Source organism: Chlorocebus sabaeus, chromosome 23, assembly GCF_047675955.1.
Source record: "Chlorocebus sabaeus isolate Y175 chromosome 23, mChlSab1.0.hap1, whole genome shotgun sequence".
NCBI classification, from domain to species: Eukaryota; Metazoa; Chordata; class Mammalia; order Primates; family Cercopithecidae; genus Chlorocebus; species Chlorocebus sabaeus.
The window spans coordinates 10,939,974-11,082,000 of record NC_132926.1 but is presented as its reverse complement, the minus strand read 5'-3'; the positions used below and the strand labels follow the sequence as shown (position 1 = coordinate 11,082,000).

The 142,027-nt window shown below is 48.6% G+C and overlaps 2 protein-coding genes and 1 non-coding gene across 7 annotated transcripts; all 3 read left to right on the top strand.

Moving 5' to 3' along the window:
* Nucleotides 1-208: 208 nt before the first annotated feature.
* On the top strand, nucleotides 209-343 carry LOC119618328 (small nucleolar RNA SNORA70). Its single transcript, XR_005234654.2, has one exon. It is a non-coding gene; the product is annotated as a small nucleolar RNA SNORA70 (small nucleolar RNA).
* Nucleotides 344-21,133: 20,790 nt separating this feature from the next.
* NPM1 (nucleophosmin 1) lies at nucleotides 21,134-42,059 on the top strand. 5 transcript variants are annotated; one of them, XM_008015287.3, is made up of 11 exons: nucleotides 21,134-21,426; nucleotides 23,477-23,556; nucleotides 24,746-24,865; nucleotides 25,145-25,238; nucleotides 26,151-26,257; nucleotides 26,355-26,419; nucleotides 33,691-33,748; nucleotides 34,402-34,488; nucleotides 36,354-36,455; nucleotides 38,768-38,842; nucleotides 41,687-42,059. In XM_008015287.3, the coding sequence occupies exons 1-11, from the start codon at nucleotides 21,369-21,371 to the stop codon at nucleotides 41,723-41,725; spliced, it is 885 nt and encodes a 294-aa protein (XP_008013478.1). In that variant the 5' UTR covers nucleotides 21,134-21,368; the 3' UTR covers nucleotides 41,726-42,059. The 5 variants fall into 5 exon arrangements, 4 of the variants coding, with proteins under 4 accessions (XP_008013478.1, XP_072866626.1, XP_008013479.1 ...); XR_012090784.1 differs by lacking the exon at nucleotides 34,402-34,488 and having other exon boundaries at nucleotides 21,265-21,426; nucleotides 37,440-38,842; XM_073010525.1 differs by lacking the exon at nucleotides 34,402-34,488 and having other exon boundaries at nucleotides 21,265-21,426.
* Nucleotides 42,060-50,323: 8,264 nt separating this feature from the next.
* FGF18 (fibroblast growth factor 18) lies at nucleotides 50,324-88,130 on the top strand. The gene is made up of 5 exons (XM_008015289.3): nucleotides 50,324-50,907; nucleotides 51,083-51,119; nucleotides 66,662-66,842; nucleotides 79,475-79,581; nucleotides 87,052-88,130. The coding sequence occupies exons 1-5, from the start codon at nucleotides 50,876-50,878 to the stop codon at nucleotides 87,316-87,318; spliced, it is 624 nt and encodes a 207-aa protein (XP_008013480.1). The 5' UTR covers nucleotides 50,324-50,875; the 3' UTR covers nucleotides 87,319-88,130.
* The last annotated feature ends 53,897 nt before the right edge of the window (nucleotides 88,131-142,027 follow it).

The following is a 142,027-nucleotide window of genomic DNA, read 5'->3' as shown; positions in this document are numbered from 1 at the left end:
CTGAGGCAGGAGAGTCACTTGAACCTAGGAGGTGGAGGTTGCAGTGAGCCAAGACTGCGCCATTGCACTCCAGCCTGGGCAATAAGAGCGAAACGCTGTCTCGAAAAAAAAAAAAAAAGGAAAAGTGACGGCATTTACATCCTAAATCTGAAGAATCTAATTCTGTTGGCAGCTTGTACCATTGTTGCCATTGAAAACCCTTCTGATTCTGCAGCCAATTAAGCTGACTGAGTTCCTTTCCTCATGGGGGCCCAGTGTGCAGTTGCTGCAAACAGCAGCTTCCTTGGTAGCGTATGCAGCCTGTTTATTGTATGGGTTGCTCTAAGGGACCTTGGAGACAGGTGATGGATGTTCAAGTTTCTGACTTTGCACTACCCCAGTGTAGGCTCCGAACAGGAATGCGAGGTGCCTTTAGAAAGTCCCAGGGCACCGTGGCCAGGGTTCGCATTGGCCAAGTTATCGTGTCCATCTGCACCAAGCTGCAAAACAAGGAGCATGCGATTGAGGCCCTGCGCAGGGCCAAGTTCAAGTTTCCTGGCCACCAGAAGATCCACATCTCAAAGAAGTAGGGCTTCATCAAGTTCAATGCCGATGCATTTGAAGACATGGTGGCTGAGAAGCAGCTCATCCCAGATGGCTGTGGGGTCAAGTACTCTGGACAAGTGGCGGGCCCTGCACTCATGAAGGCTTCCACTGTGCTGCCCCCTCTTAATATTCACCAATACGTTCTACTTCCTGTCCAAAAAAAATTAAAACCTTTCTGGTGTCAGTTTCATATCCTCCTGGAATCCTGGTCAGCCGGCTGAGCTAAGCTTTGCTGCTGCCACAGGAGCCACTCCTATTGCTGGCCACTTCACTCCTGGAACCTTCACTAACCAGGTCCAGGCAGCCTTCTGGGAACTGCGTCTGTTGGTAGATACTGATGATCCCGGGGTAGCCACTGGCCTCTCATGGAGGCATCTCATGATAACCTACCTACCATACCTCTGAGGAACACAGGTTCTCTTCGGCACTGTGTGGATAGTTCCATCCCATGCAACAAGGGAGCTCGCTCAGGGGGTCTGATGTGGGGAATGCTGGCTAAGGGAGTTCTGCACATGCCTGGCACTGTCTCCTGTGAACACCCACAAGAGGTCATGCCTGATCTCTGCTTCTACAGAGACCCTGAAGAGATTGAAAAGCTCACACATGGAATCCCAGCACTTTGGGAGGCCAAGGCAAGTGGATCATGAGGTCAGTAGATCGAGACCATCCTGGCTAACACAATGAAACCCCGTCTCTACTAACAATACAAAAAACTAGCCAGGCGTGGTGGCACATGCCTGTAGTCCCAGCTACTGGGGAGGCTGAGACAGGAGAATCACTTGAACCCAGGAGGTGGAGGTTGCAGTGAGCCCAGATCGTGCCACTGCACTCCACACTCCAGGCTGGGTGACAGAACGAGACTGCGTCTCAAAAACAAAAACAAAAAATGACAGTCTTAAACTAATGTGTTTGACTAAGATGGATAACAGGGATTGGATTTACACTTCCACTTTAAACAACTAAAAACTTGACAAAATATATGAAATAGGTGTTTTCAGACGTCACATAGTCAGCACAGGGCAATCACGCTTGAGAGAGGAAACAGATGATTGCCCGGCTGAGTTCTAGGAGCGTTTCCAGGCCACAGCAAAGGGAGGGGGGATGTGTGGAGCCTGCTTTCTCCCTGAGTTGAGGTAGTGTTGGGAGTTTGGGGAGGCCCAGGTGGCTAGCGTTTGCAGGGCAGAGTACCGGGGAGGACAGAGTTACACACAGAGAGACCCAGACAGCTGCAGAAGGCTCCCTTCAAGTCTTCAACTGAAGACGAATCAGCAAAGGCATGTATAGAAACTGTCAGGCCACTGAGCCCAAACTAAGCCATCATTATCCCCTGTGACCTGCATGTGCACATCCAGATGGCCTGAAGCAACTGAAGATCCACAAAAGAAGTGAAAATAGCCAGGTTCTGCCTTAACTGATAACAGTCCACCATTGTGATTTGTTCCTGCCCCACCCTAACTGGTCAATTGACCTTATGACAATATACCCTCCCCGCCCTTGCAGTAATGTACTTTGTGATATTCCCCCGCCCTTAAGAAGGTACTTTGTAATATTCTCCCACCCTTGAGAATGTACTTTGTAAGATCCACCCCCTGCCCCCCAAAAAATTGCTCCTAACTCCACTGCCTATCCCAAACCTGTAAGAACTAATGATAATCCCACCACCCTTTGCTGACTCTCTTTTTGGACTCAGCCCACCTGCACCCAGGTGATTAAAAAACTTTATTGTGGCCGGGCGCGGTGGCTCAAGCCTGTAATCCCAGCACTTTGGGAGGCCGAGACGGGCGGATCACGAGGTCAGGAGATCGAGACCATCCTGGCTAACACAGTGAAACCCTGTCTCTACTAAAAAAAAAAAAAACACAAAAAACTAGCCGGGCAAGGTGGCGGGCGCCTGTAGTCCCAGCTACTCCGGAGGCTGAGGCAGAAAGATGGCGTAAACCCGGGAGGCGGAGCTTGCAGTGAGCTGAGATCCGGCCACTGCACTCCAGCCTGGGCGACAGAGCGAGACTACGTCTCAAAAAAAAAAAAAAAAAGCTTTATTGCTCACACAAAGCCTGTTTGGTGGTCTCTTCACATGGAGGCGTGTGACAGAAACCACTTGAGGCTGGGCGTGGTGGCTCATACCTGTAATCCCAGCACTTTGGGAGGCTGAGATAGGTGTATTACCTGAGGTCAGGAGTTCGAGACCAGCCTGACCAACATGGTAAAACCCTGTCTCTACTAAAAATACAAAAAAAGTTAGCCACGGGTGGTGGCGGGCACCTGTAATCTCAGCTGTTTGGGACGCTGAGGCAGGAGAATTGCTTGAACCCGGGAGGCGGAGGTTGTGAAGAGTCGAGATTCCAGCCTGGGCAACAAGAGTAAAAACTCCGTCTCAAAAGAAAAGAAAAGAAAAGAAAAGTAACCACTTGAAGCTGGAGAAAGAATCCCCTCAAAAGAATCATCCCTAGAGCTCACACAGGGCTGGGGATCGTTCACATTCCCACCAGGCAGAGCGGGAGCACCTCATCCTGTCCAGGGCATCCAGTAGAGTACTCAAGAGTTTTCGCCTCAGAAATGGTGAGAAAACTGGCTCTAGATAATAGGCTGCTTTAATTCCACCTAATGAAACTGAAAAGCAAGATTCACAATGAATCAAACTCATTCTGAGAATCTTAACTGTGTGACAAAACAAATCTCAACAGTATTTTTTTTTTTTTTTTTTTTTGGAGATGGAGTCTTGCTCTGTCACCCAGGCTGGAGTGCAGTGGCACGATCTCAGTTCACTGCAACCTCTGCCTCCTGGGTTCAAGCCATTCTCCTGGCTCAGCCACCCCAGTAGCTGGGATTACAGGTGTGCGCCATCACGCTTGGTTAAGTTTTGCATTTTTCAGTAGAGACGGGATTTCACCATGTTGGTCAGGCTGGTCTCAAACTCCTGACCTCAGGTGATCCACCTGCCCTGGCCTCCCAAAGTGCTGGGATTACAGGCGTGAGCCACTGTACCTGGCCAACTCGATAGTATTTTTAATTTAATTTTTAAAGACAAAGTCTCGCTCTATCACCCAGGCTGGAGTGCAGTGGCTTGATCTCGGCTCACTGGAGCCTTGACCTCCTGGACTCAAGAGATCCTCCTCAGCCTCCAAGTAGCTGGGTAGCTAGAACTACAGGTGCATGCCACCCCACCTGGCTAATTTTTTTTTTTTAAATTTTAGTAGAGACAGGGTCTCACTATATTGCCCAGGCTGGTCTTGAACTTCTGGGCTCAAGCTATCCCCTGCCTTGGCCTCCCAAAGTGCTGAGATTACAAGAGTGAACCAGCATGCTGGGCAGTATTTTTTTTAAATACAAGAATATTCAGCACTCGGCCAGGCATGGTGGCTCACGTCTATAATCCCAGCACTTTGGGAGGCCAAGGTGGGCTGATTACTTGAGGTCAGGAGTTCGAGACCAGCCTGGTCAACAGGGAGACACCCCGTCTCTACTAAAAATACAAAAATTAGCCAGGTGTGGTGGCACATGCCTGCAATCCATACTACTTCGGAGGCTGAGGCAGGAGAATCACTTGAACCTGGGAGGCAGAGGTTGCAGTGAGCCGAGGCTGTGCCACTGTACTCCAGCCTGGGCAATAGAGGGAGACACTGTCTCCAAAACAAACAAACAAACAAACAAATATTCAACACTCATCAAGGTAAAACTCACAATACCTGGCACCCTGGCATCTGATCAAAACTTACCTGATTGCACCAGGCGCAGTGGCTCACACCTATAATCCCAGCACCTGGGGAGGCTGAGGCAGGTGGATCACGAGGTCAGGAGATCGAGACCATCCTGGCTAACACGGTGAAACCCCGTCTCTACTAAAATACAAAAAATTAGCCGGGCGTGCTGGTGGGTGCCTGTAATCCCAGCACTCTGGGAGGCCGAGACAGGCAGATCACGAAGTCAGGAGATTGAGACTATCCTGGCTAACATGGTGAAATCCCACCTACATATTCAAAAAATTAGCCGAGTGTGGTGGCGGGCGCCTGTAGTCCCAGCTACTTGGGAGGCTGAGGCAGGAGAACTGCTTGAACCCAGGAGGTGGAGGTTGCAGTGAGCTGAGATCGCACCACTGCACTCCGGCCTGGACAACAGAGCAAGACTCTGTCTCAACAAAAGAAAGGAAAAAAAGAAAGATGTAAACAAACAAACAAACAAAAACCAAAAAAACCCCAAAACTCTTAGGAGTATAGCCTGGCGTGGGTGGCGCATGCCTGTAGTCCCAGCTACTTGGGAGGCTGAGGTGGGAGAATCACTTGAACCCAGGAGGTGGAGGTTACAATGAGCCAAGATTGTGCCACTGCACTCCAGCCTGGGCAACAGAGTGAGACTCTGTCTCAAAAAAAAGAACTTTCAGAGATAAAAATATGTGTAAGATAATGAGAGGCCAGGCACAGTGGCTCACGCCTGTAATCCCAGCACTTTCGAAGGCCGAGGTGGGCGGATCACGAGGTCAGGAGATCAAGACCATCCTGGTTCACATGGTGAAACCCCATCTCTACTAAAAATACAAAAAATTAGCTGGGCGTGGTGGCGGGCTCCTGTAGTCCCAGCTACTTGGGAGGCTGAGGTAGAAGAATGGCGTGAACCCAGGAGGTGGAGCTTGCAGTGAGCCAAGATCACACCACTGCACTCCAGCCTGGGCGATGAAGCGAGACTCCATCTCCAAAAAAAAAAAAAAAAAAAAAAAAGAGAAATACACTGAATGGGATTAACAGCAAATTACATAATAAAAGAAGATTCCTGAAACATAGGGATATAGTAAAATAGAAGTTATCAAAAATGAGCCAGGCGCGGTGGCTCAAGCCTGTAATCTCAGCACTTTGGGAGGCTGAGGCGGGCAGATCACGAGGTCAGGAGATCGAGACCATCCTAGCTAACACGGTGAAACCCCATCTCTACTAAAAATACAAAAAATTAGCTGGGCGTGGTGGCAGGCGCCTGTAGTCCCAGCTACTCGGGAGACTGAGGCAAGAGAATGGCGTGAACCCGGGAGGCGGAGCTTGCAGTGAGCCGAGATCTCGCCACTGCACTCCAGCCTGAGCAACAGAGTGAGACTCTGTCTCAAAAAAAAAAAAAAAAGAAGTTATCAGAAATGAAACATTGAGAAAAAAAAAAGACTGAAGAAAATAGAGTATCAGTGAGCTATAGGACAAATCAAATATCCCAATGTATGTGGAGCTGGAATCTCTTAGGAGAGGGGGTAAAAGAGGGAAAAGGAAATATTTTAGTATTTTAAATAATAATGGCTTCAAATGTTCTATATTTAATGGAAACTATATGTCCACACATCCAAGAAAATCAAAGGACCCCAGACAAAAGAAACATGAAACTATACTATATTTTACTGTATAATATATATACTATGTACTATAATCAGATTGCTTAAAATCAGCAATAAAGAGAAAATCTTAAAAGTAATCAGAGAAATAAGACATTGCATAGAGAGGAAAAAATATTAAAATGACAGCTGACTTCTTGTTAGAAGAAAAAAATAAAGCAAGCCAGAAGACATTGGGGCAACACCTTTAAACTACTAAAATAAAAAAGCTTCTGCCAGGCGCGGTGGCTCACTCCTGTAATCCCAGCACTTTGGGAGGCCGAGGAGGCGGATCACCTGAGGTCGTGAATTCAAGACCAGCTGACAAACATGGAGAAACCCCATCTCTACTAAAAATACAAAATTAGCCTGGTGTGGTGGTGCATGCCTGTAATCCCAGCTACTTGGGACGTTGAGGCAGGCGAATCACTTAAACCTGGGAGGTGGAGGTTGCAGGGAGCCAAGATGGCACCACTGCACTCCAGTCTGGGCAACAAGAGCGAAACTCCGTCTCAAAAAGAAAAGAAAAAAAGGAAAAGAAGAACAAAGAAAGAAGAAAGAAAGAAAGAGGAAGAAAGAAAGAAAGAAGAAAGAAAGAAAGAAAGAAAGAAAAAGAAAGAAAGAAAGAAAAGAAAGAAAGAAAGAAAGAAAGAAAGAAAGAAAGAAAGAAAGAAAGAAAGAAAGAAAGAAAGAAAGAGAGAGAGAAAGACTTCTAAAAAAAACACACACAAAAAACGAGAGACTAGGTGTGGTGGCTCACGCCTGTAATCCCAGCACTTTGGGAATCCAAGGCAGGAAGACTGCTTGAGCCCAGGAGTTTGAGACCAGTCTGGACAACATGGAGAAACAATATCTCAATAACACATACAAAAATTAGCCAGGTGTGGTCCAGCGCACACCCGTAGTCCTAGCTACTGGGGATGCTGAGACGGGATGATCGCTTGAGCCCAGGAGGTTGAGGCTGCAGTGAGCTGTGATGACTTGTGAGACCCTGTCTCAAAACAAGCAAACAAAAAAACAGAGGATATTTTGATATTTTTTGTCCTTTGGTTAGGGAAAGATATTTTAAGATATTTTAGACACTACATCAAAAGCATGATCCATATGAGAAAGAGCCTGATAAATGAGATTTCATAAAAATTAAAATCTTCTACTCTTCAAAAGACACTGTTAAGGAAATGAAAAGACAATTCACAGGCTGGGAGAAAATATTTGCAAATCACCTAGAAGATAAAGAACTTGTATTCGGAATATATAGACCTCCCAAAACTCAATAATGAGAAACCAATAACCCAACTTTAAAAAATGGGCATAAAAACCTGGTGAGATGGTTCAAGCCTCTAATCCCAGCTACTAAGGAGGCTGAGATGAGAGGATTACTCCAGGCCAGGAGTTCCAGACCAACCAGGGCAACCTGGGGACATAGTGAGACCTTGTCTCTTAAAAAAAAAAATGGTGTGGGGGGAATGGAGGGCCGGGCGTGGTGGCTCACACCTGTAATCCCAGCACTTTAGGAGGTCTAGGAAGGCAGATCACAGTAGGTCAGGAGTTAAAGACCAGCCTGGCCAACAGGGTGAAACCCCGTCTCTACTAAAAATACAAAAATTAGCCAGATGTGGCAGTGGGCACCTGTAACCCCAGCTACTCAAGAGATTGAGCCAAGGGCATTGTTCACCTAAGGTCAGGAGTTCGAGACCAGCCTGACCAACATGGTGAGACTCCACCTCTACTAAAAATAGAAAAAAATACAAAAATTAGACGGGCATGGTGGCACATGCCTGTAATCTCAGCTATTCGGGAGACTGAGGCAGGAGAATCGCTTGAACTCGGGAGGCAGAGGTTGCAGTGAGCTGAGATCGCGCCACTGCACTCCAGCCTGGGTGACAAAGCAAGACTCCATCTCAAAAAAAAAAAAAAAAAAAAAAAAAGAAGAAGAAGAAGGCAAAAGATTTAACAAAAGGAGGCAAAAGATTTAAACAGACATTTCACCAAAGATGTTATGTGAATAGCAAATAAGCACATGAAAACACGTTGACTATCATTAGTCGTTAGGGAAATGCAAATTAAAACCACAATAAGATGCCTCTGCACACATAATAGATCGTCTGAAATGAAAGTGTGTTAGTGAGGATAAGGATGTATAGGAACTAAAACAATCACACATGGCAATTTACTGTAAAATGGTACTACAACTTCAATAACTTTGGAAAACAGTTTGGCCATTTCTTTACTTTTTCTTCTTCTTCTTTTTTTTTTTCTTTGCGACAGTCTCACTCTGTTGTCCAGGCTGGAGTGCACTGGTGTGATCTCAACTCACTGCAGCCTCGACTTCCCAGGCTCATTCAAGAGCTCAGACAATCCTCTTGCCTCAACCTCCTGAGTAGCTGGGACCACAGGCATGTGCCACCACACCTAGCTAATTTTTTGTATTTTTAGTAAAGACCGGGATTGGCTATGATGCCTCTCAGGTTGAAGCAATTCTTGAGCCTCAGCCTCCCAAGTAGCTGCATTTACAGGTGTGCACCACCAGGCCTGGATAATTTTTGAATTTTTAGTAGAGACAGGGTTTCACCATGTTGGCCAGGCTGCTTTCAAACTCCTGACCTCAAGCGATCCACCCGCCTTGGCCTCCCAAAGTGCTGGGATTGGGATTACAGGGATGAGCCACCACGCCTGGCCCCTGCTCTGCAATTTCTTAAAGAGTTTAATATGGGCAGGCGCGGTAGCTCACACCTGTAATCCCAGCACTTTGGGAGGCCAAGGTGGTAGGATTGCTTCAGCCCAGGAGTTGGAGACCAGCCTGGGCAACATAGTGAAACTCTGTCTCTACTAAAAATACAAAAAATCAGCAGCATGCAGTGGCAAGTGCCTGTAGTCCTGGCTACTCAGGAGACTGAGGTGGGAGGATGTGCTTAAACCCGGGAAGTCAAGGCTGCAGTGAGCAGAGATTGCACCGTAGCACTCCAGCCTGGGCAACAGAGGGAGACCTTGTCTTAAAAAAAAAAAGAAGAAATGATTTTAACATAGATGTCCCAGATGAACCACTTTTTCACCACTACATGTTTATGCAAGAAAAATCAAAGCAGATGCTTGCATATAAACATTGTCCACAAATATATATAGAAGCTTTTTAGGGGAAAAATATTTATTTTTCCTATTTATTTTTAAATTGACAAATTAATGTGTGTGTATATATATATTTACATTGTACAACAGGATGTTTTAAAATATGCATACATTGTGGAATGGTTATTAACCATTAACAAATTCAATACTTAACATACTTATTATTTATTTGTGGTGATATGGTGTAATATGAAATATATTTGGTCTTTGTGCCAGTTCCTGTCACCCTGTCACAGAGAAATTCCTAAAACCCTTGGAATTTTCTGAGTGATAGGAGTGCATTTTGAAATTCACAATGAGCATTTTTTGTGGATTTTTTTTATTTTAAATTTTTATTTCAATAGGTTTTTGGGAAACAAGTGGTGTTAGCAATCTTTTTTTATTTTTATTATACTCTAAGTTCTGGGATACACGTGCAGAATGTGCAGGTTTGTTACATAGGTATACAGGTGCCATGGTGGTTTGCTGCACCCATCAACCCATCATCTACATTAGGTATTTCTCCTAATGCTATCCCTCCCCTACTCCCCACCCCCCGACAAACCCCAGTGTGTGATGTTTCCCTCCCTGTGTCCATGTGTTCTCACTGTTCTACTCCCACTTAGGAGAACATACGGTGTTTGGTTTTCTACTCCTGTGTTAATTGGCTGAGAATGATGGTTTCCAGCTTCATCCATATCCCTGCAAAGGACATGAACTCATCCTTTTTTATGGCTACACAGTATTCCATGGTATATATGCGCTACATTTTCTTTATCCAGTCTATCATTTATGGGCATTTGGTTTTTTGTTTTGTTTTGTTTTATTTGTTTGTTTGTTTTGAGATGGAGTCTTGCTCTGTTGCCCAGGCTGGAGTGCAGTGGCATGATCTCAGCTCACTGCAACCTTTGCCTCCTGGGTTCAAGTGATTCTCCTGCCTCAGCCTCCTGAGTAGCTGAGATTACAGGGGCATGCCACTACACATGGCTAAGTTTTTGTATTTTTAGTAGAGACGGGGTTTCACCATGTTGGCCAGGCTGATCTCGAACTCCTGACCTCAGATGATCCACTCACCTCAGTCTCCCAAAGTGCTGGGATTACAGGTGTGAGCCACTGTGCTCCGTCTCTTTTTTTTTTCTTTTGAGACAGAGTCTAGCTCTGTTACCCAGGCTGGAGTGCAATGGTGCCATCTCAGCTTACTGCAACCTCCACCTCCTGGGTTCAAGCGATTCTCCCACCTCAGCCTTAGGCTGGCCTCTAACTCCTGAGCTCAAAGTGCAGGGACTACAGGTGTGAGTCACCTTGCCGGCCAAGGCCCTTTTGATCACACTTGAGTTTATAATAATGAGGTGGGTGAGGATGGGGCCCCTACATAGCCTCAGGATAGGGCTGGCCACCAGAAAGACAAAGGGATTAGAGGATTGGAACTTTCAGCTCCACTGACTGACCTCTGGGAAGAGGTGGGTGGAGTTGGAGACTAGGCCTTATAAAAACTCTTATTTTTTGTTGTCGTTTTTTTGAGACTGAGCTTTGCTCTGTTCCCCAGGTTGTAGTGCAATAGTGTGATCTCGGCTCACTGCAACCTCTGCTTCCTGGGTTCAAGTGATTCTCCTGCTTCAGCCTTCTGAGTAGCTGGGATTACAGGCATCCGCCATCATGCCCAGCTAATTTTTGTGTTTTTGTAGAGATGGGGTTTCACCATGTTTTCTAGTCTGGTCTTGAATTCCTGAACTCAGGTGATTCACCCGCCTCGGTCTCCCAAAGTGCTGGGATTACAGGCATGAGCCACCATGCCCGGCCATGTTTTTAAATTAATAAAAATTTTAGGGACCCAGTGCAGTGACTCATACCTGTAATCCCAGCAAGTTGGGAGGCCGAGGTGGGTGGATCACTTGAGGTCAGGAGTTCGAGACCAGCCTAGCCAACATGGTGAAACTCTGTCTCTATTAAAAATACAAAAATTACCCATGCATAGTGGTGCCTGCCTGTCATCCCAGTTACTAAGGAGGCTGAGGAAGAATTGCTTGAACCCGGGAGACGGAAGTTGCAGTGAGCTGAGATCACACCACTGCATTCCAGTTTGAGCAACAGAGCAAGACTCCATCTCAAAAAAAAAAAAAAAAATTAATTAAAATAAAGTGTTTTTTTTTTTTGTAGAGACGGGGGTCTCAGTAGTTGCCCAGGCTGGTCTTGAACTCCTGGGCTCAAGTGATCCTCCCACATCAGCCTCTCAAAGTGTTGGGGTTACAGGCATGAGCCACTGCTTCTGGTCAAAGCCTCATAAAACCTGTTGAACAACACTTGATGGGCCGGGTGCTGTGGCTCACACCTGTAATCCCAGCACTATGGGAGGTCGAGGCGGGAGGATCACCTGAGGTCAAGAGTTTGAGACCAGCCTGGCCAACATGGTGAAACTCCATCTCTACTAAAAATACAAAAATTAGCCCAGTGTGGTGGTGCACCTCTGCAATCCCCACTACTTGGGAAGCTGAGGCAGGAGAATCACTGGAACCCAGGAGGCGGAGGTTGCAGTGAGCCGAGATTGCGCCATTGCAATGCATTCCAGCCTGGGCAACAGAGTAAGACTCCATCTCGAAGGAAAAAAAAAAAAAAAGCTGGGCGTGGTGGCTCATGCCTGTAATCCCAGCACTTTGGGAGGCCGAGGCAGATGGAATGCTTGAGGTCAGGAGTTCAAGACCAGCCTGACCAACATGGTGAAACCCCTGTCTCTACTAAAAATACAAAAATTAGCTGGGCATGGTGGTGGGTGCCTGTAATCCCAGCTACTCTGGAGACTGAGGCAGGAGAATTTCTTGAACCTGGGAGGTGGAGGTTGCAGTGAGCGGAGATTGTGCCATTGCACTCCAGCCTGGGTGACAGAGTGAGACTCTGTCTCAAAAAAACAAGCAAAAAAACTAAAAAAAAAAAAACTTGATGAGCTGAGTAAAAGCATCCATCGCCAGGAGAGTGGCACGTCCCATCTCCGTGAAGACAGAAGTTCCTATGTTGATGACCTACGCTTTCAGACCTCGCCCCATGTACTTCATCTGGCAGTTCATCTGTGTCCTATTTATTTATTCATTTGTTTTTTGTTGATACAAATTTGATGTACATATTTTGGAGGGTATATGTGATAATTTGATACATTCATATAATCAGATCAGGGTAATTGGAATATCCATCACCTGAAATATTTATATTTTCTTTATGTTGGAATATTCAAATTATTTTTTCTAGCTAATTTGGAATGTACCATCAATTAATGATAACTACAATCACCCTACTGATCTACTGAACACTAAGTGGTCTTACTTCTTGTATCAAAATGTGTTTGTACTCATTAATCCACCTCTCTTCATCACTCCCTTCCTCCCATCTGTGTCGCTTTTTTTTTTTTTTTTTGAGACGGAGTTTCGTTCTTGTTGCCCAGGCTGGAGTGCAATGGCGCAATCTTGGCTCACCGAAACCTCTGCCTCCCGGGTTCAAGCAATTCTCCTGACTCAGCCTCCCGAGTAGCTGGAGTTACAGGCACGCACCATCATGCCTGGCTAATTTTGTATTTGTAGTAGATACAGGGTTTCTCCATGTTGGTCAGGCTGGTCTCGAACCCTGGACCTCAGGTGATTTGCCTGCCTCAGCCTCCCAAAGTGCTGGGATTACAGGCGTGAGCCACCGCGCCTGGCCATCTGTGTCTTATATAATGTCTTTTTTGTTTTTTTGAGACAGAGTCTTGCTCTCTTCCCAGGCTGGAGTGCAATGGTGTGATCTCGGCTCACTGCAACCTCTGCCTCCCAGGTTCAAGTGATTCTCATGCCTCAACCTCCCAAGTAGGGGCTTGCCACCATGTCCAGCTAATTTTTTTTTTTTTTTGAGATAGAGTCTCACTCTGTCTGGCCCAGGCTGGAGCGCAGTGGTGCGAATCTCAGCTCACTGCAGTTCTGGCCTCCTGGGTTCAAACGATTCTCCTGTCTCAGCCTCCTGAGTAGCTGGGACTACAGGCATCTGACACCACACCCAGCTAATTTTGTATTTTTAGTAGAGATGGAGTTTCACTATGTTGGCCAGGCTGGTCTCCAACTCCTCAGGTGATCCACCCGTCTCGGCCTCCCAAAGTGCTGGAATTACAGGCATGAGTCACCGTGCCTGGCCTAGTTTTTGTATTTTTACTAGAGACAGGGTTTCACCATGTTGGCCAGGCTGGTCTTGAACTCCTGACCTCAGATGATCCTCCTGCCTCAGCTTCCCAAAGTGCTGGGATTACAGGCATGAGCCACTGCTCCCAGCCTGCTCTACAATTTATAACAGCACAAGACTAGAAACAACCCAAATGTCCATTAATAAGGAGCTGGTTAAATAAACTAGAGTATATCCACACTATGCAGCTGTAAAATAGAAAATGCAGCTGTATATGTGAGAAAAAAACTTTATATGCTGCCATAGAGTGGTGTCTACAATATGTTGCTAAGTGAGAGAAAAGGAAAAAGAAAATGCAAAGCAATGGAGTATTGTATATTACTTGTTATGTAAGAAAGTATTTCCTAGCTCTATCCATTGAAAAACACTAGAAAAACCACCAATGCAATAGCAATGAGTGCTTTTCATAACCAGAATGTGATCTCTAACGCCACTTCCCACTGAAAGGAACCAGAGTCCTTAAAGAAATGGCTTAATCTATGATGGGGCAGAAAATGTACAAGGTGAACCTGGAATTATTATTTTTTAATTGAAAGCAAGTTTGTTAGGAAAGTAAAGGAATAAAGAATGGCTACTCCATAGGCTGAGCAGCCTGAACCTGGAATTTTTATGTTTTATTTATCTATTATTTACAGGCACGGTGGTTCACGCCTGTAATCCCAGCATTTTGGGAGGCCGAGGCGGGCGGATCACGAGGTCAGGAGTTTGAGACCAGCCTGGCCAACATGGCAAAACCCTGTCTCGACTAAAAATACCAAAAAAAAATTAGCTGAGAGTGGTGGCAGGCGACTGTAATCCCAGTTACCTGGGAGGCTGAAGCAAGAGAATCGCTTGAACCCGGGAGTTGGAGGTTGCAGTGAGCCGAGTTTGTGCCACTGCACTCCAGTCTTGGGTGGCAGAGCAAGACTCTGTCTCCAAAAAAAAAAAAAAAAAAAAGGAGAGAGAGATGAGGTCTTGTTATGTTGCCCCGGCTGGTCTCGTACCCCTGCCCTTAAGGGATCCTCCTTCCTGAGTCACCTAGCTGGGATTATAGGCACAATCCACAAAGCTCCATCTGAACCTGGAATATTTTATCATACCAGAATGTAAGAAAGCTGTCAGAGATTGCTGGAATTATTTCACAAAAACATAAATGCCAAATTGAAAGAGCTCTCATTGCCACAATGAACCATTTGAGTACCAAAAAATCATTATTAAAACAAATTGAAACATTAGCTGTAGTAAAACTCATGTGCAGATAAAGATACTGAAAAAAATTAGTCACCTTTGGAGATACTTAGGATTCCACCTTATTCTGAAAACAAGGAAATAAAGGGAAAGACTCAATCATTTTCCTGCTTTTCTTGTACAAATCATTTCCATTTATTTATTTTTTGAGACAGTGTATTTCTCTGTTGCCCAGGCTGGAGTGCAGTGGCTTGATCATGGTTTACCACAGCCTTGACCTCCCCATCTCAAGTGATCCTCCCACCTCAGCCTCCTGAGTAGCAGGGACCATATGTGTGAGCCACGCAACGAATTTAAAAATTTTTGTAAAGCTGGGGTCTCCCTATGTTGCCCAGGGTGGTACAAATTATTTTTGGCCAGGCATGGTGGCTCACACCTGTAATCCCAGCACTTGGGGAGACCGAGGTGGGTGGGTTGCTTGAGCTCAGGAGTTCAAGACCAGCCTGAACAACGTGGTGAAACTGTCTCTACCAAAAATACAAAAAATTAGCTGGGCATGGTGTCCTGTGCCTGCAGTCCCAGCTACTTAGTAGGCTGAGATGGGAGGATCACTTGAACCTGGGAGGCGGAAGTGAGCTGAGATTTGCCCCACTGCACTCCAGGCTGGGTGACAGAGTGAGACCCCATCTCAGAAAGAAAACTGTTATTATTTTTTTTGAGATGGAGTTTTCGCTCTTGTGGTCCAGGCTGGAGTGCAATGATGCAATCTCGGCTCACTGCAACCTCTGCCTCCCAGGTTCAAGCAATTCTCCTGCCTCAGCCTCCCAGGTAGCTGGAATTACAGGCATATGCCACCACACCCAGCTAATTTTTTTTTTTTTTTTTTTGTATTTAGTAGAAACAGGGTTTCATCATGTTGGTCAGGCTGCTCTCAAACTCCTGATCGCAGGTGATCCATCTGCTTGGCCTCCCAAAATGCTGGGATTACAGGTGTGAGCCACTGCACCCGGCTGAAAATGAGTTTTTAGGATAATCAAATAATTGATCAAGAAACATTCTCCTTTACAGAAGAATTTCAGTTAATAAATGCTGAGTAAGTGATAGAATTAGGATGAACTGAAGCAATAATCTGCTAAAACTCTTTGGTGAAAAGTGAATGGTGAACATTATAAAGGAAGAATCAGGCTGACAATTCCATAAATTAACAAGAGAAACAACGAGATATTATGTGTCTCTGATACAAAGGGAAATATTCTTGCCACCTATGAAGTTTCTTGCCATGAGAGTGAACTTGAATCTAGTCAAGCCTCTAGATCAGCACTGTCCAAACAGAACTGTCTGTGATGATGGAAATGGCCTTTGTGTATTATCCTGTACTGTAGTCATTAGCCACATGTGATTATTGAGTACTTGGCTAGTGAGATTGAGGAACTAACTTTTTAATTTTAGTTAAATTTTAATTAATTTTATTTATTGTTCAAGATAGGATCTCAACTTACTACAACCTCTGCCTCCCAGGTTCAAGCGACCCTCCCACCTCAGCCTCCCTAGTAGCCAGGATTACAGGCATGACACCAGGACCGGCTTTTTGTTTTGTTTTGTTTTGTTTTGTTTTTTGAGATAGTCTCATTCTGTTGCTCAGGCTGGAGTGCAGTGGTACGATCTCTGCTCACAGCAACCTCTGCCTTCCAGGTTCAAGCGATTTTCCTAGCTCACCCTCCTAAGTAGCTGGGATTACAGGCTCCCACCACCACGCTCGCCTAATTTTTGTATTTTTAGTAGAGACAGGGTTTTGCCTTGTTGGCCAGGCAGGTCTCGAACTCCTGACCTCAGGTGATCCACCCACCTTGGCCTCCCAAAGTGCTGGGATTACAGGAATGAGCCACCACGCAAAGCTATATTTTTAGTAGAGATGGGGTTTCACCATGTTGGCCAGGCTCGTCTCTAACTCCTGACCTCAGGTAATCTGCCCTCCTAGGCGTGAGCCACTGGGCCTGGCCAACAGTGCATCTCTTGATCTACTAATTTACAGAAAATACAGAAGACAAAGAAACTTTTTTTTTTGAGACGGAGTTTCACTCTTGTTGCCCAGGCTAGAGTGCAATGGCACTATCTTGGCTCACCGCAACCTCCGCCTCCTGGGTTCAAGCAATTCTCCCGCCTCAGCCTTCTGAGTAGCTGGGATTACAGGCACGCCACCACACCTGGCTAATTATGCATTTTTAGTAGAGACAGTGTTTCTCCATGTTGGTCTTAAACTCCTGACCTCAGGTGATCCGCTCACCTCGGCCTCCCAAAGTGCTTGGATTATAGGCGTGAATCACCACACCCGGCCAGGAACATGTTAAATGACAACATGACTCAGGGTAATGTGTAGACCTTGTTTGGATCGTTATTCAAGCAAATCAACTGTAAGAGACAGTTAGGGGTATTTGAACTGGATAATTCATAATATTAGAAATATATATATATATATATATATATATATAGAGAGAGAGAGAGAGAGAGAGAGAGAGAGAGAGAGAGAGAGAGAGAGAGAGAGATATGGAGTCTCACTCTGTCACCCGAGCTGGAGTGCGGTGGCTAAATCTCGGCTCACTGCAACTTCCATCTCCTGGGTTCAAGTGATTTTCCTGCCTCAGCCTTCCAAGTAGGGAGAGAATGCCTTAGTAAATATTTTTGTATATATATTATTATTAATGTCTGAAAGTAGTTGTGTAGAGTATTCTAAAAAATGGATTTGCACAGTAAGTAGAGCAGGCACTTACAAGTATATATACAGTACATATAAATGCTTTTCTTTTCTTTTCTTTTCTCTTTTTGGTTGTTTGGGTTTTTTATTTTTATTTTTATTTATTTATTTATTTTTGTTTGTGGTTTTTTTTTTTTTTTTTTTTTTTTGAGACGGAGTCTCTCTGTGTCGCCCAGGCTGGGGTGCAGTGGCGCGATCTCGGCTCACTGCAAGCTCCGCCTCCTGGGATCACGCCATTCTCCTGCCTCAGCCTCCCGAGTAGCTGGGACTACAGGCGCCCGCCACCTCACCAGGCTAATTTTCTTGTATTTTTAGTAGAGACGGGGTTTCACCGTGTTAGCCAGGATGGTCTCCATCTCCTGACCTCGTGATCCGCCCGTCTCGGCCTCCCAAAGTGCTGGGATTACAGGCTTGAGCTACCGCGCCCGGCCGGCTTGTTTGGGTTTTTTAGAGACAGGCTCTCACTCTGTCACCCAGGCTAGAGAGTAGTGGTGTGAACATGACTCACAGCAACCTTGACTTTCCAGGCTTAAGAGATCCTCCCACCTACCTCAGCCTCTTCAGTAGCTGTAACTACAGGCATGTGCTACCACACTCAGCTAAGTTTTTCTATTTTTTGTAGAAACAGGGTCTCACTATGTTGTCCAGGCTGGTCTCCAACTCCAGCCCCTCCTGCCTCAGCCTCCCAAAGTGCTGGGATTACAGGCGTGAGCCACCACGCCTGGCATTCACCATTTACGTAAGTAGGGTTGTATTTTATATATATATATATAGTTCTCCAACTTTGCTTTTTCACTTCATGTGGTGTAGCTATCTTTCCAGGATATAATGTATAGGGGACCACTGTATTCTTTTTAGAAGTTGCACAGTATTCCATAGGATAAACTGATATACTATTTCTTAAATACAAGTTTTATTTTAATCTTCATTTTTTAACACATTTTATGATGGAAACGTTCAAATAAGAACAAAAATAGAAAGAATCGTATGATGAGCCGGGCGTGGTGGCTCAAGCCTGTAATCCCAGCACTTTGGGAGGCCGAGACGGGCGGATCACGAGGTCAGGAGATGCAGACCATCCTGGCTAACACGGTGAAACCCCGTCTCTACTAAAAATACAAGAAAATTAGCCGGGTGAGGTGGCGGGCGCCTGTAGTCCCAGCTACTCGGGAGGCTGAGGCAGGAGAATGGCGTGAACCCGGGGGGGGGCGGAGCTTGCAGTGAGCCAAGATCGCGCCACTGCACTCCAGCCTGGGGCACAGAGCAAGACTCCGTCTCAAAAAAAAAAAAAGAAAGAATCGTATGATGAACACCATATGCCCATCACCCAGCTTTAACAATTATTATCACATAGTCAATTTTATTTCATACATACCTTTCCACTCTCCTTTCTCCTCCCCTTTTGCTGGATTTTTTTCTTTTTAAAAGTCTCAGATAAGGCCGGGCGCCATGGCTCATGCATGTAAGCACAGCACTTTGAGAGGCTGAGGCAGGTAGATCACTTCAGGTCAGGAGTTCGAGTCCATCCTGGCCAACATGGTGAAACCCTGACTCTACTAAAAATACAAAAATTAGCTAGGTGTGGTAGGGGGTGCTGGTAATCCCAGCTAGTTGGGAGGCTGAGGCAGGAGAATCACTTCAACCCAGGAGGCAAAGGTCACAGTGAGCCAAGATCATGCCACTGTACTCCAGCCTGGATGACAGAGCGAGACTCGGTCTCAAAAAAAAAAAAAAAATTAAAAAAAAATTAAAAAAATAAAATAAAATAGTGGCCAGGTATGGTGACTCACACCTGTAATTCCAGCACTTTGGGAGGCTGAGGCGGGCGGATCACCTGAGGGCAGGAGTTTGAGACTAGCCTGACCAACACGGTGAAACCCTGTCTCTACTAAAAATACAAAAATTAGCTGGGCATGGTGGCAGGTGCCTGTAATCCCTGCTACTTGGGAGGCTGAGGCAGGAGAACTGCTTGAACCCGGGAGGCTGAGGTTGCAGTAAGCCAAGATTGTGCCATTGTACTCCAGCCTGGATGACAGAGTGAGATCCCGTCCCAAACAAACAAATAAACAAAAATAAAATAAAATAAAGCCTGGCCAACATGGCAAAACCCTGTCTCTACTAAAAATCCAAAAATTAGCCTGGCGTGGTGGCGTGCGCCTGTAGTCCTAGCTACTCAGGAGTCTGAGGTATGAGAATTGCTTGAACCTGGAAAGTGGAAGTTGCAGTGAGCCAAGATCGAGCCACTGCACTCCAGCTTGGGTGACAGAGTGAGGCCCTGTCTCAAAATACATAAATAAATAAATAATAAAACAAAATATCCCAGATACATAATTTCACCTACAAGTACTTCAGTATGGATCTTTAACAGGTAACAATTTTTAAGTGTAACCATAATGACATTATAGTACAAATTAGAATTTAAAATAATTCTTGGCTGGCCGTGGTGGCTCCCACCTGTAATCCTAACACTTTGGGAGGCAGAGGTGGGTGGATCACCGGAGAGGTCAGGGGTTCAAGACCAGCCTGGCCAACATTGTGAAGCCTAGTGTCTACTTAAAAAAAAAAAAAAAAAACCAGGCACGGTGGTTCATGCCTGTAATTCCAGCACTTTGGGAGGCCGAGACAGGCCAATCACCCGAGGTCAGGAGTTTGAGCCCAACCTGGCGACCACAGTGAAACCCCATCTCTACTAAAATACAAAAATTAGACGGGCGTGGTGGCATGCACCTGTAGTCCTGGCTACTCAGGAGGCTGAGGCAGAATTGCTTGAGCCGGGGAGGCGGAGGTTGCATTGAACCGAGATCACGCCACTGCACTCCAGCCTGGACAACACTCAACACTGCGAGACTCTGTCTCCACAAAAAAAAAAAAAAGAAAAAGAAAAACATAACAAATTTAGTGACTCAAAGCTTTATGTGACACAGGCGCTCTCAGAAAGGAAGAGTTAAATTATAACATAACCATATTATGCGTTAGTATGTGTCCACAACTAATGCATATTATAGATGTTATAATTTAACTGTTCATTCCTCTTTTGATGGATGCTGAAATCGTCTCTATAATTTTCTTGTAAGAAATAATGCCTTGGGGTGGGGGTGGGGTCTTCCTTTCTGAGGCTATCATTTGTATTCCTCACTTCTTAAATTTGTTTGATACGTTGAAGCTAAAAAAAAAGTTTACGGGTCTTCAGAACGCCCCAATGCCCAGGGCTGCTGGGGTACCTCGGAGTTTGTCAAAGTGTAGCTTAAAATGTTAATTCCCATACTCGCTACCAAATATTCGATTAAGGCTTCTGTAGTTCTTGTAAGTCACCCGCTTTCTTTCAGGAGGAATCCTAAAGATTAAGAGCGGCAAGTCAAGAGTCTGCCCACCCTCCGAGCTCTCTTAGGGCGATGTCCTTGCTCATTTGGAGACTGATTCAGTCCCCTTTAGGCCCTCAAGTTACATAAAGATGAAGACTTTGGAGATGTTTTCTCAGGAAGGGCAGAGCTGTAAAAACACAGTTCCGTAAAGCTGGCCGGTAGCTACATCTTTCCTTCCTAACAAAGAATAAGCCGCAATTCACTCTCTCCGGCACCTGAACTTTGGGGTAACGATTAACTGCGATCCCAAGCCTTCAGGCCAGTAAAAAAATCCTGAAATGATTACGCCTGTTTGGAGGCTTGCAAGGCACTAGGGTATGGGGAAAGTGAATCGAGGTGCTCTCCGGCTCATTCCCAGCCAGCTAACAACCCGCCATATCTAACACAGCTAAGAGCTGCCGACGCCATTTTGCAGGGTGGGCTACGCAGACTCTTGGCGGGAGGCCGCAGCGCTTGAGCGGGAGAGGACGTGGAAGTGTTGGAGGTGGGGAGCGCGCGTTACGACTGGAAAGCACGCGTGCGCACAGGCGACAGCGGCGGAGGGGTGGGGCCAGTCTACGAGTGCGCGTGCTCGGTGGGAGCCCGCGGAGTACCTGGAAGGAGGTGGGGGGCGAGGTAGAAAGGAGTGTGGTTGAAGAGCGCTTGCGCAGGAGGGCTACGGTACGGGGGTGGGAAGGCTCCGGAGCACGCGCGCGGAGGCGGGACTTGAGAAGCGCTCGCGAGATCTTCAGGGGCTATATATAAGCGCGGGGAGCTTGCGTCCTTTCCCTGGTGTGATTCCGTCCTGCGCGGCTGTTCTGTGGAGCAGCGTTCGTTTATCTCCGTCCGCCTTCTCTCCCACCTAAGTGCGTGCCGCCACCTGATGGAAGATTCGATGGACATGGACATGAGCCCCCTGAGGCCCCAGAACTATCTTTTCGGTAACTGCAGGGGGGAGCTGGAGCGAGGCCGAGCGGGGCCTGGTGGCGGTGAAGGTGGGGGTGAGGGGAGGGAATCCGGCTGCAGCAGGGTCTGGTGGAGACCGCCAGACCGGCTGGAGGCCTGAGCGGGTGGGAAGAGCTGCCCGAGCCCTGGACCTGGTGGGATTGGAGCCGCGGGGGGAGCCGGAGGCGTGAAGGGGGAGGAGACGAGTGGCCTGAAGCGCCTGGAGCGTGAGCAGTCCGAGGCCCAGAGCCTGAGGTATAGTGGAACTGGCCGCCTGGAAGTTCGGCCGTTGCCGGGGATACGCCGCGGAGCCCCAGGCGTGGTTTATTTTCTAACGGAGTTCGTTCGTAGGCTTCTGATCCCAGGCCCCGGGTTGGTGGTCCCGGAGGCTGGGTTTACCGGGAAGCATGGGCCTGCTTGTTGGAGAGGGTAGATGCACAGCCTGGCGTTGTTCTGACCTCAGGGTCTGGAGCTGCGGGACCCAGACTTCACTCGCGTGCTTCGGCCAGTTACTGGGGGTGGGGAGGCGCGGCGCGGCGTGAGGAGGCCGCAACCGCTGGGAGCACGTGGTTGCCACGTGGTTGGGGGAGGGAGGGGGGTGTGGGCACTACATCCGGGGCTCACCAGCATGTTGCTACTCCGGATCAAGGGATGCTGTGGCTCAGTTGAAGTGGGAAATGTTAAGAGGCTGGTAACACTAGGATTCTGGAGGCCTTTGTTCAGTGCTTACAGCATCTACTGTGATGGCAGCTCTTTTTTTTTGAGCCACTTTTCTGCCTCACTGCAGTAGGTGGAGCTAGCCCCACTTTGCAGATGACGGCACTGGTGCCCAGAGACTAACTCACTTAACGAAGGTTGTACTTATAGGCAAAGAGGCTAAAACTAAACCAAGACCCTTGACTCGTAGCTGCTGCTTCGTGAATATTAATGAGGCTTCGTTTTAGGGGGACGTCCTCGCTTGCCGCCATTTGTGCGGCATTGACCAAACCGCTTATTTAAATACAAGAAACACGTAGAGTGTTCGATTTGAGTCAGATCAAGACCTAAAACTATTCGCAGAATTTTGCGACCACCACCCCCTTCGACTTGCGGTAGCCCTGCCCCAAAAAGGAGAGTCCCACTTGGGTTTTTAATGTCAGTAGGTTTAATTGCAGAAGCCTACTCTTTGTACTATTCAGACTTTGAAGTAAGTGCGAATCCTACCGTGAGTTTTATCTTGTTCATTATCCGTGCTGAGATTTGTTAATTAAACCTCTTCACATTTAAGCATGTATATGTATTGGTAAAGGTTGGATGGTAGTTAAATGGAATTATTTAAAATTTTTATTCTGACAGTATTTTAAAGAATTTTGCCCATGCATGGATGGAGTGGGAGTAGACACATGTATTTAAAACATTAAGGCTTTAATTCCTAGCTGTTTTGGATAACTGAGAATTCTGATAAATTTATATCAGTACTTTCTGATAACTGTTGGAAACAACCCTCCTTGTCTTAAACATAGTTTCTGAATATAGTTTCAGGCGTTTGTAACTTTCTGTTGCTTTAAAGAGTAGAGTGTTGACCCCTGTAGCAAGCTTTGGTTCTTTTACCTTTGTCGTTTTTCTTTTGTAATAGTAAGCTGTTCATGTTTGTAACCGTTCTCGTTTCGAATTTTCCATTTGGGAATTTAGGTGGGTAAATCAGCTGTTTTAAATAGTGGGAAACTTAACATTGGACATTACATTTGGTTTCAGGTAATTGTTTCAGGTTCAGATTTACTAAACCGTTGAGCTTGTTTCTGTATGCAGAATAACAGTACCTATCAGCGTAGTTAGAGATGAAATATGGTATGATGAGAAAATAGAATTGTAGACTTCTATGGGTGTTACTTGTTTGTAGAGGTTTCTGTTCAAGAAATCTAGGAATTGATCATTCTGCTTTGCCCTCTGGTAGCTAAAATTGTGAAAAACTAGTTCAAAAGTTAGACCTGACCTTTTTGGTTACCCACACTTAAGTTTCAGTGTTATTTTTCTCCTTGTTAGAGTTGCTTTTTTCTTCATTTACAGGTTGTGAACTAAAGGCCGACAAAGATTATCACTTTAAGGTGGATAATGATGAAAATGAGCACCAGTTATCTTTAAGAACGGTACTTAAACTTTCAAAATAAACTACTTAACCCTACTTGATTTCAGCCTTTTAGTTTCTATTCATGTGGCTTGAGACTTTTCCTTTGCTGACTGCTTATAAAATACTATTTCTTACACCTGGGTATTGTGTGTACCTCACTGTCTGTACATCTTTGATGAAGAACTTGGCATCTATACTCATTTGGTAACTATGTAAAATCCAGTCACATTGTTAAACTTGCCTTATTTTCTTCAGTTGGATTATAAAGCCCTTGTAAAAGGCATCGATAATCTTACATGTCTACCAGAGACTAGCTTTTCTCTCAACTTAGAAGTTGCTCAATAAATAAGTTAGGTGATCTATATTGTGTGTATGCATATTTATGCATTTCTTAAATTTTCTGAATATGAGAAATTGATTTGCCAAGATCACAAAACCTGAGGATAACATTGCACAGATTTGTTTTCTGAGGTAACAGTGATAGGTTTATACTTGTTTTTTTAAAAAATCATAGTCATGTGCCTCATTGTAACTGTTGGGTCAACAGATGGATCATACAACGGTGGTCACATAAGATTATTATACCCTATTTTTAATGTACCTTTCCTGTTTTTGTTTTTGTTTTTGTTTTCCTTTGGAGACAGTCTTCCTCTGTCACCCAGGCTGGAGTGCAGTGGCGTAATCTTAGTTCAGTGCAACCTCTTGATTTCCGAGTTCAAGTGATTTCCTGCCTCAGCCTCCCACGTAGCTGGGATTACAGGCATGTGCCACCATGCCTGGCTAATTTTTGTGTTTTTAGTAGAGACGGGGTTCTACCATGTTGTCCAGGCTGGTCTCAAACTCCTGACCTCATGATCTACCTCAGCCTCCCTAAGTGCTGTGGGATTACAGGCATGAGCCACCACCGCCCTTTCCTATGCTTAGATGCACAAATACTTACTATTGTATTTCAGTTGCTTACAGTATTCAGTACAGTAACATACTGTACAGGTTTGTAGCCTAGGTGTGTGTAGTAGGCTATACCATCTAGGTTTGTTAGTATAAGCACATTCTTATGATTGTACAAAGATGAAATTGTCTAACAACACATTTCTCAGAACCTAGCCCTGTGGTTAAGTGACGCATGGCTGCATATAACGTTTAGTTGGGGGGGGGGTGTAAAATAGGTGGAACTCAAAGTTGAAGTAGTATTTTTTTTTTGTTCACAGGTCAGTTTAGGGGCTGGTGCAAAGGATGAATTGCACATTGTTGAAGCAGAGGCAATGAATTATGAAGGCAGTCCAATTAAAGTAACACTGGCAACTTTGAAAATGTCTGTACAGCCAACGGTAAGGGCACTTGTATACTTTGGATATTGTGTCAAGGTTTAATTCTGTTTTAAGGTAGGTTTGGTGTCATTTCGTTGTGCCAAAGAGATAGAAAGTGGTTCTTTATCTTCTGTCACTGGAGTTCAATGGTCAGCTCTTGAACAAGGGGGTTTCTGCTGCTAGTTTATCAGAGGTGGAAAAAAGGTTCACTGGTTTGTTGATTTGGCTTATGTGTTTGCTTGTAATGTTTATTAAACATTTTCTTCATATGTTTAGTGATTAAAAATTTCTTCCTTCTAGGTTTCCCTTGGGGGCTTTGAAATAACACCACCAGTGGTCTTAAGGTTGAAGTGTGGTTCAGGGCCAGTGCATATTAGTGGACAGCACTTAGTAGGTATGTTATTTTTATGTATTATACTACTTAGTTTATTCTCTTTAATGCAGTTGCTTGGTTCCCAGTTTGGACTTAAAGCATGGGTATAGTACTACTGTCTTTAAAATAGATTCCAGTGTGAGACTAGAAATTTATAATTGGAGAGGACAAATAAATTTTTGGGGCGGGGGGACAAAATCTTGATCTGTCACCCAGGGTAGAGTACAGTGGCACGATCTGGGCTCACTGGAACCTCTCCCTCCAGGATTCAAGGGATCCTTCTGTCTCAGCCTCCCCAGTAGCTGGGACCACAGGCGTGTGCCACCAAGCCTAGTTGTGTTTTATAGTTTTAGTAGAGAAGGGGTTTCGTGAAGTTGGCCAGCCTGATCTTAAACTCCTGGCCTTAACGTGTTCTGCACGCCCTGGCCTCTCAAAGTGCTAGTACTACATGCATCAGCCACTGTGCCTGGCCTAAAATTTTTTTTAATAAAGACAGTCTCATTCTAAGGCTGGAGTGCAGTGATCGTAGCTTGTTACAGCCTTTAACTACTGGGTTCACATCAGCCTCTGGACTAACTAGAACTACAGGCAAACTCCACCACGCCTGGCTAATTTTTTTTGTATATGTGCAGATGGAGTCTCACTGTGTTGCCCAGATTGGTCTCTTGGCTTCAAGTGGTCCATCTTGGCCTCCCCAAAGTGAGATTACAGGCATGAGCCACCCTGCTCAGGCTTCTTGCATTTAAAACCTGGCAGTGAACGTTAGGCCTCAAAATACCTTTGTTAAAAAGTTCCTTTTCCCATTTGCTCTTTTTTTTAAAAAATAGAATAGAAATCTGTTTTTAGAATATTTACTGTATGCTATCAGTGTTCTTTTTTTTTCTGATTTCTTTGCTGCTTGAGTTTTATAATGTCTAACAAATTGTATTTTAGCTGTGGAGGAAGATGCAGAGTCAGAAGATGAAGAGGAGGAGGATGTGAAACTCTTAAGTATATCTGGAAAGCGGTCTGCCCCTGGAGGTGGTAGCAAGGTTCCACAGGTAGAGATGGCAATTTTCTTATAGGTTTTGTATTACGGATTTTAGTTTGGTGATAGAACAGCTCTTGTTCATGAGTATGTGCCTTTTCTTTTAAAAGAAAAAAGTAAAACTTGCTGCTGATGAAGATGATGATGATGATGATGAAGATGATGATGATGAAGAGTAAGTATGATCTTAGAAATTTGATACACTTCTGAAATCTTAACAGAAAAAAAGGCATTTGACATCGTTATATGCATGAGGATTTTATAAAAGTCATTTACGAGAAGCCATCCTGTGTAATAGTTTATAATAAAAGGGCAAGTGGTCATCTGTTGTCAGTTTAAGTTAAATGAGCTGAATTGAAAGGATATTGGGTCATGAGCCTTTATAGTGCTGTGACTTGTGATTCTTCAGAAGGGTAGGCTATAGCATTTGCAAAATTTGATTATGTCCCTTTGTTTTAAAGATTTAGTGGATGTTATACCCATCAAGCCTAGTATGTATTATGGTGAAGTTAATTAGATTGGGTTGAAAGAAAATCTGACTAAATAGCTCTATATTCATTTTACAAATTGTTACTGAAGGTTTGTTATTCCCCAAAAGGATTTTGGCTTGTGGTTTTATGTAGATACTTAATGGACAAAAATAAGATCCTAAAAGGGATATTAAGATTTTTCTTGGGATTTAAAATATGATTGGAAACATTAATTTTTTTTTTTAATATTAAACTAGATCAAACTGTTGGTATAAACAGTTACATGCACACTGGTATAAAGTACTGTTTATAATTGGTCTTATGTGTGCAAGTATCAGTAATACATTAAATACTTTTACTTGGCTCTCAGCTTTGTCCTTCAGTTCTGAGATTGGTCCATATGCATTTATTGAAAACAAAGAGAACATGCATGAATGATCAAATTGGGAGTTTAGGTTTCAAACTGGTGGTTCTTCAAAATCTTTGAGCATTGACGATGAAGGCAGAAAATAGGGAAAAGGCTGAAAGAGCTGAAAGCTTAAAAATTCAAATTTGACCAGGCACAGTGGTTCACACCTGTAATCCCAATACCCAGCCGAGATGGGAGGATCTCTTAAGGCCAGGAGTTTGAGGCCAGCCTGGTCAACACAGCAAGACCCAATCTCAAAAGAAAAGTAAAAACTCAAAGTACTTGCATGTCAGACTTCCATTAATGAAGTCAAACTTAAGGCAGTATTTGTCACTGTTTTTCTTCTTTTTTTTTTGAGATGAAGTCTCCCTACTGTTGCCCAGGTTGGAGTGCAGTGGCGCCATCTCGACTCACCGCATCCTCTGCCTCCTGAGTTCAAACGATTGTCCTGCCTTAGCCTCCCGAGTAGCTGGGACTACAGGCGCGCCACCATGCCCTGCTAATTTTTGTATTTAGTAGAGACAGGATTTCAGTATGTTGGTCAGGCTGGTCTTGAACTCCTGACCTCATAATCTACCTGCCTCGGCCTCCCAAAGTGCTGGGATTGCAGATGTGAGCCAGTGCACCCAGTCAGATTTTTATATTTTTAATAGAAGATGGGGTTTTGCCATGTTGGCCAGGCTAGTCTCAAACTTCTGACCTCAGGTGATCCGGTCACCTCATCCTCCCAAAGTGCTGAGATTACAGACGTGAGCCACTGCGCCTGGCCACTTTTTCTTGAGATGGTGTTTTACCATGCTACTCAGAGTGGAGTTGAATTCCTGGGCACAAGCTATCTTCCCATCTTAGCCTACGAAGCAGGTGCATAACCAAGCCCAGCTTGTTAATCACTTTTAAGAATATTTCTCATTAGTCCAGCCTGGGCGACAGAGCGAGACTCCGTCTCAAAAAAAAAAAAAAATATTTCTCATTAGTAAGAATTGAAATACATCCCAAGAGAAGAATGGGAAACAGGCTAAAAACACAAATGAGAAATAGGGATGGTATGGTTTGGATTGGTTTAGTCCGATTTTGAGTTACCTTTGCACAAGTTTATAAAATAAGTATTTAATAGCATTCACCAAGGCTCAGGGACAAGCAATCATTTCCAGAAAGACTTTGGAGTAGGACCCGATGGTGGTCTTGATCCTGTTGGGGTTTTGGAAGATTTCCTTTTTTAAAAATGGATATAGTTATAGGCGTGGTGGCTCATGCCTGTAATTCCAGCACTTTGGGAGGCTGAGGTGGGTGGATGACTTGAGCTCAGGACTTCAAGACCAGCCTGGCCGACATGGTGAAACCCAGCATCTACCAAAAATACAAAAATTAGCTGGGCGTGGTGGTGCCCACCTGTTGGTCCCAGTTACTTGGGAGACTGAGTCAGGAGAAGCGCTTGAACTTGGAAGGTGGAGGTTGCAGCAAGCCAAGAACATACCACCGCATTCCATCCTGGGCAACAGAGGGAGACTCCCATCTCAAAAAAAGAATGTAAATTCATGATGTAACCACAATGTAATAATTTTTCTTTGTCTTGGTGTTGATAGGAATGAGAAGTGTAGATAATAATCAAGGTCCAAATCAGTACCCGTGGTTTTTTTTGTTTGTTTATGTTTTTTAAGTCTCGCTCTTATCTCCCAGGCTGGGGTGCAATGGCGTGATCTCTGCTTATTGCAACCTTCGCCTCCTGGGTTCAAGCAATTCTCCTGCCTTGGCCTCCCGAGTAGCTGGGATTACAGGCACCTGCCACCATGCCCGGCTAATTTTTGTGTTTTTAGTAGAGTTGGGGTTTCACCATGTTGGCCAATCTGGTCTCGGATTCCTGCCCTCAGGTGATCCGCCCGCCTCGGCCTCCCAAAGTGCTGGGATTACAGGTGTGAGCCACCATTCCCTGCTGCAAGTTTTCATATAAGTTGAAGAAAGTGTATTAAGGTCTAGGCATAGTGGTAAAGGATGCTTTGAGGCAAACAAGTCTTAATAGAAACTTCAGTGGTGAGATGGCAAGGGCCCAGCATATAGCTAGATGGCAATGAAAATGCAAAGAGGTGCAGGAAGGTTTGTTATAGTTACTTAGAAATCTAACCCTTTAAACACAGATAAAAAGGGAAATCATGGTCCCGTTTTGAGGATGGAAAGGGTATATATAGTGTGGGCTTAGTTGACTCTTGATTTAAGCAAGAAAAGCTAGATAATGTGCATAGTGCTGATGTATCCTATGTGTAGATGTATGTAATATCTTGATAATATGTGACACTTAAATGTCTTTTTAAATTTATTGGGGAATTTCTTAATAAGTAAAGCTGGATTTTTTCTTTTTTCATTTTTTTTTTTTTCTTTCGAGACAATCTCTGTCGCCCCACCTGAAGTGCATTGTTGGCCAGGCTGGAATGTAACTTCTGCCTCTGGGTTCAAGTGATTCTCCTGCCTCAGCCTCCCAAGTAGCTGGCATTACAGGCATATGCCAGCGTGGCCAAACTAATTTTTTGTATTTTTAGTAGGGATGGTATTTCACCATGTTGGTCAGGCTAGTCTTGAACTCCTGATCTCAGGTGATCTGCCCACCCCAGCCTCCCAGAGTGCTGAGATTACAGGTGTGAGCCACCACGCCCTGCCAGTAAAGCTGTTTTGATAGTAGTTTTGATAGCTGTTTTGATAGTGGTTTAATAGACTTGTTTTAACGAGTAAGAAAAAATGTTTAAGAAAAGCATTCTCATCTTGTTTCTAGCACAGGGGAGGCACCTGCAGGGATTGGGTTCTAATGCCAGAAACTTGTAATGACAAAATCACTGTTAAAAAGCACTTTAAGGGCTATTCGTGGTAACTTTTTTAAGTTACGATACTTTTTCTAAATACAGAAATTATTTCTTCAGTATTGGAAAGATAGGTGTTTCTTACATGAAGTTGCCGTGTTGGGATTTAGAGGCCAGTATGTTCAATTTTTTGAATTAAACGTGAACCACTTAGTATTCGCTGATACAGACTTCTGCCTGACTTGCCCTCCAATGACTCGATTGGATTACTCCCCTCCATTATTTACCTATTTAACGTGTACAGTTTACACCTGTAATCCCAGCACTTTAGGAGGTCCAGGCGGGCGGATCACCTGAGGTCAGGAGTTCAAGACCAGCCTGGCCAATATGGTGAAACCCTGTCCCTACTAACATACAAAAGAGCTGGGTGTGATGGTCAGTACCTGCAATCCCAGCTACTACCGAGGGTGAGGGAGAAGAATTGCTTGAACCCGGGAGGTGGAGGTTGCAGTGAGCCGAGATCACACCATTGCACTGCAGATTGGGCAATAAGAGTAAAACTCAAAAAAGAAAAAAATAGTGTACAGTTCAGTGGTTTTAGTGTGCTTAGTTGTGTAGCCATCACCACAATCAATTTTAGAACATTTCATCACCTCAATGAGAAATCGTCCTCTATAGGTATTACCCCTCATGCTCCTCAGCTCTAGTCAGCCACAAATGAACTTTGTCTGTAGGTTTCCTGTCCCTCATATTTTGCATGAATGGACTTCTGTGACTGTTTTCCTAGCACAGTGTTTTCAAGTTTCGTCCATGTGAAAGCATTATCAGTACTCCATTTATTTTTATGGTTGAATACATTGTATGGGTATGTTATTTGGTTATGCATCAGTTGGTGAGCATTTGGGTTGCTTCTACTTGTTGACTGCTATGAACGCTTGTGGACATGTCATTTTTTTTGGGTGTACACCTAAAGCAGAGTGGCTGACCCATTGTATTCCCACTAGCAGTGTATGGGGCTTCTGATTTCACTACACTCTCACTTGCCATTATCTGACTCTCTAATCCTGGTGGTATGAAGTGCTAGTTGTGGATTTGATTGCATTTCAGACCTATGGACTATTACTAGTTTTATTAGAGCATCTTTTCATGTATTCATTGGCCATATATCTTTGGAGAGATGTCTTCACCCATTTAAAAAATCCAGTTACTTCTCTTTGTCTTTACTGAACTGTAAGAATTTTTTTTTTCCTATGATTTTTGTATTTTTAGTAGGAGAAGGGGTTTCACCGTGTTGGCCAGGCTGTCCTTAAATGCCTGTCTTCAGTGATCCACCTCCCTCTGCCTCCCAAACTGCTGGGATTACAGCTGTGAACCACTGTGCCCTGGCAAGAATTCTTTTTTTTAGACAAGTCTCTTTCTGTTTCCCAGGCTTGAGTGCAATGATGTGATCTTGGCTCTCGCTCACTGCAACCTCCTCCTCCCTTGTTCAAGCAGTTCCCCTGCTTCTCCCAAGGATTACAGGCATCCCCCGATCCCTTCCATGCCCGGCTAATTTTCTGTATTTTTAATAGAGACTGGGTTTCACCATGTTGGCCAGGCTGGTCTTGAACTCCTGATTTCAGGCCTGCCTCGGCCTCCCACAAGTGCTGGGATTACAGGCGTTGAGCCACTGCACCGGGCCTAAGAATTCTTTATACATTCTGCAAACAAGCACCTTATCAGACGCATGATTTGCAGATTATCTTCCACTATTCTGTGAATTGTCATTTAACTTTCATGATGGAGGCCTTTGACCAAGTTTTAAATTTTTATGTCTGATTTCTTTTGTTGCTTGTGCCTTTGGTGTCAATCCTAAGAAATCATTGCTAAATTCAGAGTTGTGAAAATTTATGCCCTTAATTCTGAGTTTTGTCCAGTAGTTACATTTAGTTCTTTGTTCCATTTTGAGTAAATATCTGTGTATGGTGTGAATGGAGGGGTCCAAATATAGACTTTGGGGTGTAGATGAGCAGTTTCCCCAAATGATTTGTTCAAAAACTATTTTTTCCCCATTGAAGGATCTTGGCAACCTTTAAAAGAGTCACTTACGGCCCGGTACGGTGGCTCACGCCTGTAATCCCAGCATTTTGAGAGTCCCAGGTAGGTGGATCACGACCAGGAGATAGAGACTATCCTGGCCAATATGGTGAAACCCTGTCTCTACTAAAAATACAGATTTTAGCTGGGCATGGTAGCTTGTGTCTGTAGTACCACCTACTCAGGAGGCTGAGGCTGGAGAATTCGCTTGAACCTGGGGGGCAGAGGTTATAGTAATTAGAGATTGCGCCACTGTACTCCAGCCTGTGACAGAGCGAGATTCCATCTCAAAAAACAAAAAAAAAAATCACTTACTATAAATATACGGATTTATTTCTGGTCTGTTTGTTGATGTATGTGTCTATCCTTAACAGGTAAGAACAGTTACAACACTGTTCCTTTGTAGTTTTTTTTTTTTTTTTTTAAATGAGTCTCACTCTGTCATCCAGGCTGGAAGCACAATGGTGTGATCTTGGCTTACTGCAACCTCCGCCTCCTGGGTCCTCCTGCTTCAGCTTCCTGAGTAGCTGGGATTACAGGTGCCCGCCACCACTCCTGGCTAATTTTTGTATTTTTAGTAGAGACTGGGTTTCTCCCTGTTGGCCAGGCTGGTCTCAAAACTTCTGACCTCAGGTGATCCAGCTGCCTTGGCCTCCTAAAAAGTATTGGGATTACAAGCATGAGCCATGGTGCCTTGACCTCTTCGTAGGTCTTATAGCTGATTTTTTGAAATCAAGTGTGAGTTCTCTAGCTTTGTTCCTTTCAAGATTGCATTTGGCTTCTTTGGGTCCCCAAGTGTCTTTTTTTTTTGTTTGTTTTTTGAGATAGGGTCTTGCTCTGTCACCCAGGCTGGAGTGCAGTGGCCGAATTACACAGTTACAGTCTCAAATAGATCCTTCTGCGTTAGCTTTTCAAGTAGCTGGGACTACAGGCACACACAACCACGTCTGCTAATTAAATTTTTTTTTTTGTAGAGAGGGTTCTCATTATGTTGCCTAGGCTGGTCTCGAACTCAAATGAGATCCTCCCACCTCAGCCTCCCAAAGTGTTAGGATTATAGTTGTGAGACACTGCCGACTCTTGGGTTTATGTATAAATTTTAGGATCTATTTCTACAGAGAAACCAGCTTGGGGAGTCTTCTAAGGATTGTATTTAACCTGTATATTTGGGGAGTGTTGCCATCTTGGCAATATCTGAACATGGAATGTTTCTATTTAGGTCTTTAATTTTTTTTTTTGAACACAAATTCACTCTATTTGATTGTACAGTTTAATGTAACTGTACATTACTTAAATATACATATATTATACATTGGTATAGTGTATATTCATGCAAAACTACTTATTGAGCAGCTTTGTTTCCCAGCCCCTAGTGATCACAATTATACCTTCCATTTCTTTTGAGTTTGACTACTTTTGGATACTTAATGAATAGAATCATACAGTGTTTTTTTGTGGGTGGCTTATTTTACTTTGTTCAAGGTTCAGTCATGTAGCATGCAAGAGGATTTTCATCGTGTGTGCGTATACATTTTCATTATTCAGCCATTTAACAGTTGGGTTGCTTTCATCTCTTCACTGTTGTGAACAATGAATGCTTCGATTAACACGGATGCACAAATAATCACGTCAAGGTCCTACTTTCAATTCTTGTGTCTACTCCCAAATTTTGAAAGTGCTTAATGTCTTGATGTTTCATTTGTAGTGATGATGATGATGATTTTGATGATGAGGAAGCTGAAGAAAAAGCACCAGTGAAGAAAGTGAGTAGATACAATGCTACAAGGTTGTTAAACTAACAATAGACATAGTAATTTTTTAGTGCTATTTGCTTGTTTTGTAGTTGAGGGAAGCTGGTGTGGGAGATCATCTCATACTGAAAATTAGTCCTGAGGAGGACTACAGAAAACTTATAGTGGGGAATGGTCTGTTTTCTTTATCCATGTAGCCCTCCACCCAATTTGTTAGTCTTGTGTAACCTTTTGTTCAAGTGGTTGCTGCTTTTTGTTTTCTTGTTTTTTTTTTTTTTTTTTTTTTTTTTTTTTTTGAGACAGAGTCTGTGTCACCCAGACTGGAGTACAGTGGCGCGATCTCGGCTCACTGCAACCTCTGCCTCCCGGGTTGAAGCGATTCTCCTGCCTCAGCCTCCTGAGTAGCTGGAATTACAGACTCAGGCCACCACACCCAGCTAATTTTTGCATTTTTAGTAGAGATGGAGTTTCACCATGTTGGTCAGGCAGGTCTTGAACTCCTGACCTCATGATCTACTTGCCTCGGCCTCCCAAAGTCCTAGGATTACAGGCGTGAGCCACTGCTCCCAGCCTGTGGTTGCTGCTTTTCTTACATGGCTCGGACAGTTCTGTTTGCACTGTTGCTGGGGTCAGGGACAGTGATTAAGATAAATTTCTAATTGCAGTCTATACGAGATACTCCAGCCAAAAATGCACAAAAGTCAAATCAGAATGGAAAAGACTCTAAACCATCATCAACACCAAGATCAAAAGTAAGTGGTTACATTTATATATGGCTCTCATTGATATATTCGGGGAAAAAAGATTCTACTGTGGAAGAATCTAGTGTGTCTGAAATTTCATAGGCCTTTATAGAACCCCTGTAATTGCTGTTTTAAAGTTTAAATCAGCTTGCTGCAGCCGGGCGCAGTGGCTCACTCCTGTAATCCCAGCACTTTGGGAGGGAGGCTAAGGTCGGTGGGATCACCTGAGGTCAGGAGTTTGAGACTAGCCTGGCCAACATCGTGAAACCCCGTCCTTACTAAGAACACAAAAATTAGCCAGGCATGGTGGTATGTTCCTGTAATTCCACCTACTCAGGAGGCGGAGGTTGCAGTGAGATTGTACCACTGCACTCCAGCTTGGGCGAAAGAGTCAGACTCTGCCTCCAAAAAAAAAAAAAAATCAGCTTGTTGTGTGTTATAGGTACACACAGACAAACATACTAAGTAACGTGCTGCTGGGGTTCCAGTGGCGGGGGGAAACCAATAGACTTTTTTTTGAGAGAGACAGACCCTCGCTTTGTCACCAAGTCTGGGTTAGAGCTGCGTGATTTCGGCTTGCTGCAACTTTCACTTCCCAGGTTCAAGCGATTCTCCTCCCTCGGCTTCTCAAGTAGCTAGGACTACACGTGTGTGCCACCAGGCCCAGCTTATTTTTATATTTTTGAGTAGAGGTGGGGTTTCACTGTATACGTTGGCCAGGCTGGTCTTGAACTCCTGACTGCAGGTGATCTGCCCTCCTGGGCCTCCCAGAGTGCTGAGATTATAGGCGTGAGCCACCACGCCTGGCCTGAATTTTTTATGATTGTGAAGTCAATAGTTGTTTCCTGTAAGGAATCTTTGTTGAAAAGTATGCCTGCATAGAGTAGAGATTCTCAACCTTGGCTGCATATTAGATTGAAGTAGAACATTTAGGGCCAGACAGGGTGTGATGGTCTCCTTTCTGGCCTTACCCCCTTCCCTGCAGAAAATGGAATTTAAAGGAGAAAAACTTTAAAAGAACCCAGTACTGTGCTCTACTTATGGAGATTATCATGAAATTGGTCTGGGGTGGGCCCCAGGCATCAGACTGCAGTGACTTTCTTGCTTTATTCTTAGGGATCTTCTGATTTCATTTTTTGAACTTGAGTATTGTGCGTAAAAAAGCGAACTCCCAGTTACTCTTTTTTTTTTTTTTTTTTTTTTTTAAATAAAAGATAGGTGTCCTACTCTTGCCCAGTTGGGAGTACAGTGGTATGATCATAGCTCTCTCTACAGCCTCCAGCTGCTGGGCTCAAGCAATCTTCCCGCTTTAGCCTCCTGAGTAGCTGGGATTACAGGCATGCACCACCATGCCTAGCTAATCTTGTTCCTTCTTTAGAAGAATGATTTTTAAGAACAAAATTGTATGGCGTGAATTTATTGATAATTCAGTTGTATAATTAGCTTTATAAGGGAGTTTTGTAAGACTATTTGAGGAAATCCAGATAGAATGGGTTTTATTTTTTATTTATTTGTTTATTTTTTGAGACGGAGTCTTTGCTCTGTCACCCAGGCTGGAGTGCAGTGGCGTGAACTCGGCTCACTACAAGCTCTGCCTCCTGGGTTTATGCCATTCTCCTGTCTCAGCCTCCCGAGTAGCTGGGACTACAGGCGCCCACCACCTCGCCCGGCTAGTCTTTTGTACTTTTAGTAGAAACGGGGTTTCACCGTGTTAGCCAGGATGGTCTTGATCTCCTGACCTTGTGATCCGCCCGTCTCGGCCTCCCAAAGTGCTGGGATTACAGGCGTGAGCCACCGCGCCCAGCCAAGAATGGGTTTTAAATTAGGAGTTGTATTTATTCTTATGACCTTTTGGAAGTTCATTTCCTTTTCAGGGACAAGAATCCTTCAAAAAACAGGAAAAAACTCCTAAAACACCAAAAGGACCTAGTTCTGTAGAAGACATTAAAGCAAAAATGCAAGCAAGTATAGAAAAAGTGAGTAAAGTTATTTTAAAAAAAACTTTCTCCCCGCTCAAATTTCGTGTGTCGAGTTTGCGTAGACTTGAATGTTTCTTATTTTTTTTGTTTTGGTTTAATGTACTTGCCCTGTTCGTGGTACGAATTTTTTAAAAAATGAATTATAAAACATTTATAATCGTGTCTATGGTGATTTGCATATGCAAAATTAAATATGCCTTATTTTCCATTATAAAAGGAATGTAGTGCACTGGTTGCAAGATAACATTCTGACCTTCCATGTTAAAATAGATCAGTGAGAACCCTTGACCTATTCTGGTTGTAAGATATGCTAGAGAACCAACAGAGGGCGTATGAGACTTCATTAAAATTGCAAACAGTTGGAAAAGTAGACGCGGGCTGTTGGTTGGTATTAGAGTTAAATATTCATGATTGACCCTAGTCAGAAGTAATTTTCAGCAGATTGAGACATTTCTGTTTGCCCTTTACACCAAGTTGTCACCAGTTAAATACGTGTAGTAATAGCTAGATTTTGTGAATGACTAATAGGTTTAAATCTAGTTTCCTTTTGTCTTAAATAATGGAAATGTGGGAAGACGATTAGGTCTCTTGTCTGATTGACTTGAGTAGGATATGAAATAAATGGTTTAAATGCCTTGGAAGCACATTTGAGAGCTTTAATTCAATGAACAATACTTTTAGACTGCAATTATTGAGAACAAATGTGGGGTGGTAAGGAAAAATTGCCAACTCATTTCCCCATGTTTTTCCTGTGCTCTATAGATTTTTTGTTGGCTTCAGTAAATTTCCTTGTACAGTGATAAGTCCACTGGAAAAAAAATTTTAGAACTGGAACATATTTCTTGTTTTAGTCACACTGGAAACCCTTTAGCCTTCCTGCTTATCAGATTTTTGTCCCTTGGATACAATGCTAAAATGACATATTTTAGATTCCCCTCCCCTCCATTTTAATATGGTCCTATCTCCTTGGTTTAATTGCAGGCGCATTGAACAGCCCTGGGCACTACATGTAAATTAAGCCCAAAGATGGGGAGAAAGGAAAAGGAGAGACAAATATAGTCCATACTGAGTGTCATCAACAATCCAGACTGAAGTCTTCTATTTTAATCTCAATCCCCTTTTCTGATTTGCCACCCATGCCTCTTCAGGCTGGAAACAATCTCACTCTTGGTTCCCTAAAGCACTTTCTTCTGACTGCTGTGATTCAGTGAACCTTGCCCTTTGCTTTCTATTACTTGTGCATTTGCCTCACCTCTGACAATGTTTTAAATCGCCTTTGTATCTCCTTAGCTGCTCAATAAATATTTGAATGAATCAATTAAGAATGTATGTGACAATAATTTTGAAATGGAAATTGAGGTTTATTTTACTAGGTTATTGGAGGCAGTTAAGTTTCTTAACGCTATACTTGATTCTGCCAAGGTCCCTTGGACATTTGAAAACCTTTTCAATCTTTTAAAAATGCATAAAAGATACTTAGAGGGAAAGGTATTAAATTTAATAAAAACAGATATATTCAGTGCTTTAAGGTAATTCCAAAGTAGTGATAAATAAACATTTCAAGATATTTGCAATAGTAATGTTTTGAAATTTTGGTGACAAAAAGTTACAGGTATCGCCAACACTGTTGTAGTTTCTTGCCTATATCCATAATTTGAAGGAAATTGAAGGAAATGGTAAGAGTGATTAGTGAAGTGTAATTACTGTACTTTCTCCCCCATTGTAGTTTCTTGCGTATATCCGTAATTTGAAGGAAATGGTAAGAATGATTAGTGAAATGTAATTACTGTAATTTTTTCCCCATTCAACTTTATATATCTTTAACTGATGACCAGATCATTGTTGTTCTGAACTGGTTTGTGATCAACAAGTGTTTTGTGGGGTTTTGTTTGTTTTTTTAAACAACAGTTTGGGTCACTTGACATGGTTCTCCAAAGAAGTGTTATAGGTTGTGTTTGGTTCTGGGTGATAAAACTGGCTTGTTAGATAATACAGATAAGCAACTGAGTTGCCATGTCATGTTTGTCTGTAGAATCTCAAGTGTAGCTTTTATTTTATGTTCCTAGAGAGGTCGTCTGGGAAGGTTTGACCCTTTGGCAAATCTGTTTGAATAGAGATACTAGCCATGCCGCCCAATAGGGCTTTCTGGCCCTGAAAAAGACATTGAGTATGTCTTTTCTTGGAAAGTTGAAGGGAAAAGGAGTAAACTGCTCTATGTAGTAGCATTGCAGATTATTGAGGAATTTTCTAAAGGTATCTATCTCAGTGTATTTCTCTACTTACCTGTAATAATGCTTTTGTCTCAATAGGGTGGTTCTCTTCCCAAAGTGGAAGCCAAGTTCATCAATTATGTGAAGAATTGCTTCCGGATGACTGACCAAGAGGTAACTGAATTTTCTGGGGACAAGATGAAGTCCAAGTTTTTCGTGATTAATTATGATTCTGCCTTTACCCTTTTTAAGTGTTGGCTCTTTTTAAAAAGTTCCTAACCACAGATAATTCGTTTAATGAAATAATCTGAAAATTCATGTATTTAATGAAATACATGAAGAATACAGTTGGCAGTCTGAGATGATAACTTTAGTATATTTTTTCCAGATTTCCTATAGTTGGCAAATTATTTCTTGGTTATTGAATTCAGTTTTACTTTTTTGGTACTATTTTGGCCAAGGAAATTGCTGTGGTTTTCATTGTTGCTCCATTTGGCTGCTTGGGGCAGTCTGGTCTTTGCTTTTTTGGGAGTTGGTAGAGATCTTTTTTTTTTTCTCTCATAGATCTTATGGGAAATAGATTTTGCCAACATCATCCTAACGTGAAACCTGGAAGCAAGACACTAAATTGTGGCTACTACTAGATATATAAGCTTGAGTTTAGCTGTTAGATTTTACAATTAGTACATGTGAAAGTCTTAGTCAACATACAGTTTATGCATTTATTTTTGCTCTTATTTACAGTTGACTTATAAGTGCAAGGAAAATGTAAAAGTGGTTAAATAGGGACGTTAGGTATCGTGTAGAGAACCGATGGCTGCATTTAATGGTTTTTGGGTTTCCTGTAGTCAGCTTTTTTCAGAAAATTTGGCAATTAGCTGGTTTTTTCCTGCCATAATATTTAGCAGGTCAGTTATTTTAATTGCACCTTAATTTTTAGTTTTTGGGTTTGTAAAACCCTGATTTGGTTAATTTTGACTTTAGCTTTGCTAAAGTTGCAGTGATGGGCTTTAAGATGATCAGATTCAGTCTTTTGGTTGCTGTTCTGTTTTTTCTCTACATTTGAATCCCAAAGTTTAAAGTGTGAGTTTTGGGAGTTTATTTGGAATACTAAACATTGATTGAGCATAAGTTATTTTGAAACTTTATGCAACAGGTTATTTTGAAGCATTATGCAACAGGTTATTTAATATTGAAAATAGTGGAAAGTCAGACATAAATAACCAATACGTACTAACAACTAAGCATAAGAGATGCATTTCTTCAAGTACAGCCAAGGAAAGTGATAATTTAATGATTAAGTTGCAGTGGTCTTCTGTACTTTATAACAAAGGCTTGTAGCTACAAAGTCTTGTAGCTATTAAATTACTGAACCAGCAATTCTACCAGAAGTATTTTTGTTTTTAAAAGTATTTTTGCCCAGGTTGGTCTTGAACTCCTGGCCTCAAGTTGGCCTCCCAAAGTGCTAGGATTAAATTACTGAACCAGCACTACCAGAAGTATTTTGTTTTTAAAAGTATTTTTGCCCAGGTTGGTCTTGAACTCCTGGCCTCAAGTTGGCCTCCCAAAGTGCTAGGATTACAGGCACAAGCCACCTTGCCCAGCCTACCAGAAGTATTATCTTGCTCTAGAATTGAAAGTATTCTCGTGTCAGAATGAAATTTCTGCAATAAATAGTAAATGTTTAATAACTTGAATTACTATTAGAGATTATCAAAACTAAATGCTTCCCGTCTTTGACATAGAGATGCAAGATGCAAGCAATGACAATGTATATTTGTTTGAACCTGATGATGAGAAGATCTTTGGCTGGGTGTGGTAGTTCATGCCTGTAATCCCAGCACTTTGGGAGGCAACATGGCAAAACTCCGTCTCTACTAAAAATAATAAATTTAGCTGGGCATGGTGGCATGTACCTGTAATCCCACCCACTCAAGAGGCTGAGGCAGGAGGATCGCTTGAACCTGGGAGGCAGAGGTTGCAGTGAGTGCCACTGCACTCCATCCTGGGTGGCAGAGTAAGAGTCCATCTCAACAAAAAAAGATTTCTATGATATTTAATATTGGCATTCAGTATTCAGTTATCTTGTACCTGAGAACCCATTGGCTGTGAAACAGTGACAGCTGAGAGAGTCCTGTCATTTCATTTTCTAGTTCTTGGTGAACTTCTGGATTTTTATTCAGAACCACCTTGCCATGTTGGCCAGGCTGGTCTTGAACTCCTGACCTCAGGTGATCCACCACCTCGGCCTCCTGAAGTGCTGGGATTACAGGCGTGAGCCACCATGTCTGGCCAGCTGTTTTTGTTTGCTTTTTGTTTTTGGGTTTGCTTTGGTCACCTATCTGTAGTGTGATCGTGGCTCACTGCAACCTCTGCCTCTTGGGCTCAGGCAACCCTCCCTCCTCAGCCTCTTGAGTAGCTGGGCCTCCTATAGTTGCACACCACCATGCCCAGCTAATTTTTGCGTTTTTAGTAGACAGGGTTTCACCATGTTGCCAAGGCTGGTCTCAAATTCCTGAGCTGAAGTGATCTGCCCGCCTCAGTCTCCCAAAGTGTAGGGATTACAGGCGTGAGCCACCATGCCTAGCTTCAGCAGATAGTTTTTTCTAAATGTACACATGCATAGGCACACATGCACAGGCAATTCAGAATACGTTTCTGGTGTTTAACTTTATTTGCTAAATCTGGCCAACTCTAAAGCTGATCTCAGGGGAGATGAAGTTGGAAGTAACATTGGCCAAATGGGTCTCTGGTCTTTCTCTTTATTTCCTTAAGTAAATAAACTATTAAATATTAGTATATTGTTCATATTATTTTTCTGACTGATTAAAGTATTAGGAATTAAATTACATCTGAGTATAAATTTTCTTGGAGTCATTTCTTTATCTAGAGTTAACCTATTTGGTGGTAGAATGAAAAATAGATGTTGAACTATGCAAAGAGACATTTAATTTATTGATGTCTGTGAAGTGTTGTGGTTCCTTAACCACATTTCTTTTTTTTTTTTTTTTTTTCCAGGCTATTCAAGATCTCTGGCAGTGGAGGAAGTCTCTTTAAGAAAATAGTTTAAACAATTTGTTAAAAATTTTCCGTCTTATTTCATTTCTGTAACAGTTGATATCTGGCTGTCCTTTTTATAATGCAGAGTGAGAACTTTCCCTACCGTGTTTGATAAATGTTGTCCAGGTTCCATTGCCAAGAATGTGTTGTCCAAAATGCCTGTTTAGTTTTTAAAGATGGAACTCCACCCTTTGCTTGGTTTTAAGTATGTATGGAATGTTATGATAGGACATAGTAGTAGCGGTGGTCAGACATGGAAATGGTGGGGAGACAAAAATATACATGTGAAATAAAACTCAGTATTTTAATAAAGTAGCACGGTTTCTATTGACTTATTTAACTGCTTTATACTTTGTCAAATAATTTACGTAGGTAGGAATGGCAAATAGTATTCTAAAATTCTTTGAGAATGTCCCTGCCCCTTCCCTTCAATAGTTCACTGGAGCTAACCACTTTTTCATCATAAGGATTTAGTGCTGTGTTCCCACCTCCTGATGATAGTTAACAATGATTATAACTATGCAACATGTTTCCAAATGTTCCATTAGACCCTCCTATCCGCCTATTCTAGCCTCACTCACAAAGAAAATCTGACATGTTAAAACAGCTTAAAAGCAGCCTTTCAACCTGTATTCTTGTTTTTTTTACCCTAGGCTGGAGTGCAGTGGCACAGTCTCAGCTCACTGCAGCTTCCACTTCTTGGGTTCAAGCAAGTCTCCTGCCTCAGCCTCCCAGGTAGCTGGGATTACAGGTGTGAACCACCAGCCCGGCTAATTTTTGTGTTTTTAGTAGAGATGGGGTTTCACCATGTTGGCCAGGCTGGTCTTGAACTCCTGACCTCAAGTGATCTGCCCACCTCAGCTTCCTAAACTGCTAGGATTATAGGTGTGAGCAACCGCACCTGACCTCAACCTGGATTCCTTGTCTGAATCAAAGCAATTATTTCAGTGACTATTTGCTGAAGTTGCCTAATAGTACTTCTTACAGATGTATAGGAGAAAAATTATCACATAAATATGAGGATATTCGGGGACTAATTAGCACCTTTATATGTTCTACCTTAAGCTGATTATACATGATCTGAGTTGGATATACTGATTTCATTTCTATTGTTTTGCTGTGGTGTATACTCCAGTAGTTTGAGCAGATGAGGGAATGTTCTCCAGTTCTGTGCCGTTTTCCTTGGGAGATTTTCATCTCCCACTTCTATCCATTCTTAGACTTGTTTGATTGTCTTGGATGGTTTTTCTCATTCCTTTTTGTTTAAACTCGGGAAAGAGACTTATTTTGTCTTTCAAATTTTTGTGTTGATTTTAATATACCAACTGCTTGCTGCTTTGGGTGTGTATCTGAAATCTAAAAAACATCACTCAACATTTTATTTATTCCAACATTTTGAAGTGGTCTTGAATTTTTTTCCTTTCTTGTTTTGAGATCTATTCTCGTTTTGTCCCGTAGGCTGGAGTGTAGTGGTGCAATCTCAGCTCACTGCAGTCTCCCATCTCAGCCTCCCAAATAGTTGGGATTACAAGTGCGTGCTACCACATCTGGCTAAGTTTGTATATACACATAAAAACAAATATGTAAATATATATAGTATATAAATATACTAAAATATAAATATATTGTGTGTGTGTATATAATTTTGTTAGTAGAGATAGGGTTTCACCATGTTGGCCAGTCTGGTCTCGAACTCCTGACCTCAAGTGATCTGCCTGCCTCGGCCTCCCAAAGTGCTGGCATCGGGCGTGAGCCAGTGTGCCCAGACAGGCTTTCGTTCTGTGCTGGAAATCATTTTAATGTGATTTTTTCTTTTTTGATAATTTTTAGAATGATGGATTGATACCTAGCAGCTTGTGAAAAGGAATCAGTGAGTGTAACCTTAATTCAGGTTTTTATTTATTTGTATATATCTCAACCCACTGTATTTTTTTGATGCTGATATTTTATTTTTGACCAAGGGAATCCCCTTCAGGCTTGCTCCTGTCATAGTAGATCTCAGTAATCTGATCACTGTTTGACTTCTTCTGTGACAGGGTATTTCATCTTGCTCATTTTCTTCCTCAGACCTGGAGTGGCCATTTCCCCCAAAGAACCCTGCCTCCCTTAGAAATAATGGTATTTGTAGACCACTGTCTGGGTGGGAACATTGCTTGTTAATACTGGGTTTAGGGTAGTCGGTTGATTAGATCAGACCAGACCCTTTGGAAAAACAAGGGAATGAACAATTTTAAGTACAGGTTGGCTGACAAGCTTTTCATAAGTCAACAGTCAATGTAACTACAGAGCTACCTTCAGTCTCAACCAGAGAACAGGTAGAATAGGTTACAGTAGTAAAAAGGCCATGCAGGGAAAGCAGATGAGCTTAAAAACACGCAAATACAGAATAATAGGTGTACCAATGCAGAAAATACATGGTTTTGACTTAATATGTAGTCATGGGTCACTTAATGAATGATGGGGATACGTGCTGAGAGAGGCACCATTAGGTGATTTCGTCGTGTGAACATCAGAGTCTACTTCCGTGAATTTAGGTGGTATAGCCTACCATACATCTAAGCTTTAAGGTACAACCCATGCCTCCAAGGCTACAAACCTATGCAGTATAGGTGAACTGAATACTATAGGCACTTGTATCAATAGTATTTGTGTCTCTAACAGAGGTATGGTAAAAATAAAGATAAAATGGCATACCTATATAGGGCACTGGAATGAATACAGCTTGCAGAAGGGGAAGTTGCTGAGTGAGAATGAAAAGCCTGGGACATTACTGTAAACTATAAACATGGTATACTTAAATGTTAAATATAAAAATGTTTTTCTTCATTAATCTTAGCTTACTGAACTTCATAAACTTTAAAAACTTTGACTCATAATACTTAAAAAACTACAAAAACACATTTATGTTGCCCAGGCTGGAGTGCAATGGTGTGATCTTGGTTCACTGCAACCTCCGCCTCCTGGGTTCAAGCAATTCTCCCGCCTCAGCCTCCCAAGTAGCTGGGATTACAGGCACCTGCCATCATGCCTGGCTAATTTTTTTCTTTTTCTTTTTTTTTTTTTTTGGTATTTTTGGAAGGGTTTCACCATGTTGGCCAGGCTGGTCTCGAACTCCTGACCTCATGTGATCTACCCACTGGGTAGTGCTGGGATTACAGGCGTGAGCCACTGTGCCCGGCCTCAAAAATACCTTCTTACTCTGTACATTTCTATTAAGTTTTTTTCAACTTTTTTGTTAACTAGACGTAGGCTTACCATAGGGTTATTAGCCTAGGCCTACCATAGGGTCAGGATCATCATCAAGTCACTCATCCACCGTACATTGTCCCACTGGAAGGTCTTAAGGGGCAATAAGACGATGCTGTCATCTATAACATTGCCATCTGGAATACTGCCTGAGGCCCTTTTTTTTTTTTTTTGGTTAAGGATAACACTGATAAAATGCAATAAATATGTAAATCAGTAACATTTATTTTCATAGTATCAAGTATGTGCTGTACATAATTGCATGTACAGGTTTCTTTGCACCAGCATCATGAACATGAGTAATGCATCTGCTACAATGGTCAGCTCCCTTTTAGTCTGGGTCCACCATACAGGTGGTCTGTTGTTAACCAAACCATCGTTAAGTAGCTTTTATTTTTGTTCTGTTTTTTGAGAGAGAGTCTTGCTCTGTTGCCCAGGCTGGAGTGCAGTGGTGCAGTTTTGTCTCTATAACTTCTGCCTCTCGGGTTACAGTGAGTAACCTTCTGCCTCAGCCTCCCAAGTAGCTGGAATTACAGGCAACATGCCACCATGCCTAGCTAATTTTTATATTTTTAATAGAGACAGCATCTCACCATGTTGGCCAGGCTGGTCTCGAACTCCTGACCTCAGGTAATCTGCCCGCCTTGGCTTCCCAAAATTCTGGGATTACAGGTGTGAGCCACAGCGCCCAGCCAGCTTTTTTTCTTTTTTTCTTAACAGATAAAATCGTTTTTTTTTTTTCTTTTTTTTTTTGACAGGGTCTCAGTCTCTTGCCCAGGCTGGAGTGCAGTGGTGTGATCTTGACTCACTGCAGCCTCCGCCTCCCGGGTTCCAGTGATTCTCTCACCTCAGCCTCCCGAGTAGCTGGGACTACAGGCGCACGCCACCACACTCGGCAAATTTTTGTATTTTGTATAGAGATGGTTTCACCATATTGGCCGGGATGATCTCAAACTCCTGACGTCAAGTGATCCATTCGCCTCAGCTTCCCAAAGGTCTGGGATTACGACCCGCTATGTAGCTCTTGATAGTACTAGCTTAATGAGCAAGGAGAGATGAGCATTGTATAGGGTGTGAGTCTTTTCTTGGAAATTGTCCAAGAAAAAAGAAGTTGAGGGTTACAAGTTTGTACTGAGCCTATTATAAAGGTGGCCTGGACTCTGGAAATACAGGGTTAAAGTTTAAGAAAGTGAGGCTACTTTTTAGCCAGTTCCTTAATGAAAAGCCAGTTGCTCCCTGACTCGTGGACTTGGCAGTAGAGGTCCCAAGATTTAATGCTGTGCGTGTTCTAGGAGCTGGCTTTGAGAAAACTTTACAGCCTATTTGTGCTAAGGGTCTACTTTGCTGATTATCTGATACTACTGAAGACAGTGCTGCTTGAGGGTGCTTGTCCTTTTTTTTTTTTTTTGAGACGGAGTCTCGCTCTGTCCCCCAGGCTGGAGTGCAGTGGCCGGATCTCAGCTCAGTGCAACCCCCACCTCCCAGGTTCAGGCGATTCTCCTGCCTCAGCCTCCTGAGTAGCTGGGATTATAGGTGTGTGCCACCACGCCCGACTAATTTTTGTATTTTTAGTAGAGACACGGTTTCATTGTGTGGGTTAGGCTCCTGTCAAACTCCTGACCTCATGATCCGCCCACCTCAGCCTCCCAAAGCGCTGGGATTACAGACTTGAGCCACCGTGCCCGGCCTGTCCTGTGTTCTTAGGCTAGATGTTTTCCATCTCTGTCTCCACAATATTTGTACTCCACAGATTCCCTGAATCCTAGGCGTCTTCTCCGTCAAGACTGGGAAGAAGTGGAAAACAAGTGGAAAGATTGCAGTGCTCAGTTTACTTGCACACTTGAACAAAGGGATTTAGATACATACTTTGTCTTAGACAAAAGTTCTAGGTGCTTAGGGTTAGTCAGTAGGCAAGGCATCGAGATACTCTGCAGGGCTTTCATTTCATTGTGTTACCAGTCAACATACATTCTTAACTCCCCTCAGAAAATTGCCTGAGTTTATTAACTTAGAGCTGTGAATTTAATGCAGATGTGTCTGATTCCGACCCCAAAATAGCACATGGCTGCATAGCCCAAGCTACAGTACCCTTACCTGGACTGGTAACAGCTAGCTTTCTTAGTGCCCTGCTTACTCCAGCTACTAAGAATGCAGTGGGATGGTGTAACAGCATTCCACTTCATTCTTAGCCAGGGTAAAGCTTGTTTAACAAACTGATTTTTGACTCAGTTTCAAAGCCCTTAATTGACAAATTGTGGCATATCTATACTATGAAATACTCTCCCATGATGAAAAAGAATTGACTACTGCAAAATGCAACAGCGGACCAATCTCAAACATGCTCAGCCAGACACAAGCACATACTAGGTGGTTCTGTTTATGTGAAATGGAAAATAAACCAGTGCCAGATAAATGATTGCTTGGGACCAGTAATTGGGGGCTGGAAGATTGCCTGAGAAGAGGTGGTGTTTGTACCTAGATGCATTTCTCAGAACTGAACCATACACTTAAAACCGATGCATGGCAAAACTGGTACCCTTAAGCCATTGATGGCTACTTCATTTCCTGTGAAGGCCTGGTCAGGAACGTTGCCTGCTTTCACCCTCATCTCTTGCCACACTCTCCCTGGCTAACCCTGCCAGTCGCCTAGCCTTTTTCCACTGGAGGCACTTTGCATTTTTTACCTGGAATATTCCTTTGCATGGCTATTTCCTGTCTTTGGGTCTTGGCCTAAATGTTACCAAGAGGTCTTCTGGCTTGCTGTATCTCCTGTACTGTTCATCTCATCCCACTGGTGTCTCTCAAAGCACTGGTAACAAGCCAGCATTTATCTCTTGGTGTATTTGCTTATGGCTCATCTTCCCTAGTGGAGACGGAGTACTTTTTTAGTGCAGGGATCTTGCCTTTCAGTGAGGGCCCGACACTGTAGGATCTCAATAAATTGTGATTGAACTAGTAAGAAGTGACTACTAAAATAGTGGTATACATTAAGTGTTGTATGAACATGCTAAATCCAGATAGAACCCATTTAAGATTCAGGCATATGGTAAATAGGTCATATTGGTAAATAGGTACATGAAACCAGACGTGAGGGTGTGAGTGGTGGGGAAAAGAATGTGTAGTATAAAATTGATTGGAGTCAAAAGACCTTCTGACTAGATGCCTCTTCAACTGTAAATTGGAAGTGATCTTGCCTCCCTACTTGATAAAATTGTTCAGAAAGAAATGTGAAAATAACCTGAAAACCATAATTAGGATTATTAGTTAGCTAAAATGTTTGGAGTTTTCATTGTGTGCCAGACACTCATTGAGTACTCATAACTCTGTGAGAGTCGTTACTGTTCTTAGCCATATTTTGTAGAGGAGGAAGCAGAGTCTCAAACCGTTGCTTGCTGGAATTTGTAAGTAAATGTTGGTGACAGTATTCAAATGCACTACCTCTGACTCCTGAGTTTATGCTCTTACTCAGAAGTGTTCTCTTGGCTGGACTTTTTGGTCAGTCTGATTTGTTTGATAGGTGAGATTGGCAAATATACTTTATCTGAGCATTGAAAAATACTGCAAGCATTTTAGATAGGGTATAAATAATTATATACCCATTCCATTCACAAGTAATAAAAAATAGTAACAGTATAGAAAATTTGAAGCATGATTCTTAGCCAGGAGATACTTCAAACTAGCAGATGGTAAGCCAAAAACCCCTCTTGACTGGGTTTGTCAATCTTCCTATAAAGCAAGATCAAAGATGGTGGCAATGACTCAGGTCATCGGTGGGAGAATTTCTGTCCATTTCTATTTATGGTTCGTCATTGCATCCTATCTTGGGATCGGTTCATTTTCTCCAGAACTTGGGAAGTTACGAGTAACTTTGCAAGTCCAGCTCTGGCAATCAGAACGTCTAAGTAAATTCAGCTCAAAAGCTTCATGCAGGAATTTTCGCCATCACTCAGCACCTGGTTTTGAAAAGGTTTTCTGCACTTGTGTCCAGTGTTGAAACAGAGGCTATCTGTTTAAAATAGCCTCAGCTTTGAAAGGGAACTTAAAATAGCTTGCAAGGAGGCCTGATATTTGGAACAATTACTAATGTTTTATATTCATGGCTTCAGGATATAGCACTGTTCCACAGTCCTACCTCAGTTTATGCTCTAGTGGACCATCAACCATTGCCAACGCAGGGAGGCTTTAACCAAACAGTCCAGATTCCTGAGTTTTGGTTGAGGCTGTACTCCAATGTCTTTCTCACTGACCTATTTTCCTTAGCATCAGGCCTAAGCAGAGCTTGGCTGACACCGGCTCTAGACAGTGAGGCTGGTGCGTGACAAGAACATCTACGTTTTGGGGTTGGTGGGAAGGACAGGACTTATGCCTCTGGAAGGGGCGGAGGCGGTGAGAATCAGTGTCCTGAATGGGACCCTGGTTAAAGGAACGAAGCTGCATAGTATGCAAACGGAGGCAAGTCTCAGCCCGGTTTTGGGAGGAGGCCGGAAGAGGGCCTCAGCGTGGTCGCTGACCAGAGTCCTGGCTGCTCCCCGGCGTGCAGCCGTCCGTGCTGGGGTTGCAGTGACGTCTCGGGGCCGCTTGGTGGTAGCCGTGTGTTTCCAAAGCTGGCTCGCCTACGGGAGAGCCCAGCTGGGATCCCGTGAACCGACCCCAGAGCCCTGGAGGCGGCAAGGGGTGGGAAGGAGAGACGCCCTGGAGCCCCCTTCGCAGCGGCAGGGACGTAAGAAGAGAAAGGGGGCTCACTTAAGTGTGTTGCCAGTCAAGAGGGTGGCTGGGAAACTCCACGATCACAGAGCGGGTAAAAGCGACCCCCATTCAGTGGAGCCGCCCCGGGGCTGGGTCTGACCCGCCCCTTCTCGGCTCCCCACTGGAGCGCTGGTGAGTGCGACTAGCGAATGTGGGCAGGTGAGGACGCTCCGTACCTAACTGCTTTCTTGGGGAGCATCGCCTGCCCAATTTGGGCAACGTTTGCGCGGAGGAGCGGGTCACTGCGTTCGGGCGCAGAGCTCCGACGGCTTCCAGCGCTCACCAGCTTCAGTTTCGTGGGTCCTGCCGCTTCGGAGCTGCCGGTTCCTTCGCCGAGTCTGAGCGCCTCCCCTCCAACCCCGAGCCGCCAGGAGGAGGAGGAGGAGGCAGCGAGAGGCCGCGGCAGGCAGGCGAGCAGGCAGGGCCGCCTTTGATGTGGGCTGGGCGCACCCAGGCGAGCTGAGCGCCCGTCCGGCCGCGCCCCGAGGGGGGGAGCCCCCAGGCCCCGCATCCTCATTGTGCCGGCTCTGGCCCGGGCCCGCCCCCGGCCCCCCGCCCCCTCGCCGCCCGCGCGTAGAAAACGCCCCGGCCGCCGCCAGTGGTGGGAGGCGGCGATGCGCACGGCCGGAGAGACGCGGAGGAGGAGACATGAGCCGGCGGGCGCCCAGACGGAGCGGCCGTGACGCTTTAGTGCTGCAGCCGCGCGCCCCGACCCCGGAGCGCTGACCCCTGGCCTCACGCAGCTCCGCGCCCGGGCCGGAGAGTGCAACCCGGCTTCCAGCCCCGCCGCGCATGCTGTCCCCGAACTGAGCCGGGAAGCCAACCTCCCACGGACGCCCGGACGGCTGCCGGCCAGCAGTGAGCAAGCTTCCCCGCACCGGCCAGGCGCCTCCTGCACAGCGGCTGCCGCCCCGCAGCCCCTGCGCCAGCCCGGAGGGCGCAGCGCTCGGGAGGAGCCGCGCGGGGCGCTGATGCCGCAGGGCGCGCCGCGGAGCGCCCCGGAGCAGCAGAGTCTGCAGCAGCAGCAGCCGGCGAGGAGGGAGCAGCAGCAGCGGCGGCGGCGGCGGCGGCGGCGGCGGAGGCGCCCGGTCCCGGCCGCGCGGAGCGGACATGTGCAGGCTGGGCTAGGAGCCGCCGCCTCCCTCCCGCCCAGCGATGTATTCAGCGCCCTCCGCCTGCACTTGCCTGTAAGCGCCCGCGCGCGGGGCTGCCCACCCTGCCTGGCCGTCTGTCCGTGTGCCTGTGCCCTGTGCCTCTGTCTACCCGCCCGTCCGTTCGCTTGACTGTTCGACTGCGTGTCTGTCTGTCCGTGCGCCCCCCTCCTCAGGTCCCACTGACCGCTTCTCCATCTGTTTCCCGCAGGTGTTTACACTTCCTGCTGCTGTGCTTCCAGGTACAGGTACGTGGGCTCCTGACTCTGACCTCCTCCCGCCCCTGCCTCGCGGTACAGGCCGACCCCTCTTCCCTGGCCGCGCCCCCTCCCTGTGCCCCACCCCTCATGGGCGCCGAGCCCAGTGCACCTGTTCCCAGGGCGCGGAAGGGCGGCTCCGCGCGCGCCCTGCGCCGGCGGGGGACCGGCCAAGGGCAAGGGGCTCTGCCGCGGGGCCCGAGGCGGCGCTGGCTGTCGCGGCCCCTGTCGGCCTCGGCAGGAAGGAGATCCCGCAGACCCGGCGGGCTCAGCCGCAGCAATATACCCGGCTCTAAGACCCCTGCCCGCAGTCAGCGAGGGGTAGGACCTGGGGATTTTCTCTGCCAACCTTCCCTTAACATCACCGCTTCCAAACAAAAAGGCTTTCAACCGAGTAGATTTCGAGTCCAGGGAGAAAGCTTCAGTTGTAAATTACTCTGTGGTTTTGAAGGCGCTTGCAGCACTGAGACACACATACAGACACACACACGCCCGGGACAAGGGGAACCTCGAGGGCGCCTAGGCCGAGTGGCCGTTGCCCGCGAGGCCGCTCCCGGACGGGCCACGCTCCGCACTCCCTCGCCTAAGGTGGTGCAGCCCTCCTTGGTTCCCCGCCTGCTCCCCGTTCGCTCGCTCTCCGTGAATCAGAAGAGGGCTTGGCGCTCAGCCTGGAAAGCACTTGCTAAAATCTGATCTGTTACTTCAGCAGCTTTCAGACTCGGGAAGGTCTTGGCACACAGACAGTTGGAACGCTCTGGCTTCCAAAGCCGTAGAAATGAAGGAAAAAGGGTTGGGGGGAGGGAGAGAGAAGAGCGAAAAAGGGAGCCGACTTCAGCCCCGATTAGAACCAGACTAGGGCTGCCTCTGCATGTTGGGGGTGGGGGGGGGCGGCGGGCAAAGGGAATAGGAAGCGTCAGCTCCCCAAGCCCCCACCCACCTAGTGCTGCAAGGGGCCAGGCCAGGAGGAACTGGACACAGGCCAAAAGAAGGTTGTCTGACCCTTCCCCCTCGGTGGAAGGCAGGTGGCTTTCCGGGATTAGAGAAGAATCTTAGACCTTAGCCTTCTGGATTCAGGAGATCCCCAGAGCAAGTCTTAAGCACAGGAAATTGGTGGTTCTCCCGGTTTTCTGGCTCAAGGAGTGTTGTGTGCCTTGAGCACTGCTGCGACTCAGCAGCCTCTCGCAGTGTTTGGCGGTGGTGGGCCTGTTATCCTCCCTCCACACCCAGGAGAGGCACTGAGTACCTTCCTGATAGGCACTGAGCTGGGGGCATCCAGTAGGGCTTGGGGACGGAAGGGTGGACAGACTGATGGGTTCTTTCCTCCTGTTGGCCAGGCTGGGGTCCCCAGTGACTCCTTGAATCAATATAACTGGAGTCAGTAACTTAAGACTGGCTGTTTGCCAAAGCAGATGTGACCCTGTGTGGTGATGGGGGCGGGGGTGGGGAACGGCTGGTGTCAAAGAGGGAGGCCAGTGCCAGGCATGGCCTGCCTGGTCTGCAGCTGAGTCCCCAAGCAGAGGGCAGGCCCTGGGGTCACTCCAGGGGGTCTGCTTGTCTGACCTGGGCAAGAGCTCTTTTCCAGAGTTCTGAGCCTGGGGGCAGGAGTGATGAAATGGGCATGGAGTAGCAGGGAGGCCTGCAGACGTGTGGCTCAAGCCTCTGGATGCCTGCTGCTCTTGGTTCTTCTTGAAGTGGGGCCCAGGAGGGGCTGCTGTGTGGTCTTTGTGTTCTCCGGGGGAGCTGGAGGGAGGGAGTGTGGACTCTGCATCCCACCTCCACCTCCTGGCCCGAGCTAGAGCCAGCATCTTGGGAAAGAGCTGGGTGGTCTGCCCTGGTTAGGTCAAGAGGCAGCCTTAGAGCAGGTGAGGGAACCTCCTCTCCCCACCACCTCCACCTTCCCCCTTCCTTCGCCCCTTTGTCCCCACCGGCCTTTCTGCATCCAAAGTGCCATAGGACAGATGTTTTTAACCCATGGTCCATGTACCCTTGGAGTGTCAAAGGATGGGATTGTGGGAGGGGGAGGGCCCTGAAACGTCGCACAAAAATGGTGCTCAAATGTGCTGTGTCTGGAAGAGGGGTTGTCTGCTCCCCACAGAGTTTCAAAACATCTATGACCCCTAAAGATAAAGAAATGTTATCCTGGGAGTTATGGGCAAGGTTGTCAGGCTTATGTCCCCATTTACACTATAGGAACAAAAGTCGGGTGGCCTTAATGGTTGAAATGAGGGGTGGGAGCCACATGACGTTAACTGCCAGGAATCTGAGGCCTGCTCCCTGCTGAGGTTTGGGTAGGCTGCACTTAGCGGGTAGCAACTGAAGCTCCTTCAGGGTGAGCAGGGCCCAGGGAAGCCTCTGTGCATGGAGGGAAGGGCTCAGGGCTTTGCAATCCAGTGGCCTAGGCCTGAACCCCAGCTCCAGCTCCATCTTTCCCTCTCTGTGGATCCCCAGAGTCTTCGCTGCATCATTTGTGAAATGGTTGGTCATGGAGTTAAACTGGTATATGATAGGGGTGGGGAAGTTTTGCCAGTTCTCATCCCCCCAGGAAGGCACGCTGTGCCTGCTGGGAAATGGATGTGCCTACACCCTTCCCTCCCCCACCTCAGTGTTTTCCAGGACTGGTCCAGTCTCAGCAGTGGAGTTTCTGGGCCCCTCCTTTCCTCCTGTCCATCGCTACCAGGCTCAAAATGGGTCCCTGCCCCCAGCTACGTTTCCATGATCACATTCAATGCCAGACACCATCCTGCCCACCCCCAAAGTGGTGAGCCCCGCCCTCACCCGCTGGCCACCCTAGGAAGTAGGAAGCTGGGAATTTAATAAAATCCCTTCATCCCTTCTCCACACGACTCAGGACACCGTAGATAGCTCAAATTGGAAGAATTTTAAAAATTTCCGTGGGGAGCAAGCGGCGTGACCAGTAAATTGCTTTTCTGCACTTGGCTGAGCTCTGACAATGACACCGGGCTGGGCCTTTCCCGCAGCTCGGCCGGCACCTGCCTGACATTGTTCCTGCCGCCAGGCTCGGCTAGGTCCTGGCCTTCCCCAGACAGACCAGGCATGATGCAGGCCAGGATGGGCGGGGTGCGGGGGGGCATCCCCTGGCCTCTTGTCCCTCCTGCCAGCCCCTTAGCCCCTTGTCCCTCCTGCAGCGCCACTTCTTCTCTCACCACAAGAAGTGTTCAAGTTTGGAAGTTTCCTTCCATGCCCCCTCTTGGCATGACCACCCCCACACCCAGCCTCCTCAGTGAGGTTTAGACCCTTTCTTTAAGCTGGCTAGGATGGGGAAGCTGGAGACAGTGTCCTTTGGGACAAAAAGAGGATGCGATGCTCTGTTAGTGGATGGCACATTTTTGTTTTTTTTTTTTTTTTGAGCTCTGTCACCCAGGCTGAAGTGCAGTGGCGTGATCTCGGCTTACCGCAACCTCTGTCTTCTGGGTTCAAGTGACTCTCCTCAGCCTCCCAAGTAGCTGGGATTATAGGTACACACCACCATGCTGGGCTAATTTTTGTATTTTTAGTAGAGACAGGGTTTCACCACGTTGGCCAGGCTGGTCTCAAACTCCTAACCTCAGGTGATCTGCCTGCCTTGGCCTCCCAAAGTGCTGAGATTACAGGTGTGAGCCACCCACCTGGCTTTTTAATTTCTTAAAGCAACATCATCCATCCATCCACAGTCAGGTATTCATTCAGCACATGCTTGCTGGGAGCCTGCTTCTTGCTGCCTTGGGAATAAGGTCTGGTCAGTCCCTGGCCTCTAAGTTTAAAGGGAGAAAGTGCCAGATGAGCAGAGTCTTGTCTATTCTGCTCCTCTCCCAGCACTGTGAAGTGGAGTGAGGCAGGCACATACATCTTCCTTCCGTTTAGCAGGGGAAGAAACTGAGTCCGAGGAGCAGTGATTTGCGTGAAGGAAAAAGAAGGTGCTTGTAGAAATTCTAAAGTGTCCCTTACATTGGGAAGCTGGTTCGGTTCTTTCAACCGTTCTACAGGGAGGGCAAGGTAAGAGAGGGTAACAATTCTGTTTCACAGATGGAGAAACCGAGGCACAGAATGAGGAAGGGATTTGTTCAAGGTCATAACTGAGACCCAACATGCTGGATTCAAGATCTTGTATTCTTTCTGCCATAGCAGATGGACCTTCTTCTCAAAGGATCCTGAAATTATTCAGAAATAATATTGGTGTGCCCATGGAGTCCTTAGGGACATGCTAGGGCTCTGTAGTGAGATTCTCTTTGGATTCTGGTGTAGGGGGGGATGTTGAGAGCCCAGATAGGCGTCTCTGGGCTTGAGGGTGTCTGACTTGGAGTCTGCAGGTCCTGATCCTCCTGGAATGTGTTGATCTGAGAGGGTCCCAGAGTTAGAGGGGGATACTTGGGGGCTGGGGCCTGGAGAATTCAGCAGTCCTCTTCCAGACTTTCCCCAGCGGAGGAGGAGGGGAAGGGGGAGGGGGCGGGGCTCCCCACCAGCATTCCTGAAGCTCGGGAGTGTCACCCGCTCTGAGATAAGGAGGTGGATTTTTAGAATTTCTTGTGATTGGCACGACCAGTGTCAGCAGGCTTGGGGCAACCCATCAGGGTCACAGATGCAGCCTCTACCCTGCCCTGGGCAGCTCCAAGGACACATTGGACCCCCAAAGGGAGACTAGAGGGAGATCGGGAAGAGATTTCCATTTTCTGCAGGGCCTTTTGGTTCTGACCTAGTCCTCTAGCAGGAGACTTGTGGGTGTGGAAAATTGGGGTGCAGGCACATCAAGCCACCAAAAACAACAACAGTATTCATGGTGGCCACCAGGTATAGTGCGCTCACTACAGACCAAGTGCTTTTTTTGTTATTGTTGTTGAGATGGAGTCTTGCTCTATTGCCCAGGCTGGAGTGCAATGGTGCAATCTCGGCTCACTGCAACCTCTGCCTCCCAGGTTCAAGCAGTCCTTCTGCCTCAGCCTGCATGCCACCACATCTGGGTAATTTTTGTGTTTTTGGTAGAGATGGAGTTTAACCATGTTGGCCAGGCTGGTCTTGAACTCTTGACCTCAGGTGATCCACCTGCCTTGGCCTCCCAAAGTGCTGGGATTATAGGCGTGAGCCACCGCACCCGGCTGCCGTGTGCTTTTTTGTTTTGTTTTGTTTTGTTTTTTGAGATGGAGTCTCACTCTGTCGCCCAGGCTGGAGTGCAGTGGCGCGATCTTGGCTCACTGCAAGCTCCGCCTCCTGGATTCATGTTATTCTCCTGCTTCAGCCTCCGGAGTAGCTGGGACTACAGGCGCCCGCCACCACGCCCGGCTAATTTTTTGTATTTTTAGTAGAGACGGGGTTTCACTGTGTTAGCCAGGATGGTCTTGATCTCCTGACCTCATGATCCGCCTGCCTCGGCCTCCCAAAGTGCTGGGATTACAGGCGTGAGCCACCGTGCCCGGCCTGCCATGTGGTTTTGCACATTGTTCAGGTCAAACCTCACAACCAGCGGAACTAGGGAATTCTACAGAGGAAGAAAAAGAGAGGCACTGGGGCATGAAGTAACCTGCTTTTGGTCACATAGCAAGAGAGAGGCAGAGCTGGATTCAACTCTGGGTCTGCCCGACTCTAGGACTCAAGCTTACTTGTCTGAGGGCTCTGGAGTGTGGCTCTGCCTTCTCTTTGCTGTGTGACCTTGGGCAAGTTACTTAACCTCCCTGGGTCTCAGCTTCTGCACGTGTACAATGGGAAAAAGCAACCAAGGAAACCGTCCCTATTGCCTCAGATAGTTGTGGAGGGACAGTGCATGATCCAAACTCTTGTTTGTAGTCCGGACCACGCTCCTATGCCTCTTACTCTAGGAGAGTTCCCTTGCCCCCTGCCCGTCCCCAGCAGGTATAGTGAGTCCTCCCCCAGGGCTGATGTCTTGTCATCACTGTGGGAGGGGAGGTGTTGATTTCTTCTTTCTTTGGGTGAGGGCTGCTCTGAGGAACCTCTGTATGCTCCTAGCTTTTGCTGTGTCAGCTCTTCTCTAACGCATAAGACCCCGTGGCAGTGCATGGAGGGGAGGGCTGGCCTTAGAAGGGGCTTGGGCCGGCCGGGCACGGTGGCTCAAGCCTGTAATCCCAGGACTTTCGGAGGCTGAGATGGGCGGATCACGAGGTCAGGAGATCGAGACCATCCTGGCTAACACAGCGAAACCCCGTCTCTACTAAAAAATACAAAAAACTAGCCGGGCGAGGTGGCGGGCGCCTGTAGTCCCAGCTACCCGGGAGGCTGGGGCAGGAGAATGGCGCAAACCCGGGAGGCGGAGCTTGCAGTGAGCTGAGATCCGGCCACTGTACTCCAGCCTGGGTGACAGAGCGAGACTCCGTCTCAAAAAAAAAAAAAAAAAAAAAAAAGAAGGGGCTTGGGCCTGCTGTCAGCACTTTGGGCCTGAGCATGGGGATTTGTTCTGAAACCCCAGCAGGTCAGTAGGCCCCTTGGGCTTCGGTCCGGCTTGCTAGCAGTGTGTTTGCTCTGACATCTCAGTGGCAAAAGGCCTCAGGCCATTCAAAATGCTGTTGTGCCAAGGATGGGGCCAAAGACAACCCCATGTGGGCCACAGAGAAGAATCCCTGAATACCTGGGTTCCAGTCCTGGCTCTGGCCTAGGCTCACTGACCTCTCTCTCTGAGCTTTGATTTACACGCCTGGGTATCAGTGAGGTGAGGTCAGTGGCTTCTGTAATGCTTGAATGCATAGGCTTTGGCGTAGGGGAAACCTAGGTTGCATCCTGGCTGTGCTTCTTGGCAGCTGCTCAGCAAATATTCCTTAACCTTCAATTTTCTACACCTCAGTGTCCCCATCTGTAAAATAGGATCATGAGAAATACCTATTTCTGGCCGGGTGCAGTAGCTCACGCCTATAATCCCAGCACTTTGGGAGGCCAAGATGGGCGGATCACTTGAGGTCAGGAGTTTGAGACCAGCCCGGCCAACATGGTGAAACCCCATGCCTACTAAAAATACCAAAAATTAGCCGGGCTTAATGGGTGCCTGTGATCCCAGCTACTCAGGAGGCTGAGACAGGAGAATCGCTTGAACTTGGGAGGCGGAGGTTGCGGTGAGCCAAGATCACGCCACTGCACTCCAGCCTGGACAACAAGAGCGAAACTCCATCTGAAAAAAAGAAAAAAGAGAGAGAGAGAAATACCTACTTCTTAAGGGTTATTGTGAGAACTAAGTGGGATATTGCACACAGAGTAGCTAGCACGATGGCAAAATACTCCATCAATAATTGAGTAAAAGTAATTGTTCAATCAATGATATTGTCTGTGTTAGGTACATAACATGCTATGGGGTGCTAGAGAAAGCTAGAAAGGATGTGTTCCTTGGATCAGTGGCATCAGGCCTCCTCCAGTCTGAGTTGGGAGCACAGGCTTTGGACTTAGTCTGGACTTAATTGCCACTCTACCACTCAAGACTGTGTGGCCTTGGGCAAGGCCCTTAACCTCTCTGAGTCTCCACTTCCTTACCATGGGCAAATGAAGGATACTAATCCCACTCCCCTGGCCTGTTGGTAGGAGTAATTGATGACCAGACATGTAGTGGGCACTTAAATATAGTGCTGCTCATCATCAACAATCCACCAACATTTACGGGACACTTGCTGCATACCTGGGCCTGGACTGGTTTTGAGGGGAATAAAGAAGGTATCCAAGGCTCTTCTTCCACGAAGAGATGGCACATACTTCGGGCAGCTCTTGTTTCCCCCAATCCCCATCCCACCTTCTGCCTTGGAATCGCATACCACTTGGCCACTGTCTTTGATCCAGGGCACTCTGTGGGGCTCACGGGGATGGATGGGTTCCAGGCCCAGCACGCTTCAGCTGGCCGTGTGATTGAGTGATTGACTGGCCTCTCTGTGACTTATCATTCCTGTAGGCATTAGGACAGAACCTCCCTCCCGGGGTTGCTGGAAGGGTGAGTTCCCCCTGCCCGGGGGATGCACTTGGCATAGCGCCTGGCTCATGATAAGTGTTGAGTAAACGTGAGCTGTGTATCTGCATTCAACTCTGGGGTGTCTCAAGGCCGGCTTGTCCACCAGCCCACGGGTTCTTGGAAGTCAAAGGGAGGTCTGACCCGTGCTGCAGGCACCATGGCACCTGGCACAGACCTGGCATGCTGGAGGAATGTTGGGTCAGTGAGTGGAGGTTTGGGGGAGAGGTTCTCTGGGGGTGGGGACCCGGACTGACTCCCCCCACCCACTTATCTGTGCCAGCGGCTGGGGCACAGCGAGGGCCAGCACCTATCCTAGCCCTTGGAGACTTGAGAGGAACGGGGGGGTATGTGCTGGAGAGCAAGAACTCAAGGGTGCAGCGGGGACTCTGATGACAGGCCCGGAACCAGACTCTGGGGCAAGAGGGTCTGGCCTGGGTCGATGCTTCATGTAGATCTTCAAATAAGAGCAAACCGGGTGAAGAGGACACTGTGAGCCTCCGTGTGACTGGGGTGGCTGGCGCATCCATTCCCAGGAATGGGGGTGATGGAAAAGACTGTGGTGGGTTTTGAATGCTGGAATAAAGGGCTTGTTTGTTATCTCATGGGCATGGATGGCTACTCTCCCTACCCGGGGGCTTTAGAGAGCTGGAATTGAAACAGGGATCGGTGGGAAGAGGAAAGGGAGGGAGAGAACAGGGCATCGTCTTTATGGCTCCAGGGTTGACTGCCTGCAGCAGCGGGGCCCATATTGACGATCTGTACCATGAAGGCTGATGTATGGGGAGAGGAAGCCAACCCTCAGGCCCAGCCCCCTATCCTGCAGCGCCCCCTCCCCTGCTGATGGCTCAGCCCCGCCAATCAATACATTGATAGCCCTGGGAGCTTAATGGACAGGCTGGGGGGTGGGGAAGGGCCCTTTGCGGCATCACTGTCTGTCCTGGCTGAGTTGGTGTGCGGAGTGTGACAGGCAAGAGGCCAGAAGCCTGGGGTTGAGGACGTGGGGGCACCCATTGGAGCCACGCTCAGATTCAGGGTGGGCCCAGCCTTCCTCCTCCCCTTTCTGTCCATGGGAAACTCATGGGCTTCAGATCCAGAGATGGGTTCAGATCGTGGCTCTGTCAGTTTCTGTTCAATTTGGGCCAGTCTCGTGGCCTCTCTGTGTCTTCCTTTGTCACCTGGAACACAGGGATAGTAATAGTTTCGGCTGCTCAGGTTGTGTGAGGAGTGGACATGGGCCTGGCATGGGGGCAGGTGCCCAGCCAGTGGGAGCCAACGTGAGCTTCACTCTCAATGACAGTAATCCAGAGAGTGCCCCTGGGGCCAGAGTCCAGGAAGAGTTAGGGGAGCTGCATTTTCAGGTGGAGAGAGTGGATTTTCTCTCCACAGTGGAGACTGCATTTTCGCTGGAGAGGAGTGAAGGTCTCCAGTTTGAATCCAGAGTTTGGAGAAGATCTGAAAGCCTTGGCTGTCCCGATGCTGCTGCTGCTGCTGGAGGAGGCAGGTGGTGTGGAAGGTGGCTGAAAGTCTGGGGGCTGCCCCTCCTGGGACCAGGGAAACCTTCCCTTTCTGGGCAGGTTGCCTGGAGACAGGAGCATGGGTTACATGAAGCGTCAAGGATCAGAGGATGGGGACCTGGGCGGGAGAGGCTGTGGGGCCCCATCCCTCTCTCTTGAGTGGGAGCAGAAGGCTTAAGGGCTCCAGCTTTTTTGTGGACAATATTCCAACCCCCTTGCCCCCAAACTATGGCCTGTGGCCTGAACCAGTTGTCATCCTGGAAAAGTAGAAAGGAGGTGGGTGAGGAAGAGGAGGGAGAACAGTGGCAGGTGAGGGCAAAGCAGGAGAGAGCCTGGGCTGGATTTGAATCTTGGTTTCTCACCAATTCTGTGACATAAAACAAGTGTTGTAACCTCTCTGAGCCTCAGTTTCCCTCTCTGTAAAATGGGGATATAATCATACCAGGTTGGGCGCAGTGGCTCACGCCTGTAATCCCAGCACTTTGGGAGGCCGAGGCGGGTGGATCATGAGGTCAGGAGTTCAAGACCAGCCTGGCCAAGATGGTGAAACCCCGTCTCTACTAAAAACTACAAAAATTCACCAGGCGTGGTGGCAGGCGCCTGTAATCCCAGCTACTCCAGAGACTGAGGCGGGAGACTCGCTTGAACCTGGGTGGCAGAGATTGCAGTGAGCCAAGATCGCACCATTGCACTCCAGCCTGGGCAACAGAGTAAGACTGTGTCTCAAAAAAAAATCATACCAAGTCCTAGGGTTGTTCTGGGCATTATATACGAAGATGTCCCTCAAGAGATTCTTAGCACAGAGGAAGTGCTCAACACACAGTGGCTGTTTAAGAGACAAAACAAAACTAAAGGAAAAAGAGTCATGATTGTTACTAATATAATCTCTTTCTGAGATACATGTTGTAAACAGTTCCCATTTTGCTGATGGGAAAACTGAGAGCTAAAGAAGTCAAATAACTTGGTTGACTGGGGGTGAAGCCAGGTGACAGCTAAGGTCAGTCAGTGCTGGTTGCTGTGTTAGTGTTGCCTGTGTGGTGTGTGTACATAGGTGATGTGTGATGTGATGCACATGTGTGGGAGGTGGAAAGGGGGGCCAGGAAAAAAGAGGAAAATCCCAAACATGCTTTTCAGCCATGAGTGGGCTGAAGAGGCTGAGGTCTTCAGGCCAGAGGGAGTGATGGAGGCTGTTGGATGCCCTGGTGTGAGATGGTACCTTGGTTGATCCCTGAAGCTGGCACTAGGCTGGGGGCTCACCTCAACCTCTTTTCACCCCGTGGAAGGTTCTTACCAAGGTGCCTAAGAGGGGAGGCTTGCAAGGTAGACGGGGCTTGATTGTAAGGATGACACTTGGCTGTTGTCCCGGGTAATAGGGAGCCTGGGCAGGGACATGGCATCACATTTCGTGTTAAGAGCCGCACCGGGAGAGGATGGAACCGAAGGCAGAAGGTGGGTGGGCTCTGTGCCACTGAGCCCCATGATTGTCCCCAGGGCCGGGGGACCTTGGCAGGCTTGGGGGAGGGATTTGAGCCTCTTGGGGCCTCCTTGCCTCTGTGCAGTTGCTGCATTGGAAGAGTGAAGATTTCTACCAGAACTGAAGCCCTCAAGGCAGGGGAAGCAGGGGCTGGGGACAACTGGAATTGTAGGCTGAAGAGGACCCTAGGCCACCATGCTGTGAGAAAAGCTGCTTCCACCCAAAAGATAATCCATGTGCATGGCATGGCAGGCGAGGTAGAATGACAAAAGGCACCTTGTCTCCGTCGAAGACTTGCTTTATGCACCAACCCTTCTCTCCTTTTGAGAGTTGCAGCAGGCTGGGTATGGTGGCTCACACCTGTAATCCCAGCACTTTGGGAGGCCGAGGCGGGCAGATCACCTGAGGTCAGGAGTTTAAGACCAGCCTGGCCAATATGGTGAAACTCCATCTCTACCAAAAATACAAAAATTAGCTGGTGTGGTGGTGGGCACCTGTAATCCCAGCTACTCGGGGAGGCTGAGGCACGAGAATCGCTTGAACCTGGGAGGTGGAGGTTGCAGTGAGCTGAGATTGTGCCACTGCACTCCAGTCTGGGCGACAGAGTGAGACTCAGTCTCAAAAAAGAAAAAAAGAGTTTCAACAATTTGATTTTGTTCAAACTGCAACTTTTAAACACCCCTGATCATTGTATGCCTGGAGGGGTGTTAGCCAGGCCGATAGCAACATTGACTGTTCTGGGAAGACCTTGAAGATAGGTCCCCCTTGCAGGGCACCGAGCCAAGTGATCTGCCACCTGGCTAGTAGGACAGGAGAAGTGGATGTTCCCAAGGCAGCCCCACTATGCATGTACTCTGGCAGCAGACCTTGAAATGGGCTTTAACCGGTGCTCACCTCCACGGGTCATTGAGGTGCCATGTCTAGGGGTCATTTTCTTCTTATTCTTATTTTTTAAATTTTATTTATTTATTTATTTATTTATTTCAGACAGATTCTCACTCTGTCACCCAGGCTGGAGTGCACTGGTGCGATCTCTGCTCGCAGCAACCTCTGCCTCCCGGGTTCAAGTGATTCTCCGGCCTCAGTCTCTTGGGTAGCTGGGATTACAGGCGTGCACCGCCACACCTGGCTAATTTTTGTATTTTCAGTAGAGACAGGGTTTCAGTATGCTAAGATGGTGTTGAACTCCTCAAGCTGGTCTTAAACTCCTGGCCTCAAGTGATCCTCCCACCTCGGCCTCCCAAAGTGCTGAGCTACCGCGACTGGCCTAGGGGTCTTCTTAGCAGAGTGTCTGGAACAGAGGAATGCTGAGCAGTCAGTTGCCTTAACACATCCCTCTGTGGGGCACTCTGGCTGGTAAGTGGGAGGGCTGATGTTGGCCTCCAGGTTTCCCTCGTTTTTGGCCTCAGCCTTTTGGCATGCGTTTGCTGGTTGCCTTCTGAGGGCAGAGCTGAGATTCAGGGATGAACCAGTCACACTGGACTTGGGACAATAAGCCATTGCAGTAGAGTGTTTGGGGGCCCTCACCCAGCCTGGGAGGTGGGGCTAGGAAAGGCTTTGGGGTGGTGGGTGTCATACCCTCCAGAGGTCTTGCCTGGGAAGCCCGGGGTGCCTCCTGCCTTTCCAGGAGAACGGTCCTTGTTTCCAAACCAGAGGCCACCCCCCGCCACATCCCTGGGAGTTGATCTGGCCACAGAGTGGGGCTTCAATGGTGAGAGCTGGGCAAGATGGATTGTTCCCTCCCGCATCCTGGGGAAGTGCCACCCGATAGCCCCTGCTGACCCTGGGTCACCCACGCTGCCTCTGTCCAGTGGGCCAGGGAGAAAATCATTAATGGGAGGCTGGCTTCTGGGGCAGGGCAGCTCCCCTCGGGGACCCGGGGGAAGGAGATTGGTTTGACCTCTGGTCGATAAGGTCTCCTGTGAGCAGGAGGAGAGTTGGAGGACAGGGAGGGGATGCCAGAGGCCTGCCCTTGGGGGAGGGGACAGGGCTAGCCACCTCCGGAAGTCATTCCAGGAGGGTCAAAGGCCACGGGTGGGGCATCTTCCGGACAAATGCCCACCAGGTGTGGGCCTCAGGGGCACTGGAGTTCTTCTGTCCCTGAGCAGCAGGATGTGGAAGGAGGCGGGCCCCAGGTATCAGACCCGGGCTGCCAGTGGTGGAGTGGTGATGTGTGTGGCCACTGAGGGGAGGGGGAAGTGAAGAGGGGGGCACACTTGGTGGGCCAGCAGGCCAGGCCCTGCCTCACTGGGCTGTGTGGTTTGGAGCAATGGACTTAACTTTTCTGGGCCACAGTGTCTGCATCCGTTCAGTGCGGGTGAAAAGCGTTCTCATGGTGCATGTTGTCAGGACTATGAAAAGCAATAGCATCTTGCCGCATGCTAATTTGGTTTGCAGGGCTTCACCTAGAGCCCCGTGAAAAATTCCCTTGTGTTCTCCCACTAGTTACCCCTAGTGAGCCAGGCACGGCTCTGAGCGCTTAATATATGGCTTTATATGTTTAATCTTTACAGCCACTCACGAGGAGGGTGCTGTTATCATCACCCTGTTTTATAGGCGAGGAAACAGGCACTAGAATTTAATATCTTGCATAAGGTCCCTTAGCTGGAGAGTGGCACACCCTGGGTTTTGAACCCAGGGCCAGCTCCTGATGGCACTGGTGGGGCAGGCAGGGCCCTGCAAGGCAGTGGCCTGGGGCTGCCTGCAGGGGTGGGGCACAGGAAACACAGTCTTTGGGGTCACAAGGCCTGGGGTTAATTCTGCGTTACTGCTCAGTTTCCTCATCCGTAATGTGGGATCATGCTTCCGCCCTGAGGACAATCGTGAAGGTTCAACAACGTGGTCCTGCTGACATACCTGCGGGCCCAGTCCAGGATCAGGAGATAATGCAGGTCTGCTTGGGGACAGAGATCCTACTGTAGCAAATGAAGGAAACACAGGCCTGCCCTTGGGAGCTCACAGCTGAGAGGTGAGACAGATGTTTTGGCAGCCAGGGTCCTAAGAGCTCTGCCATGGGCTGAGTGGGGCTGTGCCAGTGTGGGAATGGGGGTCCCTTGTGCCTAGCATTGTGATAGACTTTGTGGGCACACAGGGGACAAACCCAGAATGCTGTCTGGGCTTCAGGAATGGCTCAGCCTTATGGTTGACATGGGGTAGGACATGCATACAACCAGAAGGGTACAGGGGACCCTGCTCCAATGCTAAATGGCACAACAGGACTCCAGGCCTTTTCAACATTTGTTCATGCATCCATTCGAGAAGGGTTTGAGTTTCTACCGTGTTAGGTGCTGCGGATATAGCGGCAAATGAGAGACACTGCTCCAGCTTTCTCTTTCTCTCTCTCTCTTTTTTTGTTTTTTTTTTGATGGTGCTACCAGTCTACTGGGGCCAAAAGACAGAACCCAGATAAGTGCTGGAAAGAAGCACAAAGCATGGTGGGGGGAGGGAGCGTGTCAGAGCTGGAGGTGGCTTCAGAAAGGGGTCCAGGAAGGCCTGCATGAGGAGGTGACATTTGAGCAGAGACCCGAGTGAGCTCAAGGGATTAGAATGTAAGGATCTGAGAAAGAGCATCAAAGCAGAGGGAAGAACAAGTACAAAGGCCCTGGGGCAGGAGTGTGCTTTGATTTTGGAATGCCCAGAGTCACGCCAAGGTGGCCAGTGGCCAGCGTGGCTGGTGGGGAGGGAGTGGTGGGAGAGGAAGGTGGAAAAGCATTCAGGGGCTCGCCTTGCAGGGCCTTGAGGCCTTGGAGGAGTCCTTCACCGCAGTGTGATGGGAAGCCCCGGAGAGTATGAAGAGGGGATTGGGTTTGGTAGAAGAGAGACTACCAGAAGGCGAGAGTGGAAGCAGAAGGCCAGTGAGGAGGCAGGTGCAAGTCGTCCCAATGAGAGGGGAAGGAAGATGAGCGCGGTATGTGTTGGTGTAACCAGAGAAGGCTTCCTGAAGGATGTGGACGGGCACAAGCTAAGCCTCAAGGGAGCTGGAATTTTGGTGGCAGATGCAAAACAAAGGCTTCACCAGAGGAGTTAAGGATGTGGGCAAATGCTTGGTGTGGAAGTGAGCATGAGGACCCTTAGGGTGTGGGGAGGAGACCCCAGCATCAGCTACAGTCACAGAGGACTTGGCCTGTTGGTCCCCCGGATGAGGCTCTCCAGGCCTTCCTCTTTCCCCATGGATGCAGCGTTCCATCCCCTCTCGTTCCTCACCCATCTCCATATGGATTTGAGTACTTTTCTTCCCATTTGCTCACTTAGTCCTCACAGCTACCCCGGGATGGAATCAGGGTAGGGGCTCTGCCCACCACTTTACCGAGAATTGTTCTTGCTTTAACTGGGGGCTGTGGTGGAAAGAGAAGCTTTGTTGTCACATAGACCTAGGCCTGATTCTTAGCTTCGCCACTTTCTGGCTGGACCACCTTGGGCAACTTGCCTCACCTCTCAGAACCCCAGTTGCCTTGTCTTTGAATGAGGGTAGTGAGGGGGTGGTTATCAGTGTGTGCCACGGCCTGGCTCAGAGCTGGTATAGAGAAGCCCTTGGTCTTTGTGGTGGGTGTGGCTGGCTCCTGCATGCAGTGGGTCTGGGACATCTGGGGTGGCTCATTATGTCCCTTTCCCTGCCCAGGTGCTGGTTGCCGAGGAGAACGTGGACTTCCGCATCCACGTGGAGAACCAGACGCGGGCTCGGGACGATGTGAGCCGTAAGCAGCTGCGGCTGTACCAGCTCTACAGCCGGACCAGTGGGAAACACATCCAGGTCCTGGGCCGCAGGATCAGTGCCCGCGGCGAGGATGGGGACAAGTATGGTATGTGCCAGCCCTCTTCTCCTACCCCGTATACATGTCCTTCCTGGTCTCAGAGACCTCAAGTTCAAACGCCAGCTCTGCTGGTCCTGGCTGTGTGATCTTGGACCTGGCACTGATCCTTTCTGGGTCTGTTTCCTGATCTGTAAAATGGAAAATGGGGATGCAATAGTGAATCCTTGAGAGCACTGTCAGGAGTACTTACTGAAGATGTGAATGAGAAGTTCTTTGGCTGGTAAATGCCCCCTAAGTGGCATTTGCTGTGGTATCAGTGGCTTGCCTGGGATGGCCTAAAGCAGGTGGCTGCTCTCATGCCACCACTCACCAGCCCCAGGTTCGGCCACTTCAAGGGGCAGGAGCCTCTAGGTGATGCTTTGTGGAAGCTGCTGGTGGTGGAAATCAGCCTAGTGTGTGTGTTGCATGCACGTGTGCATATGGGCGCTTTGAGCTTGAACCTGTGCACCTGTGATACGTGGCACGCGTAACACCTTGGGCCATGGTCCTGTTGACCTACCCTTGACCCTGGAACTGCCCAAGCCTCCTGGAGTACTTGGGAACTCTCCCCGCTCCCCTGCCTGTGCTGCCTCTGCAATGGCTGGGAGGAGTGAGACATCTCAAGGCCCTGGTCCACAAAGGTGCTCAGCAGTGAGCGAAACAGGCAGCGCTCCGCCTTCCCAGAGCTTGGAGGGCATCTGGCCTAGACAGACACTGAGCAAATACCACACAGATTATTTATTTAAAATTGCCAGGCAGGAAAAGCGGAGACTGCTGCGAGGCCTCCTGGTCCTTGCCACTCACCGGGAAAGCACCTGCCCCCACCCATTCCTGCCTTCTCAGGCCCAGGTTCTGGGGATCTGGGGCTGTGGTCCTGTGTGTGGGGCCGAACCTGCCAGCCTGAGTGTTTTGGGGATGATGCCCCGCCTGCCTGCCAGGCTGCCCGTTGCAGTCAGGACATGACAACAAGACAAATAATTTCTTGGACCTTTTATCTTGGACACCATTTATTTTCCCTCAGCCCCGGGGCAGGACTGACCTCATAGTAGGGCCCAAGTGTGGCAGCTGCACCGTCACTGGGGGCTGGGCCAGGCCAGGCCAGGCTGGGTAGGGCTGGGCCACACTGGGCTTGTGCACCTCCGGGCCAGCTGCCTCCCTTCTCCCCGACATCACTCTTCACCGCCTCTGCTCCCTTTCCACTCTCTTTCCCCTTCTTCCTTTCCCGGCTCTTCCCCGTTCCCTGTTTTGTTTCTGTCCACCTCTCTGTCCCCCTCCCCACCAGCTCTGCCTCCCTTCTTCGGACCACAGCTTCCCTCCTCCCCACCTCTCCCAGGCCCTCTGCTGGCCGCCTCTATGGGGCCTCCCATCCCTCGTGCCCCCCTCCACAGACGCCTGGCTGTGCTGGGCTGACCCAGGTGGTGGTTTTCCCTGGGATCTGCTGTCCAGTTGCTGCCAGAAGGGGCAGCTGGCTGGCCGTGGCGGGAGGAGGTGCCCTTCTGGGGAGTCCCCGGAGCTCTCATTGGCCCCTCCAGGCTGGGAGAGTACAGGGGGGTCAGACTCTGGTCTGAACCATCTGTCCACACCCTGAGACAGGAGGCGGGAGCTTGAGAGGGAGGGGAGCCCGGAAATGGCTGGCCCCTCACCCCAGAAGCAACTCGCCCTCTCATTCCCTCTGTCTGAACTGGGAACTCAGGGAATCTTTCCTGCTGTGTGACTTCAGACAAGCTCTTTGCCTTCTCTGGGCCTTGGTTTCTCTTCTGCATGATGCAATGGTTGGGCTAAAGCAGTGCTTCTTCTTCTTCTCTCTCTTTTTTTTTTGAGACAGACTCTTGCTGTATTGCCCAGGCTGGAGAGTGTAGTGGCATGATCTCAGCACACTGCAACCTCTGCCTCCCGGGTTCAAGCGATTCTCCTGCCTCAGCCTCCCGAGAAGCTGGGACTACAGGCATCCGCCACCACGCCCAGCTAATTTTTGTAGTTTTAATAGAGACGGGGTTTCGCCGTGTTGGCCAGGGTGGTCTCGAACTCTCGACCTCAGGTGACCCACCCACCTTGACCTCCCAAAGTGCTGGGATTACAGGCATGATCTGCCGCACCCCGCCATGCTTCTTAAGTGTAACATGCGTGTGACCACAGAGGGATCCTGTCCAAATGCCCGTGTTGGTTCAGTGGGTCTTGGGGGCGGGGCCCGAGTTGCTGCATCTGACAAGCGCCTGGGTGGGGCCAGTGGGCGGCACTTCCAGGACCTAGGGACTAGGCCTTCTTGGCTTCTCTGCCAGCACCACACTTTCTAAGATTTTATGATCCTCTCTCAAGGAATATGTTTCTGTACTCCTCCCACCCCCCAACACCCAGGGCAGTGCAGGGCCTTGCTGCTGCTGCTCCATTTAAATGCCACATTAGAGACACAGATGAGGCCAAGGGACCCCAGCTGTGAGCCCGGGGAGAGGAAGTGAGACAATGGAGCCAACTGAGGCTTCCAATCTAGATTATCAATACAGATATTATTGGGAGGGTGATTTATGTGGCCAAGCCGGGGCAGGAGGGTGGGGCTGCCCCGCATTAGGGGCCCGCCTTGTCTCAGGGGGAGGGCGGCCAGGGCGCCCAGGACAGTTCTGTTCAGGAACCTGCTCCCACTGAGAATGATGCAGTCTGAGATGTACCGCACACTTTGTCAGAATCGTGTGATTTGATAACATGCAGTCTCAGAGTCTCAGCAAACACTACGGATACATCCCTGTAAACACCTGGAATCTGGAATCACACGGACACTCAGAAACTCAGATTTGCCTCTGTAAAGGCCAGAATCCTGAGGTGCCGGCTCTGTGGGGGGGGACGAGGGGCTCTTGGCCTGCTGCACAGCAGTGGGTGGTCCTTCAGTGAAATCTGCTTAGCTGTCAGTGGGGCTTGTGCACCTTGGTATTCTGCAAGAGGGTCTCTCTGTGGCCCCCTAAAGCTTTCCCAGTACCGAAAAGCTTGAGGGGCTCAGAGAGTGGGCCGCTCCAGGAATAAGGGGCTTTCTCAGCCTTGCTTTGGGTTCTGGAGGGAGATCACAGCTGGCCAGAGGGCTGGAGACTTAGGTAGTTGAATATCTGGCAGGTGGGAGGTTGTGGGGGAGGGACATCCTGCCCACCTGGGATAATATCAGCCTCCCCTCTTCTTGCCCTTGGTGCTGGACACTCTGTCCTGCAGGCAGTTGCCAGTCAAAGAACACCACTGGAATGAGAAGCAGGACACTGAGTTCCAGCCGCAGCTCTGCCGCTGAGCATCCTGCAGAGCTGGGGAAGAGCCTCCATGTCTAGGCTTAGTTTCTTTATCTGCCAAGTGGGGAGGAGAAGGCCCCCTCCACCTGCCCTCAAGGTGGATGTTCCTAAGCCTGGGATGTGACGAGAGGGGGAGGCACCAACTCCTCAGAAGGAGGGGCCAGCTGAGCCCACACGCAGGCAGACTCCAGCATCGGGGAGGTTCTGGGGCAACTCTGCTTTTAAAGTTTACGAAACCTTATGATTGGATATTCCTGCCTGATTTTATTTGAAAAAAGATTTCTCTGTTTGAGAAAAAAAAATGATTGAAAAACCCCATTTTGCTGTCGGCCAGCCTCCAGACTGACAGCACCCCGAATAACCCTGGGCAGGCCAGCACAGGGGCCCTGCTGGCCAGGGAGATGGTATTTGGAGGACTGAGCTTGTCAACTCGGGAATCCAGTGGGATTTGAATCTTGGCTCCACCACTTTCGAGTGGAAGACTGTGGATCTGAGTTAGCCTTTCTGATCCTGTTTCCTCTTCTACAAACAGGGAAATTGAAATGGGAGAATCTTTTGCCCAAAGATTATATGATCATTAAACCAGTATTAATAATCACCACCTGACCTCCTTACAGTGGGTGTGTGGGGCGGTGGTGCTGTCGTGGGCTCAGGTGAGGAGCTGCCATCAGGTACTGGTTCCAGAGGCTTCCAGAAAGGACCTGAGGGAAGAAGAAGCGGTGCTCCTGTCTGCCGTCAGTGGGACCCTGGCAGGTTAGATGCAGGTAGAGGAGGCGTCCTCCGGTGATTCCCAGCAGCAAGGTCTCTGCCCCGATGAGGGAGGAGGGCCTTTGGCTCCCCTGATTGGGTGTGTCTCCCCTCATTCACTTAATCATTCAACATAAATTACCAAGCACAAGCACCAGGGGAGGCGGCTGCTGTGGTGAGTGACATGCCTCGTCCCAGTCATTGAGGAGCCTTCAGTCTAGGGCCCCCTGTTCCTCACTAGAGGCTGGCTTTGAGTAGGAAGAACCTAGGCTATGAACTTTCCACGTGACTGTGAGCCCACCCGTTCTCTCCCTGAGCCTCAGTTTCCCCACCTGTAATGTGGGTGGGGTAAAGGGTATGCAGCTGGTACTCTGCAGCTTCCTCCAGCTCAGGCATGGGGTGAGTCTGTGATTCCAGCTTCGCAGGGAGTCAGCGGCCCCAGTGCAGATGCTTCCCTGAGTGCCCAGGCTGGGTGCAGAGCCCCGGAGCCCCTGTGCTCGCCCTTGTCCCAACAAGGGTCCTGCTGCAGTGGAACCATCTGTTGACGTGGCTGGTGCCCTGTGAGAGTGTGAGCTCCTTGGAGGGAGTGACCTTGTCTTGCTCTTTGCCATGTCGCCATGTCCAGCACAAGGCCTGGCAGAGAGCAGGGCCACTTTAAAGGCGGCCAGGAGCATGCATCAAATATGTACGGGCAACTCAAAGCGGAACCGGGGGCTGCCCTCAGTGGCTCACACAGGGGGAAGGTGGGGGCTTCAGGGCTATGGCTGAGTTGGTGGTGGAGCTGGGAGGAGGTCCTTTCATCCCCATTTCCCTCATTCTGGTAGTTGCCAGAGGTCCTTTGGACTGGTTGGGTGGCTGACATAGCAGGGACCCCTAGTCTCAGAGTTGAGCCCCCATGGTCCATTTTCCACGCACATCCCAAAATGTGAGCGTGTTCCTCCACAGCGCAGAGGTGCTCGTCTCACTTCGAGTAAAACTCATGTCCTTGAATCAGCCTGCAGGCCTGGTGTGCCTGGCTCCTGATCCTGTGGCAGCCTCAGGCTCTGCCTCAGCTCCTTGCTCATGTGGCCGCAGCCACAGCAGCCTTCCAGGCATCCTGTAAACGCCCTAGCACTGTCCATCTGAGGGCCTCTGTATTTGCTGTCCTGAGAATGCTCTTCTCCCAGATATCCCCCTGGCCTGCTCCCTCACCCACTCAGGCTTCTGTACTATTGTCCCCTTATCAGAGAGTCCCCAGCTCTGTCCCCACTTCCTAGCACTTGTCACTACCTGACCTTCTGTTATATATTTAGTTACCCACTATCTGTCTCCCGTGTTTAGAGTGTAAACTCCTGGAGGGTGGAGGTTTTGTGTCTCTTGCTCACTCCCGCATCCCCAGTACACAGGGCCAACCACGAAGACGCTCTCAGTGTATGCCTGAGCAAGTGAATGTGCAGTTGACGCCTGTGTGTGCCGGGGCATGTGGTAGATATCATTTCCCCTGGCGCACTGGGGCAAAGGGGCTTCTTTCTGTTCGGCACAGATCTCAGTGCACAGTAGGTACTTGGCAAATCAGTGCTCCCTCCCTCCTTTCCCACCACCCTTCCTTTCTATCCAGCCACCTTGCACTGTGCAATGGGGAAAGGGTGATCATCAGACCCAGCTTTCCCCAGGAGCTCTCCCAGCTGGGAATGGAACTTCCTATCTCCACCTAAACCCCTGCCCCTCTGAGCTCATGTCCCACAACTTCTGTCCCCAGGGAGGACCATCCACACCTCACCAACCCCCTGAGTGACATGGCTGCACTAGAGCTACAGCTAGGGTTAAATAGAGCTCCCGATGAACCCTATTGATTTTTCCCCCCGACTTTCTGGTGTGTCCATATGGAGAAAGGGAACTGTGGGCACCTTTGAGAAAAGACCATATACAGCAGTGTGTGTGTGTGCGTGTGTGCATGGGTGTGTGTGTTACAGTGGATGGGGAAGCGACTCCAGAAAGGATACCTTCTCCTCCAACTCCGCCTCTCTCTCCATCTCTCAAGACCTGGTCTGCCTTCAGTGGGGAAGGAGGGAGGGCTGACTCGGGGTGACGACCCCTCAGTGCTGTCTATAGTGAGGATGGTTCTTCACTGGGGGAAGACGCCTGGAGAGCAGCCAGCAGCTGTGTCAGCACTGGGATCTTTGCGGCTGGCCAGCTACCGTCCAGGCCGGGGGCCCAGCCCCTCACTGGCTCCCAGCTCCCCTGCTGCTCTTGCGGGTCTCGGGGACTTTACCCCAGGCTTGGGGAAAACAAACTCACCCTCCAACTTTGTTCTCTTGGGTTCCGCCTCTTTGGGTCTTGCCCCCTGCGTCTGTGGGATTCAGCTCTGTCTCTGTGCTGTGTCTCTCTCTCCAGGCCTCTGGCTGCCTCTCTGAGTCTTTCCCTGCTGTTTCCCACCCTTCAAACCCAAAGTCTTCACAGCAAGGCCTCGGATCACCCTCTGGGAAACCCGGCTGGGGAAGCACACTGGGATTAGTCAGGCAATCAATCAATCAGTCAATGCCACTTCCCCTTTCTGTCATCACCAGCCTGCGTAATGTCTGTTCCCACTCTGCCTGCGTACCTCGGTCGGAATCTCCATCTGTCTCAAACTGGCTCTGGCCTTGCTCTGCCTGCGTTCAAATCCTGGTCCTTTTAACTTATCTGCATAACTGACTTAGTTTCTTCATCTGTAAAATGGCGTAATAGTTCCTATCTCATAGGGCTGCTGTGACGATCAAATGAGATATTCCACATTCACACTCTGTTTTTTTTTTTTTTTTTTTTTTTTTTTAAATGTAGTCTTGCCCTATAGCCCAGGCTGGAGTGCAGTGGTGCAATCTCGGCTCACTGCAACCTCCGCCTCCCAGGTTCAGGTGATTCTCCTGCCTTAGCCTCCCGAGTAGCTGGGATTACAGGCACGTGCCACCACACCCAGCTAATTTTTGCATTTTTATTAGAGACAGGGTTTCACCACGTTGGTCAGGCTGGTCTCGAACTCCTGACCTCAGGTGATCTGCCTGCCTTGGCCTCCCAAAGTGCTGGGGTTTCAGGCTTGAGCCACCGCCCCACATTCACGCTTAACATTGCCTGACACATGGTAGATGCTCAGATAACTAGTCACAGTTACCATCATTCTTTAGTCATTTTTGCTGCAGGCATTAAAGTGGGAAGAGACAACGTGAGTTTTTTGTAGAAAGTTTTCTCTCCAGCTCCCTTCCCGCGCTCTTTCCCCTTTGCTGCTCTCCTCTCTGGATGCTGGAGAAGGGAGCAGAGCCTTTGAGCCCTTTTTCTTTACACCACTCTCCTTGGCCCCAGTCCTGGGTGGCCTCTGGGCTCCTGCTGTGTGCGGAGCCCTGGGGAGACAGGCTCTGTGGGCCCTCCTTCTCCGGCAGCTGTGGCCCGGGGTTTCCCTTTTTGTATTCCTCTTGTTTCATGCAGCCTTTTCTCCTCTTGATCAGATATGAAACCTGCCTTGCCTCTCTCTGGCTGTGGTCGCAGCCCAGCCCTGGGTGGTCCTGAGGGCTTCCCCCTCTCCCAATATCAAAGATATCTTTCTCAGGGTGACCCTAGGGGCTCCCTCCTTCTTCAAAGTCATTTGGAAGTGGAGCTGAGGGAAGGTGGACATCCCCGTCCACTAACTGCTGCCCAAAGAAAGTGGGGCCAAAGAGAAGATCCTCCTGCCTCCTTCACTGTTCACTCACTCGCTCCTCAGGAAAGGGGCTGGGGCCTCTGAGAAGTGAGGGCTGGGGTAGACAGGCAAAGCCCGAGACTTCTGGGTCGGACTGCCTGGGCTTGGATCTCAGCTCTATCACTGTGTGACTGTGGGACTTGGTTTTCTCACCTGTAAATTGGGGATAATAACAATAGTTCAAACGTCCTAGGATGGTGGTAAGAATTAAATGAGATAATGCATGTAAGGTAGTTAGGACAATGCCCAGCACATCATAAACTCTAAAGAAATGTCAGTTACTGATACTTTCCAGTGGGGCAGAACTGAAAGAGGCCTCAGAGGTTACCTAGATCTGGCCCGGAGAGGGAAAAGATTTTCTGCTGTGTCACTGAGGCTGGGGATGGGTGGGTGGGAGCCCATGGTTCCTGCAAGTGGCACCGAGAGTCACACCAGGAAGGTGCACAGTGGTGAAGCGCATTGACTGTGAAATCAGACACTGGACTCAGACCTTACCCTGCTCTTCCCAGCCATGTGAGTCAGGCAAGCCACTTCACCTCCCTGAATTTCGTTTTCATTAGCCAGTGAATGGTGTTAGTCATCTCCACACCACAAGGCTGTTGATGAGCTTATTAAAACTGGCTTGCCGGTCGGTCACTCTGAGCCAGGCGTGGGATAGGCACTGGAAGTCAGAGTGGTGATAAGACAGACAGGTTCTTGTCCTCGTGGAGCTTACTTTCTGCTGGGTGGAGACCGACAATAAAAATAAGAGTTTCGGAGAAGAGCTCTCAGGAAAATGGAGCAGGGGAATGGGGTAGGGCTGGGCTGGGGAGGGTGGTGCCAGCATTAGACATCATGGTCTGGGAAGGCTTCTCTGAGGGGCAATATTTGTGCCACAACCTAGGAGATGAGGAGCCACTCTGGAAGCTCTGGGCAAAGCAGCCTCCAGGCAGAGGAACGGCATGTGCAGGGGCCCTGTGGCAGGAGCATGCTTGGTGTGCTAGAGGGGAGCAGCAAGGCAGGGAGGCGGGGCTGGCCCACAGGGGCCAGGCTGTGTGCCCTTTGTGGGTCCCAGTGAAGAGTTTACATGTTCTTCTATGTGGCTTGGGGGTCCCTAGGAGGTCTTTAGCAGAAAAGGGACAAAATTAAATTGATATATTTTTTATTTTATTTTTTGAGGTGGAGTCTCACTCTGTCGCCCAGGCTGGAGTGCAATGGCATGATCTCTGCTCACTGCAACCTCTGCCTCCTGGGTTCAAGTGATTCTCCTGCCTCAGCCTCCCAAGTAGCTGGGACTACAGGTGTGCACCACCATGCCTGGCTAATTTTTGTATTTTTTTTTTTTTTAAGTAGAGATGGGGTTTCATCATGTTGGCCAGGCTGGGTTCGAACTTCTGACCTCAGGTGATCCACCCGCCTCGGCCTCCCAAAGTGCTAGGATTACAGGCATGAGCCACCGCGCCTGGCAAATTTGTATTTTGAAAGGATTCCCCTGGCTGTGGTGTGGAGGAGAGGTGGATGGGGGTGAGAATGGCAAGGGGAGGGGCTGTTGAATTGTGTAGGCTGGAGGGGACAGTGGCCTGGCCTGGGCCGTGAGGAAGTCTGATGAGCAGGGTGAGATCATGTCATCAGCTCCTCTGCCTGGCCTGGTGCAGGCCCCACGAACGGAGCTGTGCCTGAGCCCGGATGAGGTTTTCAGCTCTTGAGAGCAGCATCCTGGGGGCTTGGGTCATGGGAGTGGGTGCGTGATGCCGAGGACCTGGCCTGGGTGGTGTCTCTCTCTTCTCCTTCTCCTGTCTCTCTCTCTGTCTCGTTTCCTCTCTCCTTCTCTCTCTCTCTCTGAGAACTGCTGCTGCTATTACTCCCCAAAGACTTTACATAATTCTGGCCCAGCTCCCTCCTCATGATGTCATGTGCTGAGTGGAGTCTAGGTCACTCCATCGCATGCTGCGGTCGGGGAGAGAACAGACTTCTGGCTCCCCTGGTGTGACGGCCAGGCGCAGACCCTCCCCATGCTGGGGTGGGGTGGTGAGGCTCGTGGTGGGGTGGAGGTGCAACCTCTGCCCCAGGCCCTTTGGACAGCTCAGGCCAAGGCCAAGGCCAGAGCTTGTTTCCTTTGGTGGCGCTGGCTGGTGAGGGGTGGGGGTTGTGCTGGGAGGCCTGTCCCTCCAGAGCTGGGGGCCTCTCCCCTGGAGCCCAGGCCCCAGTAGAAAGAGGCAGGCAGTCCTGAGGTCAGCCCCTGTTACCGGGCTGATGCTCTGAATCTAAGTTTCCTACACTGTAGAATGGGGACAGAGACACCCAGTCTCCTGGGGATGGATGGTTCAGTGCGCTCTAAGGGGAGCAGAGCAGGAACTGTTGCGAGGACAGAGGCCCAGGCATGTGCTGGGAAGGGCGGACAGGAAGTCTCCCCATTGGGCCTACTTGGGGTTGTCTGGGCCCCAGCTCAGTGGCTTTACCTACTTCCTGCATCTCCCATCCCTGCCCCTCTGCTAGACCCCACTTCCTAATCCCAAGGAGAAGGAGAATAGGGTCGAGCCCCTCCCCCTTGCACAGGTAGGGAAACTGAGGCTCAGAGTGGGGTATGACTTGCTCAAGGTCACACAGCCTAGGATGGCAATGCCAGAAGGAAACTAGACCCGGTGAGCCCCAGCCCCAGGCATTTTCTGATGCATTTTACAGTGTGGGATGCCTGCAGCCCTGAAGGATGCTGGGAAGGTCAGGTCATAGCTCAAGACCTGGGGAGGGAAGCTCTGCTGCTCCTCCACTCTTGCAGACACCTCCGATTTCCTTCCACTATATTTTCGTTTTTCTTTTCTTTTGGGAAAACAGTTTGGTTTTGCAGTTTGTAGGAAAATTAACATTTATTGAGTTTTCTCTCCCTGACCTCTGAGAACAGAGTGCTAAGCTCTTCACAGCATCATTTTGTATAATCCTCACAATAACTATTGAAGATTATACCCCCATTTTACAGGAGAAGAAACTGAGGCCCAGGGTCATACGGTTGGGGCCATGGATTCATATCCAGATTTGTGCACCCTAAAGCTCTCACCTTTCCCCCTCATCAGAAGCGCCTGAAATTGTCCTGATGCCCCCATAACTCCTCACCTGCTGTGGGACCTGAGCTTTGCGAAGAGATGGAGAAAGCAAGTTTCAGAGCTGCAGTGATGTTTGGCCCTGGGGAGGGAGCTCACAGACAAAATGACAGGGAGTTTGACTTAAGGGGAACAGGGAGGATCAGGGGCTTGTACCCACCGCCATCTCAGCGTTGGTAAATATCCCTGACTCAGTGTTGACTAGGGCTAGGGGGAGGTGGAGGGAAGAATGTGCCTCCCCTTGTTTCTAGAGTTACTAAATTCTTGTTAGATCTTTAAATTTTATGTAAATTCTTCTTCTTTTCCCTCTTGGAAAGGTGGGTATCGGATTTTAATTAGTAGTGGTGTCAAAGGAGGGCTAGATTAATTATTGGAAATCTCAAGTTCCAGATGGTTTCAATTTTCACAGCAGGGCACCAGGGTCTATATTTGTAATTTTTTTTATTGAAATCATACCTAGTGTATTTTAGGGGCACTGAGGTATACTCTTTGTGGCTCCAAGGATACTGTACTCAGGAATTTGGGGCTATGATTTTTGTTATGGAGAAGCAAGTCCCTTGTCACTGAAATTAAACTTTTGTGGGTGAGGGAGGGGCAGGGGCTAGGAAGCAAGGGGTCAGGAGAAAGAGTGCATGAATTGGGAGGGGGGCGATCACAGGCAAAGAAAGCAGGTGGTACTGGGGAGTCAGGCACAGGGGTTTAAGATCAGAGAGGAGAGAGAGCTAAGAGAGGGCGCGTGGCCTACCCAAAGTCACACAGCAGCCTACTGGGGAGAAAAATGTGGGCTGGCAGAGGGAGAGGAAAATTCGATTTGGATACAGCACACCTAATCAAGGGACAGTCACTCTTTGCCTGCCTGATGTCCTTGTTCAGGCAGGGCTTTGGGGGATCAGCTCTGGACCCCTCATCCTGAGGGAGGCTCTGTGGAGCATGGATGGTGTAGCATGGGGTCTCCCACCCTGGGGGGATCGCAGGGGGAATTGGGTCCTGATTGGAATTTCTGGGCTCCTGGGAGTTAATTACCCTTCAGCTTTGGTGGCCTCCATGGAGGGCAGTGGAATATCCTGCATAGCCTTTCTCAGGGAGCTCACACCTCACTCCCTGTGCCCTTCCTGCTATGAATAGCCAGGGTAAAGGTGCCAGGGGGCACTAGCAGGGGCTCCAGATGTTTGCTCTGCAGGAAGGGGCCATAGACCTAACTTTTGGAGGAAATAGATTGATGTCCTGAAAGGCAGGGAGGTGTGCGTGCATGTGCCTGCATCTGTGTCTATCTGTCCCCTTGGTCCCCTTAGCTACTTCTCTGTGGTTATTTGTATGGCATCTGTCCTGATTTGGGGAATGGGGTTATTTTTACGATTGTCTGTCTTGCTTTGGGTTTGGGGGATGGAGTTATTTGCACTGCCACCTGTCCTGCTTGGGATAATGGCCTTTTTGTATGGCTGTCTGTCCTGCTTTGGGAAATGGGTTTTTTGCACGGCTCTTTGTCCTGTTTGCTGCAGTAGAGTTGAGGGGCTAGGGAAGGTGGGTGACGATGGGGAGAAGGGCACACTGGTGTTTAGCCACAAGGGGCAGAACTCCCTTCTGGCTGGAGCCATCTGGATCCCAAGTGGAGCCAAGAGAGGCTGGAGGGAAGGGAACAGGTGATCGGCAGCATCCATCTCCCTGCCTGAGGGGCAGGGACTGCTACTTCTCTGACTTCTCTGTGGTTATTTAGGCATCTGTCCTGTGGGACTTGTTAGGCCTCCCCATGCCTGATTTTGGGGGAGTGAGGGACCAAAGATAGGATCAGGGACCGTGTCACTGAGCCTTTAGACCACGCCATTGCCCCTGGTAATAAAATGTGTCTTGTTCTCCTTCTGCCTTTCGAAGCCCAGCTCCTAGTGGAGACAGACACCTTCGGTAGTCAAGTCCGGATCAAGGGCAAGGAGACGGAATTCTACCTGTGCATGAACCGCAAAGGCAAGCTGGTGGGGAAGGTGAGTGATGGTTTGGGATTCCTGGGAACTTGGGCTTCCCCTCTGGCAGCTCTGGGAGCTGGAACAATGTGTCCATGGCACTGTCAGCCCCAAATGGAAAACAGGCCGTGTGTGTGTGTGTGTGTGTGTGTGTGTGTGTGTGTGTGTGTGAGAGAGAGAGAGAGAGAGACTGTAATCTCTTTCTTTCACCCCACCCCACCCCCCACTTCTCTGCCTGGGCACTTGAGCTCACCAGGCTGAGGTATCCATGGCTATGACTTACGGTGCACACAGGGCCCTGGTCTCTCCTGCTGGGTGTGGAGCTCTGGCTTGCTTGGTAGTGGGAGGATCCTTGAGGGGCTCTGGGGCACCCCGGCTACCTGTCCCTGACTCTGGGAGCAAGGAACCAGCAGGCCAAGGGCTGTGACTGCAGCGATCGTTTTAACAATCGCCAGGGGCTTACAGCGCCGTCCTGCAGCAGTGGCCTCTGGAACCTGGCCGCCTTGTCAGCGCTGGGCCTCATGGTTCTAGCATTTCAGGAAGATTTTATTACTTTGAAACTGGCAAGAGAGCTGCATGTAACAAATTAGGGCGGAGGCAGGGGAGGGTGCAGGTCGGGGGGACCCTCAGGTTGGGGAGACCCACGTGTGTGGGGATCTGAGTCTCCAATGATGCTGCTTCTCAGCACCCCTGTTCATTTCCTGGATGCGCTTGTTTGCAGAAGTCACGAACTGGCTTCCTCTGGGTGTTCGAATGGAAGGTGTTATCCACAGGAGCTCTATGGTAGGGTCAGGTTTTCTGTCCTCTTCTCTCTGCAGGGACTGACTCCCATATCCAGCTTGTGTAACCAGGACTGAGGGGGTTCTGCCTGGATAGGTGGAGTGGGGTGGAGAGTAGGCCTGGATTCCAAGGGGGATGGGCTTGTGCTTGGGGGCAATGCCCTGGCTGATTATTTGCGGTTCATTACATCTTGTTGGGGATGGGGGAGATGACTTCAGTCTTGCTGAAGCTATGTTTTTGATTTTTTGAATTCTCCAAGTCTTATCCCTCCCCCCTCCCTCATACCCAAGAGGCTGGGGAGGATGTAACAGGCCAGGAATCCCAGTTAGGGCATTGTTGCATTATTTTGTTAATAATTACAGTCATAATAGCCTCCGCTAATTGAGCACCGACTTTCTGCCTGGCACTGAACTGAAACGCTCCCAGTGAATCCCAGGAGGCTGCCACCGCTACCATCCCCATTCCACAGATGAGGAAGCCGAGGCTCGGCCACACCCGGGCACTTGTCCCAGGTCCCACACTAGAGCTCGGCGGGATTCAAAGCCTGGTTTGGAAGGAAAAGATTCCAGCCGCACTGCCCACACCAACTGAGGCTTCTCAAACAGCAAAATAATAGTAATCCGCAGAGCGCGGCTCCGGGATGCCGAGGAGTGGTTTTAATTAGTGATTCACTTTCCGCCGTTGCAAGGCCGGCCGGCCGGCGAGGGGGGTCGGGGCCGGGGCCGCGGACTGGGGCGCGGGCGCCGGGTCCCCCTGGCCTGGCCGGTCCCCCTGGCCTGGCCGGTCGTTTCCTGTGGCGGCGCGGCCCAGCCCCGCGTCAGGCGCTTTGTTCTCCTGCCCGCCTGGGCCGCCTCCCAGGCCCAACCTGCTTTGAGTTTTCGGCTCGTTTTTCTTTCTCCCCCAGGAGGGGCCAGCGGCACCAGCCAGTGCCCGTGCCCACGCCGCGGCCCGCCCTCGCCGTCTGCGCGCGGTTCCCGGCATCCTGACCCCAGGAGGGCCGCGCGGGGGTCAAAAGAGCAGCCCCGTCCCCTCGGGCCGCCCCCCCACCCCGCCGCCGGCCGCCTCCCGCCCGCGGGCTAGCCGCTGAGTCACCGCTTCCACAGGAGCCGGCTCCGATTTCCTGCCCCCTCGCCCTCTCTCCCGTCATTAATATTGGTGACGGTTCAGCTGGCGCGGCGCGCCCTGGCGCAGTGGAGGGAGGCCCGGCCCCGGCCCCCGGCGCCTCCCCTGCTCCTGCCCCGGCCTCCACGCCCGCCCCCATCCCTTGCCAGCCTCCTGTCTTCTGGGCCCACCCGGGGGACTCGAGGACGCCCCCAAATCCACCTGTCCAGGCTTGACCTCTGCCCCGCCCAGCGCCCCCTCACTCTCTGGCCCCCGAGGTGGGAATCTGGCTCCTGGGCTGCGGTCCTCGCCACAGCCTCCCTGCCCAGTCAGGTCTCAGGTCCTGGGAGTCCCCTCCTGTCCTAACCCCTGCCACGGCCTCTGTTCTGGCCTCTTACCATCCCGGAAATCGTTGCCCCAGCCGCCTGGTGTGTGGCTTCTGCACCTCCAGGCCTTTCCCTGCTGTCCACTTTCGGATTTCTACAGCACAGATGGCATTGGAGGGCAGCACATGGCCTGCCCTCCACCCCCACCCAGCTCCAAACCCATCCATGGGTCCTCCCACCTTGCTATGGGACACGAAGGCCCCAGGGAGCCTCCCTGGGCACATGGATTCCTTATGCTCCAGGTGCGTGGCACTGAGCACCACTGTTCCATGCACGGGGTCTTTGGGCCCTCTGCGGGCCTGCCCTTCCCTCTGTCCACTTGCCCTGAGTCCTGGCTGGTCATTCCCGGACCCCTCGGTCAACCCACCCACCCCGGAGCCCCACAGGCCCTCGTGCAGCCCCATGCTGCCTGTCTGCTGACCTGGGTTATCAGTGTTTGTCTTCCTGCCTGCATCCTCTGTCACACTGGGAGCTCCCTGAGGGCGATTCTGCATCCATTCATTTGAGATCTGTGTACCTGGCCAAAGGGCTCTGGTGGCACCAAAGAATTAGAAACATGTTTCCTGCTGTCTGTGGATTGACTCTTAAGCTACAGCCTGAATTATCCACATCAACCCAAGGGAGTGTAAGCCCCCTGGCCTTGCTGAGCCTCAGCATCCTCATCTGTAAAATGGGAATGATAATCCACATACTTAGTAGGCGAGGAGGCACTTGCTAAGTGTTAGTCCCTTTCCCCTTTGGAGCCGGGTCACCAGGTCACTTCTTCACCTGTGGGAATGCCTGGTCTCAGCTCCAGTGCTGACTCCTTTGGAGTGGCTCAGTGGAGCAGCTTCCTTGGGCCATCTGTGTGCCAACCCTGCACATCTCTGGCCACAGCAAGGGTCCCTGCATCAAGCCTTTGACAGAGCTTTCCAGAGGTTGCAGGCCCTTGCTGGAGTTACTCTTTCTGCTGCATTGTACTAATCAGATGCCAGCTCTGTCCCAGCCCCTGCATGCTCAGGCGGCCCCCCCTTCTCCTTGCTACCCCTCTGGAACCCATGTCACCTGGCCCAGGAGGTGGCACTTCCTTTCATTTTGTAAACAGTGGTTGAGTGTCTAGCATGATGTGCTAGGCATTTTTTTTTCCCATCTCTGGAGATGCAACCCAGATTGTATTTTTCTCATCTGCCACCACCTGTTGCAATCACTGATGAGTCCTTTTTGGGGCAACATAGAGTCACAGACCTTTTCAGGTCAGGGGAGTGCTCGGCCCACCAGCACACCTTCGTTAAGATGACTTTGGCTGCAAATGGCTGAAACTTAATCTAAAATGCCTTAAGCAAAAAGGGAATATGGGGCTTATATAGCAAACAACAACAACAACAACAACAACAACAACAAACAGCAGTCCAGGGGGTAGTTCTAGTTTCAGGTAAGATTGGATCTAGGGGCCAGAGGAGGTCATCAGGATTCCATCTTCAGATCAAATCGAAGGACTAGGGCTCCAGTTTGGGAAGCGAGAGGCGGGAGGTGGCAGTAGGAAAGAGATCAAGTTCTGCTACATCATCAGGGTTCTGGGATGGAATATTCACTTACTCTCTACACACTGATACTTCTGCCTCGCCTGAACTAATTGTGTCAGAGTTTCTGGGGGCTGGGCCCAAGCGTAGGTGTTTTTGGAATCTGCTGTGGTGAGCAGGGTCATAGAGGTAGCCAGGAGCAGAGGCAAGTGTCAAGCCCAGGTATAGCGTGCTGTTAGGTGCTTATCCATTTCTGCCTGAGGTCATGGAGGGAACTTGTGATCATCATAGCCACAGGCTGGTTCCCAAGATTTGTGAATTTCAGCCAAAGCCATTCAACCCTTTTAAGTGAACCCAGGCATGCACTGAGCCCGTGTGTCTGGCACTGGGTAGCTCCTTGTACATCTAAAACCTCGCTTTGTGCCAATGGTGGCTATGTAGGCCTGGGGGAGGTGAGATGTTTTGATGGGCAGCACCTGCTCCTCCCCACCCTTTCCCCTTGCAGACCTCTCCGGAACTGGGCAGAGGAGAAGTGAGCTGCAGTAGCTAAGGCAAGTTCAAATCCCACCTCTGCCACTTACAAGCTCCATGACCTTGGGCAAACCAATTTGCTTCTGAGCTCTGCTTTCTTCTACCAAGCAGAGTCGAAGAAGAGGATGAAATGCAGTAATGGAAGTAGCAATGTTTGGCCTGTAGTTGGCAATCAATAAATGGTTAATGAATGAGGAGGGAGACCAAGTGGGTTAGACAATTTCTAGGGCTCAGCTTGCTTTGTCTCCCTAATCAGTGTGTCCCAGGAGGGACCTCTCATAGCTTATGATTGTCTCTGGGACATTTATAACAGATCCAGGAGGGAGAGTCTATCTTCTTCAGGAGGAAACCCCTTTCATGTATCATCCCACGGTTTCCATCCTCATGAAAATGCGTTCAACCCCAAATGCTCGGGGCACCTCTGTCTTGAGCTAAGGCCTGTGCTCAGCAACAAGGGAACTGAGAAGCAGCCCTGACCTCAGCAGGCACTTGGGCTAATGCGGAGGCGGGCAGATATGGAATTTCTCTGTTGGGGTGTGGGGAGAAGGAATAGGGTTCAGAAGATGGAGTACGTGAGCCCAGTAAGACTTGACACTTGAATGGAGTCTTGAATGAGGAAGAGGAATTGCCCAGGGAGATAAAGGGCAGTCCTGGAAGGCTTCCCAGAGGAGGCAGTTTTTGAGCTGAGCCTGGAGGGATGAAAGCCATTTTCCAGGCAGTGGCAGGTATTCTAGGATGGGGAAACATCATGGTGTAGCCTTTGGTCTGTTTGTTCCTACTCTTTGGTTGAGACCAGGCAAAGAACCTGGATTCAGGTTGGACAGGCAGCATCCAGAATTTTCCATGGGGTACCCAGAGCCCAGGAACTACTCCTCTCCACCTGCCTTGCACGCTTACCCTGGCTTTCCTCACATTTGCTGCTCACACCACCCATACTGTCCTCTGGGTCCCACGTTTGTGTCCCAGGCTTGCCCCTGCCTGTTCTGCAGCCTCCTCGAAAGATCTCATCCTCCAGAGAGTGTTTTCTTACCCTGCCTGTCCCTTTCTGCAAAGTTCAGCACTTTGTCTGGAGGGCCCAAGCTTGCCCTCTGCTCAAAGGTGAACGTTCCTGGAAGCTCCAGCCTGTTTTCCACTTCAAACAAAAGGCTGGAACTTGCACCTCAGTCTCCACACACAGCCAGACCGCTGGGCTTCCAGCTTGGCTGGGCATCCGTCCGTAACGAGGAGTGGGCCCGGCCTAAATTTGGAGATGTTAGTTGGAAACTCGAGTGCTGCTAATTCAGGCCTTCCAACTTTGTGTGTTTCCCACTCTTCCCCATCGAACAATTCGGCTGTCTCAGAGAGGAGACTAAAACCCTGCCTCCCTACCACCCCCTGTCCAGATCAGATCCAAGAACGCCCTGTCAGGAACAGCTGCCCTTCAGGAATAATCTAGTACTGTGTGTCAGATTCATTTATAAGCATCACTCCTACAGTGTCTCTATGATGCAGAAGTCATTGTTCCCATTAGGTAGGTGAGGAATTTGAGGTTTACAGAGTGGGACTTACTGGCCTGAGGTTACACAAGGGAAGTGTTAGAGGTCATTTGTTTTCTGACTCCAGATCTAGTGCTCCTTGCCCAGCATACCCAGGCTCCCAAGGGATTTCACACATCGGCCCAGGAGCCTGAGATCTCACAACCGATGGCACAGTTTGGAGTTAGGCCATGTGAAGTCTCTTGTTGTTGGAGGCCCCCACCTTACTTCATACCAAGTATTAAGATGCACCACATCCCACATGACGTGTAATTTGTATTTAACTAGATCACAGTGGAGCTGAGTTACAGCTGAGTTGCTGATTTAACGTCGGGTTTTATGCAAATCTATCAGGACTCATTTCTGTTGTACGCGATAGAACACAGTATCATCACCTGGTTTAAAGGAAATGAGCCATTATTGGCTCACATAACCGTGAGGTAACTTGAGCTTCAGATGTGACTGGATCTAGAGCCCAAATGATGCCACCTAGAGCCCAAATGATGTGACCAGTATGTAGTTTCTCTCCTTCTCCCCTCCTTGGCTTTGCTTTATCTGTGCTGGCTTCACTGTCAGACAGGATCTCCCCCCATGGTGATAAAGTGGCTGCCTCTGCTTCAGCCTTACAGACTCCTCCAGTTTAAATCCACCTATGTTTGGGGTTGCCTAGAAAAGGTCTCAAGGAACACTCTGATTGGATGGCTTGGGTCACTTGCTCTTTCTTTTTTTTTTTTTTTGGAGATGGAGTTTTGCTCTTATTGCCTAGGCTGGAGTGCAATGGCGCGATCTCGGCTCACCGCAACCTCCACCTCCCGTGTTCAAGAGATTCTCCTACCTCAGCCTCCCGAGTAGCTGGGATTACAGGCTTGCACCACCACGCCCAGCTAATTTTTGTATTTTTAGTAGAGACAGGATTTCTTCATGTTGGTCAGGCTGGTCTCAAACTCCCGACCTCAGGTGATCCACCCGCCTCGGCCTCCCAAAGTGCTGGGATTACAGGCGTGAGCCACCGCGCCCAGCCAGGAATAGATTTCTGAATGACAGTGGGAGTCTGTTACCTAACTGGAGGGTGGGGGAAAGATGCAGGAGTCAGTAACAAAAGTTTACTCCACACATCCAGGAGGTGAAGGCTGTCTTTCCTGTGCTGCTCCAGCCACAGCCTCCTGACCATGCCCTTTGTACCTACTGTCCCCTTTCTCTCCTCCTAACAAAGAGTCTTCACTTGGCAAACTAGAGTCAGGCTCTTGAACCTTCTCTTAGGCCCATCTGTGCACTTCTTTGTAAAATCCAGTTTTAGCAAGAGCCATGATAAGTCATTTTAGCAAGAACCCCCCACTCTTGATATATGATCAGGGTCTTCATCCTCCTCCATCACCCAGGTGATGTCTGGTCACCCTGGCCTGTCCTCAGCAAAAACCCTGTTAGGTGGCTTTAGCCAGAATCCCCCACACCCTCGATGTTTTCTCTTAGTCATTTTCTACTCTGCTCCTTGGTTATAAACCCCCACCTGCCTGTGCTGTATTCAGAGTTGAGCTCAATCTCTCTCCCCCTCTGCAAAACCTCCTTACAGTTGTCCCTACAACGATCGCAATGGTCCTGAAAAAAACCTTCCTCACTGTGCTTTAGCGAGCATCACTGAGTCATTTTTTTTCTTGAACACTCCCCCTCTCTCCCCTGCAGCCCGATGGCACCAGCAAGGAGTGTGTGTTCATCGAGAAGGTTCTGGAGAACAACTACACGGCCCTGATGTCGGCGAAGTACTCCGGCTGGTACGTGGGCTTCACCAAGAAGGGGCGGCCACGGAAGGGTCCCAAGACCCGGGAGAACCAGCAGGACGTGCATTTCATGAAGCGCTACCCCAAGGGGCAGCCGGAGCTTCAGAAGCCCTTCAAGTACACGACGGTGACCAAGAGGTCCCGTCGGATCCGGCCCACACACCCCGCCTAGGCCACCCCGCTGCGGCCCCTCAGGTCGCCCTGGCCACACTCACACTCCCAGAGAACTGCATCAGAGGAATATTTTTACATGAAAAATAAGGAAGAAGCTCTATTTTTGTACATTGTGTTTAAAAGAAGACAAAAACTGAACCAAAACTCTTGGGGGGAGGGGTGATAAGGATTTTATTGTTGACTTGAAACCCCCCGATGACAAAAGACTCATGCAAAGGGACTGTAGTCAACCCACAGGTGCTTGTCTCTCTCTAGGAACAGACAACTCTAAACTCGTCCCCAGAGGAGGACTTGAATGAGGAAACCGACACTTCGAGAAACCAAAGTCCTTTTTCCCAAAGGTTCTGAAAGGAAAAAAAACAAAAAGAAAAACAAAGAGAAAGTAGTACTCTGCCCACCAACAAACTCCCCCGAACTTTCCCAATCCTCTATCCCTGCCCCAAACTCCAACAAAAATCGCTCTCTGGTTTGCAGTCATTTATTTATTGTCCGCTGCAAGCTGCCCCGAGACACCGCGCAGGGCAGGCGTGCCCCTGGGAATTCTCCGCGCCTCGACCTCCCGACGACAGACGCCTCGTCCAATCATGGTGACCCTGCCTTGCTCGCAGTTCTGGAGGATGCTGCTATCGACCTTCCGTGACTCACGTGACCTAGTACACCAATGATAAGGGAATATTTTAAAACCAGCTATATTATATATATTATATATATATAAGCTATTTATTTCACCTCTCTGTATATTGCAGTTTCATGAACCAAGTATTACTGCCTCAACAATTAAAAACAACAGACAAATTATTTAAAAAACCATGAGGCGAGTGGTGGCTGGTGGCAGGGTGGGGGCAGGGTGGCCTCTTTGTCTCATGCTTTCTGGTCGATCTGTGGTCTTTGCACTGAGAGCTAGGGCCTTGCACATTCATTCATTCATTCATTCATTCTTTGAATTCAACATTACACCAGGCACTGAGAAGGCAGCCTTAGAACAGATGGGAATCCTTGCTTTCAGGAAGATTCCATTCTAATGGGTCATTGATTCAGTGGCCGCTTCAGTCATTTGTTCATATGCATTTACTCATACTTCTCATGTGCCAAGGCTCGATTCCAGACCCTGGGGATTTATCAAAGAATGGGGAAAAAAAATCCCGGCCATCAGGGAACTTCACTTCTAGTAATTCATTGATTCATTGCTTCATTCACTCATTTATTGATGGATTCATCCATTCAATATATATTTCTTAGACACTTAGTAAGTGCCGGGCACTCTTCTAGGTACTGGGAATTCATCAAAGAATAAAACAGACAAGAAATCATGCCTCTCAGAGCTTGAGTCTAGGGATTAATTGATTGAATCACTTGTGTCTTCCACATCAGTGTTTTGCCAGGCACAGGTTGAACAAGGGAATATGGTGGGAGGATCTAGGTCAGTTTGGGACCTGGCGTGTCTCTCCTCAAACTCCCAGGGGCTGGAGTTTGAGGAATCTGGTGATGTTACCTTCCAAGAACCCATCCTTCAAGGTCTTATTTCCCAGGGCCTGTCCCAGGATGTCAGGGAGAGGCCAGGTTAGTCTTGGGATTGAGGCAGATTGAAGGTTAGTGAGTCCTCTGCCCTGAGATTTGGGCTGTGTGAGCAGTCAGGCTTAGAGTGGGGGACTGTTTCTGTTTTTCCCCTCTCCATGGCCTCCAACCTAAGTGTCTTCGTGGGGGAAACCATATATTCCTGGTGGGGCAGGAGATAGCCTGAGGCAGAAGGCACCTCTGCTGCTGGGGTCCTGTGGCTGTCACCTGCCTCCCTTGAAAACTCCCCCTCCAGGGCTGGTTGGGAGAGGTCCCCATGAGACCCTGAGGAGAGGTGGGGGCAGAGGCAGTGGGAAGGGGTAGCAGTGTCTGCTCTGCAGGTTCCCCGCCGGGCTTGGCATTTCACTTCTTCCCAGCATAGCTCTTGGTCTTGCCTCGCTCTCTGCGTCATGAAGCCTTATCCCTTCACCCCGGGCCCTGTCCCGCATGTCTGTGGCTCGCCCTCCTGCCCGTCACAGCACATTTCTGTAGAGTTTTGTGAAGCTCTTTAGCTGCACATCTCATGGTGTTCTCAGGATGCCATTATTATCCCCATTTTATAGATGAGGAGAACTGAGGCTCAGTAACATTACGCCACTTCTCCAAGATCACAGAATGAGAAAGTGGAAGCGGGTGGGCCTGCGTCCAAATCTTAACCTCTCTGGGATGGTGACGGCTGCCACTTGGAAAGTCTCTAACATCATCGGAACCCCTGCTGGGGGCTTCAGTAGGTGCGCTGCCTGGGTATCCATCAGACAACTCTGTGTAGAAGGTGGGTATCCTTGCATGAGAGGTGGGCACCCCTGCTTCCACACTGGACAGAGACTCCAAGAGAGTATCAGCCTGCCCCAGGCCTCATAGTGAGCAGGCGACAGCCTGAGACTCTGGCTGATAATCACAGTGATTCACGTTGTCATCGATGGAGCACCTGTTACATGTCAGCTGCGTTCACTCTTCCTCTATCATTTTATTTAATGGAAACAATAATCCTAAGAGATGGGTGTTTGCTAGAAAATTGTGGAGCCAGAATGCAAGCAGTCATCTGCTCATTCATCCAAAAAATATTTATTGACTTTACGCTGTGCCTGACACCGTCCCAGGGGCTGGAGATACAGCAGTGAACTGCACAGAGCCCTCCCTGGTCCTCATGGGGCTTCCATTCTATTAGGGAAGGTCAATAATAAAACAAATAGATACAAAATATAACGCCAGGGAGTGGCAAATCATAAGAAAAAGTAAAACGTGGTGAGGGCATAGAGGATGCTCTTTTAGATGGGGTAGTCAGGGAGGCTTCTGGAGGGTGGATATGTGAGCAGGAGGGAAGCGAGGGAAGCGTGTTCCACAGACAGTACCACAGCCTGGAAGGCTGTCTCCCGATGAAGAGGGGCCAGAACGGCTGGAGCAGAGTGGGTGGGGTTGAGGGGAGGGGGCAGATCACGATCACGACCTGAGCTTTTACTTGGAGATGAGGAGCCACACGTGATGTGCCTTACACCTAAAGGATTGCTCTGGCTATCGTGTGGAGGAGGCTGGGCAGCACCTAGCCCAGCTGGCTGCGCAGCACCATAGCCTGGGCTCTCACTCTGACCTGACGCTGCCTCCTGCCACTGGCTTTGATGCACCCCTGCCCCCAGCACAGCCCAGGTCTCTGTCCTGGGTCTGCAGGCTGCTCGCACCTCCTGCACCAAAGACCTTGCCTTTGCTCCATCCCTGGGGGCAGTGGGACCAGCGTTCTTTCCTTGTCCTGCCTTTTAGCATCCCTGCCATTGGAAGATGTGGGCCCAGCTTTTGTTTACTCTAGACAGAACTTTCTGGACATTTCCTGAGCTATGAGTATGTTGATGATAAGCACAGTGGTCTGGGAGCACGTTTCCCAGCCACGGATGCTGTCTCCTTAGGCATGCTTGGTTGAGGCAGGAGGCTGGCGAGGGTTGCCATAGTCCAGCTGGGTAGGAACCCCAGGGATAACAGCTATGACTTTTGGCACATCTACTGTGTACCAAGCACAATCCTACTGGGCCCACCCCACCAACCTTTGAGGTGGGCATTTTTAACCCCACTTTATAGAGCAGGCTCAGAGAGGTAGAGTCACTTGCTTGAAGTCACACAGCTAATAAATAGAGGAGCTGGGGTTTACACCCAGGCCCTTCTGTCTCTAGAACTCTAACTTGATCCAGGTCCAGATGCTTGGAGCTCTTGGCATCTGTCCAGATTCCAGTCTTTTTCCCTTGACCCCCTGATTCTGCCTTGGCATCCATCATTTCCCAACCCACCAGAGGGTGGAGGCAGGCATAGACCACATTCCCAGGTGCCGACGGCAGCCCTTCTCCCACCCTCCACACCCTCCCCAGGATGTTTCTGTCATGGGGACCACAGAGATATGGGACCTGGAGTGCTTCAGTTTGCCTTTGACGTGGCCACTTTGCCAGCTGTGTGACCTTGGGCAAGGCACGTCTTTTCTGTGAGTGGCGTCTCTCATCATCCCAGTCGATTCTACCTCACAAGGTAATCACAAGGTACCTCACAAGGTAAGGGCTAATGTAATGCTCCAGAGAGAGCAGAGCAAACACCTGGGGACGATTCCTGCCCCAGAAGAGAAGAGAGGACCCAGGCAGGGGCTTTTATCCTCTCAGGCTTCTCTCTCCATCTCATTGCTTTAGAGAGGAGGGAGCCGAGACCCACAGAGAGGAAGTGACTTCCTCCAGGCCCCCCAGTGAGTTAATGACAGAGCCCATTAGATGACCAGTTCATAGGAATGATAGATGGCCTCCATCTCTTGACCTCGTGATCTGCCCGCCTCGGCGTCCGAAAGTGCTGGGATTACAGGCGTGAGCCACCGTGCTTGGCCAGCTCTTGCTCTCTTAGTTGTTACTCTGATCTCATTTGATTGACACAAGAACCTGGCAAGATAGATGTTAGGATGTAAATTTTGGAGATGGGAAAACTGAGGCCCTTAGAGAATGTAATTGGCCCAGGTTCCACGGTAGAAAGTGATTGAGCTGAGATTTGAACCCAGACCTCCCTGTTTCCATTTTTCACCTTCCCAGCCTTCTTCTGCATCCCTGCCTTTGCTGGGGGTGGAGTGGGGGAATAAAGCTCCAAAACTGAGGGCCAGAGAAGCAAGTGGCCCTACCAGGGTGGGTGGGGAGGGCCTTTCCCATGACGAGTGGGAGAGGCTGTGTTTTGGGAGTATACTGCCAGTGCCAGCCAGGTGAGTTACAGGTGTGGGAAGGCACAGCCCCAGGCTGTCTGCGGGACATTGAGGGGATGCCCTCCTGCCTGCCTGCCCAGCTGGAGCCTAACAAGGCCAGGGTGGGATGGCCCGGGGCTTGAAAGCCCCATAAATGGGGCAGAACCCTCCCTCCCCAGCAGCAGGATTGGGGCTCCCAAAGAACAATAGTGAATTAGGTGCTAAAGATGTGAAGGCTGCTCCCCGACCATGCAATTAGCTTGCAGGTCTGTTACAAACATCAGGCAGTCGAATTGGGGACCAGATGGCGGCAAGGCTCACCTTTGCTGTCCCAAGACGGCCAGCTTCCTGGCTGAGGTTTCCAGCTCTGGCAAGGAGGGAAGGCGGCAGGTAGCCCCGGTGTGTGACCCCCTGCAGAGCAAGCAGCCATTAATCAGGCATCCCCTCCCGTCCCTGGGGCAGCTTCATGACCCAATTAGCACTTGCTAGAATTTCTGCGCTGCTCTTCAGTCGCCCAGGCTGACCGCTGCAGCTGCAGGCCCCGCGTCATCCACCCTCTGGGGTGGGTTGGAGGTGCAGCCGATTTAAAAAGACTGTCACAGACCCCAGTCTCTTTCCAGTACCAGCTTGGCGGGGGCCTTCCCCCAATTCTCTCACTTAATTCCCACCACAATCCTCCTGGATACTTATTTTTAATGTGCTTCCTACCGATGAGGAAACTGGCAAACAGAAGGGAGGTCACTTGCTCAAGGCCATCTGTGTGACTCCCCATATCCTGCACGTGACTCTTACGACATGGAACAGTGCTCCACCAATCACCACACCCAGGAGTTGGTGTGACTCCTGTCTTGCATAAGGATGGAAGATCCGAGAGGCAAGGTGACTTGCTCAAAGTCACAGTTATTAAGTGGTGAAGCCATGTCTACCAGGTTCCAGAACCTGCTTCTTCTCCCCTTCTGCACCTTCACTCCTGTTCCTCTGCTATTCAGGATTCTTTTGGCTGCAAGTGACAGAAACACATGAAAACCGACTTAAACCAATAAGGACATGTATTGGCTTATGGAACAGAAAAGTGCACAGTCCTCTGGCTTCAGGTAAAGCTGGATCCAGGTACTCACTCTCCTCTCCTTGCTTTCTACTGTGTTGGCTTTATCCTCAGGAAGGCTTTCCCTGCTGTTCTAGGCTTACTAATAACTTCAGCAGAAAGAGAACATATCTTTCCCAGAGGCTCCAGTAAAAGTCCCCGGGTGGGCTCTGGTCGGCTTAACCCTCTCTCTTGAGTACTCTTACATCAGTCACTGGGATGAGGCAGACAGAATAGTTTAATTGTCCAGGCCTAGGACATGGGCCAGTCCCTGGAGCCGGGCTGGGGAAGGGATAAGCCAATTTTACCCAATTCTAAGGTCTGAAAGTGGGAGCGGGTGGCTTCCGCAAGGAATATGGAAGTGTTGTTACCAGAAGAAGGGGTGATCACAAAAGCAAGAGAGGTCTATACCAGAGGTTCTCACTCGAATGTGCATCAGTCCCCAGGAGAGCTCGTGAACACACAGATTGCGGGGGCTCACCCCTACAGCTTCTGCTTAAATATCTAGGGTAAACCCAAGAATTTGCATTTCTAGAGAGTTCTCGAGAGATCCTGATGTTGCTGGTCTGGGGCCGCATTTTGAGAACCACTGTTCTTCGCCCTTCTTTTATACCCATGCTCCTGCCTTCTTTGTACAGTATCACCATACAAGGTATGTTCTAGTCCCAGGCCAAGAGGCACATGGATACTGTCATCTTAGGAAATCCATGTACATATTCCAAGAGCTCCTTCCTAACCCATCTGCCGCAGAACGCCCCTCTGACTGCATGTGTTTCCTCTTCCCACCCACTTTGCACAATACTCTGCTGCATTTTACAACGGAAAGGTACACCTCTTACTGGCCCCGCATTTCACCGTGTGTGTTCCCTGCGGGGTAGAAAACTCCAGACTATGGAATACAGGGCCCATCTCAGTGTGGGGAGCTCTCTTGAATCCTGGTGCCACGCATTCATGGTAAGGGCTCAGGGCAAAATGCAGCCCCTGTTTTGGCCCATGTTGAGCTACTCTGAATTCAGGTATATTGTACAGTCAGATGGGGGGAATATTGACAGTTTTTCTTGAGTTACCGTGTGTCTTTCATTCCCCAAATATTGTCCTGGAATGCATTCAGTATTCACTACTAAGGGGGGGTCTTATGATAGCAAGAGAAATATTGGCAGTAGGAGTAACTCATTCAGGGACACAAACTCATGGCTACATACCATGCTCTCTCTCTCTCTCTCTGTCTCTGACTTTCTCATCCATCCATCCATCCATCAATTTATCTGTCCATCCACCTACCTACCTACCTACCTGCTGACCAACAAAATCATCTCAGAATCACAATGTTTAAGATTTGGAGACAGCATGCTGGGAACGAGGAATGCCTGGAGCATTTTCTTATCCATCCCTTCCTTGCTTTATATCTCTGTAAAGTATTTTGTCCAATTCTAAAGAGAAGGAGGTAAAATGTTTCAAATTTGCTGTCTACTGGTCATTTTTGAGTAAATGATCCTGTCTTGGAGGGAAGTTTGTGTTTTTTGTTTTTTGTTTTTTTTTTTTTGACGGAGCCTTGCTCTATCGCCCAGGCTGGAGTGCAATGGTGCCGTGGTGCAATCTCTGTTCATTGCATCTTCTGCCTCCCGGGTTCAAGCGAGTCCCTCTCCTCAGCTTCTCAAGTAGCTGGGTTTACAGGCGTGCGTCAGCACACTTGGCTAATTTTTGTATTTTTAGTGCAGGCAGGGTTTTGCCATGTTGGTCAGTCTGGTCTCAAACTCCTGACCTCGGGTGACCTGCTGCCTCAACCTCCCAAAGTTCTGGGATCACAGACGTGAGCCACTGCGCCTAGCTGAAGTTTGTGTTTTGTAAGTTCTTGAACATTTATTCTGATTTGTGAGGGGAATATTTTCACTTAACTTGTGCAAAAAGATTACTGGCTACTATAAATCCACACTCACTTTTTAAAAACTTGGGTGTAAATCTTATTTTCTCTCACTCATCACTGCTCATATATTCATTCTCAGTGAATATTTATTTGATTTAGATGAACTTAATTGAGTATGAGATGGATTCTACTAAAATACACAGTTTTCAAAATTATTTAAGGGAGTTCACGAGTAAAAAATGTGAAGAGCCCACTCTAGTCACATCCATGCTTCGATGGTCTACACGCACACATAGATGCACGGCATCAACCTAGAAAACATTCTCTTGGGCCCTGGGAGCACAGAGGTGCCTCAGCACAGTCCCTTGTGGGTGTGTCAAGAGGTAGCCCTTGGGGAGCTCACAGCTGAGTGCTGGAAACAGGTGGACTTTGAGGCAGCAAGAGAGGAAGGTGGAGAGGCAGAACCTAAAGCTTTGGATGCACAGAGGAGGTGATGACTAGCTGGGAAGCGGGTGAGAGCTGGGGGTCAGGAGACTTGGGGAGGCTGAATAGAGCTTTAACTGTAAAGAGAAAGCGGGAAGAGCAGCCCAGGCCCAAGGAACAGCACATGCAGAGGTGGAGAGAAGTAAAGCCGTATGAAGGTTTACAGAAATGTGGCATGACAGGAGCTTGGAGCAAGTGGAGCGATGGGAGCTGGAGGCAGGAAGGGAAGGAAATCAGATGGTCAAGGCTGTTGTGTTCCTAGTTCTCATTTGTGCACTCACACTCTGACGATCATCCAGATGCTTACAGCTTACACCAACTCGGGCCTCCCCTCTTCCCTTCTTCCTTCCTACTTCCAACCTTTTCTTTCTTTCTTTTTCTTTTTTCTTTTTTTTTTTGAGACAGAGTCTTGCTCTGTTGCCCAGGCTGGAGTGCAGTGGTGCGATCTTGGCTCACTGCAACCTCTATCTCCTGGGTTTAAGCAATTCTCCTGCCTCAGCCTCCCAAGTAGCTGTGATTACAGGCGTGCACCACCATATCCAGGTCATTTTTGTATTTTTAGTAGAGACAGGGTTTCACCATGTTGGCCAGGCTGGTCTTGAACTCCTGACCTCAGGTCATCCACCCACTTCGGCCTCCCAAAATGTTGGGATTACAGGCGTGAGTCACCGTGCCTGGCCTACTTGAACATTTTCCAAGTGCCTATTCTACACTGGTTTCCTTGGAGATTAAAAAAAAAATGAATCTGGTACAGTCTCTGCTCCTACAAGTCTTGTTGAGGAGACAGACAGTTAGCAATGACCACAACTTGGGACAAAAGCAACAATGGGCAAGGATAGTACAAAACAGGAGTCAGAGAAGGCTTCCTGGAGGAAGAGACATCGAAGACCTGAAGAATGAGGAGGCATTGGCAGGAATAAAATGGGGATGAGGCATTCTAGGGAGTAGCAGCAACATGTGCAAACACGTGGTTAAGAGAGAACATAACCTGTGGGAAATAAACAGAAAAGGAGCTGGGAAGGACTTATCATTTCCATATAGGAGTGGCAACTCTGTTAGAAAAAAATGAAGCGTTGGGGAAATGTCACCGGGGAATTTGCGTTGAGTTTCTGGTCTACTGGGGATGCTTGGGCCAGGGCTGATGATGTGTGGTGGTGGGTACCACAGCCTCCTTGAGCATCTCATGGGCTGCCTCAGACTCACGTGTGGCTTGATTCCACAGCACCTTGGCTCCAATGATCCGTGCAGCCATTGAGGACTGTGGCCTGGATCAGTGGTTCTCACCTGGGGTGATTTTGTTCTCCAGGGACATTTCAGCAGTGCGTGGAGACACCATTGGTTGTCACAACTGGGGGCTGGGGGACTGCCACTGACATCTAGCGGAGAGAGTCCAGGGACGCTGCCGAACATCCTGCAGTGCACAGCACAGCCTCAACCACAAGGAACTGTCTGGCCCCAGATACCAACTGTGCCAAGGCTGAAAAACTTTGGCCTAAATTCATTATTACAGGAGGATGGCAAAATGACAATTTTCAAATTCTGTGATCTCTTCACTCTCTAGTGACTGGGATTTTCCTAAAAACAAGAACTTTCTTTCCATCAACTATTCAAGTTACCCCAAGATACAATTCATACAGGAAATATAGGACAAGTGCCTGATTTTTTCTCTTTATTTACCAGTTTTCAGAACATTAGTTAACTAGCACTCTCCAAAGATGAGGAGTGCATTGTTTAAGTCTCACTATGAACTTTTGGATTTTAAAATTATTTATTTATTTATTTGTTTCTTTAGGGACTGAATCTTGCTCTACAGCCCGGTGGCGTGATCTCTGCTCACTGAAACTTCCGCCTCCTGGGTTCAAGCGATTCTTGTGCCTCAGCCCCCCAAGTAGCCGGGATACAGGCGCCTGCCACCGTGGTCAGCTAATTTTTGTATTTTTAGTAGAGACGGGGTTTCATCATGTTGACCAGGCTGGTCATGAACTCCTAACCTCAAGTGATCCACCCGTCTTGGCCTCCCAAAGTGCTGGGATTACAGGCGTGAGCCACTGCATCTGGCCGGATTTTAAAATTTATTTAATGGGTTTCAATCCACAGTAGTCACTGTTCTTTTTGAAGGTCAAAGTTTTCAATTTTTGGCCAGTGAGGACTCCTGCAAGTGGCTCTTGTGTCTTTTTGTCATCATGGCCTTTGTGCTTTGACGGCTTCTTTGCTTTCTGGTGTGGAGAGACGTCCCGTGTGGTCTCAATGTGTTGTGCATTTCCCAACCCTGACCTGGGATCAGCTCTTTTTCCCAGGGCCCTGGTTTAATTTAGCGGAGAGTGTCAGGACTTAGTGAGGATTAAACAGAGACACAAAGAAACCCACAAAGCTGGAACCTGGCTTTGCACAGTGCCTGGAACATCATGTGGGCCGGGTGCGGGGGCTCACGCCTGTCATCCCAGCACTTTGGGAGGCCGAGGCGGGCGGTTCATGAGGTCAGGGGTTTGAGATCAGCCTGGCCATCATAGTGAAACTCCATCTCTACTACAAATACAAAAATTAGCTGGGTGTGGTGGTGGGCGCCTGTAATCCCAGCTACTTGGGAGGCTGAGGCAGGAGAATCACTTGAACCCGGGAGGCGGAGGTTGCAGTGAGCCAAGATCGCGCCCGCCGCTGCACTCCAGCCCGGGCGATAGTGCGAGACTCTGTCTCAAAAGAAAAAAAAAAAAAAAAGAAAAAGAAAGAAAGAACATAGCGCTTGTGTAATATTGTGATTGAGGACAGAAGTCAACTCATCCAAGTTGCTTCAATTCCCTTCTTGTTGCAACCTCTAAGGCATTAGGGCACTTGCTTTCTGTACCTCCAGACAGTCTGAGGACGGGCCCAAGTGGAATGAGGGTTTGGGTTAGCAAGGAGAGAGGTGGAAATAGCGGCTTGCTGGGCAGGGGGACCTGCCAGCCCACAGAGCACGTCTGTTAGAAATGAAGCCAAGGCAAAGCCAGCAGAGGAGAGGAGCAATTAGCTAATTCAGGAGTCCAGGCCCTGCTTTTATTTTCACTGACAATTTCAGTCCTGTAATAACCTTTGACCTAAGCCTTGGGGTAATTATTGCCTGCAAGTGAAGTGGTGGTGGGTTTGAACTTCTGCCTTCCTCCCCAGGCTGAGTCAATACTTCTGTATTCTATTACATGTAATTGAGGTAAAAGGGTTTATTTAAGCTAACAAATGATTATTTCCCACAATAGAATCTCCATCCTGGTTAATGAATTGGCTTTTCCAGGCATCCCCCGTTTTGTCTACAGCCAAAGCCTGTATTTTATTGACTGCCTTGTCCTCTTCTCTCTTTCCTCCTGGCTTCCCTCTCCCTCTTCCTCCTCCTCCTCTCCCTTGGCCTCACAATTCATTTCAGCAAATTCAATAGAACTAGCATTTCCGCCCGGCACCTACCTTGGGCCAGGTTCTTAGATCTAAGTACAATTCTGGCCTATCTGGAAGGATCTCACAGCCTAGCGACAAAGACAGACTAGTAAGTGATCATTTATAAATTACACTGTGCTATGATAAGTGCAAAGTAAGTCAACAAGTCTAGACAAAGGAGAGAGATGGCGTGGAGTGGTCTTTATGCAGAGGAGTCTAGAAAGGGGGACAAGACTGGAGACATTTTAATCCATCAGACATGAGGCTCCCATGGACCAAAGAGGGATTTTATCCAAGTGGCCTGAGGGGTGGGTATTTAGAGAAGTATTGAAAAGAATGTGGTTGGCTTCTCACTACAGAACTGGGCCTGGCTCGGGTTCTGTGCTCCCCTATGTGGTCATGTACTTCAGAGAAACTTTGCCCCCCTACCCTCGTCATCTTCAAAGGGTGAGTCTTTTTTTGATTTTTTATTTTCTTCTTTTTTGAAACAGGGTCTCTCTCTGTCACCTAGGCTGGGGTGCAGTGGCGCAATCATGGCTCACTGCAACTTTGAACTCCTAGGCTCAAGAGATCCTCTTGCCTCAGCCTCCCGAGTAACTGGGACTACAGGTGTGTTTCGCCATGCTCGACTTTTTAAAAATTTTTTGTAGATACAGCATCTTGCTTTGTTGCCCAGGCTGGTCTCGAACCCCGGGCTCACAGGCTCCTCCTGCCTCGGCCTCCCAAACAAGGTGTGAGTCTCGATTCATTACAGCCCATCACGCTAACTGCAGCCCCTGTGCCAATAACTGGCTTCAGACGGGGCGTGTGATCATGTTTTGGTCAACAAACCACTAGGGTCTGAGGGGTGGTGGTGGAGGTGGGGCATGTTTCTGGAGAAGTTTTATGATTCTTTTTTTTGAGACAGGGTCTCACTTTGTCACCCAGGCTGGAGTGGAGTGGCGTGATCTCAGCTCACTGCATCCTCAACCTCCTGGGCTCAAGCACACCATGCTTGGCTAATTTTTTTGTATTTGTTGTAGAGATGTAGTTTTGCCATGTTACCCAGGCTGGTCTTTCACTACTGAGCTCAAGCGATTCGCCTGCCTCAGCCTCTCAAAGTGCTGGGATTACAGGCATGAGCCACAATGCCTGGCTCCATGATTCTTAAAAACAGACACAAGGAAGTCATGATTCCTTTTTTGAGTCTGCATTTTGGTGAGGATGTGAGGGCTGGAACTGTTGTAGCTATCTTGAGACCATGAGGAAAACTAGATGCTACACTGAGGATGGCAGAGCAAAGTGATGGAACGAGCTTGAGTTCTTGATGATATTGTTCTACTGCTGAATTAAGTCATATGGGGCCTTCTCATTGTCTCAGATAACAAAACTTTTTTTGTAGTTAAGTCTCTTGCAGCTGGGTTTTTTGTTACGTGTTGCTAAAAGCTTCCCAACTGATACAGAAGAGGAGGTAGTATTTGAAGAATGAGTCTTGAAGAGAAAAGAGAGAGCTTTTTAGGAAGTGGGTACAGTCCAGATGAAGATGTTGAGGAATCAGGAAAAGTACACAGGAGGGCAGTAGGTCCGTGGCAAGTGTAGTTCTAAGAAGAGGTCAGATAGGACTCAGCCCATTAGGCACACCCCCTTTCCATTCCCTCTTTGCCTTTCTCTATCCCTTCATTCCTCCTTGTTTTTGAGGAGGATCTCTGTTGCCCAGGCTGGAGTGCAATGGTACAATCATAGCTCACTGCAGCCTCGCCCTCCTGAGCTCAGGTAATCCTTCCGCCTTAGCCTCCCAAGTAGCTGTGACTACAGGTGAACACCACCAGCTCAGCTAATTTTTAATTTTTATTTTTGTAGAAACGGGAGTCTCACTGTGTTGCCCAAACCAGTCTCAAACTTCTGGACTCAAGCGATCCTCCTGCCTAAGCCTCCCAAAGTGCCAGGATTACAGGCATGAGCTACCTCAGCCGGCTCCTTCATTCCTCTTGAGGGGCTCCTCTTCTTCAACCAGTGTCCTCTCCAATATACGTAAGAGGAAGATGCAGGTGGCAGAAACCTGAGTTTAGATATGAAATGTTTATTGCACGCTCACATGTGCCAGTGCTGCGCTGGGCTGCAGTGAATGAGAGATGGTTCCTTGGAACAGAGCTCCCAGTTCAGAGACAGAGACTAAAACATAAACCTATGTTTCTAAACATATGGCCAATTTCAGGCGAAAGGATTTCAGATGGCTTCTGGACTAACATTTGCTTTTTATTTTAACGTTACAAGTTTATTTTGATGATCAATTTCTACATATGATAGAAATATAAATTTTCCTTTTACATACATTTAAGCAAAAAAATAAAGAGTTAATTTAAGAAAAACTAGATGGTAATGTTACAGGTGGTATGTGGATACAGTAAAACTTGTGCAATGAGAATTAAATATGTGCGTGTGTGTGCACGTGTGTGTGTGTATGTGTGAATGAGTGACACGTTTGTCTGCTCAGTCTTTTTTCCAGGCATATGAGAGCAGGCTTCTGTTCGTTTAGGAACTGGTGTTCCTGAATTTTATGTAGTTTCACTAGGAGACACCCTGTATATACACAAGATCCCCCACTCCCACTATAGTTGATTTGGTCCCGGATTTTTCTTTTTTTTTTCTTTTTTTTTTTGAGACGGAGTCTCGCTGTGTCGCCCAGGCTGGAGTGCAGTGGCTGGATCTCAGCTCACTGCAAGCTCCACCTCCCGGGTTCATGCCATTCTCCTGCCTCAGCCTCCCGAGTAGCTGGGACTACAGGTGCCCGCCACATCGCCCGGCTAGTTTTTTGTATTTTTTAGTAGAGACGGGGTTTCACCGTGTTAGCCAGGATGGTCTCGATCTCCTGACCTCGTGATCCACCCGTCTCGGCCTTCCAAAGTGCTGGGATTATAGGCTTGAGCCACCGCGCCCGGCTGGTCTCGGATTTTTCAAACATGAAAAGCCCCTCTCTGGTGGCAGAGGCTATGAGGCACCCCTGTTGGCGACCTGTTCCTTGCCCTGCCGCGGACACTGAGTTGGAGAGAGGGAAGCAGGCCAAGAGAAGGAGAAACAGGAGATACAGTTGACTGTCATTTCTGGTGGTAGTTATGTTCTGTAAAGTTGCCACAAATGAAACTAGTGAACACCAACCTACTGCTCCCAGAGGAACCACAGGGTTAGGTTCCCGTGAACTTCTGGTCACAGCGTTTTCATCCATGGATCAACATACACCTCATTGTATGTGTGTTTCTGTTTAAACACTTTATTTAATATGTATTATGGATTCATTGACACTGAACGCATGGTCAGCAGCACTGTAACTCCTGGATGAAGCTTCCCCAGATAAAAATGTGGCACTAAATGGACCTTGAAAAGGATGCTTGTTTATAAAATGAGAGCTGAACAAGAAGCAGAGCATTGCCTTGTTTGACCTTAGCTGGAAATATGTGCATCATATGACTCAAAAAATTATCACAGCTGGGTGCAGTGGCTCACGCCTGTAATCCCAGCACTTTGGGAGGCTGAGGAGGGTGGATCACCTGAGGTCAGGAGTTCAAGACCAGCCTGGCCAACATGGCAAACCCCTTCTCTACTAAAAATACAAAAATCAGCTGGGCGTGGTGGCAGGCGCCTGTAGTCCCAGCTACTTGGGAGGCTGAGGCCGGACAATTGCTTGAACCCAGGAGGTAGAAGCTGCAGTGAGCCAAGATTGCACCATTGCACTCCAGCCTGGGCAACAGAGTGAGACTCTGTCTCAGAAAAACAAAAAAAAATTATCACCACCTCGTGCATGCCCATGAACAACCATGAAAGTGCCATGAATATTTACTTGGGAGTTGCAAATACGTTTTGGCAAGTAGGTGAATTCACAAATATGGAATCTGTGACTAGTGAGAATCAAATGTAGATAGATAGATAGATAGACAGATAGATAGATGATAGATAGATGATAGATAGATAGATGATAGATAGATGATTGATAGATAGATAGATAGATAGATAGATAGATAGATAGATAGATAGATGATATGTTAAGGTCGGGAGGCCCTCAGCTCTGGTGCGGATTGAGTCACTGGCCCTAGCTATCTCCTGGTCCTTCTTATAGTTCGACTATTCAATTTTTGTTTGATTATATGAAATATTTCAGAGGCCTTTTCACATCCACCCTTTTTCGTTTTCTCCTAAGCGATTCAGTTGGGGTTCTGTTGCTTACAACCAAAAGAGTTCTGACTTAGCATACAAAGCCCTGGCACATAGTAGGTCCTCAGTGAATGTGAGTCCCTTCCTTTCATCACTGAATGCAGGGTTGGCTAAAGGTAACCCTAGACTGTATGTCATAGGGAGAGGCAGAGGTGAGGAGAAGAAAGGCTTTATAATTTAAAAACACAGGGAGACAACATATTTCCAACTCTTCATTTACCCTGAGCCGCAGCAGCAGTCATTTCTTGCCACGTTCCAGTACAGATGGAAAAGTCACTGAATTACAAACCTAGCTGCAAGCTATTTTTGGTGGAGTTGTATGTGGTGGTGGTGGGGTGTGTGTGTGTGTGTAATGTACGCATTGGGTTTCTTGGCCACCGCCTCTGTTTGTATCAGCTGTCAGCAAATCAGAGGCGCCATCCACGTTTGTCATAATTCATTACATTAATTAACCACTTTTGAGAACTGGGCGCGGGCCAGAGGGGATGCGGGGGAGGGAAGCCTCCATATTGTTGTGTCTCAACATCCTGGGTCAGAATTTCCACGGTTTGATGGGCTGCCATCGCCTGCACATGTGTCCCCTAACGCGCGGACCTTGATGAAATCATCATGTTTACATCTTTGAATATTCTCTGCAGATGATGCCTATGGCGGGAAGCCAGAGGCAAAGAGCATCCCAGAACTTGGCTCTGGAGGCCCAACTCTGTACCCAAAAGAGTTTGGAATTACCCTGACGTCTGATACCAAACTGGGCGTCCTTCTCCAGCCTGCCCCTCTCTGGCCAGTTCCCTGGGCCAGCTGCCTGGCCTAGGCCTTCTGCAGGACAAATGGCACCAGCTCAAGACCCAGCAAGGTGAAGCCATCCTTTTTCCATGCCCCCCATTTCAGCGAATGGTGCCATTGCCCACCCAGCTGCCAGGCTTGGACCTTGTGGGTCATTCTTGGCTCTTGGCCCATCCCATCTCCATATCCTGTTGATCTCTTTTTATTCACATTTCTCAAGACCTCTCCAGCTCTACGTGATCATGATCTGTGCCTCCATCATCACTCACCTGGACCACAGAGGCAAACTCATCTCTAGTCTTCTTTTGCCCTGTCTTGCCTTCCATCTTTCCAGCAGGCTGCAGCCAGAGATTTATTTTTATTTTTATTTATTTTTTATTTATTTAATTAATCAATTAATTTTTTTTTGAGATTGAGTTTCGCTCTTGTTGCCCAGAGCTGGAGCGTAATGGTGCGATCTTGGCTCACAGCAGCCTCTGCCTCCCAGGTGATTCTCCTGCCTCAGCCTCCTGAGTAGCTGGGATTACAGGCACGCACCACCATGCCTGGCTAATTTTTTATTTTTAGTAGAGATAGGGTTTCACCATGTTGGTCAGGCCAGTCTCAAACTCCCAATCTCAGGTGATCCACCCACCTTGGCCTCCCAAAGTGCTGGGATTACAGGTATGAGCCACCAAGCGCGGTCACAGAGAGATTTTTTTTTTTTTCCAGATGGAGTCTTGCTCTGTTGCCCAGGCTAGAGTACAGTGGCGATCTTGGCTTACTGCAAGCTCCGCCTCCTGGGTTCCCACCATTCTCCTGCCTCAGCCTCCCTAGTAGCTAGGACTATAGGCACCCGCCACCACACCTGGCTATTTTTGGTTTTTGTTTTTTTTGTATTTTTAGTAGAGACGGGGTTTCACTGTGTTAGCCAGGATGGTCTCGATCCCCTGACCTCGTGATCTGCCCACCTCGGCCTCCCAAAGTGCTGGGATTACAAGCATGAGCCACCGTGCCCGGCCGAGATTTTTTTAAAACACGAATGGAAGCATGCCACCCTCCTGCTTAAATCTCCCCATGCTTTTCATTGACCCCGGGACTCTACAATGCTTTACAAGGTCCTTCCAGACCTGGCTGGCCCTGCCAATCACGGATTCCTGTCCATTTCCAAGCCTTATTCTCCAACCTCCCTGTCACTTCTTCCAATACATTTCCTTATGTTTCTTTCTGTTTCATGCAACCAAAGTTCCTGATTCCTGACTCATCAAAAGTTTTTATTGGTTCTGCATATCACATTAAAGGCAATTTGGCTTATCTTTTTTGAACAAAAATGTCCTAGGTTCTAACTGTGTGCTCAGCAACTGAGCCACCAATTAATGTTTGGCTACTGAATCTTTGGTGCTTAGAAACTAGGTCTTTAGTGACATCACTTAAGCTATCAGATCAAACCTTACCTGAAGTTAGTGCCAAAATTTTCTGTCCTGAGTCAACAGATTCTTCTTGTTGACTAAGCTAGTTTGAATTAAGTTTCAACACAGACATTGAATCACGAACTGTTTTTGGACAAACACAACATCTGCTTCACCCTCACTCAATTATCTGCTAGGGTGGGCTTGTTATTGGTATTATTCAGGCCTATTATCAACCTCTTTCCTATCTTGGTGATGAGAGTAATTGCCCTCTGCACATCACTCGGACAGTCTACAAAGCTCTGCACATCCATTATCTCATTTAAACCTGTCGACAATCCTGGGAGGTGTGTGGAATTGTATCCATTTTATACATGAGAGAACTGAGGCTCGGAGAGGTAACAGGTTTGCCCAAGGTCACATGGCTAGTGAGAAGCAGAGCTAATCTGAAATCTTGTCCTCTGATTCAGAACTTATATGCTTTCTTAATATTCATTACATTATTCATTCATTTAAGAACAGCAAAGATTACTGAATGCTTGCCACATGCAGACAGCTTGCTAAGCTTTGTTGATTCATCAGTGAATAAGACAAGGTCTCGGTCCTTAAGGAACTTACTGTCTAACAGGAGACACAGACAGTGGCAATGTTGTGTGGAAACACCTATGATGAGGGGGTCACCTCTTCACCCTGAGCCTAGACAGCTGGGCACCAAGACTCGACAATTTTCCAGTCTCCTTGTGTCTCTGTTTTAAGACTCAACTTCCAGTTTTGGGTGGGGTCGGGGCAGATTGGAACATATGCAACAAACTGTGTGCCTTGGGGAACAGGCAGCTCCTCAGGAGGAAATTGGGACATTTCTAGGAAGGGGAAGTAGCAACAACAAATGTCTACTTTAATTTAGGATACTGGAGCCAGTTACTGGAGTCCAGGATTATAGTGCCTGAATGATGGTTAAGGAGTTACTGTTGCTGTAGGGTCTACATTAGAGCTTTTATTAAGTGATTTCACTTCATTTTGGACAGTTAGGTTTTTGTCCCCTAAGTCCTTTTGACTTATTTTGGAACCACCTTCTATGAATGTTGCTAAACCTTTTAAGGAGAAGGTAGAAGTTGGTGAGGAGGATTGATGCATTTTCTCGTCATCTACTGAGCAATGTAAATATGTACTGTCTACTTTCCCCAAGCCACCCATAGCAGACATGACTAATCGATTCTGGTGTTCTTTCCCACTGAGCCCAGATCAAGTCTCAGAAATCTTATCAGTGTGCTCCAGGCAGCCACAACCAATTGATCAGAGTTGGCACATGGGGTGAAACATATTTGTGAGTTCTGTTTTTGGACTGTGGGGCCTTGGGGAAAAATTCCTTCTTTTCCCTGGACCTCAGTTTTTCCATCTGTTAAATAATGACCCAAATGACCTGTAAGGTGTCTTCCAGTTCTGACAGTTTGGGCCAGGAAAGTCTTTAAGTCATTGGGTGGAAAGTTATGTCCTGGGGCAGGTTTTTAGCCTCTAGATGGAGTTTTCTGTCTCACTCCCTTGGAGCCTTCAGAGCTGCGAAGTGGTAGGAATCAGATCATATGCTGGGGAGCAGACTAAATATTTTCTTCACAATCTGTCTAGGTAACACTGCTAGAGAACACCCAAGGGCTAAGTAATGTGGATTCAGGAAGCCTCAGTAGACAACAGCAAGGATAGTTGGCATCTATCAAGTGCTGCTCTGTGTGCCTGGTTCCGACCCCAATCTCCAAGTTAATCTTCTAATTACCATTTTACAGATGAGAACACTGAACTCAGATGGTTGCTTGCCTGTCCAGTCAGAGGAGAGAGCCAGGATTGGAGCTCAGATTCCCAGTCCATAGCTCTTTCCCTATTCCACCTGTCTCCAGTTGAGAGGACCTAAGGGGAGGGTCTTTGTTACATATTGTGATTTGCGAAGCCAAGCTCCACTTCAGGGTCACTGCTCTCTTTGATCAAACCTAGTTTGATCTTTACTTCCTGGAAGCATCTCTGCTCAACCCAAATAGGGATGTGTTCTCTTTGTCTCCCTCCCCTAGGGTGGCAGACACCTGCTAGATGCTCACCAACACTATCTCCTCAATTCCCAGCCTCCCTTGCAGTTAAGTGGGGCAGCGTGACCGGTTCCAGCCAGTGGAATATGGACAAGTGAGGTATGCGATTTCTGGGCCAGCCCATAAAATGTTCCACGAAGTCCTCCATGACGTCTTTCTCTTGCTTGTTGGCTGACATCCAGTAGGGGATTCCAGCGGAAGACTCCAAGGAGGCCTGGATCGCATAATGACTGCATGGAGCAGAAGCTCCTGCCTACTCACTGTACCCTGTGATGTCTTGTTAAGTCACTGAGATGCTGGGATTATTTGTTAAAGCAGCTTGCATTAAATAGCCTGACAAATACACCCAGCATCTTGTAATTCATCTACTGAAACAACAACCACCCTGCATTGTAATTGGTTATTTATCTGTCTTACCCACTGGGTTGGAAGCTCCTTGAGGGCAGATACAAGATTCATCTCTCTATGTCCTGTGCCCAGCACAAGAAGACATTCTTCATTTGTTCAATGAATGCACAAAAACACCTTGAGATGCAGCAAAACTGTGAAGTCTGCAGGCTCTGGAGTTGGGGTGGGTGGGCTGGAATCTTTATTTTTTCCCTCGTTGCTTGGATCACCTTGGGCAAGGTACTTAGTCTCTCTGAGCTTAGTTTCCTAATCTGTAAAGTGGAATCTCATAGAATTGTCATGAGGCTTAAATGAGGTTTATGTGCTTAGCCTATATCTGGCAAACAGTAAGCACTCAATAAATAGGACTCCTGTTGTTATCACAGCTATTATTGTCCACATTTATACTGAGATCCAGAGAGGTTGCTTGACTGATCCAGGATCCCTCAATAAAGGAGAGAGATGGTGTTTGGATTCAGCTCTTCTTTCTGCTGTGCTTGAGGGAGCTTGTCGGCCATCTTGGTTTTTTTTCCTGGAGTTCTGGGTGGCAGCCAGCATCCCCAGTGGGAGGGGTGACCTGGGAGTTTTTAACACCTTCAGGTGCTAAGTGGCCTTCAGGTGCTAAGCTGAGGCAAAGGGCAGTGAGTTGCTTCCCTGGGGATCATCACACACTTGCCTGAAAGACCTTTCAGGGTGGAAATATGGTCTGGGAACCAGTGTCCTTGCGGAGCCAGGCCGTACCCTGGGGACACCCCTGGAACTCCCAGGGACCCCGCCTGAGAGCCCTTGCTGCCAGGGCAGCCGTTGGGCTTGAAGAGCCACAGGAGCTCCAATGTGGGGCCAGCTTCACTCTTTTCCAGGCTCTCTGTTTTTCTCCTCTTCTACCTCTCCTCCTCCTCCTTCTTCTGAAAAATACTCAGCAGTTTTCGAGCTGCTTTGGCAATCTCTGGGCTTGAATTTCAAGACCTGCAGCCTTTGAGGACAGGAGCCCAGAGGAAGGTTTTCAGATCTGTGGCCCGGGCGGCAGGAAGTGCTGGGGTTTCCTGCGGGGTGGGAGAGCTAGGGCCATGCTGGGGCTTCCCCAGGCAGGATGGGAGGGGTCCCACAGTAGTCTGACTTCACTCCCCTGGGAAATTTAGGGAAAAGGCCCACAGTGAGTGCTGGGGAATTTTAGGGCATCCTGGCCCGGTGCAGTGGTGAGAGCCCACAGCAGTCCTGGGGTCCCCTGCCACCTGCCCAGGGCTGGCCTTCTGTGGGTGCTAAGCTCCACCCCTTCCCTAGCCTTCCCGCCCCCTTCTAAAACACACTGCACACTTGCCCACTTCTGTGCCATTCTCCTGTATGGCCTCCCCTCTCCCTTTACCACCTGGTGCCCCACACTCACCACTTCCTGGGGAGGGTTCCCTGGCCTCTTACAGCCTCAGGCATGCTCCTTCTCAGGGACTGTCCTGTACTAACCAGAGAATGCCTTGAAGGCAGGGCCCTTGACTGTTCACCTTTGAGCCAGTGCCTCAGTGAGAGAATGAATGAATCAGGGAGGGAATGAATGAAAGAGGGACAGAATGAGCGGAACAGTGACTGCCTGTGTGAATGAGTGAATGAGTGAATGAGTCAGTGAGTGCATGAAGGAATGAATGAACGAGCCCAAGTGGGAGTGATAGGGGAGCTGGGGCTTCTGGGTAGCCCCGGGGCAGCAGCGGCAGCAGGAAAGGGGGCACTAGCTGGTGGGGGAAGGACCAGCCTGAGGGGTCTTCACCGTCTGCAGCGCTCCGCCCCTCTCCTGGCTCCTGTGCCCCCTCAGACTCCCATCCCCGGCCATACTCAGAGAAACCCCCTGGCCCCCGCTTAGGGTTTTCTTGGCTGGATCCTCCTTGGAAGCTGTTTCTCTTGGATGAAGCCTTCCCCGACCCCTCCTCCCCTCCCCAAGTCCCCATAAAATGTTCAAAGTATTTTCTTTTACTCAATAAAGCAAACAAAGGCAAGGGCAGCCTTGAGGCTGAATTTGCATCCCCTTGGCTCTGCTCAGCCTAGGCTAACAAGCTCCTTCAGCGGCAGAAGTCTCTGGGAGCTTTCCTGCGCGCTCCACACCACAGATGGGAAAACAGGGCTCAGAGGGGTCAAGGCCATTCTGCTAAGGAGCGGGAGACACAAACTTGACCTGGGCCTTCAGACATGGATCTGGGGAGATCCATCCCCTTCTCAGTGGCCCCTCTCGACCTCACTTTGATTCCAGTAGGTGACAGCGCAGGGGTGCCCTGGGGAGGGTCCTTTGGAGCCTTGGTGGTGAGCGTCTGGAGATCTTTCTGCAGGAGTCTACAATATGGCTGTGTGCATCTTCTGCTGAACAGCTGCAGTACAAAGGCAGGAGGATGGCACAGCCAAGGGGAGGGCCTTCCCCACTGCTGAGGAAGGCCGGACACCCCACCTGGGGCTCCACCAGGACCGAAGAGACTCGGGCGGGGGTGCAGGGCTGGCAGAACCATAGAAAGGAGCACGCACTGCCTGAGCATTCATTGCAACAGCTCCCTAGGTGGGAACTATTATTATCATCTTTTTTTTTTTTTTTTTTTTTTTTTTTGAGACGGAGTTTCCCTCTTGTTGCCCAGGCTGGAGTGTAGTGGCACCATCTTGGCTCACCACAACCTCCACCTCCCAGGTTCAAGCGATTCTCCTGCCTCAGCCTCCCGAGTAGCTGGGATTACAGGCATACGCCACCACGCCTGGCTAATTTGTTTCTGTATTTTTAGTAGAGATGGGGTTTCACCGTGTTGACCAGGCAGGTCTTGAACTCCTGACCTCAGATGATCCACCTGCCTCGGCCTCCCAAAGTGCTGGGATTACAGGTGTGAGCCACTGTGCCCAGCCTATCACCATCTTACAGATGATGAAATTAAGGCCCAGAGAGGTGACATGACTTGTCCAAGGTCACACGGGTGGTAAATGGTGGGGCTAGGATTCACTTGCAGCATCTGTCAAGACTCCCAAGCCCAGGTTCTTACTCATTCTGCTGGTTGGGTGAGGACCTGAGTGGGAAGGCTGCAAGTCTGGGTGTGAGCTGGCATCAGACCTGTGGGGTGTCTTAGCAGGGTGCCAGGTGCAGAGTGGGTGCCCCTCTGGATGCATGGTTGCCTGCCTTCCTCTGACTGAAGGCCACGACTCCCAGGAAGATGGGACTTTCCGTTCTTGCAGGGGTCTGGATCCTCCTTGGTTAATCAGTTCTTCCGGAAGCCTAACCACTTACTTCAGTCTTCTGTGCAGATAGATGCCCTCCAGCGCGCACTTTGGGCTAGTCCCCCTTTCTGCCTGCCCTCATCCCACATCCCTGTGGTGGGTGGATCTGGCTCCTTGGAAAAAGGGGTTCCCTTTAGACAGCCCTGCCCTCCACCTCCCTTTCCACTCGCTGGCCTCGGCCAGCCCCCTGGGCCCAGCTCGAGAACAGACACTCACCCCTCTGCCAAGCACGGAGTGGGAAGGGAAGGGCTCTGCAGCCCCAGCCAGGAGTCCCAGCCAGGGAACAGATCAAGAGCGGATGGGATGATGGGGGCCACTGAGGGTCTGGGACCGAGGCATGAAGGCATGGGGACTTTGGGCTGGGGTGGGTTGAGGGGTGGCCAGGAGGTCGAGGGAGGAGCAGGGGGCTGCCTATCCCGGGCTCAGCCTGGCTGTGAAAGCCAGGAGTCTTTTAGTTGCAACTGGAGGGGGCACACAGTGGGAAATGGCCTCGCTCCATTGCTCCTTAAAGGGGCCAGTCAGGCTTCTTAAAGGAGCAGCTCCTGGGCAGGGAGGGGCCCCAGGAGAGCTCGGCCTCTCAGCCCTGGGAGCAGAGCTTCCTTTCCATCAGGTAGTGAGTCCACCTACCATAGAGATGGCCCTGGTTTCCTGCCTCCTCACTATCATGGCATCTAGCAAGGCCTCCTTCCACTTGAGGGGGCTATGGCACTGTGCCCCTCATCTGCCTTCACCTGCGTGTCCAGTCCCGGGCCTGGTCCAGAAGACAGCCTCAGTGACTACTGAGAAGTCGGTGATTTGATGAAGGAAACGGGCTGGAGCTGTGAGCTGAGACCCCAGAGTACAACCGGAGCTCTTCCCAGACCCAGGGTATGAGCTTGGTCCAAATGGATCCTGGCAGAGACAGGCACTCCCTGGCCAATCTGTTTCTGAACCTTGCCATCTCCACTTCTCCCAAACTTTCCAGTCCCACAGCACATCTGACATCGCTGATGTGCTTTTCCTGTGTGATAAATGGACACCGTAGCTTAGTATTTAGGGACCAGACAGGCTGAGTTCAAATCTCTCCTCTGCCTATTCCTGGATGTTTCTGTTTCCTCTTTGCAAATGGAGCTATGAGTAATAACATATCATGGCATTGTTGAAAGGCTTAGATCATCTAATGCAGCTACAGTGATTAGAACAGGACCTGATCTCAAAGGGTGCAATAAACAGTAGCTCTTATTTTTACTACGAACGGCATGTGCAGAGGATACTATGCTTTTCTGTCAGCTCAGGAAACTGGGTAGCTGAGATGTAAATGACATGTCCAAGGTCACCCAGAAAATACATAGCAGAGCCAGGATTTGAACTCAGGTTCAGCTGAGCCAAAGTCTGCTTTCTTTGTGTCACCATGCACCACCTCCTTCCACATCTAGCCCTGGGAGTGTGTGATCGCTGGGGCTGGGGGCTGCTGAGTGCTGGGATAGGGGATAGCATTTTACCAGGGTCCTGGGGGCTAGTGGCTGACCAGATCCATGCCCACCTTTCCCTAGCCTAATGCTGCAGATCTCAAGATGTCAAAAGGGGTGATGTCAGACAGTCACGCTGGGTGGGAATGGTTCTGAAAGCCTGCAGCCCCTTCCTTTCCCCGCATGGAGCCTCAGCTTCCTCGCCTGTAGGTTGGGATGATCCGACAGAGGCGTTGTGAGTCTCAGCTGAGCTATAACTCGTGAGAAAGCTTTTCGGACACATAGCAGGCGAGGCCTCCCAGGTTGGAGGACAGGAAAGGAGCCCGTCTGAGTGGGGAAGGGAGCTGGCCGTGTCCACAGCTTCCAGCCCTCGGCCTCAGCCCCGGCCCACAGCTGGGCCTGGACTCCTGCTCGTGGCCGCCCCTCTCACGGGTCTGCGGGGATTTCTCTGCTCCAGGCTGACCCCTTCCTTGTGGAGGAGGCTTCTGTTGCCGGTTCGCTCTGCTGGGCCTGGGCTCTTCTCTGTGTTTGTGTGTGGGGGGGTTGGGGATAGGTGGGGGTCCCGTTGGATTCTGTAATGGAGGGAATCCTGGCGCCCCTGTGGAGTCAGCCTGGGCCGCCGCCGGCTCAGCCGTCCTTCCCAGAGCCTCTGCAGCCCTGCTGGCTGCCATTGCCTGCAGATTCCCGGCGAATGGTGCTCCTGAGACCGGTATGGGCCCAGGCTGCGTCATTCCCACCCTCCCTGAGCTCTGGGACCAGCTGGGCAGGGCTCCAGCCCTGGGAACTCCGCCTGCTGCTTTTTTCCCCTTCTTCTTCGAAATTTCACTGTATGATTCAATGAAATGTCCTCTGCTTCCCATTGCCTGGCTTGGCCAAGCTGACCTTGTAGTGTGGAGCAGAGAGCGCTGGACCTGGAGCTCAGGTGCCGGCCTGCATTCTGCCTTGGATGTCCTGTGTGACCGCAGGAGAGCGCCTTTACCTCTGTGGGCCTCGGTTTTTCCATCTGTAAAATGGACTGGGAGGATGGTAGTGAGGGTGAGCAACAGAAGAGGGGAAAATGGGAACTGCCTCGGCACCCTCTCATGCCTGTCTTCTCTCTCTATGGTGGCCACTGTGCCTTCTTTCTTTGCAGAGATGTTTACCCAGCGGTCTAAGCCAGAACTTCCTTCTCTGCCCTCCCTGCTAAGCCAGCTTACAGATCACTGGTCCTAGGGCCAGCTGTGGTAACCTTAGGTTGGAAGCACCCCTGGTTCCAAGAAGGTCCCCGTCTAAGATGTGGGTCCACAGGTCCGTCCTTCACTACCCTCCCCAAGCAGGCTAAAGGCTAAGGCAGCCCCCACCAGGTGGGGCTTCACCACTAGAGGGCGCCCACCCCCCCATGATTAAAAAAATAAAACCCAAACTGCCTACCCCAACTGAATTTAATCATTACAGCAATTATTGAGCATTTATTATGTGTCAGGTGCTGTACTAATCCCCACAACACCCATAGAAGGTATACAGTGACATCATTCCCACTTCACAGATGACAAGACCGAGGTCTGGAGAAGTAAAATGACTCATCCAAGACCACCCAGCTGGTCAGTGACAGAGCTGGGACCACCATCCAGGTCTAAGAAGGGGAGTCCCAGGCCCAGTGCAGAGGCCCCATGGCATCCAGAGTCAGCCCCTGCGGTGGGGAGGATGGCTGGGATGGGAACTGAAGGTGGGGGCTAGGACTGATGAGATCAGAGACCACCAAAGCAGAAGTCTGTAAAGCTTCATAAAATTTGGCAGCTTTTCAAAATAATGATAATGGTAGGTCACATCCACAGAGTGAGCACTCACCATGTGGCAGACACAATGCCAAGAGTTCTGTGTACACAATCCCCCCTAATACTAGGAACAACCCACACGGGCGTGTGTTCCAATATTGTTTCCATTTTACAGATGGGGAGACTGAGGATCAATGAGGTGAACTGTCTTGCCTGAGCTTACTCATTTGAACCCAGGTCTGTTTGCCTCTGGAGCTTGTGACTTAACTTCTGCATTCTGCTGCTTTTCTTCCTTTGGAAGAATCTTATCCAGGATCTCAACCTTTAAGAGATGAAAGTGGGTGGAAGCAGAGGAGGTAGGGGTACAGGAGCCTGAAGCTTTCCAGGCCACAGTTTGAAAAGCCCTGATCGAATGCCCCCCTCTCCAGGCCCCGGAGGGGAGCAGGGACTTGCCCATGGGCCCAGAGCTGGTTAGGGGTAGAGCCCCCAGACCACCACTTGCTCCCTCTATGGGTGCTACCTTGACTTTGAGATAAGGTCCAGGCCTTGGGTGATACAGGTAGATGCTTTAATCCTTGGCCTCAGCAACTGGGCAGAGAACCTCATATCCCTGATGAAGAGACTTCCGCCCTGACTGGAGACTCTAGGACATGTGGGCTGTCATAGGCAGTGGCAGCCAAGGGGTGGCTTGGGGGATGGATATGTGGCTCCCCTAAATCTCCATCAGTCCTTCCCCAGAGCCATAGTAAACAAGAGGCCCCTTTCTCACCTCTGAGCAGTCCCAAACCCTCTCCCGGGTAGGATCCTGGGTCCTGGAGCAGCCTGTGGTCATGTGAGTTGAATCAATGGCCCCCTGGCTATGTGTCCAGCTTGGGAGCACTAAGGGGGGATATGGTCCCCGTACCATGCGAAGTCCTGTTTCTACGTAATGGAGTGAATTCCTACCCAGGTCCCACCTGAGATTCACCTTGTTCTTTTGTAGGAGTCGAATCTCTGCAATTGTCTGGCTTCTGCAGTGATGCTGGGGGAATTAAATATAGCTGCAGTATGTACAAGACATACCCTGCAGTGGGCGAACACCATCGGGTGGGTCCCGCTGGGGCTGGGGACATGGGAACTAATAATGTGTGTGGAGCACTTAGTGGGGGCCAAGCCCAGGGCTCAGCATGATCACACTGAATCCGTACAGCAGCCCCGCAAGGCAGGCACTCTGGAGCTTGTGACTTAACTTCCGCATTCGCTGCTTCTCTTTCTTTAGAAGAATCGTATCTAGAATCTCAATATTTAAGAAATAAAAGTGGGTGGAAGCTGAAGAGGAGGGGGCTACAGGAGCCTGAGAGGTCCCCAAGGCCACAGTGCTTTCACCCTTCTATGAGGATGCATAAACAGAGCCTCAGTGAGGCTAAGTGGCATGCTCAGGGTCGTCCAGCTGCCAAGTGTTGCAGCCGGGATTTGAACCCTGGTTGGTTGGACTCAAAGGTCCCACATTGTTCTGCTCTGCCCTGCCAGAGCACCTGTGTAGACTGTTAGATTGGTCCAGTGAAGCATGCCTGCTCTTCACACCCTTGCGTAGTCCCTTTTGGGGTGACTTGTTCTGTAGCAGCGATAGGTCTTTAAAACAGTTCCTGGGAGGAGTCACTGAACAAGGCTGGGAGTGAGATTAGGAAACTGTTTTTTAACTTCTTGCTCTTGAAAGATCAAGTCCCTGTGAGTCTGGAGCACCTCTGCAGGATTCCTCCCGAGCAGAAATGAAGGAGAAGGAGGGCTTGGCAGCGAGAGCTCAGTGTTCATGTGTCTCTGCGTTTTCTGCCCCTCCTGGTCACGTGGCTCCATTGCTATTCCCTTTCTTCTTTCCAATTAGGTGTGGCCATGTGCGTGATTTCTAGCTTGTGGAGTGTGGTGGAAGTGATTCATGCCACTTTTTTTTGGGTCTGGCCCAAAAATCCCTCCAATGAGCCCCCTTCTCTTTTCTTGCCCCTTGGCTGAGAGGAGAGGACTCTGAGGGCCTGGAAGAGGATGGAAGCACAGGATGGAAGAGGCTTGGGCCCTGAGTGACTGCATGGAGGCTGCCTGGCCGGGAGCAACTGCATTGGATTGTGATGCAAAGGAGAAATGAGGTTTCGCTGTGTAAAAGCCACTCGCTGAGGAGCCAGGACTCCCTGTGCAGGGCCGAGTTTTCCCTCACTAATCCAGAGGGCAAGGAGAGGCCTTGCTGAGAACATGGGATGTGGGCCTTCCAGTGTCCAAGGGGAACTTGGATCAAGAGGGAGAGCAATGGCCCCACTGTCCCTGGGTGCCGTAGATACTGGGTCCTGGCCTCCTGGGGGAAGAGGGGCCTTGAGGTGTTTTCTTGACAAAGCATTTGTTGAGCACCAGCTCTGAGCCAGTGTCTGTCTCAGTGTAGAGAGGCAGACATGGCGAAGCTTTGCTCTCAAAGTGCTCACAGTGTGTTAGAGAGACAAAGGCAGGTCGGGGCAGGGGATGCCAACCTCGCAGGAGCCACAAGCTCCCCTGATACAGGGCAGGTGGGGAGGGTAAATTAGTGAGGGGACCAAGTGTGAGGCAATAGGGAATGGTGGGGATTGTGGTGAACTTCAGAGACACACCTGGCAGTGGTGGCAGCTTCCATCAGCTGCAGTCTCTTGTTGCCACGTGGGTCCATATTCCCACACTGGGTTCATGGGAAAATGGACTCTGTGTGGACAGAGCCTCTAGCTTTTCAAGTCAAATCAGAAATTTTGATACTTATGTGAATTCTCCTATTTTTCAAAACTTGAAAATTAACTTAAAACTAGTGTTAAAAATCTGAAAAAAAAAAAAAGCATCAACAGAAAAGTTAAAAATTAAAACAAAACAAAACAAAGCTGGTTGGATGCGATGGCTCATGCCTGTAATCCCAACACTTTGAGAGGCCGAGGCAGGCCGATCACTTGAGGTCAGGAGTTCGAGACCAGCCTGGCCAACATGGTGAAACCTCGTTTCTACTAAAAATGAAAAAATTAGCTGGGTGTGGTGCTGGGCACCTGTAATCCCAACTACTTGGAAGGCTGAGACAGGAGAATCACTTGAACCGGAGAGGCGGAGGTTGCAGTGAGCCGAGATTGTGCCACTGCACTCCAGCCTGGGTGACAAGAGTAAACTAACCAAAATCCCCCTGGGGTTTTGGCTTACGACCTCTGTTATAATATGTTGAAGGGGCTTGTGGAATGCTTGAGGCTGGGACTCTAACTCATCCTGGGAGGCTCTGCAGAAAGGGGAAACCTTACCTGAGACGTGAAGGGTGAGGAGAGAGTAGGAAAGAGAAGAGGCAGAGGAGGAAAGCTGAACGGGGCAGTGGAACAGCTTGAGCAAAGGCGTGGAGGGCAGAGCTGCAGGCAACTTGCTTTTCTGAGTATCCCAGATGTATCATGGCACCCGTACTGCCCACACCCTCCCCATGGAAGCCATCTTAGGGGGCACCAAAGTAGGAGTCTTGGGTTTTGGGAGTAAAGGTACAGAGAGAGAAGGGATTCCTGAGAAACGTAAAGGAAAATCCTCTGTCAAGGTGAAGTGCTGACGAACTCTAGGGACAGATGATTTTCTCTCCAGCTTTAAATTGAGTTTTGCTCTTTGCAGCACTATCCCTCTGTCATGGGCAAAAGCCCTGCTCTTGGGGTGCTTTGGGGAATGAAGAAGAGTGGGCTGTGTTCTCGCCTGGGACAAGCAGGGTGGAGCGGGGCCAGCAGCTGGTGGCCAAGGTGACCACGGTGGCAGAAGCGACCAGGGAACAGCGAGCTGATAGTGGGCTTGAGGAGCAAGTGACAGAACCCAGAGGGAAGGCGGCGCCGCTGGGGGATCTCCTGGGAAGCAGTGAGGAGGGTGCCGCATGTCCTGCAGGCACTTGTGGGGCGGGGCTTGAGCGCCTGTATCTGCAGGTTGAAGGGAAGGGTGGCCCCAGCTGCCTCAGGGTCACACGTGATGAGATGGCATTTGGCTGGGCTGCCGGGAGGGCCCTGGACACAGTGCGGTGCCACAGAACCCCACTCCATGCCCTGGGCTCTTCCTCTGCCAGGGAAGGTGGCTGGTCCAGACTGAGATGGCAAGCCTTTCCATCTTAGGAGGCACTCTGGGTGGACTGGCCGTGGTTTTGGATAAATATGAATTTCAGGCTGCACAGGACTCAGCAAGAAAGAGTGCCTGAGATGGAATCAGCCTGCCAAGGTGCCGAGCTGGGGGACAGCGTCTATTCCTGCCTGTGGACAACTCCACCTCCAAAGGAAGAGAAGTTGTCCTTGCTCTTGGGTTCTCCTGACCCAGCTTGTCCCTCCCTCCAAACCTTCAGATACTTTCCCCTCAGAGGGTCTGATTGTGATCCTCCTTCTCTGGGACCTGGTATCCACGTCCATCAACGGGAAATGCTGACAGTGGTAAGAAAACCCGCCCTGCCCTAGCTTGCAAGATGCCGTAGAGGCAAAATGACATCTGTGTTATGTGCTTCAATTCCTGTAAAAACTTGTTTATGAGATTAGACTTTACTCTGCAAATTTAAGTATTGTGACTTGTGACTTTATCATGCACAGGTAATACTTAACTTTCCACTCTAATTGAATAATTTTGTTTGTCTATTTTTTGTTTCTGTTTTTCTCTCACTTGGAAAAGTATATATATTTTTTGGTCATATATTTAATGGCCTTTATCTCACAATAATCTGTCCAGATAAACTCTTTTTTGAGACAAGATCTGTCTCTGTCACCTGGGCTGGAGTGCAGTGGTGTGATCACGGCCACTGCAGCCTCGACCTCCCAGGTTCAAGTGATCCTCCCACCTCAGCCTTCAGAGTAGCTGTGATTACAGGCATATGCCTCCATGCCCGGCTAATTTCTGCATTTTTGGTAGAGATGGGGGTTTACCATGTTTCCCAGGCTGGTCTTGAACTCCTGGGCTCAAGCAATCCTCCTGCCTTGGCCTCCCAAAGTGAATTTATTTTTAAAATATTATTATTTTTTCTGACTATAAGCAGAAAAATGCAAGTACATTGTAAACGTTCCAAAGAAAATGCAGACTTGCAAAAGATAGAAGACACCTTTAAAACTTCTCTTCCTTTGATATTAGTCTTATATCTTTGTCTTCTATGTCTATGTCTTCTATATTTCAAACCATCGCATCAAAAGAACCACTGTCAAGAGCAGCACATATCTTTTCAGAACACTTAACAAAGTATTCATCTACCTCCCTATTACGTATATATGTATGCTTATATGCACTGTAGACTTTTCTGCAACTTGCTTTAGCTTAGAGTCATCCCTCAGTATCCATGAGAGTTTGGTTCCAGGATCCCCGCGATACCAAAATACAAGAATTCTCAAGTCTCAGTCTGCCTCGCGGGAACCTGTGGATACAAGAAATCAGCCCACAGGTTTGGCATCCGCAGTTTGTTGAACCAAGGATGTGGAACCCGTAGATCTGGGAGCAGCCTTTTGTTTTGGACATCTTTCACTGCCACTGTCTTCTCCCATACCATATCATAATTTATTTAATTAATTCTCTCTTGATGGTCATTTGTATTATTGTAAAATTCCTATTTTTGTGTGTTTGCCCCAGTTTTACTTTAGGATAAATTCTAGATGTGAACTTGCTGAATTATCTTCCAAAAATGTTGATTCAATTTATGTTTTCCCTAATAATATGTGTTAGGACCTGTTTTCTCATATTGTTAGTACTCATATCAATCTTTTAAATCTTTGCTAAAAGGTAGGGCAAAAAAAAAAGAGAGAGAGAGAGAAAATTCATCTTCTTGTTTCGGTATGGATTTTTATGATTATCAGTGAGGTGAAGAATGTTTTCATGTATTCAGTGGCCATTTGAAGTTCTCCATGTTGCATTTGAATGTCATTTCACACATCTGCTCTCAGTAGCATTGCCTTGGTATTGCTCCTAAATATCTGTGGAGAGCTTAGTACAGCATTTAAGACATAGCAAAGGAATGAGTGAGTGATGAATGGATGAATGCATAAAAAAGAACAATCATGGCCTGGCATGGCGGCTCATGCCTATAATCCCAACACTTTGGGAGACCAAGGCAGGCAGATCACTTGAGGTCAGGAGTTCGAGACCAGCCTGGCCAACATGGTGAAACCCCATCTCTACTAAAAATACAGTAATTAGCCCAGTGTGGTTGCTGGTTGTAATCCCAGCTACTTGGGAGGCTGAGACAGGAGAATCACTTGAACCTGGGAAATGGAGATTGCAGTGAGCTGAGACTGAGCCACTGCACTCCAGCCTGGGCAACAGAGCAAGACTCTGTCTCAACACAAAAACAAAAATGAAAAAGCCCCACAACCACTTCTGGTCTCAAAGATGGTACAGATGGTACCAGGGGTGAAGAAATTCCCCATTTGGTTTCATTGTTTAAAACAGAATCCCTTAGTCAGAATCAGCAATCACTAGGGAAATGCAAATCAAAATCATAATGAGATACTGCCTCACACTCATTAAGATGGCCACGGTCAAAAGAATATACAAAAAACAAACAAAAAACTTTCAGAAAATAAGAAATATTGGTGAGGATGGAAAAAAACGGGAGCACTTGTGTTGGTGGGAATGTAAAATGGTGCAGCTACTACAGAAAACAATACACTGAGTTTTTCAAAAAAATTAAAAATAACATTTTCATATGATTCTGCAATTCGTCTTCTGTGTATATACCCAAAAGAATGAAAAGCATGGACTCGAACAGGTATTTACACAGCCATGTTCGTGGCAGCTTTATTCACAATAGCCAAAAGGGGGATGTAACCCAAGTGTCCGTTGATGGATGAATAAACTGTGACCAACACCTACAATGGAATATTATTCAGGACTTAAAAAGGAAAGAAATCCTGACATATGCCACAACACAGGTGAACTTTGAAGATGTTATGCTAAATGAAATAAGCCAGTCCCCAAAAGACAAATATTGCATGATTCCACGTATATGAGGCACCTAGAATAGTCTTTTTTTTTTTTTTTTTGAGATGGAGTTTCGCTCTTGTTCCTGGACTGGAGTGCAGTGGTGTGATCTGGGCTTACTGCAACCTCCACCTCCTGGGTTCAAGTGATTCTCCTGCCTCAGCCTCCCTAGTAGCTGGGATTACAGGTGCCCATCACCATGCCTGGCTAATTTTTGTATTTTTAGTGGAGACGGAGTTTCACCATGTTGATCAGGCTGGTCTTGAACTCCTGACCTCAAGTGATCTGCCCGCCTCAGCTTCACAAAGTGCTGGGATTACAGGCATGGGCCATCGTGCCCAGCCTAGAATGGTCACACTTATCAAGACAGAAAATATAGTGGTGGTTACCAGGGGCAGGAGGGAGGGGTGAGTGGGGAGTTGCTGTTTAACAGATACGAATTTCAGTTTTGCAAGATGAAAAGAGTTCTGGAGATTGGCTGCACAACTGTGTGAATGTATTGAACATTACTAAACTGTACTTAAAAAATGGTTGAGATGGTAACATTTTAATGTGCATTTTACCAAAATTTTTTAAAAAGCTAATTTCTTCCTGTGCCTGGCCGGGAGAAATGCCCTATTTGCAAGGAGGTCAGGAGGCTCTCACATGAGTGAAGACCTGGCGCCAAGGTCCCCAGAACACCCCCCGCCCAACGTGAGAAGGTGGAACTCGGCACCATCGCACTGGAGCACGGGTTCCCACTTCAGCCACCCAAGCGCTGTGGGGCAAATACTACAATTACGCATTTTGTAAGGAGAGATGTGTTTTGGAAGAATTTATCTGCAGAAATCGTAGGGCTGGATATTTGGTGAGATTTCCCGAGAAAAGATAAAAAGAACAATAACCCAGGTAAAATGCCAAATCCTCGGTCTGACGTCCGTCTCCAAGAATGACTGCCAAGTGCGCTCTGGGAAATGGGCCACACCCACTCGTGTTCCAGCCAATTAGAACATCCAGAGTCCAGGCGAATTCAGCCAACCAGAACTCGGCATTCCTCTGGTGCAGATGCCCTTGATTTCTGCCAAGGACACAACTTTGGGCGCTGGGTTGGAGAAATGATTGTTGGCGGCACTTTCCAAGCATTACCAATTAATTGAAAATGCAAAGCCCACACGATTACTTACATAATAATTAACATTATTGAGTACTTACACATCAAGCATGTTCAAACTGCCCTCAGAAAGGTGAAGTCGCCTGCCTGAGGCCACACAAATAAGTGTGGGAGTTCTTCCCCTGATTGCCCTACTGCCTCTGTGACATAGTCACTGTCGTCACGGATACCGAGCAAAGGAATTTAGACTGTAGCCTGTACACAAAAACTCTTTGAGCCTTGTAAGGGTGAGTGCTATCACCACTTTATTTTACATAGCGATTGATAATAAAATAATAAGAGATCTGAAACATGTTTCCTGTTGGGAGAGAATTGGCAAAGGCAGAAAACGTGAATCTTGATCTTTCATTAAAAAAACAAAAACAAACCACGAAACCACAAGCTAGCCCACGTAATTATTTAAGAAATGCTCATTGAATGAATGAACTCGTGGGGGAGTAAGAAGGTACAGAGAGACCCATTGGAAAGCCACCGAGAGTGGCAGATGACAGTGCACAGGAGGACCTAAGGGATGTTTGCTGATGCCCGAGTGAAAGGACAAAGGACTGTGCCGAAGGAGGATCTGAGGCAGAAGGATGTGAGCAGTGCTCGCAGGACAGGGAGAGTCAGGGGCTCCACATCCTTTGCTCTGTTGCAGTCAGCAGAGCATTCAGGGCCAGTTCTGGTGCTCTCTGGGTGGCCCCGTGCACAGCACACAGAATTCCCACACTCACACCCAGCGCTGTCTGGTGGGAACACACAGACAAAATGTCCCAAGGTGGTAGAGCCCCACGCATAGCTGGCTGTGCCCATTATCCCCGATACACCCACATGCAGACAGCTGCACCTGCAAGCACACACACAACACACAACACACACATGCCTACAAGCACACAACACACAACACGCACATGCCTGCAAGCACACATACACAAAACACACATGCCTGCAAGCACATATACACAACACACACGCCTGCAAGCACACACACACAACACACACATGCCCGCAAGCACACACACACAACACACGCATGCCCACAAGCACACACACACAACACACACATGCCCACAAGCACACACACACAACACACACATGCCCGCAAGCACACACACAAAACACACACATGCCCGCAAGCACACACACACAACACACACATGCCCGCAAGCACACACACACAACACACACATGCCCGCAAGCACACATACACAACACACACATGCCCGCAAGCACACACACAACACACACATGCCCGCAAGCACACATACACAACACACACATGCCCGCAAGCACACACACAACACACACATGCCCGCAAGCACACATACACAACACACACATGCCCGCAAGCACACATACACAACGCACACATGCCCGCAAGCACACATACACAATACACATATGCCTGCAAACACATATGCACAACACAGAGCACACACATGCCTGTGAGAACACGCCTGGGAGCACATACACACAATACACAACACACACACCTGTGAGCACACACACACAACACACGCATTTCTTTGAGGGTCTTGTGGACTTCCTAAATGAGGAATTCTTTCCCTACATGGTTTTTCGTTGTTGCTAGCTTGATCCCTCAATCACCCACTCACGTTTATTGGGCACCTACAGCATGCAGGCCCCATGCTAAACCCTGGGACGTGTCCTCAGGAGCCAGGAGAGAGAGGCCTCAACTCAGGAATTAGGAGAACTCAGGTCAAGGGGGGAAATAGTGTTGGGAAATCCAGTGTGTTGCTAGTGGGCCTGTTTGGGAGAGCCTGTCAGAGAAGCTACGGGGAGCTGGCTCTGGCTCAGACATCTTCCAGGAACACAGAAAACAACCACATTTTACTAATTATAGCGAGGGAAAACACGCTGCGATTACAGCTAAATTACATTAAGACATAACTGGCTGGCTCGGCCGGCTCTATCTCCCCGGATCAGGTTTCAGCCAGGCTGGGCGGTGACACAGGCGGGGCAGGCTGCGGAGGCCTTGGCCGGGGGAGGGTCCCACAGCTTCTTTTCCCGTGGGGTCATGACCCTGGGGTGACAATGGGGCGTCCCAGGGCCAGTTGCAGCTTATGTGACCAGCAGCTACCCCTCCCCACAAGGGGCTTCCCTGGGCCCCTGGGCTGGAACAAACTCTGCCCAGAAGGGCACTGAGTCATCCAGCCCCTCCTCTCCTTTCCCTTCCAGAACTGAGGATCAGAGAATTCAGGGCTGGAAGGAAGGTCTGGGGGCCAAAGCCTTGGTCTTTTGAAGGTAACTGAGTGGGTTGTTTGTTAAATCCTCTCTCCGGTTGTGGCCACCAGCCCTGTCTTTTCCTTCCGGGCGCTGGTCTGCACCTGCCAAGAAGGGCTTGGTACCTGTTTGGGGAATGAGGGGGTTGAACTCTCCACCCCATTCTCTATGTAATTATTCCCAGAGGGCCCATGTCTGATTCATGCCCCACAGAGGAAGGAAGGAAGGAAGGAAGGAAGGAAAGGAGGGACAGAGGGAGGGAGGGAGGAAAGAAGGGAGGGTAGGAGTAGAAGGAAGGAAGGAGGCAAGGGCCACCAAGGGAGAGAGAGAAGGAGGAAGGAAGGTGGGGAGGGAGAGAGGCAGGCAGTAATTAACGTAGGGAAGGAAGCCAGCTTATTCGGAAAGAGCACTTATCGAATGCCGGGCATTGCCATACAGTATCTCCTTGAATCTTCACGATGATCTTAAGGACAGGAACCCAACCTTAGGGTTCCATGGAGACTAGAGCTGCACACAAGGCAGGTCCTCATGCTTTTTTTCAATAATTCAATAATTCCTTGAGTGAGCAAGTATGTCAGTGAGGTAAGTAATACCACTATTTATAGATGGGGCAGTGACAGCTTTGGGGGTGGGGTTCAAATCCACCTTTCTGGCCAGGCTCGGTGGCTCACACCTGTAATCCTAGCACTTTGAGAGGCCGAGGCGAGTGGATCACTTGAGGTCAAGAGTTCAAGATCAGCCTGGGTAGCATGGTGAAACCTGATCTCTACTAAAAATACAAAAATCAGCTGGGTTTGGTGGTGCACGCCTGTAATCCCAGCTACTCAGGAGGCCAAGGCATGAGAATTACTTGAACCCAGGAGGCGAAGGTTGCAGTGAGCTGAGATCACACCATTGCACTCCAGCCTGGGCGACAGAGCAAGACTTCAACTCAAAAAAACCAAAAAAGATCCAGCATTCTTTGGCTCCAAGACTTGCTCACTCAGCTCTGCACCCAGGCTGCCCACCTTTAGGGAAAGTGGCCATTCCAGTGACCACATGGCCCCCAGATACGATGGGAGCTTGGTTCCCAGCATCAGACTTGTCCTGCTTGGTGTGGGATGCCAGGGTGCACGGAGGCCCGGTCCTACCTTTATTCTGCCAGCACTGTGCTTTACATGCACTATCTCATTTAACCCTCACACCACAGGCTGGGGAGGGGGTGGCTTCCAATACCCTCATTTTTTGGATGAGGACTCTTGGGCTCAGAGAAGTAAAGTGGCTTGCCCAAGCTCACACAGCTGCCAACTGGGGGTGCTGGGGTTCCCGTCCTGTATGCTGCACCTGGCTCTACACTGTCAGGCCCAAGCTTATAGAATCCCTGAGGGGCCTGGTCTCTGGTCACCTCCTCAGGGCCAACCTAAAGGCTAAGGGCAGGGGGCAGGGTAGGAGGCGCTCTCCTCTCTGAGGAACCCTGCCAGGACTTCTCGCTATGAGGACAGGGTTTGGCCGGGTCCCCAGGGCTCAGCTCAGGAAAAACACACCAGTCTGTGCCCAGTGCCTGTGGAGCTGGGTCCATCCCAGAATCAGGGGCAGCAGGTGGTGTGGCCACGGGCATGAGCAGCAGCTGGGCTGTGGTGTGTTGGCCACTGTGTTCTGGCCTGTTGTGCCCGTGTTTACAGTCCACATTTTTAATAATCTGATGTTATGTTTGGCCCTGGATCCCTTCTGCAGAGCCTAACTAAGGCTTGCCTCCAAGATGGTCTTCTTGTTCCTTCCAACTCTTGCTCTGAAATGAACTGGGAAGAGAGACTCAGAGGGAGAGGGGGACTGGGACGTAGAGGGAACGCCACCTGACATTTACAGAGCCCCTCCTGTGTGCCAAGTGCTTTTCTTATGTTAATTTTATTATTCTTACTATTTTTTGAGACAGAGTCTCGCTCTGTCGTGCAGGCTGGAGTGCAATGGCACAATCTTGGTTCACTGAAACCTCCACCTCCCGGGTTCAAGCAATTCTCCTGCCTCAGCTTCCCACGTAGTTGTGATTACAGGCTTGTGCTACCACACCTGGCTAATTTTTTGTATTTTTAGTAGAGACAGGGTTTCACCATGTTGGGCCAGGCTGGTCTCGAACTCCTGACCTCAGGTGATCCATCCGCTTCAGCCTCCCAAAGTGCTGGGATTACAGGCATGAGCCACCATGCCCAGTTACTTATGTTTGTTTTTATTTATTTGTTTGTTTACTTAGAGGCAGGATCTCACTTTGTCAGCCAGGCTGGAGTACAGTTGCATGATCATAACGTGCTGTAACCTCAATCTCCCAGGCTCAAGCAATTCTCCTGCCGCATCCTCCTGAGTAGCTGGAATCACAGGCACACGCCACCACACCTGGCTAATTAAAAAATGTGTTTTTTTAGAGATAGGGTCTTACTATGTTGCCCAGGCTGTTCTCAAACTCTTAGCCTCAAGCAATCCTCCCGTCTTAGCCTCCCAAAGTGTTGGGAGGTCCCATCATATCTGGGAGCCATATGGTCATTGGAGTGGCCACGTTCCTTAGCATCCTGAGTCACCTAACCCAGCCTAAGTGCCTTATTTCTTCTTCTTCTTCTCTTCCTCCTACTCCTCCTCCTCCTTCTCCTTCTCCTTCTTCTTTTTATATTTATTATACTTTAAGTTCTGGGATACATGTGCAGAACATGCAGGTTTGTTACATAGGTATACACGTGCCATGGTGGTTTGCTGCATCCATCAACCCGTCGTCTACATTAGGTATTTCTCCTAATGCTATCCCTCCCCTAGCTCCCCACCCCTTGCCTAAGTGCATTTCTCATGTTAGTTTTAGTTTTGTTCTACACCCCACAGCAATCCAGGATGAGGTGTTTTTTTCTACCCACTTTATGGATAAAACTGAGGCCCAAAGGCTAAAGCTGCCTGCCCAAGGCCACACATCCAGGTGTGGTGAGCCTGGGGCTTGGCCTCAGGCATGTCCAGCTCCAGAGTCTGAACGTTTCTCATGATGCATGTTGAGCTGGAGGGGCAGCTGCGACCATGGCTCCCTCGTGAGGATTCATCCACTCTGCATCTTACACCTTTCCCACGGGTACCGTAAAGCTCTCTTTCCAGGTTTGGACAAGAACAGAGATGAATGGCTATTCTGGAAGCAGAAAAGTCCAGGTCTTGGGCTATCTCTTCTCTCCTGTCCCATTTCCATCTTTAGCACAGTCTGCCCAGCCCCAGCCTGGGTGGCAGTGTAACTCAGCCATGAAGTTAAAGATGGGGCTTGTAGCCCACTCGCCTGCCAACCCTGTCAGCCCCATGGCATCAAGGGTGGCAAGGCCAGGCCTATCTTTCTAGGAAAAGGTTCAGTGTGCAGTCAGGCCTGGCTAAAGCTGTGCAAGGACCGCAATCTCAAGGCCCCCAGCTCCACCCGCTTTTTGTCTTGCTTCTCTCTGCTGTGGTGGTGTGAACAGTGAAATCAGATCCCAGCACCAGCACTTACTAGCTGTCTGGTTTGGCAAAAGTAATAATATTAACAATTTCACTGCATTAATTGTGTCTCGGAGACATCACTGAGTACCTTTCACCCTTCTCTGACTGAATCCTCACAACAGCCACTTGAGGTAGTAAAGTGACTGTTCCCACCTCTCAGGTGACGGATGTGCCTGTAGCTGCACAGCCAGCATGTGGCAGAGGCCACACTCCCAACTACCATGTCACTCAGCTTTTTATGACTGGCTCTGGACCTCAGTTTTCTTATCTGTAAAATGAGACGGCTAGTTTCGACCTCACAAAACTAGCCTGGCAATGCAACAACAAAAATGCAGGTAAAGTGCTTAGGACATCAGAGATGCCTGAAAAATATTAGTTGCCTCAGTCTGTTAGTCATTCGACAAACGTTTACTGGGATAGATGAAGTCTTGCCCCCATGGAGCTTCCAGCCAAATGAGGAAGACAGTTGCCAAGCAAATCAGGACACATAATTGAATTGATTGGATGATTTTAAACATGTCCTGGGCTGGTAGGGAGAAGTACAGGGTCAGGTAAGGCCTAGAAGTGGGTAAGGAAGATGCTTGGGGGAAACCAAGATTGGAAAGCCTTGGACCCCAGTGGCATAAGGAGGGCTTCTATCTAGGGCAGTGGGAGAGATCCTCAGGGCTGAAGACCCCTGGATGCTTGAAGGGGCCGAGGAATTCTCCCCCTGTCTGCCCCGCAGCAGCTGGAAAACCCCTGGATGCTCTGATTCCAGCAGCCCAACTTGGAGCTGATTGCCCACGGTAATATTCCTGACCCAGGTCAAAATGCCAGTTCTGCAGGCTAGTGTCATCTGCTGGGAAGCTGGCAGCTTGCTCAGCAGATGGAGGCACTTGTGTCTGAGGTCTATGGAAGCTGAACTACAGCCTAGTCTGCCTTTTGTATCCTGGCTGTGTGGAGCCAGCCCAGCCTAGCCTTGCCAGTTGTTGAGCCAAGTGCAGCCAGAACTGCCAGTTCAAATCCCGTCTCTCCTGCTTCTTCCTTATGAGTGAGCTCTCAGAGCCTCAGTGTATCTGCTCTGCGAAAAGGGGATCTTAATACCTACTCTCTGGTTGTTCTGAAGATTTAATAGAAGGTTGAATGTGAAGCTGGAATCAGTTAGCAGAGACTTCGTTAAAATCTGCAGAAAGCACATTAGTTGTCAGGCACGGTGCCAAGTACTTGACACACATTGGCTCATTTAATTCATACCAATAGTTCCTGAAGAAGGTGCTGGCATTATCCCTGTGTTACAGACAGGGAAACTAAGGCTCAAGAAAAATTCAAAAACTTGGCCAAGGTCACCAACAAGTGTTAGCGTTTACAAAAGGAGAATAAAGCACATCAAGAAACTGCAAATGGGCCGGGCGTGGTGGCTCACGCCTGTAATCCCAGCACTTTGGGAGGCCAAGGTGGATGGATCACTTGAAGTCAGGAATTCGAGACCAGCCTGGCCAACACAGTGAAACTCCGTTTCTACTAAAAATACAAAAATTAGCCCAGTGCGGTGGTGCACGTCTGTAATCCCAGTTACTCGGGAGGCTGAGGCAGGAGAATCGCTTAAACCCGGGGGGCACAGGTTCCAGTGAGCCGAGATCACACCACTGCACTCCAGCCTGGGTGACAGAGCAAGACTCTCTTAAAACAAAACAAGACAAAGCAGCAACAACAAAAGAAACAGCAAATGACTAAAACCCACAACTACAATTTCTCATCTACCCAGTAGGTACCAGGCAATTTGCGTATGAACCTGGATCTATCTGCTTCAACAGTGAATTTTCTACTTTGGATCTAGGGCCTTTGTGGGGTGGTGGTAGGGAGTCCCGGGATACCAACTTCAGTTGGCCCTGGGCTTGCAGTCACAAAGAACTGTAGATGTAGGCTTTCAACAGTCTCTTCGATTCAGATTACACATGCTCTTATCAGGATTGCCAGATTTAGCAGATTAAAAATATGGGACATCAGGTTAAACTTAAATGTCAGTTAAGCACCAAATAATTTTTTAGTATAAGTATGTCCCAAATGTTGCATGGGATATATTTATATGAAAGCGTTATTTGCTGTTTATCTTAAAATAAGTTTAACTGGTCATCCTACATTTCATCTGGCCACCCTATATCCTGTCCCAAAACCACCTCGATGTAATTCATAGTAGACAATTTCACCTTGATACAATTTGTCGTGTTATCAAATTGTCTGGCCTGTAGTGCTCTATGGGCTGGTATCTTTCTTTATTTTTTATTTTTTTGAGACAGAGTCTCGCTCTGTCGCCCGGGCTGAAGTGCAATGGCATGATCTCGGCTCACTAGAACCTCCGTCTCTCGGGTTCAAGCAATTCTGCCTCAGCCTTCCAAGTAGCTGGGCTTACAGGCGCCTGCCACTATACCCTACTTTTTTTTTGCCACCACCAGACTATTTTTTTTTTTTTTTTTTTGTATTTATAGTAGAGACGGGGGTTTGCCATGTTGGTCAGGCTGGTCTCGAACTCCAGACCTCAGGTGATCCATCTGCCTCTGTCTCCCAAAGTGCTGGGATTACAGGCATGAGCCATCGCACCCAGCCTGGACTGGTATCTCTAAAATATCCTGAAATTGCCTTGGGAATATCTTACATTTTATGGGGGTTGAAAACCTTTAATTTGCTCAGAGCTAATATTTAAAACAGGCTATCGTGTTTTGTAATTTTACTATGACATTTTCGGTTGGCAAACTGTGGCTCTACAGGCTAAATCCAGTCCAAAATAAAATATATTCATTTTAAAAAATGAACTTTTATTGGAACACAGCTGTATTCATTCACTTACATATTGTCTCTGGCTACTTTTGCATTATGGTGACAGAGTTGAGTCGTCTTACCTACAAGCCCAACATATTTACTCTCTGGCCCTTTGTGGGAAGTTTGCCAGCTTCTCTGATGTGTTTCTGTCCATTGTTGTTGTTATTCATGTTGACCAGAGCTTGCATTTGTAATCGGTATCTAATTTACAGGTAGTCCTTGCATGTGGGAGTGGTGGAATGGGGTCTGGAGTTTGGGCCACACTGAGACGTCATTTCTCTGAGCATTATACCTGATGTACAGTGGGTGCCTGTGGGAATGAGTCCTCCCTTACCTTTTTTTTAAAAAAATACATATATATTTTATATAATTAAATCGAGACAGGGTCTCAATTTGCCTAGGCTGGTCTTGAACTCCTGGGCTCAAGCGATCCTCCCACCTGGGCCTCCCAAGGTGTTGGAATTACAAGCATGAGCCACCACACCCCTCCTTTACATTTTTATCAAATTCTTTCCACCTTTTCTTCTTGGAAAGAGAGCCCCCCAGTCACCCCTCCTCCGTCCCGTGGAGGTCTGCTCTGTAAATTCAAAGCAGGTTTTTGCGGCATTTTGAGCCTATCAGCTTTCTACAGATTTCACCTGGCTAAAAATAGTCACATGTATAATTCCTCGATTAAAGTCTTTAGCTTTTGGGAGAGGTCTGCACCCTGGTCCGGGCAGCCCTCTATCTCTCTGGTTGACAACCCTGTCTGCCTGCTAATTGGGGTGCAGAACTTGTGGAGTTCCCATCCCTGGGGCTCGGTGTTCAGCTGGGTTTAATCTCAGCACTCCTTGCAGAGGGTCAGCATGCAGATTGGAAACAGGAGAAGTGCAGGTTCAGACAGCGGCATCTGGGAATTCACCCACTGCCTGATGCTTTATACCTGCCTCTCTTCCCCAGACCCAAGGAGATGGCCTGGGGCCACCTCTTCTGCTTGACTAGCTGAGAGGAGTCCTGCAATCTTAGAGCCAGCTTCCCAAGAAACCTGACCTAGAACATACTCTCTCTTAATATTTAAGTAAACTGTTGTCAAGAACTGTAAAAGGTCTGATTTTTATCCTACTTGTATACAAGTTAACAAGTTAGCCTGCATTGTTTCATGGATCCTGGCAGAAGACACAAGATTCCAGGGTCAGAGACAAGGACATTCTTTTTTTTAATACTTTAAGTTCTGGGATACATGTGCAGAATGTGCAGGTTTGTTACATAGGTATACACGTGCCATGGTGGTTTGCTGCAGCCATCAACCCAAGAGACAAGGACATTCTTATTCACAGTACTGCAGGCAGCATGAGCTTCATTGACGGGGATGATGTGGAGGGGTCCAGGTGGAGGCTGCACATGCCGTGGGTTTGTGTTACAGAGGAGAGACCCTGAGTTAGGGGAACCGAATCGTTTATAATGGTCAGGAAACTGACTTGACTTTTGCCCTGGAGAAGACTTTTTCTTTGTTATATTGGACATTCAACAAACCTATGCTTTGGTCTGAAGGGAGATACTATGGAGATCTTCCAGGGTTGTTCATAACATACAAACAACCTTGAAGAGACAGTGCCTCTGTTCCCAAGATGTGCAGAAAATCAAGAGACTCAGCTGGGTGTGGTGGCTCATGCCTGTAATCCTGGCTACTTGGGAGGCTGAGGCAGGAGAATCACTTGAACCCAGGAGGCGGAGGATGCAGTGAGCCGAGATCATGCCATTGCACTCCAGCCTGGGTGACAGAGCAAGACTCCGTCTCGAAAATAAAAAAAAAAAAAAAAAGAAAATCAAGAGACTCACAGAGAATTGTCTACCAACAGCTGTCAATTTATTTTGCTTAATTGTTTTTGTATATAATCAACAGTGTTCACAATTGTCATTAATTATTGCAGGCTTTATGCTTGCAATGATACATTACCCTTTGACTGCCTGATAAGATATAAATCCCACAAGGCAATTTTCACTTCAAGTTACATTTAGAATTGTTTCCTATGTTTAAAAGTAAATGTTCAGGGCCAGGAACAGTGGCTCATGCCTGCAATCCCAGCACTTTGGGAAGCCAAGGTGGGAGGATCACTTGAGCACAGGAGTTTGAGGCTGCAGTGAGCTACGATTGCACCACTGCCCTCCACTCCAGCCTGAGTGAATAAAAAAAAAAAATTAAAAACCCTAAAAGTAAATATTCAGAAATTAACAACATGCCTGAACGGTATGTCTTCTATGTATTGCTGACATTGTTACAATGATTGGACGCCATGCCAAACCTATATGATTACATGACCAGTTCTCACCCACAGCTTAGGAATGCCAGAAATGACAGTGACATTAGCATTTGTCTATTTGCTTTCCAAAGCCCAGGACAAAGTTGAAGTCAAATAGCAGATTTTGGCTGCATTTGGAGGCTGAAGTTTGGGATGGTTAATATTATGTGTAAACTTAACTGGGGTAAGTGTTGCCCAGAAAACTGGCGAAGCATTATTTCTGGGTGTGTCTGGAGGGTGTTCTGGAAAAAATTGGCATTTGAATCAGTAGATTAAGTAAAGAAGATCACCCTCTCCAATGGAAGTGAGCATCATTCAATCTGTTGAAGTTCTGAGTAGAACAACAGAGTGAAGGAAGGGTGAAGACCACCTCCTCTGCTTGAACTGAGACATCTGTCTCTTCTGCCCATGGACATCAGTGTATCTGGTACTTGGGTCTTTCAACTTGGACCAGGACTTACACCAGTGGTCCTGTTTCTTGAACCTTTGACTTCAGATGGGGACTTACCCTCCTGGCTTCTCTGCTTCTCATGCCTTTGGGCTTGGACTGGAACTACATGACCAGCTTTCCTGGGTCTCCGGCTTGCAACAGCAGATCATGAGACTTCCCCATCCCTATAGTCACATGAGCCAGTCCTTCATAATCATCTTTCTACATATCTACAGATATCTTATTGGCTCTGTTTCTCTAGAGAGCTCTGATTAATGCCAAGTTGAATGTCTATGTGTTTTAAATTATAATACAGAATGGTATTAACTACTCCATTCATTCAGAAAGAAGTGGTATGGAGAGGTGAGGGGGTGACAAAGGGCTGCAGGAGTTGGATCACTTAACTCAGTCTCTGGTGACCCTGGATAAGCTTCCTGAGAGAGATGAAATCTAAGGTTGGGCCCTGAAGGAGGAGTAGGAGTTAGCTAGGTAGAGGTGAGGAAGAGTGTTTCAGGCTGAAGGACCAGCATGTGTGAAGGCTCAGAGGAGAGAGAGAAAGTGATGTCTGGTGTGTTCTGGAAACTGAAGAAGTTCAGAGTGGCTGTAGCATAGCAAACAACCATTGTGTATGGTGTGTGTGTGTGTGTGTGTGTGTGTGTGTGTGTGTGTGTGTAAGGGGTGGAACAGAGCTGAGAGCGGTGGAAAATGGGGTGAAATAGAATATAGGGCTCAAGGTCATGGTGAATTGTGCAGCCTTGCACAGGACTTGGGCTTCCTCCTGAATGTGGTGAGGGCCATGGCTGATTCCAGATTCTCATTTTCCTGCCTGCCCATCAGCCCTGCCTCTAGTTCTTTCCAGGCCTTGCCATTGCTGCCATCTCTGGGTTAGGCTGGCGGAACTGGTCGGCTCCTGGGCAGTGGCGACTAGAGCTTGGCTGTGAGTTATGCGGTGGTGGGCAATGGGGCGTCTGGCCCACTTGGCCGTGCAGATCACTTTTGCCCTCAGGCCCTGCTCACATCCCATCCTGGGAGTGGCATTTCCTGCCAGGTTTCCTGACTTTGTGACTTGGTGGGTCTGAAGAACCCAGTTTATGATGGACAGTTCTGTTCCCATAGTCACTTGATGCTGTCTGGTCCCGCGCCTGTCTCTACCAGAGCCTGGCAGCCCCTCAGGGACTGTTTTTTAAATAGATGCCATTTGCTGCTGGAGATGGCATGTCCTTGCTCTGGAACTCTAGAAGTCTACATTTTAATTGTCCTACTGGGGTGTGCCCAAAAAAATACAAGTGGCATGTTTTTCCTACCATGGACACTTTCAATTTTTTTTTTTTTTTGAGACTGAGTCTCACTCTATAGCTCAGGCTAGAGTGCAGTGGCATGATCTCAGCTCACTGCAGCCTCTGCCTCCTGGGCTCAAGTGATCCTCTCACCTCAGCCTCCTGAGTAGCCAAGATAACAGGCACACGCCACCATGCCTGGCTAATTTTTTTTGTATTATTAGTAGAGATGGGGTTTCACCATGTTGGCCAGGCTGATCTCAAACTCCTGACCTCAAGTGACCCACCTGCCTCTGCCTCCCAAAGTGATGGGATTAGAGGCGTGAGCCACCGCACCCTGCCCCTACCATGGCCACTTTCCAACAGCATAGCACAGACTGGGTTACGAGGCAGAGCTCCTTGCACTGCAGCCTGGGCTGCTTGCAGAGCCCTTTCCTGCTCTGGGTCCAACTCAAAGTTGGCCGTTTCCATGTCACTTGGTAAATGGATCAGAAAGAACACATTTCCAAGTGGAAAATGTGTTACCTCTGGAACCCAAAGGGCCTTACCAGACCTTCTGCTTCCTCCTCCGTGGTGGGAGCTGGAAGATGCCATAAGTCGTTTTTTACTTTAGAGGGGTTGACCCAGCGTGCCCTGGCCTCTGGACTCTTAGAAACATCACTGACGTGGTAGGTCCCTGAACCTTCGTATAGTTTCTCTTTTACTCTGTGAAGTATTTGTCTTTTTTTTTTTTTTTTTTTTTTTTTTTTAGACAGAGTCTCACTCTGTCACCCAGGCTAGAGTGCAATGGTGCGATTTCGGCTCACTGCAGCCTTCGCCTCCTGGGTTCAAGCGATTCTCCTGCCTTAGCCTTCCAAGTATGCTGTAGCTTTTCAACATCGTGGGCTATTGTGGTATTTTGCACGATGTCTAGATGGTCCACATCTTTTCGGAGAATTACCATAGCCCTGGAGAAAGATTGTTATCCATCCTACGTGAATATAAGTCTTTTTGGTCCTCTTTCCTGATAGTGATAGGAATGAATGCATTTGCCAACCCAGTGGCCCCATGCCCAGTGCCTGTCATGGTGCTAATTTGCTCTAGCCAAAAGGCCATATCCAATATGGCAGCTGCAACTGGAGCTACATGTTTAAGTTTGTGGTAGTCCCCTAGCATTGTCTTTAGCAGGTCTGTCACTCATCTGGCTGGGTCATGTTGTGATTAGTCCTAGTTATTGGTCTGGCAGCCTGGAAGAAGATGAGGGTAGATTCTGAATGAGGTAGATCCTGTCTTTCAAAGTAGAGACCTCTGCATCATCTTCAGATAAGACGGAAATGCCAGCCTTGAACAGGGAGTGGTAAGCCATGTCTGCACACTCATAGGGTTCAGGGAAATTCAGGAATTTAAGAGTTTTCAGTGCCTGCATCCAGATGTTCCCACATCCATCTTCTGAGTTCTGCTCCATCCAAGCAGGACCATGACTCTGGCATAGCCAACTTGTTGGGGTTGAGAATTCAACCTCTGAAGCTCATTTTTCATGAACTCTGGACCTCATGCTCAGGAGATGGGAATCTCCTCTTATGTTGCCAAGCAGAACATCTGGCTTTCACACTTCACCTTCAATTAGTAATGAAACACTGGCAGCCCTTTATTGTCTTTATCCACTGTATTGTGACACTTGGCAACAGTCATTTGATTCCTCTATCATTGTAAAGATATTTTCCCCAACCTCTGAAACATCTGAGGCTTTGAATCTGTGTGGCATCCCATCATAATTCATGGGTGGTAAAGTTTTAAGAATTGTACCACTGTAGCAGGGCAGGGGAGTCCTCCGAGGGGGTGAGGAAAGCAGGATGGGGTGGAGGGAGAAGCTGAACTGCTACACAGTGGAGACAAAGGCCTTGGCCAATTCCATGAGCGTCTCTGGAGCTGGGATGGCACCTCCAGGTTGTTTGAATGGAAGCAAGACCAGTCACTGGACGTGGGCTGCCCCTGCAGAGGGGCATAGCCTTGAAGGAGGCAGCTTACCTTAGCTGAAGGCAATTCCTGGAGACAACTCTGCTATGTGCCATCATCAGGTAATACTCCAGGCAGCTGGGAAATGAGTGCTTTGGTCTTGAAGAAAAATCTTAGGAAAATTAAGTGCAATTGAAAAAGTTATGTCATTTCCCAGGCAATTCATAAAATCATTGTTGATCACATTTTCCCTAGTCGTCTAAGTGTTATCTGATCACCTTAGCAGCCTTTAAACATTTTACGAAGGGCAATGCATACACTTCATTTCAAACAGCTTTACTAGAGTGCATTGATACTGTACTTGTACCTCATTCAGTACTCACTCTCATTCACACAACCTTTTGAGGCAGTTGGGTTTATCATGATTCCAGTTTTTTTTGTTTTGTTTTGTTTTGTTTTTTGAGACGGAGTTTCACTCTTGTTGCCCAGGCTGGAGTGCAGTGGCACGATCTCGGCTCACCACAACCTCTGCCCCCCAGGTTCAAGCAATTCTCCTGCCTCAGCTTCCCTAGTAGCTGGGATTACAGGCAGGCACTACCACGCCCAGCTAATTTTGTATTTTTAGTAGAGACGGGGTTTCTTCATGTTGGTCAGGCTGATCTTGAACTCCCGACTTCAGGTGATCCACCCGCCTCGGCCTCCCACAGTGCTGGGATTACAGGTGTGAGCCACCATGCCCGGCCCGTGATCCCGGTTTTATAGGTGAGGAAACGGAGGCGCAGAGAGATGAAGTTGGTGGGGCATGCTCATGTAGATTCTTCAGGTCTCTGAAGCTAAATTGTGCTTTTCCTTTTAGCCCTAGACTTCCCCCCAGAGGCAAAGCGGGGATTCTCAACACAGTTTGCTAATGAAGAAACCAAGATACAGACAGGGGCAGAGGGGGCGAGCAGTGGAAGGGAAAAGCAGGGCATTGTTGGGTTTGGAACCAGGGCTGTGCCTCCCAGGCCGGAGCCATGTCTCTCAGTGCTGGGTCCCTGAACGGACTTGGAGGCCCTGAAAGTAACAGTATGGTGGGCTGGGAGGCCAGTGGCCCCGGAGTCAGGAGGTCATCACCCTGCCCTGCCCTGACCTCAGTTTCTCACACCAACCAAGGGGTCACAGGGGAAGGCACTTTATGGCTGACGGGATTTATGGCAGAGACAACAGTTTGTTCTCTGAGCTGCCCTGCTCTGGCCTGAGCCACCCAGGGAGCAGTGTAACATACACCCCTGCAGCCCCCAAATGGGGTTTCCAGCTGGAGCTCTGGGGCCCACCCCTTCGCTGGAGCCTGAGATGACCCCTTTGCCCATCTGTGCAGGACAGGAGCCTATGGGGCTCGCCTGCTCCCGTGAACCCTCCATGAGCCCCGGATAAAGAGGGAGCAGCTTGGAGGACCCTCCCTGCTCCCCCTACAGAAGCTCGTTTATGGCCCTGAGGCCCCTCAATTCCAATAGGATTGTCACCTATGCTTTCCTACTAACTCAGGACTCTACCCTCAGTTCTCCATTCCTTAAGCTCCAGCCGCTCATATCTGCCACCTGCTGAATGTCTCCCTAGGGATCCCACAGGAACTGCCAACCCGCAGGCCCAAACGTGAACTGCTCACTGCTTCCCCTTCTCTTCCCACCTCCCTGTTCTCAGGCAATGCTATCTCCACTTACCCGTTCTCTCAAGCCAGACGCAGGAGTCTTCCTTGACCCCATCATCTTCTTTCTGTCACTACGTCCCGCCAGTGCCACTTTAACAATGCCAACCACATCTAGAGACCTCTTTCCGTTTCCATCACACCCACCGTGTTCCAAAGGGCCTTCGCTTCTAGAAACAGTAATCAGAACATATCATTCATTCCCTGGGTTAAACCATTTCAGTTTCTCCTCATTGCCCAGAGCTGTGCTTCTCAAGCCGAATGCCTGATGGCATCGAAGGGAGTACACAATGTCACAGGTAGACATGAGGAATCTCTCTAAGTGCCAGTATTACTTGAGAATTTTGAGGAAAAGCCAGCATTTTTTTTTTTTTCTTTCTTTTTTTATTTGAGATGCAGTTTCACTCTTGTGGCCCAGGCTAGAGTGCAATGGCGCAATCTCGGCTCACTGCAGACTCCCAGGTTCAGGTGATTCTCCTGCCTCAGCCTCCCGAGTAGCTGGGATAATAGGCATGCGCCACAATGCCAGGCTAATTTTTTGTATTTTTAGTAGAGACGGGGTTTCTCCGTGTTGGTCAGGATGGTCTTGAACTCCCGACCTCAGGTGATCGGCCCACCTCGGCCTCCCAAAGTGCTGGGATTAAAGGCGTGAGCCAGCCAGCATTTTTATATTGAAACAAGTGTAATATTCTATGAAGCCATAGAAAAGTCCTCTAAAAGTTATGTTAATAATACAAAAACACTCAAGATTGATGAAGTTTGTATTATGAATTTAAACATTCTGGTTTGTAAAGATCATAAGCATTTAAACTTTGAACTTTTTTTTTTTTTTTTGAGACAGAGTCTTGCTCTTGTCGTCCAGACTGGAGTGTAATGGTGTGATCTTGGCTTCACTGCAACCTCTGCCTCCCAGGTTCAAGCAATTCTCCTGCCTCAGCCTCCCGAGTAGCTGGGATTACAGATGTGTGCCACCACAACCAGGTAATTTTTCTGTTTTAGTACAGACGGAGTTTCACCATGTTGGCTAGGCTGGTCTCGAACTCCTGACATTGTGATCTGCCTGCCTCGGCCTCCCAAAGTGCTGGGATTACAGGTGTGAGCCACCGCACCGGGCCAACTTTGAGCCATTTTTAAAATCATGTTTTTATAATTGCAAATTAACTTACCATTCGCCATTACTATTGCTATCAGTTTTATAGAGAACATTTTTGGTGATCATGGTATCTCCCTTGCCAGGTAAGTATAACGTTCTTGGGCACGAGGGACTAAAAGCAACTTTTATATGCAGAGGATCTTTATAAAACCTGAACTTCAAGATGTGTTTCAATCTTGCATAAAGTGTTTATGTTGGGCTTTTACATAACCTAATTAAACAATTTTTTTTTTTTGAGACAGGATCTCACTCTGTTGTCCAGGCTGGAGTGCAGTGGTGATCATGGCTCACTGTAGCCTTGATCTCCTGGGCTCAATCGGTCTTCCCATCTCAGCCCCTCTAGTAGCTGGGACTACAGGTGCACACCACCACACCCAGTTATTATTATTGTTATTATTATTTGTATTTTTTTGTAGAGATGGGGTTTTGCCATGTTGCCCAGGCTGGTCTCGAACTCCTGGGCTCAAATGATCTGCCTGCCTTGGCCTCCCAGAGTGTTGGGATTTATAGGTGTAAGCCACTGTGCCTGACTTACATTTATTTTTAACCAAAAAAGGAAACAGAATCAATAGGATGTGGGTATAGATATATAGATGCAGATAGATTTATTTTAAGGAATTGGCTTATGTGATTGTCGGGGCTGGTAAGTCCAAAACCTGCAGGGCAGACTGACAGGCTGGAGACCCATGGAAGAGTTGATGCTACAATTCTTCTAAACGGTCTAAAGACTGTCTGGAAAATTTCTTCTTTCTTGGTGACCTCAGTCATTTTTTCCTTAAGGCCTTTAACTGATTAGATCTGGCCCACTCACATTATGGAGGGTCATCTACTTTACTCTAAGTCTACTGGTCTAAATGTTAAATTTTCTAAAAAATACTTTCACAGCAGCATCTAGACTGGTGTTTGACCAAAAATCTGGATAGTGCAGTTTCATCAAGTTGACACATGAAATTATCTATCGTAGTCTGTGTGTCTTTGTATACATGGAATGTGGGTAGCTGGATAGCTGAACAGAGGGATAAATGGACAAGTGGATAACTGGATATGTGGATGAGATGACGTATATACAGGATGGTTATGTGTTGAGAGGCCAGATGAATGAATGAATGAATAAGTGAATGAATAGGTAGATGAATCATAGAGTGATTGGTTGTGTGAGTAGGTGGGTGGGCAGATAGGTAGAGAGGTGAATATATGTATTGGTGAATGACTGGTTGAGTTGTAAACGTGTGGGTGGACAGGATGATAAGGGTTGAATGTTGGTTGGATAGTTGGATGTTGTCTAGTAAAACCTGTGGTTGGATGAAGTGCTGATGGACGCACATATGCATGGACCAGTGGATGGCTGTGTGACTGGTGGAGTCTGAGTAATGAGTAAATGAGTGGACTGGTGGATAATTGAAAGGCTAAGTGTATTAGATGTAGGCAGGAATGGATGGGAGGGCGGGTGAATGAGTAGATGGGTGTGTGAATAGATGTATTGGGAATCTATAGATCTCTTTGGGAGAATGAGAAATTGGGGAAATGCTAAAGTCAGCAAGTTTGTTTTATGCAAGAAAGAGTTAGTAGAAGAGAAGCAACATATCGGGCACCCTTTATATGATTGATAAACGTGCCTTATTTCTCTGAGCCTCCATTTCTTCATCTAAAAATAAAAGGGAAAACAAATACTATATACCTGGCAGCGTGCTGTGAGGCTCAAGTGAGGTATGTGTGCAAGTGTCTGGTACGGTGCCTTAAATATTATTACATTCTCAAAAACGTCAGTTTTCTGCATTCCTCCGCCTCTCCTCTCCTTCTTCCTCATCTGTAGGTGGCAGGTTACGTTTTATCGAGCGAAATCATACCGAGGTCTCCTCTGTGTCCCCCACCCCAGCTTTAATAGAAACACATCCCTGACATGGCTGGTGCAACCTCCCGGGGCCTACACTTGGGCATAGAATAGCCCCCTCCACCTCCCTCACCCCAAAAGGGACACCACTGCCTGACGCTCTTGCTTCAGCTGGGATGATTTCTTTGTCCTCAGTGGACCAGAGACAACATCTGGCCTGGCTACTGCTTCCCCTTGAATCTTCTCATGACAACTCAGACATGATGAGAAACACATTTGGTCTCGTTGGTGGCAGCAACACTTTCTCCCTGAGAGATCAGAGACGTGTACAAGGCCACACACACACACAAGGTTTGTACAGGGGGCCTTGGTGGGGAGGAAGTTTGTGGCATAGCTTAGGAGTCTGAGAAACTCGGGTTTGAATCCTGGGTCTGCCATTTTGGGGCTGTATGATTCTGGAGATGTCCTCTCTCCTTTTCGGAGACTCAGTGCTCCTATCTGTGAAATGGGAATAATATGGCCCACCTCACAAGGCCTTTGTTAGGAAGAATTCAAATAATTATGGACACCGTGTCTGATACACAGCAGGCACTAAATAGATACCAATCCCATTTTCACTGGAAGAAAAGCTTTTCTAGGAAAGAAAGACCCAAACTGTGTCACTTCGGGTTCCATCCAAGTATTTGGAGCCCTGGTGGGAGTAGTGAGAAGGAGAGGGATGTTGAGTAAGTT

Coding starts and splice junctions, on each gene's coding strand:
- NPM1 (XM_008015287.3), top strand. CDS start 21,369: ATGGAAGATTCGATGGACATGGACATGAGCCCCCTGAGGCCCCAGAAC. Junction 36,456..38,767: donor TGCAAGCAAGTATAGAAAAA/GTGAGTAAAGTT, acceptor TTGTCTCAATAG/GGTGGTTCTCTTCCCAAAGT. Junction 38,843..41,686: donor TCCGGATGACTGACCAAGAG/GTAACTGAATTT, acceptor TTTTTTTTCCAG/GCTATTCAAGATCTCTGGCA.
- FGF18 (XM_008015289.3), top strand. CDS start 50,876: ATGTATTCAGCGCCCTCCGCCTGCACTTGCCT. Junction 50,908..51,082: donor CCCTCCGCCTGCACTTGCCT/GTAAGCGCCCGC, acceptor TGTTTCCCGCAG/GTGTTTACACTTCCTGCTGC. Junction 66,843..79,474: donor CGAGGATGGGGACAAGTATG/GTATGTGCCAGC, acceptor TGCCTTTCGAAG/CCCAGCTCCTAGTGGAGACA.